Raw genomic sequence first — 130,804 nt, 5'->3', positions numbered from 1 at the left:
TGTCCTTCAGAAGCAACCCAATAGCATGATACTGCCACCACTATGCTTCACTGTAGGAATGGTATTAGACAGGTGATGAGCAGTACCTAATCTTAACCATAATTAGTGCTTGGAGTTCTGACCAAAGAGTTCTTTTTTTTTCTCACCAAACCAAAGAGTCCAATTTTTGTCTGATCAGACCAGAGAATTTTTCTCCTTATGCTCTCAGAGTCCTTTAAACCATTGTATGCCTTCTACTCATGAGTGGCTTCTGTCTAGCTACTCTACCATAAAACACATGATTGATGGAGTACTTCTGAGACTGTTGTCCTTTCAACAGTTTCTTTCATTTCAGTAGAGGATTTCTGAAGCTCTGTTAGAGTGAGCATTCAGTTCTTGGTCGCCTGTCTAATCAATGCCTTTCTTTGCTGGTTGCTCAGTTTGGCCAGACAATCATACCCTAGGACAAGTCCTGATGGGTCCAAACATCTTCCATTTCACAATTTATGAGAACACTGTGAGCCCTCAAAACTTTAGAAATGACGGTATACGCTTGCTCTAGTCTATGCCTCACCACAATTTGATCACAGAAAGCTCCCTAGACTTCATAAATTATTTTTTGTCTTGACATGCACTGTGGAACTTTATACACATGTGTGCCTTTAAAAGTGATGGACAATCATTTCAGTTTGCCACATGTAGACTCCAATCAAGTTCGAGACACATCTCAAGGAGAATTAATGCAAGTAGGATGAACCTGACCACAATGTCAACTGCCACAGGAAAGGTTCTGAATGCTTACAGTATATGAATGAGAGATTTCAGTTTCTGATTTTTAATAAATTCGTAAACCTTTCTGAAAACATGGTTTCACTTTGTCATTATAGGTTATTGATTGTAGATTGATGGGCAAAAGTGACAAATCTGTCCATTTAGAAATTAAATCTATGGGAGAGAGGGAGGTTGGGAGCATGCACTGATAGTGTGTTGCAGCACCCACCACACGAGGAACCACCTGGGTTGGGACCCGAGTGAAGCAGGTGACACCTCATAACACAGTAAAATATGCACAATGTAATGGAGTGTGAATACTATCCGAAACCATTGGAACAGTAAATTGACTCTTCCTTGGGTGTGTCCCTCTGGCAGTAGGGGTATAATTTAATATAAACACCACTGCATGTCCAATGATAATCATTAACCAGAACTGCTACACTATTAGAACACGGGTGAAAAAAAAAAAAAACAAGCAGAGAAACAAAACATCAAGTGTACAGTAGTTCCATGCACTAAATTCTTACAGAAAAGATTTTAAATCAAGGTTTTATTTTTTAATATAGCATACTTAAACACGTATAGTGTATCCAAGAATGCTCAAGGACATGTATAAAAGTACTGATCAGATTTTGTTTTTCCAATATGGGTACAACACAACAGTTCAATGATACTGAAATCCAGCTGAACCGCCAACCTGTTTTTACCATCAAAAAATAAGAACCATTAGAACAATCTGAATGAGAATAGGCCATTCTGCCTAAGAAACCTCACCAGTCCTATCCACTTCATTCTTCCAGAATAACATCAAGGCGAGTTTTGAAAGTCCCCCAAAGTCCTACTGTCTACCACACTACTAAGTCACTTATTTTGTGTCTATGGTTCTCTGTGTGAAGAAAAACATCCTAATATTTGTGTGAAATGTACCCTTAACAAGTTTCCAACTGTTTCCCCGTGTTCTTGATGAACTCATTTTAAAATAATAGTCTTGATCCACTGTCTGGACTGTACTGTCTTTATGAGGACAAGTGTTTGTCAGCAATGAATACAGTAATATGAAAAAGTTTGGGAACCCCTCTTAATTCTTTGGATTTTTGTTTATCATTGGCTGAGCTTTCAAAGTAGCAACTTCCTTTTAATATATGACATGCCTTATGGAAACAGCAGTATTTCAGCAGTGACATTAAGTTTATTGGATTAACAGAAAATATGCAATATGCATCATAAAAAAATTAGACAGGTGCATAAATTTGCACCCCAACAGAGATATTACATCAATACTTAGTTGAGCCTCCTTTTGCAAATATAGCAGCCTCTAGATGCCTCCTATAGCCTTTGATGAGTGTCTGGATTCTGGATGGAAGTATTTTTGATCATTCTTCCATACAAAATCTCTCCAGTTCAATTAAATTTGATGGCTGCCGGGCATGGACAGCCTGCTTCTAATCATCCCATAGATTTTCGATAATATTCCAGTCAGGGGACTGTGATGGCCATTCCAGAACATTGTACTTCTCCCTCTGCATGAACAAGGGGGCTCTGCCCCCTGCTCGCTTCGCTCGCCTACCCCTGGAGTTTTGAACCCGTGCCCGCTGATCAGCCGTAGTTTCAGACGCGCGTTGTAGGAGCTTGTGTTGTTTTGAACCCATGCTTGCCCTGCTTCTGCAGTTTGAGACGCGTGTTGTAGGCGTATATCTGTCAGTTGAGCTCGTTCGGTTTGAACCCGTGCCTGTTTTGCCTCCGCAGTTTCAGACGGTGGATAGGAAGTAAAGAACGCATTGTATGGCAAATCACAAAGATTTATTGGAATATCTCTTTATATACAATATTTGTAGTAAAGATGGTTTGTTGTCCTTGAATGATTTTTTCTTGGTATTGGAGTATTTATTAGTTAAAGTTTAATGTCAGATGAACGCCGAACTCATGAGAAGGCTACATAAAGTTGTCCATGTCCAAATACGCGCTTAGAGAGGTATATACCAACTTTGTCCATGGTCCGTGCTTGGGATTTGTTGATTGTTATGGCAAATGCAGGTTTACTGGGAAATTGGTGTCGCCCAAGTGTAAATGGCAATTCAAGGGCAGAACTTGTAAGGTGAATTCTAGGAATTAAAACAGTATTGTCAGTATGTGATTCTGTAAGCATTTTTGCTTTAATAACATTGTTTGACATGGTGTTGATGACTAAACGTGTACCGTTGCATAAACCCTGTTTAGTATTAACGTTTTTTAATAGCATGACAATTGTTCCGATTTTAAGGTTAAGATTGTGTTGTGGCAATCCGGCTGGGTTAATAGTGTTCAGATATTGAAAAGGGAAATTAAGATGTTCAATGTCGTCTGCAGAATCAATTTTGTCAGTACTTAGAAAGAGGCGGTTTTCTCCAGGTAGTAATGCAATGACTTGGTTAATTATGTGATCCACATCAATATTCTTTGGACATAATATAGGCCGTTGTGTTAAGAGTGGTATCTGGTGTATTGTTTTGGAGGCGTGAGCACAACTATTTATTTATTTATTTATAAAGCACTTTAAAAACAACCTCAAGGCTGACCAAAGTGCTGTACAAAGAAAAACAACAAATAAACACATAAGAGCTGAAGACATTCTTAATAGAAAGTATAAAAAGTATACAAATAGCCACCATATTATACAGGGTTAAAAGCCAGACAGTAAAAATGTGTTTTTAAAAAGGATTTAAAGGCAGCTAGCGAAGGAGCCTGCCTAACATGCAATGGCAAATCGTTCCAGAGTTTTGGGGCTGCAACTGAAAAAGCTCGCTCACCTCTGAGTTTGCATCGTGCCCTTACATTACATTAGTTTTTCCTTGTTTAGCGTTAGTAACATGGATAATGGATTGCACTTATTGTTAATACGTAGCGTTTTCTGTGGTTGAATTGTTAAAAATGTATGACTGTAATGTGATGATTAAGTTATGCTATATAGTCTTCACGTGTGAGAATGACGAACCTTTAATACGGAGTGTTCGTTTATTCTTATTGCCCATTAGGTGTTGTGCCTGTGTCTTGTGTGGTTGCACTGTAAATATTGTATCACTGTAATGTGATTCAAATATGTTGTGGAGTCCGTATTTCGTTTCTTTGTATTATTACCCATCAGGTGTTGCGCGTGTGTTATCTGTGGTTGTCCTGTTAAGATTGTATCACTGTAATGTAATTCCAATATGTATTGTAGTCCGGTCTCTTGTTGTTTATATATGACGTCGTTTGTCGGCGTGCGTTTTTTTAGAAGTGCGTGGAATGTGCTGTGTAGTGTGTACGTTGATTTCAGATGCGCGTTGTAGGCGAATGCTTCTATCGTAGTATCTTCCGTTTTCCGAACCACAATTCGCTGTCTGTAATATGTTGGGCTTGATGTGTGACCCTTTGAGGACTCCGTAGTCTGTCCCATTTTACTGTGGTGCGGGGGTGTGAGTCCTCTTTTTCAGTACCATCTCGGGCTTCATTTGTGAACTTTTGTGGAGTCCTTAGACTGTCTCGTTTCACTGTTAGGCGGGGATAATCTGATTCAAATATGTTGTGTTGTCTGTATGTGTGGGGTTTCTGTATGATCTCGAGTGTTCGCTTGCGGTTGCTCTTTCGTTTTTGAGCCTTAATCTTGGGCTCGATGGGTGACCGTGTGTGGAGTCCGTAGTCTGTCCTGTTTCACCTTGGAGCGTGTGTCTGACTCCTCTTTTTTGTGTGATATGGGCGCGTTGCCTCATTTCTTATTTTTGTTAGTGGAGGGGTGCTTTGTGTCTCATTTCTTATTTATGTTAGTGTGTGGAGTCCGTAGTCTGTCCCGTTTCGTGTGCTATGGGCTTTGTGTGGCGCTTGCGTCTGACTCCTTTTTTTTTGTGTGCTAGGGGCGCGTTGCCTCATTTTTTATTTCTGTTAGTGGAGGGGGGCTTTGTGTGTCGTGGGTCTGAATCCTCTTTTTTGTGTGCGTCCCATTTCGTGTGCCATGGGTTTGTGTGGCGCCTGCGTCCGACTCCTTTTGTTTGTGTGCTATTGTCGCGTTGCCTCATTTCTTATTTTCCGTTGGTTGGAGGGGGGCTTTGTGTGGCGCCTGCGCACTACGTCTTTTGCGTCCACAGGCAGGTCCCTGCGTCCATATCTGGTTTACCATTCTCGTTTAGTAATATGGATGCCTTTTTAGATTTCGAACTGTGTGTTGGGTCATTGTCTTGTTGGAATATCCAACCCCTGCGTAACTTCAAATTTGTGACTGATGCTTGAACATTATCCTGAAGAATTTGTTGATATTGGGTTGAATTCATCCGACCCTCGACTTTAACAAGGGCCCCAGTCCCTGAACTAGCCACACAGCCCCACAGCATGATGGAACCTCCACTAAATTTGACAGTAGGTAGCAGGTGTTTTTCTTGGAATGTAGTGTTCTTCTTCCGCCATGCAAAGTGCTTTTCTTTAGGACCAAATAACTCATTTTTTGTCTTATCAGTCCAAAGCACTTTGTTCCAAAATGAACCTGGCTTGTCTAAATGAGCATCTGCATACAACAAGCGACTCTGTTTGTGGCGTGAGTGCAGAAAGGGCTTCTTTCTCACCACCCTGCCATGCAGATGTTCTTTGTGCAAATTGTGCCAAATTGTAGACTGGTGTACAGATACACCACTTGCAGCAAGATGTTCTTACAGGTCTTTGGAGGTGATCTGTGGGTTGTGTGTAACCATTCTCACAATCCTGTGCATATGCCACTCCTGTATTTTTCTTGGCCTGTTGGGTTTAACAGCAACTGTGCCTGTGGCCTTCCATTTCCTGATTACACTCCTTACAGTTGAAATTGACAGTTTAAACCTCTGAGATAGCTTTTTGTAGCCTTCCCCTAAACCATGAGACTGAACAATCGTTGTTTTCAGATCTTTTGAGAGTTGCATTGAGGATCTCATGCTGTCACACTTCAGAGGAGAGTCAAAGGGAAGCACAACTTGCAACTGACCACCTTAAATACCTTTTCTCATGATTGGACACACCTGTCCATGAAGTTCAAGGCTTAACGAGCTAATTCAACCAATTTGGTGTTGCCAGTAATCAGTATTGAGCAGTTACATGCATTCAAATCAGCAAAATTACAAGGGGACCCAAATTTTTGCACAGCCAGTTTTTCACATTTGATTTAATTTCATACAACTAAATACTCCTTCACCAACAATCTTTTTTCGGAAAACACCCCAGTACTCACATGTTCCTAGGAAATGAAAGACATACCACTGTTATCTTTTTTGTTGAAAGTAAATTATTATGCAGGCTGAGATGGGTTCCCAAACTTTTTCATATGACTGTATATGGCAGAGTTACATAGAGGACTTCAATTGCCAGCAGTCAGCTTGTCAACAGAAGGAGGACTTGGTTGGCGCACTGATAAGTAGATTTTGCAACAGAGTAAAAGGAAAGGATTACAACACAGCTACAGTTGTATTTCCCACATCCCATCTAAGTGTACATGCGCCCTGCGTGATGGTTAGAAACGAAAGATAGGGTGGCTTCTGTCTGAAGTATCTTTGTATGATAAGTTTTGTCTACTTAAGAAATGCATATCCTAATTCTGCATTTCCCAATCTGTTTCAACCTCTTATGAAAACCACCAGTCTGACACGCTCAAATGACAGCGCCAACATCCCAGGTTGATCGCAGCTTACCCTGAATGAAACCCCATCTACCGGTTTCATGATTGTGCTCGATTCACATCAGCAGCATCGCAAGTGGATCACACCCGACCCTGAACGAAACCTCATCCACCAGTCCGATGTTAGCACTTCTGTTGACAGCGGCAGCATCGCAGGTAGATCTTGGCCGACCCTAGAGCTAGTTCAGGGTGTCCAGCTCCAAAGCTCTATAAAGAGTAGTTACTAGGCCAAAGAAAGTTTGACGAGTTTTTTGCTCCACAACTTCCTGTTCCAGAGAATGTGGATTGTTGACTCCCAAAGAGACAGAAGAGAAAAATGCACCAAGTTTTGAAGGAAAGTGCAATCTCTGGTGATAACATAAAGGTACTTGCATTTAGATATCCAGGTGTCTGCTCATGGGTTTGTTATTTTGGCCATCACATCCAGCCAGCGTTCAGTTTGTAGTTACAAGCCAAAAATGAAGGTCCTTTTGGGCGCTGTTGAAAAGGCAATATAGTATTTATGTGTTGTTTCCCCTTAATTAAGTTGTCGTCCACCTTGAACTTATTAGTCATTGTGATTGGCCTGTGCTGAGTTGGAACTTGGCCAATCACAGTGCTTCACTTTGAACCTTATAGATTAGTTTGTTGGCATCTTAACAGTAGAGCAGGAGCTTCGTTTTTTAAATGTGAAAGTTTGCATAATTATATATAAAGTAAGTGCAATTTAATATTTGTTCTTAAAGTGTATTATTCGTAATTTGGATATACAGTATATAAAACCTCAGTACAGTTTCTAAAATATAAGATGTTTTGAGGAAACTAAAGCATAGTTGAACAGACACTACTTGGAGTTTCACACATATTGTTTGTTAAAGAATTGCAGTATTACAATTTCCTCATGTATAATATGTACAGGGTAAGCCAAAAAGAAATACCACATTTCAAACGTTTATTCTACAAAAACGCTACAAGATTAAATAAATTTCATTACGACACAAGAAAGGGTATACAAAATAGATTTTTTCACTGCGTTTTAAAAATGCTGTCTTCAAGGTGGTGGCCATCATTAGTGATAAACTCTTCGAGACGATTTCTGAATGCTCACATGACTCGTTCGACCATTTCAAGAGGAACAGTGGCAATTTCGTGGCGAACAGCGTCCTTGAGTGCTTGAAGGTTTTGAGGTCAGTGTGTGTATACCATCGACTTGAGAAAGCCCCACAAGATGAAATCACATGGAGTGAGATCAGGCAAAATTCATAGTAATGATGTCTTGACTTATAAATAAGTTGTTCAGTTTATTTAGTTGTTAAGATGTTGAGTTCTGTATGCAGGGCCTGCCTTTTCCTGTGAAGAGCTTCACTTGGACGCCTGGCTTGTTCTTCATCTATTCTAGTAATTTCGCTTCTTAGCTCTGACACTTTCTTGGTTTCTAATTTATTTCTGTGGGACAGAAACCTCTGTGGACGTGTTTGTCTCTAGGAAGAAGCTGATTTGTTTGGATATAAATTCTGTGCAGTTCTCGCCTGCTAATAGAAGAGGGTTAAGACGCCATCTACGAGGTGAGTGTGAGGGGCTTAATGATTTTAGCTCCAAGACTAGAGGGGCATGGTCGGAGATAACAATTGTGTGGCATTTTCACGATTTAATCGTAGGCAGGAAATTATTATCTATAAAAAAATAATCAATTATTGAGTAGCTATGATGCACTGGTGAGTACAACGAATATGATCTTGAGTTTGGGTTAAGAAACCTCCAGGGGTCTGATAAGTTGTGCTCAGTTAAAAACTGTGTAATTGTCTTTGCAGTGTTAGATGCCGTTCCCCCTGTCACAGGAGTCCTATCTAAGAGTGGATTTAAAACACAATTAAAGTCCCCAGCCATTATAATTTTATGAGTGTTCACATTGGGAATGGATGCAAATAGATTTTGCATGAATTCCTTATCATCGACAATGGATGCATAAACATTTATCAAAATCATTTTACTGTTAAATAAGTTGCTCATGACCATCACATATCTCCCTTCAGGGTTCGATACTACATCTGATGCTACAAACGGAACTGTTTTGTGTATGAGAATTCCCACCCCTCTAGTTTTCTTTATAAAGCTAGAATGGAACATTTGGCCAGTCCAGTCTTTATGTAGTCTGAACTGATCCTTGCTTAGTAAGTGGGTCTCCAAAAGCCTTTTAGGTGAGAGCATACTTTCTCTTTAATTCATGATTCAGGCCTTTAACATTCCAGCTCACAACGTTAACTGTCCCATCATGGAGACATTGCTTCTGAGTTTTTAATGTCATTTTATAGTCTTAACTGGTAGTGAGGCAGTTTTAATCTTAATTTCAAAATTCCCCTTGAGTTATTGCATTTTAGCCTATTGTTGCATTGATATTTATAGTTATAAGGATTAGAAGAATAGATTAGATATAGCCTGCTCTCCTTTTCTCCCCCCTTTATCCCCCCACCCCCCATTTTGTCTTCCCACATGAGGCTTGATCCCACTTCGCGATGTCCCGGTCCTCTGACATACAAAGAGACCGAGCACGTCCAAAACAAAACCAACCCAACCCGCAGCGGCGTTTGAGAATTAAAACAAAGAGATATCTATTGCAGCTGAATTCTAAATACTATCTGATGAAACTATAATCATTAACAGTCTTTAAGCTTAAAATAATCTTCAGCAAATTTAAGATATTAAGATAATAAAATAATGAACCCTGGTAATGATTTTAAAAAGTAGTCTAGGATAAACATAGTAAATCCTAATGTAATAGTATAAATGTAATAGTAATGGTAGAAATAGCAGTAAACCAAGAGTATCATATTAAACAGTCTACTTTAAGGTAGTAAAAAAAAAACAAAAAAAACAAAAAAAAACCTACTTTAATTACTTCCACACTCATGTCTATAACAGTAATTAAGACATAAACACATAATGTACAAGTAAAGAAAAGGATGTATAATTATAATACCAGTCTCTTTAAAAGTGGATCCGACAGCAGATGATAGGTCCTTCCCATGCCTTGACAGAATACGGCTCCTTATTAACTTTCAAAAGAGTGTCGGAAACAGCTCCTTTAGTTCCTTTTCAGCTTCCTCCTTGCTGGAAAATACATAACATTGGTCTTGAACGTCCACTTTCAGTTTGGTGGGATACAAGAGGCTGTATTTGATATCGGCTTTCTGTAGCAACTTTTTAATGTTAAAGTATGCTGCGCGTTTTGCAGCTGTTAATGGTGAGAAGTCGGGGAAAATACTGTACGAATAAGATTATTTTCAAATATAATCTCTTGCTTGTGTCTGAGAAGTGCCATCACATCAAGCTTACATCGTAATTGCTCGAAGTGGACAATAAAAGACCTAGGTTTAAAGGTGCTTGATCTGTATATGCGATAAGCTGCTGCTATCTCAATGTCGAGTTTAAAATCATCTCCAATTATTTTAGAGAGTAATTCTACTGCAAATTTCACTGGGCTTGAGCTTCCTCGTTTCTCAGGTATACCCTCAATTCTTATTCTTGTTTCTTCTGCACCCATCTTCCAGGGCCGCAAGTCTGTCTCCGAGTTTTTTGCATTCGGAATTCGCAGCTGTAGCTTTTTCTTCGGCGGCAATTGTTCCGCTGTTTCAACTCGAGCCGTGAATGCTTGCTTAACGTCATCCAGCTGATCTGTAACGTCATTAATCTGGTTGGCAAGTATTTTCAGTTTGGATCTACTTTCTTCGATGTGTTCCTCTAATTTCTCCAACATGCTTTTAAAGTTCACGTCAAAACGTTTAAATAGACGTGTTTCCCGGTCTTTGTTATCCTTCTTAAGCTCAATGTTATGCTTCTTAAGCTAATTTATGGCCGTAGCCATGGCAGTGGCCAGTGTAGCGATCATCTCTTTCAGTTCGGACAGTTCGTTTCGGATTTCGTGCTCCGCGAGTGGAAATGCAGCTCCTGTTACAGCAGGTGCTGCGGGCTCGTGATGAGTAGATGAGAGCACATCCTGCAGGGCCTTTTCTAGTCTCAAATGATCCTCAGAAATCGGCGATCCATCACGACCTGTGTCACTTGCACCTTCACTCCCATTTTCACTCTCGATTGGAGACGATACAATGGAGCGGGGTCCCGGGAAATCAGCGCATACGTCTGCCTGTTCCAGGTCAGTCTCCAAGAGGCCATACCTTGCACTCGGGCCGGATGTCTGTCCAGACTTTGATGCAGCTTTAAGTTTCTTTTCCGGTTCTTTCTGACTTTTCTTCTTGTTACTCATGCTTGTATATTGTAGTGGAAGTTCCTTGGTCGGGTTAAATACAGGATACCTCTAATAATATGAAATATGTGGGAAAATAAAGCCGCTGCTAGCGGAGCTCTGCTTCAGACGTCCATCTCCTAGAACGGATGAGACCAATCAGGCAAAACTGAAGGCCACCCGACATCGCTGTGCAGGGAGATCAGCCTCCCTGGAAACCATCTCCTGCAAAACTTGCATTGATCTCCACGCTGTACGAACTGTTGCTCCATTCTGTTGAAACCAGACATCTACCACATCCATTTCTTCCAGTTGGGGCCACATAAAGTTCTCTAGCATTTCAACATAATGTTCTGAAGTGACGGTGACTGTTGCTCCCCACTCCTTAAAAAAGTAAGGGCCTACAATTCCAAATTCCGCAATGGCGCACCACACTGTAACACACTCACTGTGCAGGGGTCTGTGATGAAGTTCACAAGGGTTGGTTTCAGCCCAATAGCAAAAGTTTTTACTTATTTACGCATCCATTCAAATGGAAATGTGCCTCATTGCTGCATATGACGATGGCATCTTGATAAACAGTTTGCAGAATGTTCACACACAACTCTCTATGGCTCTCCCAGTCTCTCTCAGTGAGTTCCTGCACTACCATCATTTTGTACGGATGGAAATGAAGGTCCTCATGCAAAATCCTCCCCAAAGACGTGTTGCACGTTTGCGTGCTGAACGTCTAGGAGACTGAAAAGTTGATGCCCTTACAGCTTGGATGTTTTCAGGTGTTCGTACAGTCCGAGGACGGCCTGGAGATCCACCATTAGAAGGAATGCTGAAGTGCATTTGGAAGGCGCGTTGTGTAGTGATGATGGATTAATTGTTTTGAAGAACACTTCAATAGCAAAAGCACAGTGTGCACCGGACCAAGGTTTGTTGCTAACTGAAAACTACAAGAGATCGCCTCTTAAAGGACCCCCAACCCACTCGGCTGCCTCTACTTCACGCAATGACCTTGAGAAATGTTATACTTTATTTTGCCTCACCCTATATAAGAATAATTAACTTATTTAAGTTGAGTAAATACTTTACAGTTTCAACATTCTAGCAATTTCCTAATATTGATGTTATCTTGAGTGTAGTGGATCATCTAGTGGATAAAGTACCCTATTAATAACTTGTTCACAGGGGCACATTTAAGAGAGAAACTGATAGCTAATTTATGTTTATTATTTACTTTAGACCATACCTTTACATTTGTATAACTTTGCAAGAAATTAATAAATAGAATTTGGACATCTTCATCTATTTCTGACCAAGTGTGCATAGTGGTTGTAGTTTAATCCTGAGCCAACTTAATTCTTCACTACAGGCGCCTTGTCGTCTAAAGAAGACTCTGCATGGGTGTCAGCTCAACTCTGATTTACACCTTTCTTATCAGATGAGGTGCACAGCTGACTGAAGTGTTGGTAGAGCTGCAGTTCAGCCATTCATTACTAAATGCAGGTTGGAAGCTTTCTGCATCCCTGTTAAATATGCTGTATTAACTGGACTTGTGTTCCACTATAAGTCTAGGAAAATGGGTAATGCCCACTTTGCCCTACAAGGCTAAGGAGATCAAGAGGTGTAACCCACACATGTACTTATAAGGTCAACTCAGCGCCCAGATAGGAGACTTTCAGTTAAGATGCTATCCCTGGTAAGTGAGTTATCAGCCCTTAAGGGAGACGAGTGGAAACATCTCCTGTGACTCATATTTAACCCATCACATTTTTCAATCATAATGAACAGTCTTCGTCGAACCCCATGTTACTGAACTAGATTAAGACAATTCCATCCCGCACAAATGAATAATGTCATAGTTACCAATCATGATTGGCCAATCCCCATTCTATGTTAGGTCTATGCACTGAAGAGCATAAATGTGTAATTTGATGGGGTTCCCCATAGACTGGCTGGCTTCCTGGACTTCTGTGTGAACTCCTCCATCTTTCTTCTGTACCTTCAATCCATTTTGATATTAATGACTGTGAAAAGGGAAATCAAACTGTTAGAACTGTATGTATGAATAAGATAAACTGAGGTCTCACACAGGTCAGCAGGACAGGTCTACCGTAAATATCTCTCCTCAGTGAGAGATTTAAGGATGTGCTCGTCGGTGACAGCCACAGAAGTCTGATTTACTAGGAATGTCTGCTCCCCTGATTAAATAAAGGGCAGCTCTAAAGTATGGCGAGTGACAACTTTGTAAGAAAATGGCACAAATTGATAAAGAAAGCATTTTCTGAAAGCATCAAGAATATTATCTGGATCTTAAACTAACAGGTGATAAAATATTTCAGGTTGATGAATTCACCAGCCTTCGACATCTGACAGAATCTATCAGGATGTAATAAGCGAGCGAGATTCTGGAATATGACAGTGTCTGTCTCTTGACGGATGAAGCCATGTGTCTCCGAAATGTAACAAGAACAGAGTGCTTAAAAGGAAAGTACAAGATAGACAATCCATCAAAAAGGCAGGTATAAAATTACTTAAAATAAATAAGGTGTAATAATCCATTATTCAAACCTGCTTATCACAGTTACAATCATGGGTACAGGAGCATGTCGTTATAGTAGCAGTTAACTCAGGAGCACATAATGGAGTAATTTGAACATCTCTTGTATTATCAAGCCAAGCTGTGCCTATACCAAAGGCCCCAGGGGGACAAAATGACATGGCTCATTCCCCACTGCCTTCAGTAATACTGGCATAAAGAGCAGCGGCACATTTAAGATGCTCAGGATAGCTTAATGTAGGATTCTCAAACCTGCTTATTCAATTCAGGGTCGCAGGGGTTGGGGTCAGAGCCTAATTTGGTGGACCTGAGGCCTTATTTATAAAACTTTGCATGGATTTGATAAAATATCCACACACCAAAAAACAGAAAAATGAATAGAGCAAAAAATAATCAGATTTATAAAACCTGACACACACACATTTCTAAGCAAATTTTACCTTTATAAATCACATTCACCTTGTGAATGTGCGTACGTGAATGCACCTCAAATGCTGCCCTGAAAGAGCCACAGATGGAGCATGCTTATCAACCTCATACATATGCAATCATGATTCTGTAGAACTTCACTGGCTGGTAGAGTAGCCTCCCACCTAATGCATCAAGACCCCACCTACTGCATTCAAGAGCATGTGGCTGTGCTCAGTAACTGATCAAAAAAGAGCATGAGCAGCATTATAGTGCCTCTCCTTTGCATTCTGGGGATCCAGAAATGGCATTTGAGCAGGAAGCCACTATCACCTGACACGGGCAATGAAGTGATTGCTAATACAATGAATAGCACAGGCCATACAAAACACTGACAGGTCAGCTAGTTATCTTACCAACAAGCCAGCCACCACATACAGCACCACAACAAATGCCAAACCTACTTTGCCTCAAGATGAATGAATCCCAGGCCTCAGAGATATGAAGTTTGTCAGTATTGTCTTGGCATCACATATGACTTGTATATTAATGGATTGTAACAGCTTACGGTTATCAAAAGTAACATCATTCTTGCTGGGTGCCCTTATTGCAATATTAGTGTAGTCAAGTGCTCTGATTACATTTGGAGAACTGGACACTGCTGCATATTGCCTTTTCATTTTACCAACAACTATGTATGTGTACTCACACTAGGCTTGGGCGTTAATACGGTAATATGGTATCCCGCGGGATCTAAAAATAGCAATGGTATCAGTTTCAATACCGTTATACCATCATAAAAACAATGCACTTATATGGTAGACAAGGATTAAATATTAAATATAATTTATTTAATGCATAAAAATGCGTATGCGTGGTTGTCATCACGTGACAGCGTGGAGGAGAAAGAGAGAGGTGGGGAAAGATGGCGAGTCGCGCACCAAGTGACCTGGTCTCGAAAAAGAACACAACTTCTGCAGTTTGGCAGTATTTCGGGTTTCGACCGAACGAGAAGGGAGAGGCGGTAAATACGGACGAGGCAATTTGCAAATTGTGCAACAAAAAGGTGACCGCGAGAGATGGAAATACCTCGAACCTAAGGTCGCATATACGAAACCACCATCCACTCACTGCTGCGAGGATGCACCCGAGTTCACTCAGTGCAACTGGCAATGGTGGAGCGCATCCTCGAGCAGGCCCAAGCGATCAGACACGTCCTGTTTGATGACAGAAGGAGCAGCCTGTCCCTGACCTGGCAGGACATGGACGTCTTGAAAGCTGTTCACGAAGCACTGAAACCAGTCGGTGACTTCACTGATATTTTGTCAGGAGAAAATTATGTGACCAGTTCCTGTATCCTCCCCATACTACAGCTCTGCAGGGACAATGTGTTGGCTGCGTCAGAAAATGACCTCCAGCTAACAAAGTCAATCAAAACAGGAATTCTAACAAAGCTGGAGGCCAAGTATGAATCCAATTCAGTGCGCAAAATATTGCGAAAATGCACTTTCCTCGACCCTCGTTACCGTGGAGGATATGAGACGGATGACAACGCATTGGCTGAGACCAAGGCTGAATTACAGGCTGAGATCGTGAGCTTAGAGGCAGCAGGTCCAGTGGCCATCAGAGTGGAAGAGGGAGAGGTGCAACCTGCACCCTCACAAAAAAAGATGACTCTGGGAAGTATGCTGCAAAAAAAATCTGATGCAATGGCAGGTCCCGTCGGCATCGGCACCGTAAAGGACCGAGTCGGAGCTGAAATAACAGCCTACTGTTTGGAGCCAGTTACTCAAGGAGACGAGGACCCACTTCTCTAGTGGAAAAATGCTGCCGGGCGTTTTCCCCAGATGTTGCGAGTGGCACGAAAGTACCTGTGCGTCTGTGCCACAAGCACACCATCGGAGCGGGTTTTCAGCACCGCAGGTAAAGTTGTCGGTCCACAACGTGCCCTGTTAAAGCCGGACAAAGTAGACATGCTGGTTTTTCTAGCGAAAAATCTTGACTAGATTGATGCCACTTGCCATTCGTTCCTATTCGTACTGTGTTTATTTTTATTTATTTAATTGATTCAGGTATTTTTATTTGGTTTACGTTAAAAACAATATTGGAAAGAAGTTTTTGTTTAGGACTATTGCTTTGCAATACTTTTTATAATATGGATGATGTCTATGTTAATTCAACTCTGGTTGACTGTTGTGGGTCTATTTGCACTTTTTTATAAATTGCTCTTCTTTGTTATTAAAAGTTGTTCAGGCGGTGTGATTTAATTTAATTGATTTGTGTGCGCGTCTCCGCGCGAAAACTATTCTGGATGTTTATGTTAATTTAATTCTGTTTGACTGTTGTATTTGCACTTTTTTATAAACTGCTATTTGTTGCTTAATAAAAGTTGTTAATATTGTTCTGCATGTTATTTTGTTATTGTTTCAGTATTAGTGTTTGATATTCAGTTTCTGAACGGTTTAGGCACAAGCCAACAGTTTGGTGACGCTGTCTGAGCCTTACGTCACATTTTTTTTATTATTCACGGTAATACCGTATACCGAGGTAAAATAGGGAGGAGGTTTGACGGTATCAAAATTTGGATACCGCCCAACCTTAACTCACACCATATGGAAACCATATGTAGCGCCTCACTGGATGGTTAATGGCTTCCTACACAGCAGGCAAGATGGAGTAAAGCTTGGTTTAGATATTCCTGACCTGTTGGCCAATTCTCTGAGCAGTGAAAACAGGTAGCCAATATAAACTGATGAAAAAAGTTTTTCAGTGCAAATATGCAGCATTGGCCCTCTTAAAAGCGAACTAAAATAGAGCAATATTCAATGCTTTTGAGATCTTATGTTTGCCATTTCAACACACATTCTAATAAGGATATGAATTAGTTTACACTTGAGTTGTTATTTAGCTGTTTTCACTGTATTCCCCTACTTTATCAAAAATGTTGTCATTTCCCAGTTTCTCTGAAATGTTGCATATGCTTAGATCAGACCTGCCATAAATGTACACAAGCTTTTGTGTCAAGTTTTCGTTTATAAATCCTGAAGTTTGCGTGAGAAGTTTCCTACACACATTTCAAATCTGTTTGTGTGTATGCAAGCTTTATAAATGAGGCCCCCGGGGTACATGGTCAATAACAGTGCCCATCACAAGGTTCACTGGGTGTTTATGAAATGTGCTGACCAACCCATCATGTTTCAAAATTAACTCTATCATGCTAGTGAATAAGGGGAAGAGCATTTAAGACTGAAGTCAGATTGCAAAGAGTTGTGGGAATCTGGAACAAACTACCAAGACATGAAGTTGAAGCAGAAACCTTGACAACCTTTATGAAGTATCTGGAACAGATATTTGGACAGCTGAATAAGCAAAACAAATGAGCTTGAAGGGCTGAATGGTCTCCTCTCACTTGTCAAGTTTCTTATGTTTTTAAGTCAACTGCTGCATGCCTCAATGACTTCCACTCCACACCGCTCACTCCCATTATGGTGAAGTGCTTTGAGTTACTGGTCAAGGGTCACATAACATCCAGACTCTCCATCCAGTTTCCTTTCTGTCCTAACCACTGTACTGACGGCACCATAGCCGCTGCACTCTGGCACAGCTGGAGTGTAAATACATGTACATGCAGATGCCATTTTTAGGCACCATCCACACCCATATATTTTCATTTCAAAACACAGACATTTGTCTATGTTCTTATCGTTTGTCCACACTGCCTTGGAAGGTTTCAACCTCCAAAAATGAACACTTTTAAAAACTCTCTCCAGAGTTGTAGAATTCTGAAAATAAAGGTGCTGTGTTTCAGTGTGGATGGGGACAACAAACAGTTTTGTAAACAATGACCCCATCGTTCTCTTGGTTGGTTCTTGCTTGTTACATGGCAATTCACTGACTGGATCCTGTTCATTACAACGGCTCATTCCCTGAATGGTTACCCTTTATGGAAGAAAAATGTACTCCGATGTAGCGGGCACAGAAGAGTTGCTTCTATGGCACTTGTAGAGCTGCTTACTTAAATGCATCTAAATTTCATTTTCTACAGTTTAAACATTGCATACATGTGCAAAATGCAAAAAATTTAACCGTCACTACATCTTTATTATACATCAGTTGCCATTCAATAAAGAGGCAGTCCTTTCACAGCAAAATTAATAAAGTGCTTAACAAAGAGAATGGGTGTAGAATGCAGGACCGAAACATGAAAGCAAATGCAGTAAAGCAAAGATACAGACACACACGGGTATGCATTTATTTAGTTATTTTCACTACTGAGTTAGTTTTACAACTGTGATTAGCGCTTTAATGCAACACAAGGGAGAAAATTCACTGCAGTACCTTAAATAAGTTCTTTTTTTTCCCTAATAAATTACTAAGGAGCTAAAAGTTCTCCTGAATGAGAAAAAGACAGCATTCAAATCTGATGACGAAGAGGCCATGAAGGACGCACAGCAAGTGCTTATGAAAAAGATTAGTGTTGGAAAAAAAGCTTACAAAGCTAAAATAGAAAACAAACTCACTCAGAATAACATGAAGGATGTCTGGCATGGACTGGGTATTATTACTCGACTCAAGCAATCCAGGGCTCAGGTGCTAGACGTGAATGTTGACAAAGCTAATGCCCTGAAACAATTTTTTAATAGAATTTCCCTCCCACTGCCATTTTCTTTCCAATGACTAGTCTCCCCACACCATCCCCACCACATCAACAATTCCTGCTATGTCAACTGGAATAGACAGTGATGAGCCCACCTCTGACCATCAGTGTGAGGTGTCCATAACTGAAAACCACGCAAGGAGACAACTGAGGAAGCTACACACAGTAAAAGCTGCAGGACCAGATGGAGTTAGTCCTCGAGTTCTTAAGGCCTGTGCTGACCAACTTTGTGGTGTCCTCTGTCACCTGTTCAGTCTGCCCCTAAAGCTTTAGAAAGTGCCACTGCTATACAAAACATTGGGCATGGTTCCTGCTGCAAAGAAGGCAGTCACCTCTTTATCTAATGACTACAGAGCAGTGGCACTTTCACAGACTGATCCTGGACTATACAAATCCTCTTGTGGTAGACCACCCGCACCCACTGAAGTTTGCCTATAGGACAAATATTGGAGTGGAGGACATAATTATCGGTCTGCTCCACAAAGCTGGCAGCACTGTAAGGATTGAGCACCACAAGGATCAGTCCTGTCTCCAATTTTGTTAACTGTGTACAACTCAGACTATAAATATAGCAGCAGGTCATGTCACTTACAGAAATTCTCTGATGATTCTGTACTTATGGGGTGTACTGGTAAGGGGGATGAGACAGAGGAGAGGAGTCAGGTGGAGGAGTTTTCTTTCTTTTTAATGTTCTTGTTTTATAGTCATTCTGGTGTGCATTTAGACCAAAATGTGTGTATTTATTTACATTATATATATATATATATATATATATATATATATATATATATATATATATATATATATATATATATATATATATATATATATTTAAAAAACCTTCTGCAAAAAGCCAAATTTCTTCCTGGGGATAAATAAAATTCCATCTATCTATTTTGTTATGGTACATAAATCATGAGATAGTCAGGTCCAAAGCACTCATCTTACTTATTCCCTATAGCTTCATTAAATGCATTGTGCAAATCCAGGTAGAGCTCACTGCTTCACAGCTCTCATGTCCCTAGAAGTAAAAACAAAATCAAGCCTGCTTGATTCTGTTGGGGCAACACCGATTACGATTCAATTCATTTTTACCTCAGAATTCTACACACAACACCCCATAATGACAACATGAAAAAAGTTTACTTGAGGTTTTTGCAAATTTATTAAAAATAAAAAAACTGAGAAATCACATGTACATCAGTATTCACAGCCTTTGCACAATACTTTGTCGATGCACCTTTGGCAGCAATTACAGCCTCAAGTCTTTTTGAATATGATGCCACAAGCTTGGCACACCTATCCTTGGCCAATTTCGCCCATTCCTCTTTGCAGCACCTATCAAGCTCCGTCAGGTTGGATGTGAAACGTCGGTGCACAGCCATTTTAAGATCTCTCCAGACATATTCAATCTGATTCAAGTCTGGGCCACTCAAGGACATTCACAGAGTTGTCCTGAAGCCACTCCTTTGATATCTTGGCTGTGTGCTTAGGGTCGTTGTCCTGCTGAAAGATGAACCGTTGCCCCAGTCTGAGGTCAAGAGCGCTCTGGAGCAGGTTTTCATCCAGGATGTCTCTGTACATTGCTGCAGTCATCTTTCCCTTTATCCTGACTAGTCTCCCAGTCCCTGCCGCTGCCCCACAGCATGATGCTGCAACCACCATGCTTCACTGTAGGGATGGTATTGGCCTGGTAATGAGCGGTGCCTGGTTTCCTCCAAACGTGACGCCTGGCATTCACACCAAAGAGTTCAATCTTTGTCTCATCAGACCAGAGAATTTTCTTTCTCATGGTCTGAGAGTCCTTCAGGTGCCTATTGGCAAACTCCAGGCGGGCTGCCATGTGCCTTTTACTAAGGAGTGGCTTCCGTCTGGCCACTCTACCATACAGGCCTGATTGATGGATTGCTGCAAAGATGGTTGTCCTTCTGGAAGGTTCTCCTCTCTCCACAGAGGACCTCTGGAGCTCTGACAGAGTGACCATCGGGTTCTTGGTCACCTCCCTGACTAAGGACCTTCTCCCCCGATCGCTCAGTTTAGATGGTCGGCCAGCTCTAGGAAGAGTCCTGGTGGTTTCGAACTTCTTCCACTTACGGATGATGGGGGCCACTGTGCTCATTGGGACCTTCAAAGCAGCAGAAATTTTTCTGTAACCTTCCCAGATTTGAGCCGCGAGACAATCCTGTCTCGGAGGTCTACAGACAATTCCTTTGACTTCATGCTTGGTTTGTGCTCTGACATGAACTGTCAACTGTGGGACCTTATATAGACAGGTGTGTGCCTTTCCAAATCATGTCCAATCAACTGAATTTACCACAGGTGGACTCCAATTAAGCTGCAGAAACATCTCAAGGATGATCAGGGGAAACAGGATGCAACTGAGCTCAATTTTGAGCTTCATGGCAAAGGCTGTGAATACTTATGTACATGTGCTTTCTCAATATTTTTATTTTTAATAAATTTGCAAAAATCTCAAACTTTTTTCACATTGTCATTATACGGTGTTGTGTGTAGAATTCTGAGGAAAAAAATGAATTTAATCTATTTTGGAATAAGGCTGTAACATAACAAAATGTGGAAAAAGTGATGCGCTGTGAATACTTTCTGGATGCACTGTATGTCAGACTACAGGACTGTCGTCATAGGCGTGTGCTGTAACTGCCTCCAACTAACTAAAATAATGGAAATAAAATCTGTGACTGAAAATCACTGCAAAAGTCATGTAATGTGACAGAGACTTTAGACTTTCAATACTACGGAGTTTTTACATTTCAAACTAATTATGAAAATATTCAGGTAATTCTTACGCTAACTCAAAAACTTTAACATACAAGGGACATTTTTCAGTATTCAGGTAACCAAATAAGCTTATTATGCATGAAACAGTATAAACAGACTTTTTAAAAGGACACTTTTTAAATGTTAAAAGGTTATACTCCTTCCTCCAACAGCAGCCAAAATCTTGCAGTCCAGCAGCCTCTGAACTATTTTATTTAGCAAAAAAATTGCCATTATCTATTTTTAACACCTTTCTAGAGTTTCAAGAAGCTATCTCCCATTCCTTTTAGATCTGTCAGCCATTGACTAATTTCTTTTAAAAGTAATTTGACAATGTTTGCAATGCCATCTTTTCCATTGGCACATGTCTAGGTGCATTCACGTTGTTGCTGGTTCTTCTTCTTTGATTCAATGATATCTGCAGGATCTTCCTAGTCACACTGCCTGCCCTACTGATGACACATTTAGAAAGTGGGATCAATGAAAGCCAACAGTCAAAGACACCCTCTGGTAGGCAGCAGTGAAGATTTGTACATTCCATTGTGTCGCTGTGGATTACGTACAGTGGATTTAGAAAGAATTCAGACCATTTCACTTTCTGTGACATTTACTGTGTTGCAAACTTAATTTTAAATGGATAAACTCCACATTTTTGTCCATCAATCTACACTCCATAACCCAGAATGACAAAGTTTTCAGAAAGGTCTGTAGAGAAAAGCCAAGCAAAATGACACCTTTTATTGGCTAACTAGAAAGATTACAATATGCAAGCTTTCGAGGCAACTCAGGCCCCTTCTTCAGGCAAGATGTAATCAAGAAGAAGGGGCCTGAGTTGCCTCGAAAGCTTGCATATTGTAATCTTTCTAGTTAGCCAATAAAAGGTGTCATTTTGCTTGGCTTTTCTCTACATTCATAATGGCTAACACGGTACAAACACCCTAGTACTACAGAAAGGTCTGCAAATTTATTGTAAGTAAAAGCCTGACATCTCTCATTCATAGAACTATTCAGATTGTGGAAGCCCCTTTAAGAGCTTTAAGACTTCTTGGTAAGTCTTTACAAGCTTTGCACACTAGGGTTTGAGTATTTTATCCCATTCTTTCTGACAGATCCTCTCAAGCTCCATTAGATGGAATGGGAAGCACCTGAAAACTGCAATCTTCAGGTACCTCCACATATGGTCCACGGGTTTCAAGTCTGGACATTGACTGGGCCACTCAAGAGACTTCTTAAAGCCATTCCACAATTGTCTTGGCTGTATGCTTTGGCTCATCACTCTGCAGAAAACTGAACTGTCGCTACAGTTGGATACTTGTGTGCAATCTGGAGCAGGATTTCTTCAAGGACCTCTTTGCATTTATCTGTATTCATCCTTCTATCAATTCTGGCCAGTTTCTCTGTCCCTGCTGCTGAAAAGTGGCCCCACTGCATGATGCTGCCACAAGCATGCTTCATTTGCCATTAGGAGTGGCCTTAGGCAGGCGATGAGCAGTATCTGGTCTTCACCAAACAGTGCTTGGAGTTCTGCACAAAAAGTTCAATTTTTATCCCATCAGACCAAAGACGGCTTCCATCTAAACACTCTACCATATGCGCCTGATTGATGAAGTGCTGTGAAGTTGGTTATCCTTCAAACAAAGTTCTTACCATCTCAGCAGAAGACTTCTGAAGCTCTGTTAGAGTGACCATTGTGGTATTGGTCACCTCCCTGACCAAGGCCATTCTTTCCCAGTTACTCAGTTTGACCGGACAGTCAAATTCTACGGAGAGTCCTAGTGGTTCCAAACTTTTTCCATTTCACAATAATTGAGGCCACTGTGCTCCTGGAAATACTCAAAGCTTTCTCTACCACAAACCGTTTCCAGGCAGCATCATGGCATTAAGCAGACCAGGGATCATATCTCGGGTCCTCCCTGCATGGATTTTGCATGCTTTCCCCGTGTCTGTGTGAATTACATCTCATTGTCCAAAAACATGCAGGTGTGGTGGACTGGCAATACTACATTAGCTCTAAGGTTGGGATATGTGTTACCCCTACCCCTGCGATAGACTGCCGCCCTGTCCAAGGTTTGTTTCTGCATTTCGCCCTATGCTAGCTGGGATAGGCTCCAGCCCCACCACGACCCTGTTTTGGACTAGGTGAGTTAGAAAATGACTAACTGACTGTTTGCATGGCGTACCTGATTTATTAAAAATATTTTCCAAAAGGATTTTTTTCAATCTTTCCAAAATAAGTGACATTACCGAGTAGCATCTTGGCTCCCATTGCTTCATAGGGGTCTCCAATCCCCTAAAGCCATTGATTGTATGTTATTTCCATATGGTGTTCGATGTTTTGCGGGATATCCCAAACCCCAGTTAGTCAATCAAGTGTGTAAGCTTCACTGCGGGAAACATTTACAAGATTATTGAGATTTATAAAGGTTCAAAAATTTGACTGGTGTGGACATAAATCAAAACATTTTCTAGGGGTGCAGAGCATAGAAAAGGTTGGGAATCATTGTGACAGAGCAATTCTGTTGCGACATTAGGATTCAGATTTCTCGCATCTATTTAAAAAAAAAAAACACCTAAATGTTTTGAGAGGAGTAGAGTTTGGTTTTTTTTGGCAGACAGTGTTACATTTTAGTAAAGATGGCAACAAGTTCTTATAGGACCTTAAAGAAAGTAGATCTCAAAACCCTGACAGTGGCCTTCATAAATACCATCCTGCAAGAAAAAAATAATCCCAGCATTCAATGGAATGTTTAAGAGTTGCCTTCATTTCAAAACCCCACAGACACCACTATTAACCCTGTTAGCCCAACATGTTAGTTCAACATCTTGCCTGATATAAAAAGGTCAATCAAGCTGCATTCACCAGAGCACATCCATTTCCACCTCCCACCAACTCGTCTGCCAGTCCAGTCAAATGGATGTGCTTAATGTTCGTTCAGCAGAGGAGGCTTGCAGCAGGGCTATAAATCAAAATTGGGTTTTACATTATCACACTAGCCTAGAAAACCACAAATCTCTTACTTGGTTTATTTGACATTTCTTTTAATTAAAAAAAACGTGGTAGTTCTATTAATCAATTTAATTTTCATGTTACTGTCAAAGTATTAGATAAAGAATAAGTCACCTTTGACCATGATGAGAGAGACGATGAGTACTTGATGACAAAAGTTGACGTTCACAGCAATAAGAGTGAATGCCCACCTCTCAGCAGCAAACTTCATAAACATCCAGAGGACATCCTGTAACCTGCCATATAACAATGATGAAACCAGACAACCCACAAGAACCAGGAAAACATTCTAAATGTCTCTATTACAAATTTCTTTATAACCTTTTCCACTGCGTCATCAATTTATTGCACTACAACATTTAGTGAAGCCTTGTAAGGACACTAAATTGTAAATGGCAATCAAAGCATCGGTCCCTAAGAGTGACTCACTGTGTGACCCCTAGGATGTCATATAACCCTCCATTGCTCCAACTGTACAGTACATACATTTTCTAGCTTACTTAAAAGGCAAACAAATTAATAAAAATAAAAGCACAGCATCTGTTAATAATGATGGAGGCAATGTTTTATTTTATCCCACAACATAGCATTAGATTTAAGTGCACCCTTTGACATCATTGACCACCCTTTTCTGTTACACAGGCTGGAAAATTGCATTGGGCTCAAATTCTTTTGCCTGGTTTAGTTCTCATCTGTCAATTTGATTTCAGTACGTACAGAATTGTGCTGACAGTACTCCATTATATTCAAGTAGTTAAACATGGTGTCCTGCAGGGCTCAGTACTTGGAGCTTTACTCTTTTCACTTTACATGCTTCCACTGGGAACTATCATTAGAAAGCACTACATTTATTTTCAGTCATACCCAGCTATCCTTTTCTTTTAGACCTAGGCTTACAGAGCAGGATGGACAAAACATACTGTCTGGAGACAACCATGAGTGAATCAACAATTAAGACGATTCATTCAGCTTGAAATGTCTAAACCAATTCAATGCCTCATGAAGACAGAGCTCAAAGTAGGGGAGAAGATTTTAAATAGTAAAGAGTAACACTGCACTTGTTAATCTAGTCCGATAGACAGAAAGCTAGTGGTCACGATGAATAAATCTTGCATTGCTGAAAAACCTCCTAAATAGACCAGTTAAATGTCATGTGTGCAGAGAACACATAAAAAATGAAACAAATATAACCTCTTGCAAATGAAAAACCTTTCTGTTACACCAAACAATACTATGGCATTCAAAAGCATCACTAAGCTTGTAGGAAAAGTAAACAATGCATTGCCACTGGCTGAATGTGGTGTCTGTTGCTCCCCGTTACGAGGAACAGTGAAGCTCAAAGATTTGGTAGCTACACCTGCAAAAAAATGAACTGTAATATATGTATTCAAACGGAACAGCGCGACAGATGCCCTATCCACGTACCTGCCTTGCATCCAATGATTAATGGGACAGGCTCTAGCTGCCTCCTTAGTACACTTAAAATAGTAAATGTGTCTAATGGCACTGACACCGGCACCACAGACCATGCTGTACAGCACCCACTTTCTGACTGCATGTCTAAACAAAAAACTGAACTTACCATTACCCTCTAATTTAAAGTGTTAAAACATACCATACCTGAGTATGGATACAGTGTTCTAACATGTAATAAATACAATATATACCACAATGGTTCTCACTATTCACTACTGTTATGTCATTTAGTGATGCAATATTCAAATGGCAGTAAGATATATAAATGATAAGCTTCAGGTAGTTAGCTCTTGAACTGATAACAGCAATTTTACCAATTTTCTCTTAGTGTCAAGACATTTGTCCAGCTTTATGTTCTCTATTCCTGTTTTACAGTTATTTTACACATTTATTTAACACAAGGAGAAACGGAACACTGCAACCCCAAACTGGAAGAACCCCTGTAAGTTCACTAATCATTACAAACTTTTTTGCAAGTTGTCTCCAGATGTGTGACCTTGTTTGAGAATCACGAGTGGCCCTGTAATGATTTTTTTTTTTTTTTTTATTATTAACCAAACAATGTTTCTGCTGAATTGAAGGTGGTGACTACTTAGGCAATCTATTATTTTGTGTTTTTATATTTGTAGTGAAAAGTCAAGCAAAATGACACCTTTTATTGGCTAACTAAAAAGATTACAATATGCAAGCTTTCGAGGCAACTCAGGCCCCTTCTTCAGGCAAGATGTAATCAAATGTTTTATATTTTAAATTAATTTATTTGCAGAGTTGTTTTAACTTTATCATTAAGAAGTCTTTTTCTGTTGAACAAAAAAACCTTACTACATCCACTATGATTCAATGTTGTATAGAAATAAAATGTGAAAACTTTCAAGGGGTGAATATTTTTTAAAGGCGCTGTATGATTATCAGGTAAGGGTGCCCATTAAGAATAACTTCGGAGCCTTCAACTGTCTTCTGCATTGGTACCAGATTTCAAGTGAATGCTAAACCAGCAGATTTCCACTTAGTTGACAGTAATTAATAGCAGTGGTGTGTACAGCGGCCCATTCACAGTGGAATTCATTGTGGATTTCCTTCCTATAACTAACTACACAATTAACTGTGCAAGTTAATTTCTGACTGACAAGTCTCTTAATATGTATATTTGTAACCCGATAGCAGAACTGAAAATTAGGTAGCACCATTCCCCTTTGGTTTTGTTGCTTAGACTGTTGCCTATTTGTATTCCCAAGCAGCAAAATTATAACTGCACTACATTTTTTAAAGGATATTGCAATGAAATGAAAAAGGCATAAAGCTTTGAGTTAAGATATTAATTTTAAAAATGTTAATTCCCCCAGCTAATGTGAGAGAATGTCTGGTTTAACTTTTTTCTAATAGGCTCCTAAAATTAAATATGAATATATCTTTGAATTGTTATATGGTTATGATTCCTAAGCATGTGAATGGCTGTGAAACTATTAAAGAAAACTGAACAAACTTTAAATTTAATGAGAAGTCATATCACGATTTTGGTGTCCATGCAGTCCTATGTATGTTGACTGCACATGCACTAGACAACAAAACATGGACACATTTGAAGAAAAGCTGTGCAGGGTGCCACTCACACACAACTGCTACTATATAAACAGAACAGTGTGTACATCGTCTGCATGTGACTGCACCCACAGCTGTCTGTGTCTGTTCAGTTTTGAAGTACAACCCCTCCTGTAAGACTGCCAGGTTATTTGCAGGAATGTTATTCAAATCATTATTGAACGTTCGTTTTTTTTAGAATAAAATATTTTAGGTACATATAGAAATAACGATTAAGAATAAGTGATATAAAGCACCACGTTAGCTGCATATGCAGACCATATGCTATAGCTTAAAAAGAAAACAAGTTCTGTATTTATGCAGCAAAGGATATAAAAAGACTACAACTATTTTAGCCCTCTATCTAATTGATCACCCGTCTATCTAATTGATCACCCATTCCTGCCATGAGCACAAAAATTATGTCCTGCACCACAAATAATTAAGATTGGTTTCTAATTAAGCAATCAGGCTAGAACAAAAAAATCTGCAGCCATTATAGCCCTCCAGGATTGAAACTGCAGACCCTTGATTTAGACCATGCTGCAGTGTTTAACGGTCTAAAGTTAAACAAAGTTTACACTAAACCATCATTTTAATGTCTCTATATTGCTCATGCTTTAAATTGTTGCATTTAGGAAATAGAAAAATAAAAAGAATGTATGAATTATTTTATGCAGAGTTCACCAAGACATTCAGCAACTTCCACACACATGCTTGGATAATGCTTCCTAGAATATGGCAAATGAACACTCCCACAATTTAAAAAGATATTATAATCCTTTAGTTTTCTCATCTTTATGTTTTAGCATTTCTTTTCTATAAAGAGAAAGTTTGTTTTTCTGGCAATATTTTTATGATTTCAAGTCTGCCTGTTGTTTTTAATTTAGGTGCTGTTTTTAACTTTAGCTCTGTCCAAACTACTCTTTCTGTTTTTGCCCAAAACACCCCCAAACCTTATTCAATTTAACCTTTCTGACCTGACCTTTGTGGAACGATCAAAGAAGTCATGACAAACGCTAACATTCGACAACTTGCTCCAGCAAATATAAAAATTGTCACTGCACCGGCCATTACAATTCATATGTGGTGTCCTAAGTATGCAGTGTTTTACTTTTTTGGGGATAACATGAAAACATTTAGGCAAGTATGATGCCTCCAGAGCAGGAGTTTCAAACTAAGATGCTGGTTTTTATTCCAGCCAATTTCTTAATATTAGGAATCAGTTCCTGCTGCCAATAGAACAGATTTTTTTTCCTTAATTTTAAAAGAATTGTCTTTTATGATTAGGAACCCTTTATTTCCCTAACCTGCAGCCAAACAATAATTAAATTATTCATTCAGTTATTTTTTGTTTAGCACTCTTTAGTGTATGCAGGCTCTGAGCGGTGTTCATAGGTAAAATGCAATTACAAGTTTACAAATTACTAACTACGTAACACAAACACATAAAGACACATTTGTTTAAACACAGAGTCCAATAAAGAAGATTAAAATAGATTAACATAAATGGAACTTAACAATAATGTTAATGGACAGAGATTGTTAAGTGACAATATGACGTAAATTGAGCCAACTAATGAACATCTAACTCATGGGTCTCAAACTCAGTTCCAGGAAGACCACCATTTTCATTTCAACTAATATCTTAATTAGAAGCCAATTAAAACCCATTACTTAATTTCAAGGTTTGCTTGAACTCTTATTCCGCCACACCAGACAAAAGCAAAACTGATTTTCATTTTTTTTTTTTTTGAGAACACCATCCAAACATACCTCATTATTATTTTTCAGACCTTCACTGTTTCTTTAAGTATTTTACTGAAAAAAAAATTGTATGATAGACACATGAATGCAAAAGGGTTCAAATAAGCTGGACATCTCTTGGCTAATTTGCATATTAAAGTTCAATCTATCTATATTATTATTATTGTTTGGCTAATGGCTATAGAAAAAATAAATAATTAGGTATTCTGAGACTTAAAATGCAAATCAATTAATGCAAAATACTCCAGTTTCACTGTTAGCAAAAATTAGCTAATTAAGAAAGCAGTGGACAAAAACCTGCAGCAACTTCAGCTCTCCATGATCCAAGCTTGGCATACTGAAGAGACATGGTGGCTCACTTTTCATCTCATTATTATTTGGAAGCTAGTTAAGGAAAAAAGAAACAATTAAGCTTTCTGAGTCAAAAGAAGACTGCTCCTTCAGCAGCAATAATTGTTTTACTAATTAAGAAAATGGCTGGAATAAAACTTGAAGCTATTGTGTCCTTCACATCTGAGTTTGACACCCCTACTCTAACTGCTACAATTACTTGGGACCATCCAAAGGCTGCTATGGAACAGATGAAATCTGGAATTGCTGTTCCAACTTCAATCTGTTTCAGGGTGGGTTCAGAATTACAGTATCTTAAACTGCTTGTTTTAAGATGTTAATTAAGAGATCGAGATTTTTGTAAAAAAAACACAGCTTCGATTTAAGAGTGATTTAATAAGATGCTTCCAGCACCCTGCACAAAAAACACATAAAGGCACCAATTAGTTAAACAAAACTGAAAATGATGCTGAACAGATTTGTAATTAAAATACTTGGACAAAGGAGCCTTTATGTGTTCTTCTTCTGGAAAATGGGACATCAACATTTGTCTTCTTTACTTTTCACATTATCAAACGTTTCCCATATCAATAATACAAAGTTCCTGATTAACAAATGCAAATTAACTCATTATTACAAAGCAAAGCAGAAAGATCCAGAGACTGTGAATTCCTTTTGCTGAATCAAAGTCTATGTAATTAAACAAAATAGGCTGCACAATATGCAGACGTAAATGAGAAGTGGATGTAAATGGTCTTGATTCTGCAAATTAAGGATAGATTTGCATAGTGTAGAAATCATTTGGTCACTTCAACTGATTGCATATGTAGTTCATCTTCAAATTTAGATAACAGCTCAATAAAAGAATCTGCCGGATATGGACATCACATAGCAATGGCCAGCCATCCTGCAATAAGCAGCGTGCCTCCCACAGGAGCAGCCTTGCTGAATGTTGGGTCCCCAGTTAATGCATGGTAATAAAATACTCCACAGAACATCACCATCCCGGTACACAGTATTGTACCAGCCTGGAAGAAAAAATATATATATAAAAATAAATTCAGTATTTAAACAGAGCAAATAAATATTGCAACATGCAGCAAAAATCATTAATTAGTAAATCATTGTGATTTATGTTTTAAGGAGTTATGCAGACATACAGTGTGCAATGTTTTTTTGCTTTATTTACAAATGACTATCGCATTTAGCCACAAATACAGTATAATAAAGTATTCTGGCTTATACTAGGATTATTACATGCTGCACTGTATGGGCAGTGACATCTAGATACAATCATCCAGAGATAAGACATAGATGAAGGTCAAGCACAGTCTTATTTAACCAAGAACTTAACAAGATCTTCTGGCTACACCAGGACCTCAGCCACAGACAACTCTTACCCAGGGTCTTGGAGAAAAAAAATGTATTTCTTATTTTTGCAGAGTTTATTCTAAATTCAAAGCAACACTGGGAAATTTATCAGCAGCTGTGCCTGGCAGTAGAGCCTTGTCTACATGACAACTTTGAAACTTAGAGCATACCAATCTCCAAACTGGCCTCTGTTGAAAGAGAGAAAGAATGGCAGCCAAGACGAGCACAAAGAAGGGGAGAGAGCTGGAAGATGCATTCTGAACCTTCATCGCAGGAAGGAAGGGTACATTGCCACATACTTGCTACTCCACCTCACTGTGTAAAATGTCTTTACTTTCTCACATTGTTTCTCTCCTAAGACTATAATTTGCTACTTTTTCTGAAAAGGTTCTAGATTAAAATATACAGGGCAAAAAGGAAGTGTAGTGTAGCGGGTCCACAGCTCAAGTCAAAAAGGCTACTTTTTTAATAAAAACTAGTCGTTGTACTCGCGGCTTAGAGAGGGGGCATGGTAGTGTGGCAGGAGCGGTTCCTGGGTGATTCGTGATGCGGACGATCCTCGCTTAAGTGCACAGGTGAGGAGTCGTCCGCATCCATAATTGATGCCGGGAGCTGCTAATTGCCACACCTGATCCATGTCCCAGTGATAAATAAGCGCGAGGCGGCTAGGGGGTAAAGAAACAGAAAAAGATGAACGGAGGTTACAGGAGTAGAAGAAGAAGAAGAAGGCAGGAAGCAGGGAGGATAAAATTGGTGCATGAACGAGCAAAGGTACAGCTGAGCAGTGAGCCTGGGTGTTTGGCCGGCACCCCAGGAGCAGTCGGTAGTGGTCTCTCCCGCTGAGCATTATTGAGGAGTGGGAGTGACCAGAAGGAGGATGACTCGCCGCATAAAGCCGAGAAGGCAGCGGGAGTCAGGACTTGGGACAGCCATTGTTTTAACCTCAGTTTTAAAAGGATTTTTTCTATTGGATTTTAACCTCCACCAGTTCACTCGTTTTATTGGATTATTTATTTATTTATTGAAACATTTTTAAAGCACTGCACTTATTTATTTGAACACTGTTTAGTCGTTGTTGTTTTAATAAAAGCACTTTGCACTTTTTGCACCATCCACTTGCTTCATTGTTGTGCCTCACTGTCCAGCTCATCGGTGACATTACCGACGGTGTAGGGTTCAAGAGCTCCCAGAAGGAAGATGGGAGTATGGAGTAGAACCAGCATCGTCACACACTGCATTTCATGGCAGTGGTGGGATGAGCTCCAAATGTGACGATGAGGGTTCTACTCCATGCTCCCACCTTCCTTCTGGGAAGTTCACCATTGCCTAACATAAAACATAATGAGGGGAAATTATATACTTTTAGACAAAAGCAGTAATCCAGCAAGACAATAAAATTGTTATCCAGATTACTTGAAAAGTAAATGCTGAGCCTGTGGTCTTAGAAAAGATCCCATTTTAGCTGGTACAAAACTTTGTGCACGCTGATAACAGTGAAATCTGCCCAGCCCCAGTGCTCTCCTACTGCCTGATGAAGGCATTGTTGTTTGAGTTGTCTCCTTCCATTATACCCTTTTCTCCAATACATCATATAATTTATATTTTTTAAGTTACTCCAGCAGCAACTCACATAGAAAATTTCAAGAAAATCAGTACAACTGTTTTTATATTACTATAAATATATAAATATATACCGTATATATATATTAAGTTTTGCTTCTGTTATAGACATACTCTTTTTCCAACATTCCAAAACATTATTATTTAATTTAAATAAAACCAGGAAAAATATATATACATTAATATCAAACTAAACTAAACAAGAGTTAACGATAAATCTAGGGGACACAGTGAGGAGCATACAATCAGCTCTATGAAGCATCTGTTGTTTTACATCACTATCCAAATAAGTGTTCTCAGCATGGAAAAAACTGGTATGGTTATTATCAGCTTCAACAAAGTCACACTGATTCCACCTGTGTTAAATACCTTCAATTTCGTTGTTCCTTTGTAAAAGTGACAATGACAATAAAGATCTATCTATCTATCTATCTATCTATCTATCTATCTATCTATCTATCTATCTATCTATCTATCTATCTATCTATCTATCTATCTATCTATCTATCTATTAGCATATACACTAGCAGCACACAAATATTTTGAGATGAATTTCACAATTAACAGTAAGAACCATCTTTAGCCAGTAGAGAATAATGTTCACATCAATTGAGAGAAGCTGTCACTTAAGCTTTGGTGACCTCTTCAGTGGGTAGATGAAGATGGTGAAAAGAGCACTCAGCCTCTCAAGTACAGTACACCCCCAAAATTCATGGGGGTTATGTTCCTAGAGCACCCGCAAATTTTTAAAAACCGCCAATTTTGGATGTGGTTAAAAAAATGTCTATTTTCATATGCCCCCAAAACACTTTAATTTCAAACTCAGCTTAATACATTACCTAAAAATAAAGAATGTAAAGGTAAACCTGTATACTCTACTGCTATGTCTCCCACAGTGCTAGAATGTAAAATACTGATGTTACCACTATATGTACTGTAGCAGTAGACGGTGCCTTAGACGGTGCAGCTCTTTTCGGCGGCATCTTGGGGCTTTAACCCTTTAACTGCCACATACTTGGGGGTTAATGCATCTCTGGACGCCAAATACTTTTTTGCTGCACTTTAAGTAAATGTCACAATTAACAAAGAAAAAGTGAAATTTTAACATCACAATTACTGCAACACAGATCATTTTACACACTGCTAATGAACTGTAAAAACTATTTAAAAAACTACTGGAACAATATGTACAAGGTGAAACTGACGCCATGGATGAAATTCTGTAAATCACTGAGCCAACTGCGCTTTAACTGGCTGCACACAAGCACACAGAGGTAAGCACTGACACTGGCAGGCTAGTCTAGTGCAGCGGCTGAATCCCAGAAACAGTGAGGCTGCAGTACCACATGGTGTCACACTTGGGCCACAGAAACACAGGAGATTGTAGAGACAGGAACTTTATTCAAACACTTCAAACAAACATGTCTCTTTCAGAAGTAAAACGAGCCCAGTATGCAGTTAGTTATTGATTAAAGAATAGACCAACATCATAGGGGTGCACAACCCCCAACAGGAGCAGAGAATGTCTGGGGGAGGAGAGAAAAACAAAGCAATCAGCCAAAAAGGACAAGTGCTGTTCAGGCTTTTAAGTAAACGGAAAACACAAGAACACTCAGCTGGAGATGTATCACAGTCAATCGGCAGCTAGGAGAACTGAATAACGCTATAGCGGTCCGGTGCCGCTAAGATTCTCACCGTCGAGAAGACAGTGATTTATTTATTTTTATGGTGGAGATTCCAGGGACGCACCCAGCCTTGACCCGACTTCGCACTAACAAACAAACCAGAGACAAAAACAAAGCAAACTGGTAATGAAACAGCAAATAAAGAATGTAATGAAAACAAATTAAATAAGAAAACTATGATACCACCCCTGTTCCCCTTACTGTGATTACACATTAAATACAACAAAGCACAAACAAAACACACACAGTAAATCATATAAAAGTTTATTGAAAACGGCAACGGATGAAATGTAATGATGAAAATACAGTAGATAGTCCAGAGATCCGCACGTTAAATGGGAATGTAAAGATAGTCCTACGGGTAGTTCCTGAAATGGTGAAGACGGGTGGACGGGTTCAGGAGCACTCCTTTCTTTGCCGGATGGCCATGAATCCACTTACAGTCCTTATGTACACAGGCAGACGGCAGACAATCCAGACGCACGAAACGATCCAGGACAAAATGAATAAGTACAGGTAACCCAACAGAAGATAGACAGACAGGAACTTGAAACGCAAATTACAAAAACTTTTTTTTGCTTTTGGTCACCGGCCCCCTTTTTATAAGCCGCGCTGACATCCTTTGACCTCAACAGCCCCAGCACCCTCAGCAGAAGACCAATCAGATCCACTGCAGGGACTGCTGGGAGTTGCAGTTTCAAATTCTATTGGCTACTTTCACCATCCCAAGCTGCGTTTTCTCTACAGTTGCTTCCTGTTCTCTCTACAGTACAGTATTGCCACGATAAAAGCCATAAAAATTGCAGAGGACATTTGCAGTTTCCGCTAACAATTATTAGTTACGTTCTAAGGAAAAATCTGAATGACTGAGGCCGCAAACTCTGAATCGCGACTTCGCAGGGGTAAACTGTACTTAACAATTAAACAGTTGGGCAATGCTCAAACAGTTATAGACAAGGTAAGGATCTAGGAACATCTTTAACAAAATATACCAGTGGCTGCACTTATTAATGACCTCTTACTATACATTTACTGACAGATACACATCAGGCTAGTACTATTCAACATTTCAAAAAAACTGCTGAAAACACAATTTTTTCATTTAGCCTTTTCATAGTTTATTTATAGCACACCATTTTTAGAGTATAATTAATCCTCCATCAATGTGAGGTTTGCATTTATTGACAAACATAGCTGTGTTTTTACAATTACCTATAAGAAAGCTCTAATTATTGATATTTTATTTTTCCAGTTACTAATCACTACTTCGTTTTTGCTTTCTGGAATTCTAGACTGCCGTCCTTGGTCAGCGACAACTGTTTAAAGTATTCAGCAGCCATATTGGTGCTGAAAAGCACAAAGGATGTTAAAACTAAGATGACACTAACTGCAAGAAATCTTTTAGAATTTTGCATTGTATCTAGAAATTAACAAATAACTTTATCAGATTTATATGCTGTAGACAATCCAAGAAGGGCTGGGTGGACTTTTGCTTTTGGAATTGCTAGAGGTGTGCAACCTCACACATTCATACTGGCTGCCAATTTTTTTTTTCTTTCTACCTTAATTTCTCTGTTACTATTTGTAATTCATTGTGAGTTACACTTCTGTATGAAAATGTGCTAGGCAAATAAATGATGCTGCTGTTATAAAAGTCAAAATTTTTCAGAGTTACAAACAACCTGTATTGTACAGTACATACATACTCATCTTTACCTTTATATGCCCATACATATTCATTTTTATCTGTAAGGTCAACTATGGGGTAAATCAGTATTGTGGCCTAAATTACACAATGAAGACAAAAGAACAATCCAAGCAATTCCATGAAAAGATGACTGATAAGCAAAAGTCAGGGGATGGATACAAGAAAGTATTTCTTGAAATCCAGCAAATTCAATCATTAAGAAATGAAAAGTTTATGCCACAACTGTAAATATGCCTAGTGCATGTAGTCCATAAAAACTGAATGGTAGTGCAAGAAGACAACTAGTGAAAGACAAAACCAAGAGACTTCTTAGAACTCAACAGGAGTTGTACGCTGCAGTGGCTGAGATTAGAGAAACTGTAGGGGCAACACCTATTGCCCGGATGCCTTACCAGCCACAGCTGTATGGGACAGTGGCAAAGAGAAAGACATTGTCAAAATAAAAAAAATAACTAAAAAAAGCAGATGGAATCTCAGCAGATGGCACAAAAGTGCTTCAGAAGTCAGCAGAATGCAGAAACAAATGGCAGAGTCCAGATGTGCAAAGTTGATAGAGAGAGAGCTGTGCGAACAGACTCAAGGCTGTCATGGCTAACAATGGCGCATCTACTAAATGTTTACTTGAACACTTACAGTAAGTAATCAATTACTTTGTGTTTTAGATCTGTAACTGTTTTGCAGACATCTGTTTTCAGTTTGACATTACAGAGTCTATGCCTATCAGTGACAAATAGCCAAATTAAATCTGCTGTAACTCAATATTGTATAACAAAAATGGTGAAAACCTCAAAGGGGGTGAACACTTTACTTAGGCACTGCAGTACTCTTCTAGTAAAACACTATCCCATGCCACTTTACAAGTACAAGATACATAATGTAACTGTATTGGAAGTATGGGAAAGGTAAGAAAATTGCACAGGGCCACATACAATTCAGAGGAAATAATTTAACCTCTGGTCTTTTACGTATTCCTGCTCATTAATTAAGCCCATGCCACACAACAGTATTTACTATTTACTATAAGACAATTACAAATATATTAATTTATCTGTGTCACTGTTTTTACACTGTATGAAGGATAGTAATGAAAGTAATTTATCCGTAATGTATTGTATCTGAGAAACACATACTTAAATATAATTCATAAACCGTCAGTCACAAAAGCAACAATTCTATTGGCTGGAATTTAGATAAAAAAATAAATAAATAAAAAAAACACTTTTTAAATGTAAATTGTTCCTAGTATAGGGTTTACAATGATGTTTGATCAACTTTACTGAGTTTCTTGCTTTGATAATTGTGTACTCTTTCTAGGCATAATAAACACTAGTCTTTAAAATATAAAAATTTATTACATATCTGATTCTTTTAAACTGGGCATATTTAAATTTAACAGAAAGACAGGGTTCAGGTTTCGCCCGATATTCCTGGAGTTCTTCAATCCTATTGGTGCTGTAGACATTAACAAAATGTGTTTCGCGTCCATGGGGCTATTTCACACAGTTCCCTTAGAGAGAAATCTCACTTTAATCCTTGTGTTATCTAAAAAGGATTAAGGCAAGTTACAGTTGGTAACCAAACCAAATAAGTGTCATGTCTTATCCCTACCAAGCTAAAAATGGAGTTTAGTGGAGTGTTGTGAATTGAGAGTACATGAAATGCCTACTTGAGGAGAAACAAAACCACATTTAAATTTATCTTACATCCATCATCCAACCCGCTATATCCTAATTGCAGGGTCACGGGGGTCTGCTAGAGCCAATCCCAGCCAACGCAAGGCAGGAAACAAACCCCGGGAAGGGTTGCCAGCCCACCGCAGTGCACGCACACCCACACACCAAGCAAACACTAGGGACAATTTAGAATTGCCAATGCACCAAAGCTGCATGTCTTTGGACTGTGGGAGGAAACCGGAGCACCTGGAGGAAACCCACTCAGACACGGGGAGAACATGCAAACTCCACGCAGGAAGGACCCGGGAAGCGAACCCGGGTCTCCTAACTGCGAGGCAGCAGCACTACCACTGAGCCACGGTGTTTATCTTACATGTTCATTGTAACTTATAAAGCATTATAACCTAAACTATCCATTGAAAAAAAAATCAATATTTAAATTATGTCATTCATTATCATCTTTTGTCAATGACAGGATTCTTTAGCATATTAGCATTCTTAGTTACACTATCATCTAAATTAAGCTGATATTAATTGCAAAGTGGTAAAATATTGAAAAATTATAAGAATTCATAATATATTACATTTAAATCATTATGCCATTCATCCCCATTGCAAAAGACAAAAGGAAAAGTTTAACAAGGGGGTGGTTGTGATGTTCAGTTGTGATTTTGCCAATTCTGTTAGTAAACTTCTAACACTACCATAGTGCAAAGATATTTATAGTAATGTACATTAAAAAAAAAACAATACTTCAAGACCTTAAAGGATCAATCACGGTGTGTTTCTGTCCTAGCTTACTACAAACAGCTTATAAATCACCATCCAAAGTAATGAATAAAAAGAAAGATTTGTTTTGTTATGACAATTTTTGTATGTACATTGTAAAATAAAAAGTAGTAAAATGTATTAAATAGATTAAATTGAAAATGTCAATAATTAAATCGACTTGACCGCTTTGTTATTTTAATAACAGTCCATTTTTTTGCATGAGTAACATATTACAAATACAAAATGTTCTGTAATTGAGGGTAAAACAGAAACACTCATTATAGAAAAGGTCAAGTTTGATCTGGTACTCATGAGAATGATTTTCATACATATGTTTGTGGTTACATTCAATGAAAAAATGTGAACTGTGGTAAATCTGTGAATCTCTGTAAAATGCATTTCTCCAAAGTCATATCAGTGACACTAGACAATGTTATTTAAGCTTTCCAAATGCCATAAGTGCAATAGACTGCCCTCATGTGTGAGTAACAGAAGTGCATCTTTTTAGAGACATGGATAAAATACAAATCACTCAGAGCATCAACACACAAGTCAGTCTTTTTAAATGACACTAACCAGTCGTATTGTGCAATTAGACATTCTGACGAGGACAAACCCTTCACCAGGAGTGACACTGAAGCATTGAATTAATGGCAGAAGCTGCACCTTTCTGTTTGGTTGCTAAATGTGCAAAATATTTGCATATACTAAATGTACTTTCTGTTCTAGTAATTCTAAAGTATTCCTAACAGTAATAATAATAGCAACTCACTACTCAAAACAGTAAATGCAGGGAGGACCCCGGCTCGAACCCGCAACCTCTTAATTAGGAGTTCTTACCTTTGCACTAGCCAAGAGGACATGTATACTTTATGTCGATTAATATTTGGGCTTCGGTCTTTACAAATTGACAGCAACATGTAAATTGAATAATTTCTTTTTCTTCGGTTATAATCTTGAATAAAAGTGCACTTTTTATTAATATTTTAATGAATTTATTGAAAGCAAGTAACATTCCATACAAGCAAGTCAGACTTGACAAAACTAAATTCAAAAAGTGCACTTGTTTTGTTATACCTTTTGTAAAAGTGTTTATTTAATATTTGGACTTCAGTCTTTACACATTATATACTTCTTGTCAGCATTTTGTCATTATTACTATAAAATGAAAAACATGAAAAAAGTTTTAGTTATGTGTTCAACATTTCTTGCCTCACATTTCCTGTCATCCTACATTAACACAGATCATTGTAGACACATGCATTCCAAATAATGAAATATTATTTACCCCATACAATTCCACACAACTAACTTCCAAATAAAGAGACTTCAGCTGCCTTGGTGGGGCATGAGTGAGCAGGCTGTCACTACTGATTGACACATTTGCAAAACAAAGACGCTGATTATTCACTTAGCAGATGCTTTTATCTGACGTGACTTACAAAAGGGTCAGCATAATCGAGTAAACATCAGCCTGGGAACTGTTTAGGAATGAGTACAAAAAGTGCTATGCCATCCCAGTACCACCTATAATTAATCTATCTACAATAAAGATGAGGGACTTACTGTGCTAGAAGATATTGGATAATGTTATTCAATTTAAAAATCATTTGTTCACTCAAATCTATATATATAAAATTCTTTTCGCGTTTGAAACAGAAATTATGTATGACCACGCGATATGGAAATTACGTATGACCACAGAACATATTATAATACAGGAAACTAATCACTTCATTTGTGGAAGCCATTTTTATATCGTCTTTACGAATTGTTATTATCTGTGTAAGAGTTATTTTACTGATATTGAAAAGAAGTAAACACAAACACGCCGATCTATCCCACAGAAGTGAGCCCCGTGTCGCCTTCTCCCTCCTCTCTGGACTACAGCGCCGAGCCGTCCGTCGTCAGGTGCGTTCTGACAGAGAAGTTTTATTTATTCGTCCACGTGACTGTCGCGGTAACTACCACATTGTAACTTTTTTTTAGTTGGCAGTACTTGATAGTAGAAGAGACGATGAAAACAGCTTTGCGTCGTTGTACTTTTTAACTGCGCCGAGCTGTAAACAATGTGAAGACGAGACCACCTTCAGCGGCAAGGGGTCATGAGAACAAAGTGGACGCTGGGAGGTGCAGAATGTCGGGCTGCTCTGCCGGGTCGAGAGCTTCGCGGTTTCGGGCAGCGTCCTATCTTCTCGCACTGTTTGTGACACTTCAAGTGCCCTGTCGGCTCCTGGGAGAGTGGAAATCTTTGCGAATTAGTGTAATCCGCGCCATCGAAGCAGGACTCTGTAAATTGCCCTGCACGAATACTTACTGTCCCTTAAGGTGAGCTCGGGTCACTAAAACCCCGCAACATTCAAGGTTGCTTTGTGACAACTTATTTTATGTGATGAATCATTTTAACAAGTAAATCACAGGCACATAAGTGCAAGGTTGTCAGGCAGAAATTTGGACGATCACATACAAAATGTAATTTCTATACCACTGTGGTGTAGCGCCTTTCACAAGGGATCTGCTACCGAGAAATGATCCAAATACATTTTAGCTGCTGTTAGTACTACTTACCTGTTGTGTTATAGCACCTTAAAATATAGTTTACCCGAAACCATACCAGTAGTGCTCAATGTATCTTTACTTCTAAAATGTTAATGTTTTACTGTTTAGTAACTTATAGACTACATTTTCTTTCCTTGCACTCAGTGAGCAAAGCAACTGGGTAATCAGCTAGTTTAGAATAAAATTTAAAAGGAAGAAATTTGTGCAAGATTATCGGGAAAGTCTCTTATAGGGAATGTATTCTAAGCCAGAAGTTGTCAGTTCAATAACCACCTCTGACTCACCATGTGCTAAATGTAAAAAATAGTTAAACATTATTCATATATTAAACTTTACACTGTGTACTTGGTAAATGGTACTTATAATTTGCCTTGAGGTGGTCTTTGCTGTAGAAATGGGTTATATAGTAGCTCTAACTAAAACAAACCTTGTATATTTGTTTTGTGTTCTCTCTCATTATTAGTTCTAAAAATGCCATCCTGACAATTAATGAAAAGTTTATGCTTACTACATGATGACTTACATGGTGTAAGAGAGTGAAAAGAGGTTATCAAAGTTGCAAAAAGACTGAAATGATAAATGTTAAGTAGAGATCTTATGTCGGGGAGGAAGACAATGCAGAGCTAAAAGAGAGGACAAATTGTTCAGCAAGGAAAAGCACACAGAGCTACTGGAAGATTATGAAACCAAAGGCAGCAAATAAATAGTTGAAGAGGAACACTGTGATGGAAGGTGAAGAGAACAAAACAAGCAGCTAACAATAGCCAATAAGAATGGGGTGGTAACTGACAAAACAAAAAGAGGAAAAACATTCAAAGACTGTGTAAAATGAAAGCATACAGTTTGGGGAGTAAGTAGCTAGGTAAATTGCGAAAATGGCTATTAATCTCCTATTACTGTTGTACAGATATTGTTTTAACTTTCTGCAAGCTGGATGCTTTTCACAGAATTAAACAACTACAAATGCAAAGCAATAATTTATTATATTCACCATAGTATTTTTAGAAAACATTTTACATACTGTGAATCAAGGTTATTATAGTTAACGAAAACTAAAATCAAAACTGAAACTATTATTAAAAAAACTCGTAAACTAAAATAAAATAATTAACAAAACCGAAATGAAAAACTAAAACTAAACGAAACTATTAAAGTAGCTGGAAAGACTAACTGAAATAAAATAATAATTTACTAAAATATTTTTAGTTTTCATTTGTGAATGAATATTCTTGCCGTTAGTCTTTAACCCTTGTAAGTTTTAACTCTAAAACAGAAAGTCATCCACCACGAGCCGCCTGCATATATTCATCCAGTGAATGGCGGCTGGTGACGAAGGGTGGCTGTTCACACAGCATTTGCGGTGACAGAGCAAGCTGAGTGTGGATGCGTATAGCATGAGAAATAGAAAGCGATTTGCGTGCCTCCTTTCTTTGTGCTTGTTGTATATCAAGATATAATTGAAACGGCTGAAATCAGAATGTGCTGGTCAACAAAACGTTTATCATATGGACAGAAAAATCACGAGTGAGCAACGTTTCAGTTTATTTCTCAGGTGTCTGCTTTTTGTTGACAGCAATTCACCTGCCACTAAGCACAGGAGAAATCGTTTTTACTTTCTTATATACGATGTATAGAGAAAGTATAGTAATCATGAAAAAATTCGACCTCGATATTTTGATAAATTTTGGCGTTTTAGACTAACCAGTGTCCAACAATACTGTTTTTTGGAATTGCGTGTGTAAACACGATAACTCAAAAACGCAACTAGATAGATGGATTAAAGATGTGGTTGTTACACCACAATTGTGGATCTGTATTAACTTTTGGGCCAAATCCATCACCCGGTAGTGCTACTTTACCTGAACACATACTCAATTTTTTTTTATTTATATAGCTGCAGAGTCTGATTTCTTCAACTTTACTTTTATAATAATTGTTCAATATATTATTAATTTGATTTGTTGTTGATAGTTCCTTAATGTACATATTATAAAAATATAATCATTGTCTTGCGGTTTACTCCTCAAATATCCATCCCCATATCTGAGTATACAAGAAAGTCGAGGGGAGACCACTCCCGGTTTTTGAAAATAAAACGGCAATGATCGAGAGACTGACTAGGTCATCTAAGATCAGCATATTTTTGCTGACCAATCACTTTTGCTTTAAAAACATCGTTGTTAAACAATGTTTTTAACAAAGGTGGAGAGTCTGACAAGTGATGAAAAACTAAACATACTAATGGGTTTTTGTATTTATTCCATATTTATTAATTTATCTTTTTTAGTTCATATTCACAACTCAAAATACCTGATATTGTGAAAGTAATCCATTAGCAGAACTATATTTTAAAATATCTGTCTCCCTTTTTTCAATGTTTTTCTCTCTCTCTCTTAAAATAGATAGTTGAAATATCATATTCTTTTTGTTCTTAACATCAGCCTTATCATACATATTGCATACCAGGAATTTTTCCTGCCTTGCATTCAAACCTGCTGTGGTAGGCTCCAGGTTTCCTGCACTCCTACTCTGGATAAACAGGTTTAGATAATGCATATGTTGTTCTTAATCTCAGATGCTGTCTCTGTTGTTTTGTGCCTGTCCATACTCTTATTACCTGCCCTTGCCCTGCTCATTATGGGTTTACTGTCCTTATGGTGTGCTATTCAAGACTCACCACCTCTAACCTTGACACTACATGCTTGCTGTTCTTTGTTTCCCACAATACAGCTAGGTGGTGTCTGCACACTGATTCAAGTCTAAGAGCCCTGTTCTTCCTAAGCCCCTGTGATTTTCATGAGAAAATATTTTAAAAATTATAAAATTGTGTAAAATTGTTCATATTCAGTGTCTAGTTTTGATTATGCTTGTTCTTATCAGACAAAAACAAAACCAGATAGTAAATCAGGCAGTGTAGGTAGCTTCCACTAACAATAAACTCATATCCACTTAAATCTGTTCAGTGTACAGTTCTGTCTGATTGTGACACAAAACTACCTCTGTAGTTTCGTCCGTTTATAGGAGATGGACGTCTGAAGCAGAGCTCCGCTAGCAGCGGCTTTATTTTCCCACGTATTTCATATTATTTAGAGGTATCCTGTATTTAACCCGACCAAGGAACTTCCACTACAATATATAAGCATGAGTAACAAGAAGAAAAGTCAGAAAGAACCGGAAAAGAAACTTAAAGCTGCATCAAAGTCCAGACAGACTTCCGGCCTGAGTGCAAGTGTAAGGTATGGCATCACGGAGACTGACCTGGAACAGGCAGAAGAGTGCGCAGAATTCCTGGGACCCCGCTCCATTGTATCGTCTCCAGTCGAGAGTGAAAATGGGAGCGAAGGCGCAAGTGATACAGGTCGCGAGGGATCGCCAATTTCTGAGGATCATTCGAGACTAGAAAGGGCTCTGCAGGACGTGCTCTCATCTACTCATCGCGAGCTTGTAACAGGAGTTGCATTTTCACTTGCGGAGCACGAAAGCAGAAGCGAACTGTCCGAACTGAAAGAGATGATCGCTACACAGATCGCTACACAGAAAGAGATGAACACTACACTGGCCACTGCCATGGTTACGGCCATGAATGAGCTTAAGAAAGATAACACAAATGATCTTAAGAAGGTGGCCACTGAGCTCAAGAAGGATAACAAAGATAAGGAAACGCGTCTATTTAAACGTTTCGAAGTGAACTTTAAAGGCATGTTGGAGAAATTAGTGGAACACATTGAAGAAACTAACTCCAAACTGAAAAGGCTTGATGATCATATTAATGACGTTTCAGATCAGCTGGAAGACGTTAAGCAGGGACTCACAGCTCGAGTGGAAACAGCGGAACAAATGGCATCTAACGCCGATGAAAAAGCCACAGCTGCGAACTCGGAATACAAAAAACTTGGAGACAGACTTGCAGCCCTGGAGGATGGGTGCAGAAGAAATAATATAAGAATTGAGGGTATACCTGAGAAACGAGAAAGCTCAAGCCCAGTGAAATTTGCAGTAGAATTACTGTCTAAAATAATTGGAGATGACTTTAAACTCGACAATGAGATAGCCACGGCTTATCGCACAAAGATACCAAGCGCCTTTAAACCTAGGTCTTTTATTGTCCGCTTCGAACGACTAAGATGTAAGCTTGATGTGATGGCACTTCTCAGACACAAGCAAGAGATTATATTCGAAAATAATCTTATTCGTATTTTTCCCGACTTCTCACCATCAACAGCTGCAAAACGCAGATCCTACAACGACATAAAAAGGATGCTACGGGAAGCCGATATCAAATACAGCCTCTTGTATCCTGCCAAACTGAAAGTGGAAGTTCAAGATCGACATTATATTTTCTTCAGCAAAGAAGAAGCTGAAAAAGAATTAAAGAAGCTGTTTCCGACACTTTTTTGAAAGTTAATTAAAATTAAAGAGCCGTATTCTATCAAGGCACGGGAAAGACCTATGATCTGATCGCTAGATCCATGTTTAAAGAGACTGGTATTATAATTATACATCTCTTATTTTCTTTTTTTTTTTTTTGTTTTTATCTGGACTTTATATGTTATATGTTTATGTTTTAATCAGAGTTATAGACGTGAGTGTGAAAATGTGGAAGTGATTAAAGTAGGATTCGTTTTATTTATTTATTTTTTTTATTTTTTATTTTTTTTTATTTATTTTTTTTTTATTTTTTATTTTACTATACCTTAAAAGTAGACTGTTTAACTTCATACCCTTGGTTTAATGCTTGTTCTACTATTTATACAATTACCATTATACTATTACAGTATGAATTACCAGGTTTATCCTAGACTAGTTTTTAAAATCACTCCCAGGGTTGTTTTTTTTTTTTTTTTTTAATCTTAATATCTTAACTTAAAAGCGCTGAAGATTATTTCAAGCTTAAATATTGTTAATGAGAACATTTTCGGCAGATAGTATTAAGGATTTAACTGTAAAAGATATCTCTGTTTTAATTCTGTAACGCCGCTGCAGGGTGGGGTTTGTTTTGTTTTGGACGTGCTCTGTCTCTTCGTATGTCAGAAGACTGGAACATCGCGAAGTGGGATCTAGCCTCATGTGGGGAGGCAAAATTGGGGGGTGGGGGGATAAAGGGGGGAGAGAAGGAGAGCAGGTTATATCTAATCTATTCTTATAATTATAAATATCAATGCAACAACAGGCTAACAGGCAACAACTCATGGGGAATCTTGAAACTAAGATTAAAACTGCCATATTACCAATTAAAACTATAAAATGACATTAAAAACTCAGAATCAATGTCTCCATGATGGGACAGTTAACTTTGTGAGCTGGAATGTTAAAGGCCTGAATCACGAATTAAAGAGAAAGAAAGTATGCTCTCACCTAACAGGCTTAAACGCTAAAATAGTATTTCTACAGGAGACCCACTTACTAACCAAGGATCAGTTCAGATTACAAAAAGACTGGACTGGCCAAATGTTCCATTCTAGCTTTATAAAGAAAACTAGAGGGGTGGGAATTCTCATACATAGAACAGTTCCATTTGTAGCATCAGAGGTAGTGTCGGACCCTGAAGGGAGATATGTGATGGTCATGGGCAACTTATATAACAGTAAAATGATTTTGATAAATGTTTATGCACCCAATGTTGATGATAAGGAATTCATGCAAAATCTATTTGCATCCATTCCCAATGTGAACACTCATAAAATTATAATGGCTGGGGACTTTAATTGTGTTTTAAATCCACTCTTAGATAGGACTCCTGTGACAGGGGGGACGACATCTAATACTGCAAAGATAATTACACAGTTTTTAAATGATCACAACTTATCAGACCCCTGGAGGTTTCTTAACCCAAACTCAAGAACATATTCGTTCTACTCACCAGTGCATTATAGCTACTCAAGAATTGATTATTTTTTTATAGATAATAATTTCCTGCCTACAATTAAATCATGCAAATATGACACAATTGTTATCTCTGACCATGCCCCTCTAGTCTTGGAGCTAAAATCAATAAGCCCCTCGTACTCACCTCGCAGATGGCGTCTTAACCCTCTTTTATTGGCAGACGAGAACTGCACCGAATTTATATCCAAACAAATCAGCTTCTTCCTAGAGACAAACACGTCTACAGAGGTTTCTGCAGGAACACTCTGGGAAACTCTAAAGGCCTTCTTAAGAGGCCAGATTATTTCTTATCTTTCCCATAGAAATAAATTAGAAACCAAGAAAGTGTCAGAGCTAAGAAATGAAATTACTAGAATAGATGAAGAACAAGCCAGGCGTCCAAGTGAAGCTCTTCACAGGAAAAGGCAGGCCCTGCATACAGAACTTAACATCTTAACAACTAAAGAAACTGAACAACTTATTTATAAGTCTAGACAGCATTACTATGAACACGGAGAAAAAGCTAATAAGCTTTTAGCTCAACAAATTCATAAACAAGAAGTTCACAATGCAATACCAGTAATCACCAACAAGAATGGAGAAGAAATCATTGACCATAATAAAATAATGCACACATTTAGAGATTACTATAAATCTTTATATTCCACTGAGCCCAAAGAAGACAACACGCAATCTAATGCATTTCTGGATAATTCACAAATACCACAAATAGATGCTTTAAGTGCTGAGGAACTAGATAAACCTCTAACGCTAACAGAATTACTAGACGCTATAAAGTCACTACAAAGCGGGAAATCATCAGGCCCTGATGGTTACCCCATAGAGTTTTATAAGAAATTCTCCACTCAGCTAGCTCCACTCTTATTGGTAACATTTACAGAAGCTAAAGACCACCAAATATTACCTCAAACATTTCGACAAGCATTAATCACCGTCTTTCCTAAACAAAATAAGGACTTGTTACAATGTGCATCATATAGACCAATTTCACTCCTGAATAATGATGTTAAGATATTCTCAAAAATCCTAGCTAGAAGGATGGAGAAAGTGCTGCCCTCGGTAATATCACAAGATCAAACTGGATTTATTAAAGGCCGACATCTATCTTCAAATCTCCGACGCTTGTTTAATGTTATATATTCACCAGCAAAATCAAACACCCCAGAGATATTACTATCATTAGACGCAGAAAAGGCATTTGACATGATCGAATGGAATTACCTTTTCACTGCATTGGAGAAATTTGGGTTTGGCCCGAATATTTGTGCTTGGATTAAACTACTGTATACCAGTCCAGAAGCTTCAGTTTGTATTAATAAAATTTGCTCAGACTACTTTAAACTAGAACGTGGTACCAGACAAGGATGTCCCTTGTCGCCACCGTTGTTTGCAATCGCTATTGAACCACTGGCGGTTCACTGCCGAAATTCTTATCAGATAAAGGGGATTGTCAGAGAAGGACTGGAACAGAAAATTTCTCTATATGCAGATGATATGGTCTTATATATATCGGACCCAGAAAACACTGTCCCTGCTGTTTTAACAGCACTAACAGAATTTCAAAAGATATCTGGTCTTAGAATTAATCTGAATAAAAGTATACTCTTTCCAGTGAACTCACAAGCATATAATATTAAATTAAGACACCCTACCTTTTACCATAGCAGATCAGTTTAAATACCTAGGGGTAAATATCACAAGTAAACATAAAGCTCTTTATCAACAAAATTTTGGCGTCTGTATGGAAAAAATTAAGCAAGACTTGCATAGATGGTCAACCCTTCATCTCACTCTAGCCGGAAGAATTAACATTGTTAAGATGAATATCCTTCCTAAACTTCTCTTTTTATTTCAAAACATTTCAATATATATCAATAAATCGTTTTTTAAACAGTTAGATTCAATAATAACCTCATTCATTTGGAACTCAAAACACCCACGTATCCGAAGAGCGACCCTACAAAGACCTCAGGCAGAAGGTGGCATGGCTTTACCTAATTTTCAGTTTTATTACTGGGCAGCAAACATACAAGCCATAAAAACCTGGACACAAATAAATGCACATACACAGGCTTGGTCTGCAATAGAAGTAAAATCCTGTAGTACTTCTTTATATTCCCTGCTCTGCTCTACAATAAATGAAAGTTATCGCAAATATACTAATAACCCAATTGTGCTTTACTCACTCAGAATATGGAACCAAATTAGGAAGCATTTTAAGATGGAAAATCTTTTATCAGTGGCACCTCTGCAAGGGAACCACCTCTTTCAACCTTCGCAAGTATATCCAGTTTTTAATACCTGGAAAAGTTTTGGGATTAAAATGCTCAGAGATCTTTATATAGACAACATATTTACATCTTTTGAACAATTACGTTCAAAATTTAACCTCCCAGCTACACATTTCTTTTACTATCTTCAAATTAGAAATTTTGTTAAACAGAAATTGCCCGATTTCCCCCACCTTGCACCCTCCACAATGCTGGAAAAAATACTGCTCAATTCCGAGGAAACAAACACTATTTCCGCAATATATAAAATCTTATTAGAGTCCCTACCTTTCAAAGATCCAAGAGGACATTGGGAAGAAGATCTCTTAACACTAGAATTACCAGAGCCTACGAAAAAACTCGTAAATCCGTCCCACCTTAAATCGCGTCTTAAATCCGTTTGCACCTCTCCGCCAGAGACCTTTGTCATCTAAATGTGCTGATAAAGCTACTAGCAGCCAGCTATTCCATCCCCCCACCGACTTAGAATGAACTTCTCTCCTAGCTCAAGCCTTGCCTTGATTTGATTACCTAGGATTGAAGTGGAGTTTTACAGTGGAAATAATTCTAGCGTTATTTGGAATACACGCATTTCATGTGTGTTCCATTTCTATAGTTGGCTGTGCAAACACATTTTTAAAACAGAAACGTTTTTCATATTCTAATAGTAAATGACAAAATGTAGGCATAAACTATATAACGTATGAAGCCTGAAGTCCATATATCAAAGAAACACTTTCACAAAAGGTACAAATAAAAGAACACGTGCGCCTTCATTCAAAAAAAAAAAAGCCGCGTTAGCATGTCACATTGACACACTTATTATAACCGCCGCAGTGGTGTAATGGTATCAGCGCCTGACTGGGAATCAGAGGGTGGCGAGTTCGATTCCGCACGGCTCCACTTCGAGAAATTAACTGCTCTTATTCTTACAATTTTAGAATAACAATATAAATTTGATTTCAGTCTGTAACAGGCGGTGTAACTTATGATACTGGTAGAGGTTAGCTTTTTTTTTTTTTTTTTTTTTAATTCACTTTTCATTCTCGCAGTCACATTCAGAATCAACCCATACAACCCCATCTGACACAGCTGGTTTCACATAAATAAAAGTGCACTTTTATTCAAGACTATAACCGAAGAATAAAGAAAGCAAGTTACAGTTGGTGGTTGATACAACAGCTTGCGTGGTGCAATGTTAAGAACTGCTGATTTCCGATCCGTGCTATATAAAATCATCACATTCAAATATTAACAGTTCCCACACACCCAAGGTCCGCCATTCCTACATTTACAACATGTGTACTTGTTGCAGTGTACACACCTCTCTGTGCTATGGTTCCTATTACAGTGAATGAGCACCTGACACTGTACTTTCTTCCCTGGGGGAAGCTGAGGTCTTAGAACGGAAGTTTGTTGACGCTGTATCATCTTTTCTTTTTCCATCGACTTTTCCTGTAAGAAGCGACGACGAAGTTCCTCTGCAAGGTGAGCCATGAACACTCTTCTTTTCTCAGCGGACCCCGTGCATGCCTTATACACTACGTGTGCATTCATCGCTGCTAGGTCAAGGATGTTGTACAACACAGCAACCAGCCACCTGCGTGTTCCTGTGCGCACTGAACAAGCACGCGCCTTTCTGGTCCATGATGTCAACGCCACGCTGGGGAAAAAAGAAAGACAAATATATGTGACATTTTGAAGAAATCATTTTATCACCAGAAGAGCACCAGAATACTTCGTCACACTAATATTTTTTTCATTAGCATACCTTCATGTGGTTGTAGTCTGTGACCGTGTTTGTTTTTTTTTTATTTTTATCTTGCCCAATCTCCACATCATGGTGCATTGTGCTGAGAATGCTGACAGACTTCATCTTTTTGGGCACATACACTGTCAGCATGGCACTGGGAGATCTAAACACCAGCGTGGAGAATTGTTCGTGTACTGAACTGACTTTAGCTGCAGGTGGAAGTTCCCGTCGCACTTTATTCATGGTGCCAAGCAGAGTTGTATTGCGGTGCAGCAGTCTATTAGCCAGCGAAAGTGACGTGAAGAAGTTGTCTGTCTGTTGTCTGTTGCCTTTTTGGATTGCGGCAGATTTGGAGACAAAGTACATGTGCAATGCCACTCCTTATTTAGGAAAAGATCCCAGTCGTCCCACGGGAGAAAGACTTTCCGAGTCTGTGGTCATAAAGCTTATGGAGCCATTTCTGGACAAAGGCAGAACCGTAACAACAGACAACTTCTTCACGTCACTTTCGCTGGCTAATAGACTGCTGCACCGCAATACAGCTCTGCTTGGCACCATGAATAAAGTGCGACGGGAACTTCCACCTGCAGCTAAAGTCAGTTCAGTACACGAACAATTCTCCACGCTGGTGTTTAGATCTCCCAGTGCCATGCTGACAGTGTATGTGCCCAAAAAGATGAAGTCTGTCTGCATTCTCAGCACAATGCACCATGATGTGGAGATTGGGCAAGATAAAAAAAAAAAAAAAAACAAACATGGTCACAGACTACAACCACATGAAGGTATGCTAATGAAAAAAATATTAGTGTGACGAAGTATTCTGGTGCTCTTCTGGTGATAAAATGATTTCTTCAAAATGTCACATATATTTGTCTTTCTTTTTTCCCCAGCGTGGCGTTGACATCATGGACCAGAAGGCATGTGCTTGTTCAGTGCGCACAGGAACACGCAGGTGGCTGGTTGCTGTGTTGTACAACATCCTTGATCTAGCAGCGATGAATGCACACGTAGTGTATAAGGCATGCACGGGGTCCGCTGAGAAAAGAAGAGTGTTCATGGCTCACCTTGCAGAGGAACTTCGTCGTCGCTTCTTACAGGAAAAGTCGATGGAAAAAGAAAAGATGATACAGCGTCAACAAACTTCCGTTCTAAGACCTCAGCTTCCCCCAGGGAAGAAAGTACAGTGTCAGGTGCTCATTCACTGTAATAGGAACCATAGCACAGAGAGGTGTGTACACTGCAACAAGTACACATGTTGTAAATGTAGGAATGGCGGACCTTGGGTGTGTGGGAACTGTTAATATTTGAATGTGATGATTTTATATAGCACGGATCGGAAATCAGCAGTTCTTAACATTGCACCACGCAAGCTGTTGTATCAACCACCAACTGTAACTTGCTTTCTTTATTCTTCGGTTATAGTCTTGAATAAAAGTGCACTTTTATTTATGTGAAACCAGCTGTGTCAGATGGGGTTGTATGGATTGATTCTGAATGTGACTGCGAGAATGAAAAGTGAATTAAAAAAAAAAAAAAAAAAAAAGCTAACCTCTACCAGTATCATAAGTTACACCGCCTGTTACAGACTGAAATCAAATTTATATTGTTATTCTAAAATTGTAAGAATAAGAGCAGTTAATTTCTCGAAGTGGAGCCGTGCGGAATCGAACTCGCCACCCTCTGAGTCCCAGTCAGGTGCTGATACCATTACGCCACCGCGCCGGTTGTAGTAAGAGAGTCAATGTGGCATGCTAACGCGGCTTTTTTTTTTTTGAATGAAGGCGCACGTGTTCTTTTATTTGTACCTTTTGTGAAAGTGTTTCTTTGATATATGGACTTCAGGCTTCATACGTTATATAGTTTATGCCTACATTTTGTCATTTACTATTAGAATATGAAAAACGTTTCTGTTTTAAAAATGTGTTTGCACAGCCAACTATAGAAATGGAACACACATGAAATGCGTGTATTCCAAATAACGCTAGAATTATTTCCACTGTAAAACTCCACTTCAATCCCAGGTAATCAAATCAAGGCAAGGCTTGAGCTAGGAGAGAAGTTCATTCTAAGTCGGTGGGGGGATGGAATAGCTGGCTGCTAGTAGCTTTATCAGCACATTTAGATGACAAAGGACTCTGGCGGAGAGGTGCAAACTGATTTAAAACGCGATTTAAGGTGGGACGGATTTACGAGTTTTTTCGTAGGCTCTGGTAATTCTAGTGTTAATCAATATATCAGAAAAGGAGTGGAAGGTAGCAAAGCAGAGAATTCACTCGAGTTCTATATGCGCAAAGCATAGAATTATTCAACTAAAAATTATATATCGAGCCCATCTGTCTCGCTTAAAACTGTCCAAAATGTTTCCAGGCCAGGATCCGACCTGCGAGCGCTGCAACCAAGCTCCTGCCTCACTGGGTCACATGTTCTGGGCCTGCACCAAACTAACATCATTTTGGACAAAAATTTTTAAGTGCCTCTCAGACAGCCTTAGTATCACAATCCCTCCTAACCCACTAACAGCTGTGTTTGGTGTCCTTCCAGATGGACTTGAATTGGAGAAGGACAAGCAAACGGTGATTGCATTCACTACACTCTTGGCACGCAGACTTATTTTGTTAAATTGGAAGAATCCTAACTCTCCTCTGATAAGTCAGTGGGAAACCGATGTTTTATATTATTTGAAATTGGAAAAAATCAAATTTTCAGGTAGAGGATCTGTACAAAATTTTTTCAAAACTTGGCAGGATTTAATCAATATTATTTTAGAATAAGAGAATTAACTATTATTGCATTTAACTCCCTTCTCCATCTCTTATTTATATAGATATTTACTTCTCCCCTTCTTTTGTCTAATGTTGCCTTATTAAAAAGCTTAAAGAAATTTTCCTTTAGCTAAGCTCTCCTTCTCAGGGGTGGGGTTTGATTTGTTTTCAAATTTGTTGGGTTATAAATTGATCTGTTTGTATGGAATGATTACAATGAAAATTAATAAAATAAAAATATGAAAAAGAAAAAAAAAAAAAAACTACCTCTGTAGGCGCTCCATGCCATAATTACTAAAACTAAAACTGAAACTAATATATATATAAAAAAAATAGAAATGTCTTTGTGAAATCCATATTACTAACCGAGAATGGTAAACCGGAAGGCACAGACGCAGGTCTCGTTAAACCGGAAGGCATGGACGCAGGTACACGGCGATGGACCCAGGAGACATAGTGCGCAGGCGCCTACAGCGCGCGTCTCATAAACCGCAAGCGACCTGATCCAGCGCGAACGAAGGAGTTACGGCTCAAAAATGAAAGAGCTCAACTAACGTAAATAGGACATGAAGCAACAATTCGCCCATAGAGTAACGACACAGCCACACAGAAAAGAGGATTCTGCACTGCAACCCAGAGTCAAACGTAAGACACTATGGGGTCCGCAAAGGTCCACAAAGACAGTACGAAAAGCGCGAGAAAGTACGAAAGGCGCAGGCGCCTACAACACACTTCTGAACTAAATGTCCACACTACACAGCATGGTCCGGGTAATAAGAATAAACGAACTCTCCGTATTAAACGTACGGCATCCTCACGTGTCCATACCATATAGCATATGTGAATAACATTACAGTGATGCATTATTAACGGTACAACCACAGAAAACGCTCCGTATTAACAGTAAGTGCAATTATCCATATTACTAACGGTAGACAACGGATAACTAATGGAGTCACGGTCACGGCTCCAAAACGATCCAGCTCAACTAACGGAGCTACAAAATCGAGCCCGCATGGATAAAAACAATAGACGTAGGCGCCTACAACGCGCGTCTGAAACCGCGTAAGCAAAACCGTCTCGGCTCCAAAACCAAACAGCTCCGCATGGACAAATACAGTGTACATAGACGCCTACAACGCGCGTCAGAAACTGCGGAAGCAAAGCAGGCACGGGTTCAAAACGGAAGACCACAACTGACGGAGATACAATAACGAGCCCGCCTGGATAAAATCAATGAACGCAGGCGCCTACAGCACGCGTCTGAAATGCTGCAAGCAAAGCAGGCACGGCTCCACCTTTGTTCGTCATCTACACCTTTACACTCAAATATATCTCATACATTCATCAATGTATTTCGGGTTACCCAACACCAGGGGTAGGCGAGCGAAGCCCCCTTGTAAAAACTAAACTAAAAATAAAAATACACAATGAAGGAAAACTAAAACTAAACTGAATTTCCAAGTAAGGTCAGAAAAAATATAGAAATAAAAACTAATACAAAAAGGTAAAACTATAATAACCTTGCTGTTAATACACTTCCCATCAACTCAACGCCCAATTATATTGTGTTCTGCCTTAATTTATTAAAGTGCAAGTATTATTACATTGTTTAATGTATTTGGCCCAAATCTTATCCAAAAAAATCAGGATAAATAATAACTGTTTGCATGCATTTTTTATAACTGCATATATACTAGCAGGTCAAGTGATTTATGCAAGGTCACACAGTGAACTGGAGGTGAGAATCAAATCAGCAACCTTAGGGGCTTATATGCACTATCTTAGCCACCACATTACACTGCCTACAATAATCATATTATAATTGCAATGGTAGTAATTTCCTTATTTGTGAATACATCTCCTCACATAGAAGGAATAATCTGTTCGTCCAAAAGAAAAAAATACTATCATATCCAGCTCACAGAACCGCAATGCTTTTTTGAACAAGTCTAACGCAAACAAAAGTATTGTTCACAAATATATTTTACCTATATTATCAATTAACGTTACATTTATTAAGATTAATTCATTAGTACTGTGTTTGTGCTAGGCTAGTCTACATAAACTTAAAACGTTCTACTCACAAACTACCGAGATTTTATGTGATTGTGATTTTAAGTAAATCAGATAAAAAGAAAACAGAGGAGTATGAAATAACAAAATGCAAAAGAAGGGGAGCTGAAGAAAACTTTCCTTGTTCATCCTGACATGATTGAGTATTTCCATTTGTTTCCCATCTAATTGTCATGATTTGTCATGCAAAAACTCACCGTCTTTCCTAAAAAAAATAAGGGCTTATTACAATGTGCATCATACAGACCAATTTCACTTCTGAATAATGATGTTAAGATACTCTCCAAAGTCCTAGCTAAAAGGATGGAGAAAGTGCTGCCTTCGGTAATATCACAAGATCAAACTGGATTTACTAAAGGCCGACACTTAGCTTCCAATCTTCGACGCCTGTTTAATGTAATATATTCATCTGCAAAGTCAAACAACCCAGATATATTATTATCGTTGGATGCAGAAAAAACATTTGATATGATTGAATGGAATTACCTTTTTTACTACATCAGAGAAATTTGGGTTTGGCCCAAACATTTGTGCATGGATCAAACTACTGTATACCAATCCAGAAGCTTCAGTTTGTATTAACAACATTTGTTCAGACTACTTTAAAGTAGAACGTAGTACCAGACAAGGATGCCCCTTGTCACCACTGCTATCTGCAATCGCCATTGAACAACTGGCAGTTCACTGTTGAAATGCTTATCAGATAAAGGGGATTATCAGAGAAGGACCTGAACAGAAAATTTCTCTATATGCAGATGATATGGTACTGTATAAATCAGACCCACAAAATACTGTGCCTGCTGTCTTAACAGCACTTACAGAATTTCAAAAGATCTGTGGACTCAGAATTAATTTGAATAAAAGTATGGTCTTTCCAGTGAATTCTCAAGCATACAATATTAGATTGGACACCTTCCCTTTTATTATTGCAGATCAGTTTAAATACCTTGGGGTAAATATCACAAGTAAACATAAAGCTCTCTATCAACAAAATTTTGCCGTCTGTATGGAAAAAATTAAGCAAAACTTGCACAGATGGTCAACCCTTCATCTCACTCTAGCTGGAAGAATTAACATAAATCAAAACATTCAAATCTCTCATATATATTTCTCTTCTGGTTCGTCCTGCTTCCTGTTCAAAAGCGGTCCCGCCCACACGCAGCTGACAGGGTATTTCTCAAATGCTTTTCGTTCTCTTCCAAACCTTTCCCCACGCTGCCTGCGGCTCCTCTTCAAAACCGGTCATGCCCACACGCACCTGACACAGCATTTCTCGATTCCTATTCCTGCTCTTCCAAACCCTTCTCCACGCTGACTGAGGTCTCCCATACATCCCACGCCGCTTTTCTCCATTCCTATTCCTCCTTCAGACTACCGCGTTCCCCGCTCCTCTCTCATGACCCCATTGGTGTCACGTCACCGCCCTATATCTAGCCTGACCGCGTGAACTTTCACTTCAGCCATGTGTGCGCCTGGGAGTCAGTGGGTTATTTCTTGACCAGTCTTCAGCCACGGTCAGTTGTACGTGGGCTTTTTCTAGGGTTAGATCTTTCGACTCATTATCTGTCATCTCCACCAAAACACCTATTCACAACTGCGTCTTTCAAGAAGTATTTATTTCTTCTTGATTTCTGAATTCCTTTCTCACAGTCTTCCGGTCCTATTCTTACACCGCCTATGCTGCGGTGGGCGTCGGCTAGTACATCAATAAATCATTTTTTTAGCACTTAAGATTCAACCATAACCTCATTTATTTGGAACTTAAAACATCCACGTATCCAAAGAGCGATACTACAAAGACCTAAGGCAGAAGGTGGCATGCTCTACCTAACTTTCAGTTTTATTACTGGGTAGCAAAAATACAAGCTATAAAAACCTGGACACAAATAGATGAACATATACAGGCTTGGTCCGCAATAGAAATAAAATCCTGCAGTACTTCTTTATATTCCCTGCTTTGAACCCCAAGAAATGCAAGTTATCGCCAATATACTAATAACCCAACTGTGCCTCACTCACTCAGAATATGGAACCAATGTAGAAAGCATTTTAAGTTGGAGATCCTTTTATCTGTGGCGCCTCTGCATGAGAACCACCTTTTTCAACCGTTACAAACATATGCAGCTTTTAATATCTGGAAAACATTTGGGATTAAATTGCTTAGAGATCTTTATATAGACAACATCTTTGCATCCTATGAACAATTACATTCCAAATTTAACTTCCCAGCAGCACATTTCTTTCACTATCTTCAAATTATAAACTTTGCTAAATAGAACCTATCCGACTTTCCTCATCTCGCACCTTCCTCTATGCTGGAAAAAATATTGCTCAGTTTCAAGGACTCAAGACAGCATTTCTGCAATATATAAAATTATTTTACAGCCCTACCTTTGAAAGATCCAAGAGGACAATGAGAAAAGGATCTCTCACTCAACATATCAGAAAAGGAGTGGAAGGGAGCAATGCAGAGAATTCACTCGAGCGCCATATGCGCAAAGCATACAATTATTCAACTCAAAATTATATATCGAGCACATCTGTCTCGCTTAAAACTGTCCAAAATGTTTCCAGGGCAAGATACAACCTGCGAACGCTGCATTCAAGTTCCTGCCTCATTGGGTCACAAGTTTTGGGCCTGCACCAAATTAACATCATTCAGGACAAAAATTTTTAAGTGCCTTTCAAACAGCCTTGGTGTCACAATCCCTCCTAACCCATTAACAGCTGTGTTTGGTGTCCTTCCAGATGGGCTTAAAGTGGAGAAGGACAAACAAACTGTGATTGCCTTCACTACACTATTGGCACACAGACTTATGTTGCTAAACTGGAAGAATCCTGACTATCCTCTTTTAAGTCAGTGGGTAACTGATGTTGTATACTATTTGAAATTGGAAAAAATCTAATTCTCAGTTAGAGGATCTGTGCAGAACTTTTTCAAGACCTGGCAGGATCTAATCAATAATATTTTAGAATAAGCTCTTAAAGCACTGAGGAAGTAGATTCTCTTCCCACTTCTTTTTCTTCTCCATTTATATTTATCCGCCTATTAAACTCATAAATGTATTTATTTTTTACTAGCTTTAAATTTTACTCCGTTGGCCATGCTCTCTTTCTCCGAGATGGGGATTGATTTGTTTTCAATCCTATTTTTTGTAAAAAATCGATCTATTTGTATGGAATGATGACAATAAAAATCAATAAAATTAAAAAAAAAGCCAAAAAAAAAAAAAAAAACGATGTTTGTAGCTGGTTCAAATTTTATTTGAAAACAACATATTCAAATTCTTATTTGCATAAAATCAATACTTCTTAAACTATGGATCCAATCTCAGTAAAAGAGATACAAATAAGATTTTGCATTATGTTTAATGAAGAATTCCTTCTTGTAGCACTATTTTAAAGTGGTTCAATAAATTTCAATCTTCTGGTAGCATGAATGAAGTGTTTATTGGACAATTGAGAGCTGACAAAAAACACCAGAAATAAAAGGATGAGACAGGGTGGGGAGCATTTAACATTTCAAATTGAAATATTCATTAAATTCTTCATCAAAAGGTATCCTATTACCCATATAAAATATTAATAGCACATACAATTTTTAGGAATAATTTAGTTTCAAAACTCATTTTTTTCATTCGGAGTATTGTTAAGTATAACACTTAAATGAAAACCAGGAATGCTCAACAATTTGTAAACTTTTTCTATCCACCTTCTAAACCTGTGTATTCAAGCAGGGGTCACAGGAAAGCTGAATTTGGAAAAATTGTTAATGGTGGAGCTCATTTGAAAAATGTTATTTAAACAAGATAAACTAATTGCATCAATTAATTCTCTCTTTCTTATCTAGAGCAAAAAAACCCAGATGCAAATGCGGAGAAATTTAGAGTACATCACCGGTCTCCAGTGCCAGGAGTCAAGTGATTATGTGATTATTCATACTATCCTTTCAAAAATGATTATATGCTTGCAAAGCCCAAATTATAAAGAAACACTATTTCTATCAGCTTTACTAAAATCTACATTAAGCATTTACTCTGGCAACGACACCCCAATGATAAATATGCTTTATTAATAATATGTTTGTTTTTCACTTTTCTCTTTTAGTAACACTCGTGAGAAATACACTTGAATGGAAACAAAACCTTTGTTATTATTATATGGCTCTGTTGTCATTAGGGTTATTCTTCTCTTTTTGAGGCCGGGTATTTAATTGATAATTCTTTTACAGGTCCATCAGATTGAAGTGTTTAACAACCTGGGCATAAATAAATAATTAAAAGAGACAAAAGTTACAGATATAGAGTCACTATTCAGTTAATGCCTTAAAGTCCTCAATTTGAATCCCAACATAAGCATTGTACATGTAAAATTTGCATGTTCTCCCACTTTTTGGGAGGGCTTTCTTCTCACATCCTAGAATCGTGTGTTAGGTTATAGAGTATACATAAATACAGTGTGTTCTGATAGTTGTGATGCTACCTTAGATTAGGTCTGCAATATGGATGGAGAGTATAGAAAGCAATATAATACAGACCAAGACACAAATGTGTGTATCATATAATGCAAATAGTATGATATTTGACAGCTAAAGTTAAAGTACATCGGGCAGCAAAACCAGGGTGCCACAGATCTTTTTAAAATGTCCATTTGAAGGTAAAAGGTTTTGAATTTTTGATTTTGAATTTGCTAGAAGGGGTATTCTAGTGATCCTAAGGACTTCAGATCAGTTGCTCTTACTGCATTCATCATGAAGACCTTTGAGAGGCTGGTCCTAAAACAGTTATGAACCCTGGTTTTAGAACATATGGATCCTTTGCATTTTGCTTATGAGGCACATACAGGTGCAGAGAATGCTCTCATCTACATGCTCCAAAAGGTTGACTCCCCATTTCAATCAGTCAGAACAATGTACAGTATTTGACTTTTCCACTGTTTTTAACACCATTCTGCCACATCGACTGGAGAAAAAGCTCAAGGTTTTCAATCTTAATGCTCCCTCAGTCTCCTTGATTATGGACTACATGACCAGTAGACAGCAGTTTGTGAGGCTGAGGGACTATGTGTCAGATATGGTGTAAAACTGGAAAACCTCAGGGAACTGTCCTGTCTCCCTTTCCGTTTACCCTCAACACACCAGACTTCACAATACCACCACTTGCCATCTACAGAAATTTTCAGATGACTTTTCCATTATAGGCTGCATTAGTAAAGGAAACGATTCAGACTACAGGAAAGTCATGGAGGACTTCATCTTGTGGTGGAGGGAGAACAACCTGCAACTCAACATTAGCCAGACAAACTAGATAGTGGTGGACTTTCGGTGTGCCAAGGAGACTCCGAGACTAGTCACCATTCAGGGGCAGGGTGTGGAAGTGGTGCACAGCTACAAGTACCTGGAGGTTCACATAAACAACAAACTGGACTGGTCTGACAACACAGTAGCACTGTACAAGAAGGGCCAAAAACAGACTGGACTTGCAACGGAGCAAGCTGCTGGAAATGTTCTATCAATCCATAGAAGCCAGTGTGTTGTTCTATACTGCAGTCTCTTGAGGAAGCAACCTGAGCAAAAAAGAATCACAATGCCTGAACAAACTTATCGTGAAAGCCTGCCCCATCACAGGGCAAACCCTGAACACACTGGAAGCTGTTAGGGGCCACTATCCCCTGAAGAAGGCAATCTTTTGGAGCACTTTTAGGCACAGGCTGATTCTACCACAGTGTGTTAAGAAGTGCCTCTGCGGGTCTTTTCTGCCCACTGCTATCAGGCTGTATTATCTGCCATGTAAGTCTGTATCTTTGTTTTTCATGTTTCTGCTGCTGTATGGATTTGAATTTCCTCATTGGATTAATAAAGCTTTACCTAATCTAATCTAGTTGTGGTTTTCATGCTACAGCACCAATCAACATAACCTAAAACTGAGAAAAATGTGCTGAGAGTAGATGGAATGATGTGTGATGACATTGTTTTCATTTAAACTGTGCCCTAAATAGATCTCTTAAAAAAATGATCTAAGTCAAAACCCATTAGTTTTATTTGTACAGATCTCAGAGAATGTGTCAATGGGTTTTCTATCTTGTATGGTTATGATACCATAACACACACTGATGACAGCACATAACGTTGATATAAATGGAATATCAGAAACTTGGCTGAATATTTGACATGAGCAGGAGTACAACACAGATGTGTATACATTATTTAGGAAAGATGGGCAAAACCGAAAAGGATGAGGGAAACACCATTTATGTAAAGCAGAATTTAAATGCAAGTCTCCTTCAAGCAGATGGTGAGCGAGAGCTTAGTGAGGATGCCACTACAAAATGACCTCCAGCAGGTCACTGGTGTGAATGTCTCTGACCAAACAATCAGAAACAGACTTCACGAGGGTGGGCTGAGGATCTGACGTCCTCTAGTGGGCCCTGTGCTCACTGCCCGGCATTGTGGAGCTCGATTGGCATTTGCCATGGAATACCAGAATTGGCAGGTCCACCACTGGCACCCTGTGCTTTTTACAGATAAGAGCAGCTTGACCCTGAGCACATGGGACAGATATTAAAGGGTTTGGAGAAGCCGTGGAGAGGATGCACAGACCTCTACAGGCTAGACAACGGCACCCTGACTGCCATTAGGTATCAGGATGAAATGCCTGGACCCATTGTCAGACCCTATGCTGGTACAGTGGGTCCTGGGTTCCTCCTGGTGCACGACAATGCCCAGCCAGTCATTGACTGGCCCCCACACTCGCCTGACTTAAATCGAATAGAACACCTTTGGGACATTATGTTTTGGTCCATCTGATGCAGTCAGGTTGCACCTCAGACTGTCCAGGAGCTCAGTGATGCCCTGGTCGAGATCTGGGAGGAGATCCCCCAGGACACCATCCATTGTCTCATTAGGAGCATGCACCCACCCCGACCAACCCCCCCGACATTGTCAGGCATGCATACAAGCACATGGGGGCCAAACAAACTACTGAATACGATTTTGAGTTGCTGCAATGAAATTTAGACAAAATGGACTAGCCTGATGCATCATTTTTTCACTTTGATTTTCAGGGTGCCTTTGAATTCAGCCCTCTGTAGGTTGATACTTTTCATTTCCATCAAACAATGTGGCATCCTTTCGTTCCTCAGGGCTCCAGATGGCGACTAAAATGGTTGTCAATGCGATTTGATTTTCTATTTTGCGACTAGTTTTTTTACTCCAGTCGCCGTTGGCGACTCTCTCTCTCTCAATCTAAGAAAAGTTTTAAATTTAAAGCAGCAGAAACAGCTTTTAAGTATGTGCGAACACTCTCAGCCCGCGTCTGCCTTTCCTATTACATTACCACGTGATTAAAGCCAAACCGAAGCGAGGTATCATCTGACACGCCCACTCTGCTTCAAACGTCATCTCACTAACTGCTGCGGATAGGGATCTGAAATAGAAGAGAATCGGGCCACGACTACTCCTCGAATTCCGTCCTAACTTTCCATGTAACACGCAAAATGGCCAAACAAAAAATTTCCGACTTTTTCTCAATGCCCACTCATCCAAATCCTGCCTTGTCTACTTCTTACGGTATGACAAGGAAAAGATGTATTGCAGCTTTCGTGCATAAGCCGGACAAGAAATTGCTGATAAAACAGAATTCATTTGTGGTACGAGCCATTTTAAAAAGAAAACTGAAAAAGCATGGTGAGAGTAAGAAACACAAGAATGCCAGAGACTGTGTGATCGCTAGGTCTGCTCCTCGTGACACCCCCGTAGCAAAGGCAGTGCAACGTGCTTGTGAGAAAGTGACAGAAAATGAGATGAAAGAATTAAAAATAAAATTCAATGCAGCATATATGATTGCACTGGAAGAAATACCGTTCACAAAGTTTAAATCTCAAATTCTGCTGATGAAGAAGAATGGCATGGATGTGTCAAAAGCATATGATAATGATACAGCATGTGCAAAGTTTGTAGGTTGCATTACAGATGAATTAAAAAATAATGTCCTGGAAGAAGCTTTAAAGGTAAACTACATCTCTGTTATAACTGATTGTGGAACAGATGTCTCAGGGAAAGACAATGTCATCACATACTGTAGGGATGTATCTGATGGAACACCTAAGACTCATCTAGTAGGTTTGGCTGAGATTGATTATGGTCATGCAGAAGGGATTCAAAACACCATTAAATCACTGCTTCAGAATGCTGACCCAACTAACCCAAATTGGTGAGTACATAAAATGAGTGCTTTTGGAGCAGATGGGTGCATGGGGGCACTTTTCAGAAAAGAGATAGGTGAACATGCTCTGTCTTTCCACTGTCTACCCCATCGGCTGGAACTGGCAATGCTAAACACACAAAGGTCAGTGCCAATGATTGAAAAAGTTTATGACCTTCTACAACTAGTGTGGAAAACGTATCATTTCAGTCTCAAAAGCAAGCGGGAGCTGAAGGCTATAGGAGCAGAGTTAGGATGCACAGTACGAAACCCATTAGCAGTAAAAACTCAGCGCTGGTTGCCACACATTTATCGGGCACTCTCAGTTTTTCTCCATTCAAACTATGCAACAGGTCAGGGGCAGTACACTGCTGTGCATCATCATATACAGAGCACCTTGCAGTCATGTCCAAAAACATAGACATAAAGGGAAGAGCCAAACACATTGTTCAGCAAATGGAACAAATGGTCTTTCGTTGCCTTTTGTCACTTTTTACATAGGTCTCAAAGCTAAGCCTTACACTTCAAAAAAATTCTCATATACTTCCTCAGGCAGTTGCTGCAATTGTGGGCTGTGTGGTAACAATTAAAGGATTGAAGAAAAATGCTTTGAGAGAAGGGAAGCTGCAGGAATTCTTACAGCACATAGGTTCTCAGCCTGAAGGTTCAGTGCAACAGGAAGGGCCATCAACAAGCAGGAGTGAGAGGGCTGCAAGTAGCCACACAGTCATAACCTTCCAAAATGTTAAATTGAAAGGCCCCCAAAATCAGGCCACATTCAGAAGTGATCTAAGGGCCGCAATTGAAAAAACAGTTGACATTACTGTTAAAGAATTGGAGATCAGGTTTGCAAACATGATGTCAAGTGTTACACAGCACGGACATTCAAAGGGATCAGAAATCGTCAAGTCATTTTCAGTGTTTTGTCATGATGCACGGCCAGAGGACATTGATAGCTATGGCAACTGTGAGATAAACACACTTGTTAAATGGTACAGGGAGCTCTTATCAAACAATGGCTGTGATGTCACAGCTGTGCAGAAGGAATGGCTAATGTTGAAAATATTAGTGAAGGGTCAGTTTATGGATAAGACTTACGGTGACCTATGGACAGTGATGCTGAGCAAGGAGCCGTTCTGTACAGATTTTAAAAATCTGCTTCACTTAGTCGAAATAATACTGGTGTTTCCGATATCTGCAGATCAGTGCGAGCGAGGATTTTCAGCACAAAACAGAATAAAATCAAAAGTGCGCAACTCCCTAAGTGCAGAAACACTGGAAGACTTGGTAAGTATCAGTACAGAGGGTCCTACACTTGAACTTTTTGACCCAGAGCCCAGTGTGAAGCGCTGGTTGTCAGCCAGCAAAAAAAAGCGCAGACCAAAGTATACTGGCTTGGCCTAATGATGCTGACATTGTAATGGTTAGGGACAGTGAACTTGAAGAGTAATTAATTTCTTTATATTTGTACACTCATTGTGAAATGATTATTTCAGAAATGATTGTTTATAATGTGTGTTATTGTGTTAATTCTTGTGTTATTATGTGTAAGTCATTTTCAGTGTTTGTATTTGTAGTGTTCCTTACACATGTTGTGTATAAGACTCTGGACTTGAAGTACTGCTTATTAGTAAACATTTGCACTGTTCACATTTATGTGTCATTTATTCTTCTGTTATTATTATCTATAAGACCTTGCAGAGGACACTAGTAGGCAGGTCAAATAGCTCAGACAGGAGAAAGGAAAGGCAGTGTGAGGTAGACCGAAGAAACAAATAAACAATACAAGTAAATATTATTTGTTTATTTCACATTTGGCATGCGGAAGAGATTATGGCTCCCAAAAAAAGAATTTGGCTCCTAAATATTTTGGGTTTAGGAGCCAATGGCTCCCAAATTTTTTTTTCTGTCTGGAGCCCTGTTCCTAACATATTTCCCTGTCCATAACAGTACACATATCCAGCATGATTTTTTTTTTCTCCTTTGAGATCTGATGTGTTTTCAACAACAACAACAACATTTATTTATATAGCACATTTTCATACAAAAAGTAGCTCAAAGTGCTTTACATAATGAAGAGAAGAAAAATAAAAGACAAAATAAGAAATTAAAATAAGACAACATTAATTAACATAGAAAGGAGTAAGGTCCGATGGCCAGGGTGGACAGAAAAAACAAAAAAAAACTCCAGAAGGCTGGAGAAAAAAATAAAATCTGTAGGGGTTCCAGGCCACGAGACCGCCCAGTCCCCTTTGGGCATTCTACCTAACATAAATGAAATAGTCCTCTTGGTAGTTCGGGTTTTTCACGGAGTCACTTGATGCTGATGGTCATACAGACTTCTGGCTTTTAATCCATCCATCATTGTTGGAACATTATGGTGCTTTGGGTAGATGGTGGTGGCGTAGGAAACAGAAGAGAGAGTAGGGTTTTCAGTGTTCCTTTAATTTTTTTGAGCAGTTTATAAATATATAAATATTAAATATATATTTAATTTATACATATCACTATGATACATTGTTTTATTTTCCTTTTTTATTATACTTTGCTTTAATTTTCACTATTATGCTATATAGGTCCGATTGACAGTACTTCATGGGTTCTGTCACGCAATATGCTGAGAAAGCTTTTACTTTCCAGATACTGCAAAGCTTGTAGTTTAACACTGACTATGTTTTTGTACCAAAATAATATTATGTGCTCGCTTCATGTGTTACCACATCCAGGCATTTGTGAATCCCACCACTGAAACCTGGATATGCTGGAGTACCACCACCACTGATCTGCTTAGCCATGGCATTTTCGAATTGCTGCCCCACTCCTCACCCCATAAAGTTCAACTCTCCAAAGTTTCAGGACACTCTTAAGCGTACCTAGACAAGACAGTGCATTAAGAACACCTCAGCTAAAAAAGGGAGACACAGAAGGCATCCTGATCGCTACATGAACATCTGGCAAGGCCTAACCTTGATTGTATGCTGAGAAAAAAAAACTGTAATATAAGCAAAATATAAAATTGTAATTTATACTGTGATTGTTAAACTGCTGTAATTGTGGCTTTCAGAGGGCACTCTTCACCAGAAGACCTTTATACATTCTGATACTCAGCACTGAACCTGGTCCATTTACTAATAAGGCTACTGAAAAAAGCATTTATCTGCATTTCATTGGCCATTAGGCGCAACTCATTCAGGTATGACACTGAGACTTTGGACAATAGCAACATGTTGGCTTTCTTAAGACATACTATAGAAGTACAACAGACAAAGGCAGACTAAAACAAGGATAATCTAAGCGGTTGTGGTTTTGATAATGAGAACAAAAATTCCAACTGGTTCAGGATTTAAAGAACTGTGGCATAAAGGTCACTGATTAATTGGGAGTCTTGAAGGAAGACTTTCAGATTCAAAGCACGTGATACTTAAAAGTGATGTTACTGATTAAACTAACATTCCTCACATATTTTGAAGGCTCCACATATCAGATTAAGGTTCTGAAAATGTTGTTTAATGCTGTATCTCTGCAGTGGGTTGGCACCCTGCCTGGGATTGGTTCCTGCCTTGTGCCCTGTGTTGGTTGGGATTGGCTCCAGCAGACCCCCGTGACCCTGTGTTCGGATTCAGCGGGTTGGAAAATGGATGGATGGAATGCTGTATCTCCTTATATTTTCTCTTAGCTAGTATCCTTCCAAGGATATTATCTGGATTTTTAATATACAGCACCACTGCCAGAATTAAAAGTAGCAGATCACATTTTAAGTTTGATGTGAATATCAATATCAACCCTGGATTTTTATTTCAGATATAACTTGATGATCCTGGTAACAAGACTTTCTACCCAGCATTTATGATGGCACTTAGGTCCGTTGTTAAAATGGTATGGTGATATCAAATCTCAGTCCAGTCTCTTCATGTCTAGCTGCTGGCAGGTGGAACGAGCTACCCACATACATTTGAAATTCTGTTTCAGAAACATTTAAAGACTCTCTTCTTTGGTGAATTTTTGTCTAACTGACAGCTGTTAGGTTTTTTAACCTAAGACATATAACTAGCTTGTATTTTGACCTGAGCTGTCACTTTGGTTAAAAGTGTCTGTTAAGCAAATAAATGTAATTATAAATAAATCTGACTGAATAGGTATTCTTAAGATTAATGGATGTGTCTTTGACTATAAGTCATTCAGGTGGTATAGTAGCTGTTGTTTGACCATGTCTCACGAACAGTATACAGATTTTATTGCATGTGGTGACTCTTTAGCTTAATTTAATAATAGTACACAGAAGACAAACAAAGTGCAGGCATGTCATGGAGCATTAATGGTAGAAGAGCAGCAATCTTAAATGTAACTTCCTCTAGCAGGAAAGTTTAAAATAAATCTAAAACATCTAAATGACTGAAGGTACCCTCTGAGTACACTTTCTGTGTTGCTGATGATGACACAGAGATCATTCACCACCACCCATCACTTGCATGCAGCTCCATGTACTCAGAAAAATCTTAATAACAGAGGCAGATTACCTCAGCAGACAGAAGGGCTGACAGTTAACCACAGTGCACTCCAGGAAAGGCGTGCACAGCCTGAAACTAATGCAATGTTTGCGCTATATGTTTACTTATAATTATTTTTGATGTGGCCCTGTCCAGCTGATTAACTATATTTGGCTTCTATCACAATTCTGTGAAGTATATCACACAGAAGTCTCAACTGCAAATTGAAGCAGCATTTTCATGCATCAGCCACACCATTTAATCCTTCAAATTTAACCTGTCCCTCAGTTCTGCATATGCATGGTCCCTCCTGATGAGTTCTAATAACCTGTTCTCCTAGTTCCAATTAATCTATCTTAGGTTCTGCATTTTTACAAAAATTACCCTTAAAATATTTCATTGGTTTCCCCTAGTAATTTTTAACTTATGTCTTCAACCTAATTGCCATTTTATCCAGATGTTCTTGTCAGTTACATTATAAAAGTACTGATTATTTCTGATTTGAGTTGCTTTTCTAAGCATTCATTCTGTTATATATGGCTACCTTCAAAAGGCAGTTTGCAAAGCAAAAGGATAAAGAGGAGATGAGCAGGCTGCAATAAAACTGAATTTAAAAGATAATTTAATGTGCAATATTAAGGCCCTAAAGACCCTGGCATCAAATCAAAACATAAAACTATGAACGTAGTGTATATGTATATATATATATATATATATATATATATATATATATATATATATATATATATACATATACATATACATATACATATACATATATATATATATACACACACACACAATACAATACAACACAATTTGTTTTTGTATAGCCCAAAAATCACACAACAAGTGCTGCAATGGGCTTTAACAGGCCCTGCCTTTTGACAGCCCCTCCAGCCTAAACTCTGTAAGACAACAAGGGAAAACTCCCAAAAAAAAAAAAAAACACTAGTAAGGAAAAAAAATGGAAGAAACCTTGGGAAAGGCAGTTCAAAGACAGACCCCTTTCCAGGTAGGTTGGGCGTACAGTGGGTGTCCACATATATATAGGACTATCAACTGATTCCAATAGTTGATGGACAAAAAAACACAAGGAAGAAAATACCTTATTACCAGTTTTGCCACAACAATGGCAGTTGTGTGAAATTTTATTTGAATGAATAATTAAATACAGGTATAACAGAGCTAATATAGGAATTGCAATAAAAGAGACAGAACTTAAGGTGCTCAGGTTCTTCACAAAACACCCAGCCCAGGTTGCTACTTTACCTATGGTAAGAATTGGAATTTTAACTCAAAAAGCAAACCCCTTTGCAGCTACACACAGCAAATTAAACTAGGTAACAATCACTGATTGTTTCAGAATAGTTCAATTACCTAGGTGTAAGAGTCACACGAGAACTTAAAGATCTATTCAGATTTAATTTCTACAATACAATAAGAATCCTACAAGAAGTGAGTGCATAGTTACTACATCTATTTATCTCATTGTAATTGGGAGAATTAATATTGTTAAAATCAAAATCCTTCCTAACTCTTACATACTTTTCAGAATACCCCCATATTTATTAATAAATGATTTTTAATAAAATAATTAGAAACAATTATACCTTTGGTAATTTGGAATACAAAATGGCCATGTATTAAACAGACAGCTCTGCAAACAACTACAGCAGAGGGTTGCATGTGACTCCCTGACTTCCTGTTTTATTAATGGGCCATGCATACTCAAACTAAGACTTTGGAAGGAAGCAGACAGTAGGGAAACCATACCTGCTTGGTTAGCCATGGAAAAGAAGTCTTGTCCAGTTCATCTATCTGTGTGCTTTGTCTCTGATTCAGTCTGGTGGTACATCATTCTTTTAACATATGGTACCAGTGTTAAGACTTGAAATGCTATGCACATCTGCTCCCATGCATATTTAAATGTCTCACTCTTCTTTAACCTACACCATATTTAATTCATAGAAGCAACAAGGTATTTGGACCTTTACCCGAATACCACTCTTAAAGCAAAATGGTGACACTTAATGGTTTTCAGATCTTTAACCAAAATTTGATATTAAAGGCAACTGAATGAACAGATTTTATGTCATGCATTGACTGAAAAAGTTGTTTGTTTTTTTTTTTTAAATCAACTGGCATAGTGTGAAATAGTAATTGCTCCCCAAGATTTAACTAGTGAAGTGCCACAATTCAGCTGCAATACTGTATCAGATTTTAATATCAACATGAATTAATTTTAATCCACTCTTCCTTGTAAAATCATTTTAATTTAGAAACAATGTGCCTGTCACAGCATTTCAGTTAGGTTTACATCTGGACTTTGACAAAATAGCACCACTTGCTTGCTTCTTCCTGGACATAATTTGAATAAATTTTTTCCACAAAGTTCAACTCTAATCTGTTCATAAAATGTTCCAGAAGGCTTGGGTATCATCCAGGTGTGCCCTGGCAAATGAGACATAAGTATTTTTCTTTTTGGCTATCAGTGTTTTTGCCTTACTACTCTCCAATGATGTACATTTTTGACAGTTCCTTTCTAATTGCAGAGTTATGAACACTGACTTTTGCTGAAAGAAATTAAAAATGCAGCTCTTTCGATGCTTTATGATCTTTTGCTACTTCTTTATTGATTTTACGCAGCACACCCTTTAAGTAACTTTGGCAGTCCAAAGATTCCTGGAAACGTTCACTACTGTTTCTGAATGTCTTCTATTTGGAGATTACGGATCTAACTGTGGTTCACTGCAGACCCAGAGCCTTCGAAGTTGCCTTGTAGTCCTTTCCAAAAGGACAGAAACCGACAACCTAATTAACAGCTTAACAGTGAAGATCATCACAATACTTGCTAGCTTAAGGCTCTTCAGAAAATCCTGGGTGTGTAGCATATTAGGAAAACAAAATGTTAAAGGTATGTACATGACATCTTTCGTTAAGGGTTGAATTGAGAGCTGTTTTCAGGTCCTAAATATATATATACATACATATGTGTATATATGTATGTATAAATGTTGTGCTTCTGTATCTATATTCCTTCATAATTAGTCAATACAGAGATCCCTCAACTCAATAATTTGGAGGGATATTCACAAATATTTGGCCATACAGTGTAATTTTTCTGTTTTCTGATTCAGTGCTATAAAATATTGTAATTAACTATTTCCTTTTTTATTAAACTGAATTTAATGATCTTACAGTTAAATCACACTTGTAAAGGCAAAATGTGTCAATTTATTAAATCTAACAAGAAAAACCTGTGACTTTATACATACCACTTTTTTAATATTTCGAAAGTGTATTTCAAGCATTTCAGTAGTCTCCACAGAAAGAAAGAAAACGCTCAGTTTTGGTACACAACATGTACAATATAAGCACACCTAAGTTTAGTTCTAGAGAAGTTCACATGAGATAAGCTCATATGTTTTCTGTAGGGCTATTAACCTATAATTGAGATTATTCTAATTTGTATATAAACATGCATTTTAATGTCTTGTGGCCACATAATAGTATATTGCCACGTATGTGAAGACCAACAATGTACTACTTTTGTGGGCAGAAAAGGATGTAAACTAGTAGCTCTTTATAATATAGTGTTGATTTATCCAATCCACTTGGTCACCACTTTTTTCTCCAATACTCTCGGCCAATCAAAATGCACACAATCTACAACACATTCCAAGCAGTGGTTCCAACAATATTAGATGTTCTAGATGGAGCATCAACACTGTAATCAGTTGAGACGGACCTAAACAACCTCTTCCAGGGCCTTCCTGCATGGGGTACGGTCAAACTAAAAGTTCATGGGGTGTCTCTGATATTCCCAGCAGTCACTTATTTTATTTTTACTATTCTTTGTTATACTACTGTATATGGAAACCCTGAACCGTACAATGAAGGAAAATATTATCTCAAATGCCGTATCATCGCCTTCTTAGCTAAGTAACTAAATAACATAATAAATGAAAAGGTTTTTATCTTTCACATGAAGTGATTGAACCCTGATTTTCCATAGGTTTAGCTAGACCTAATCCAACAAACTGTGCGACTCTTTAATTCCATCCGGGGGGTAAACGTTAACATTTAACATTATACATAGTTATTGTCTGGTTTTCACCTGCATTATTATCATTCTTTAATTTAATATTATTTATTGTATCAGTATGCTGCTGCTGAAGAATGTGAATTTCCCATTGGGATTACTAAAGTATGTATGTATGTATGTATGTGTGTGTGTGTGTGTGTGTGTGTGTGTGTGTGTGTGTGTGTGTGTGTGTGTGTGTGTATCTATCTATCTATCTATCTATCTATCTAACTACACCACCAGGAATTTTGGTTCTGTTGCAAGGATCTTCTGGGTTTTGCAAGAAAGTTAAATAAGACCAGAAAAAGTCCAGAGAAGAGGGACTACGGTGAGTCCATGAGTGCAGGGAAAGAACTGAACTTTTCCAGTTTAAACAAATTGAAATTAACAGGAAACATGACTGACATGTTTAAAATTATGAAAGGAATTAGTACAGTGGATCCAGGCTGTTACTTTAAAATGAGCTAAGTAAGAACACGTGTACAGTTAGAAACTTGTTAAGGGTAAATTTTAGACAAACAAAATTGTTTCCACAGAGAGAATCATAGACAAATGGAATAAGTAACCAAATAGTGTGGTATACAGCAAGACTTTAAGGGCCTTTAAAACTAGACTTGTTATTTTGGAAGAATTAAGTGAACAGGACTGGTGAGAGTTGCTGAACTGAAAGGACTGTTCTCGTGAAACGTTTTCTAGTGTTCTGTTGGGGATTTCCAAAATGGCACCAACTATTTGAAAAATGTTGCACGGTTTAATTTAATAATATAGGAAAATTCCATTACTGCACCAAATATAAAATAAGTCTTTTGTTACTGGCATTTTATTCACCTATGGAATAGTTCAGAAGTAAAAATACATGATTTGTGGAGGAATTGAGAGCATGATGCTGTTACCACTCATCTGTAACTTGCAATCATTTTCACATGATGGAGTTACAAACAGTACCAAAAATATATTCTATTTCATCTTTTGACTATAACAGACACAAGTATAGTTACCACTGCAACAAGCCATCTACTCTCTAGCTGGTCTATCTAGACTAAGGGAAGCAGGTGCAGATCTTGGCTGGAGAATTTGCAAGGATGTAAAAATCAAAGCAAGTTTAAAACTATGTGGCTACCTCTGTGCCTGTAATTAGTGTACATGTTATTTCCAAAACTAAAATCTACTTATCGTTTTAAAACTTCAATACTGGCCAGACATGCATGTAGTTCAGCTCATACTTATGCACAAGTCAAACCTGATGACCCGATTGTCTCGTTGATCCTATGATACAACATGTAATGCTGTAACAGAAGTACATAATCACAGAGAACAGTTAGCAGGACCACTAAAACATTACACTTCACTGCTAAAAAAAGAGGACCAGACAACACTACATTTATGTAGTTCACTATGTTTTTAAAACCAAAGTAACATCTATTTAGTGTAATGTAGTGATGTGATGTGTAATGGATCTAGAACCTTAATTCCATATTTTTAACTGCAATTACTTTAGGAAGTAAAACTTTTAGTGTCAGCACCTGTCTGCAAAGTCTGGGGGGTTATGTTTGATTCTGAACTGTCACTTAAAGTTCATATAACATTTCTTTGCAAATATTACAATTTAAATCATTTTGTGTATTCAATCCTATCTAGGCTTTCCTGCTACCTAGGCTGTTATTCGTGCTTTTATCTTTTTGTATCTACAATACTGTAATGCTCTTTACAGTGTCACACCTAAGTATGTGTTACACAAACTTCAAACAGTTCAAGATTCAACAATTCACTTACTGACACACACTCATGACTGCAAGAAAAGTTTGATTCCAGAAATTTCTCTTTTAAAGAGTTTACATAAATGAAAAACTCCTAAGTAATAATGGTATTCACTAATTCTTGTGGAACTATAACAATGTTTCCATTTCAATTTTTTAGTTTGATTTTAAGTAGTATTTATTTTTTAGTTACTGAATGGAAAATTTCAGTGAATACAATAAGTATATTCTCTAAAAATCCAATGAAGATACCCTCCCCAAAACTGTAAAATCTTAATTTGTTGTTGCATCAGGGGACCCTTCCTCCACGCCTATTGAGAAACAGGCCAAGGGAGAGATAATGAACTTGTCGCCTTTCAGCATTTTAGCTAGCTATCATGTAAACGCTACCACTTAACTAAGTTATGCATTATATTATAGCAACAGACAAACAGTGCACATAAAGATGAAGGAGCCAAATGTGCTTGTTTTCTAAATTTTCTTTAGGTACATATTGGTTCCTAAAAGGAAACCTCAAGCAAGTGCTGGAATACAGACTACAACTGTTTTTTTGAGGGAGTGGGATGTGAAAGAATGTTTACATTTTTGTTGATCATATTTTCAGACAGCATCTTTTTGCTCCTGTTGCTTATTAAAATATTAGACTTTGTACAGGAGCTATTGACATTCATATAAATACACACGCACATATATACATATATATAAATATATATTGTGACAGATTGGGGGCGCTGTCGTCAGACCACTCGTCAGACACCAGGTAAAAGTCCAATAATGTTATTTATTATAATATTAATGTGCACAAAGCACCCTCCACTTCACAATACACAATCCTCCACTCCCAGCAGCTCAGTCACCCTTCCTCCCAACTTGGCTCAATCTGCTGGGGTTTCCCACAGGCCTTTTATAGTCCCTGACCCGGAAGTGCTTCTTTCTCTCAGTCCACGTGATTTCATAACACTTCCGGGTCAGGTGAAAACTTCTTTTCTTCATCCCGGAAATACTTTGTCAGTTCCATTCCCGTGATTAGAAAGTACTTCCGGGTTATAATAAAAATCCTTGTGCCTTCCTGTAGCATCCCCTGGAGGCCCCCATGGTATCCAGCAGGGATGTGATGTAAAACTCCACTGTCCATGAGGGCCCTGCTGGAACTCAGGGCACCTCCATGTTGCAAGAAGGGCTCCACCTGGCGGTGTGGAGGTATTGGCCGGGATGAACTGCCGGCCACATATCACAATATATATTATATATAAATATACATACTCACACACAGACACCAATTGTGCTCATAAGTTTACATACCCAGGCAGAATTTGTAAGATGTGTACCAGACTTCAAAGATGAGATGACTGATCAGGCAAAAGACATTTCATTTACTTTTAATGGAATCCAAATTAAACCACAAGGCATCGCAGAATAGCAAAACCATTAAACAAAACAAAGTAATAAGGAAAATAATGAGACGGTCCCTGTCCGAAAGTCTGCATACCCTTAGTTCTTAACACTGTGTATTGCCCCCTTTAGCATCAAACATGGCATGCAGTCTTTTATGATAGTTGTGGATGAGGCCCTTGATTTTCTCTGGAGGTAGAGAGCTTCCCAATCATCTTGGCAAGAAGTCTCCAGGTTCCATAAATTCTTGGGTTGCCTTGCATGAATTGCACGTTTGAGATCTCCCCAAAGTGGCTCAATGTTATTGAGGTCAGGATATTGAAATGACCACTCCAGCACATTCACTTTTTTCTGCGATAGCCAACAAAGGGTTCACTTGGCCTTGTGTTTAGGATCATTGTCATGTTGGAAAATGTAAGTGTGTCCCATGCGCAGCTTTCAGGCTGATGAATGCTAAGTCGTCCTCCAATATTTTTCACAAAGTTACTTGCGTCACTGTAGTTCACACAGCTCAAGAACATCAGAGATCCACCTCCATGTTTCATAGTAGGCATGGTGTACTTTTTATCATTGGCCTTGAGTGGTTTTGTGCCATTGGCGCAGTAAAGGTTTTTTTTCTTGCAACTCTTGCAACTCGTCCGTGCAGCCTATTTTTGTTCAAATACCTCCTTATTGTGCATCTTGAAAGAGCAACACCACTTACTTGCAGAGAAACCTGTACAGGTGCTGGTCATAAAATTAGAATATCATGACAAAGTTGATTTATTTCAGTAATTCCATTCAAAAAGTGAAACTTCTATATTAGATTCATTCATTTCACACAGACTTATGTATTTCAAATGTTTATTTCTTTTAATGTTGATGATTATAACTGACAACTAATGAAAGTCCCAAATTCAGTATCTCGGAAAATTAGAATATCAATTAAGACCAATGCAAAAAAAGAATTTTTAGAAATGTTGGCCAACTGAAAGGTATGAATATGAAAAGTATGAGCATGTACAGCACTCAATATTTAGTTGGGGCTCCACTGGCCTGGATTACTGCAGTAATGCGGCGTGGCATGGAGTCAATCATTCTGTGGCACTGCTCAGGTGTTATGAGAGTCCATGTTGCTCTGATAGTGGCCTTCAGCTCTTCTGAATTGTTGGGTCTGGCGTATTGCATCTTCCTCTTCACAATACCCCATAGATTTTCTATGGGGTTAAGGTCAGGCGAGTTTGCTGGCCAATCAAGAACAGGGATACCATGGTCCTTAAACCAGGTACTGGTAGCTTTGGCACTGTGTGCAGGTGCCAGGTCCTGTTGGAAAATGAAATCTGCATCTCCATAAAGTTTGTCAGCAGCAGGAAGCATGAAGTGCTCTAAAACTTCCTGGTAAACGGCTGCGTTGACCTTAGACCTCAGAAAACACAATGGACCAACACCAGCAGATGACATGGCACCCCAAACCATCACTGACTGTGGAAACTTTACACTGGACCTCACGCAACATGGATTCTGTGCCTCTCCTCTCTTCCTCCAGACTCTGGGACCTTGATTTCCAAAAGAAAAGCAAAATTTACTTTCATCAGAGAACATAACTTTGGACCACTCAGCAGCAGTCCAAAGGCGAGACGCTTCTGATGCTGTCTCTTGTTCAAGAGTGGCTTGACACAAGGAATGTGACAGCTGAAACCCATGTCTTGCATACGTCTGTGCGTGGTGGTTCTTGAAGCACTCACTCCAGCTGCAGTCCTGAAGGGTGCTTGTATACTTTTTTCTACCACATCTTGTCCTTCTCTTCGCCTCTCTATTAATGTGCTTGGACACAGAGTTCTGTGAACAGCCAGCCTCTTTAGCAATGACCTTTTGTGTCTTGCCCTCCTTGTGCAAGGTGTCAATGGTCGTCTTTTGGACAACTGTCAAGTCAGCAGTCTTCCCCATGATTGTGTAGCCTACACAACTAGACTGAGAGACCATTTAAAGGCTTTTGCAGGTGTTTTGAGTTAATTAGCTGATTAGAGTGTGGCACCAGGTATCTTCAATATTGAACCTTTTCACAATATTCTAATTTTCCGAGATACTGAATTTGGGACTTTCATTAGTTGTCAGTTATAATCATCAACATTATAAGAAATAAACATTTGAAATACATCAGTCTGTGTGTAATGAATGAATCTAATATACAAGTTTCACTTTTTGAATGGAATTACTGAAATAAATCAACTTTGTCATGATATTCTAATTTTATGACCAGCACCTGTATTTCAGCTGAAGTGGCTTATGGGTATTTCTGGGCATCTCAACAAATGATCCTAGCAATTGTGGCTGAAATCCTGGTTGGTCTACCAGAACCTCTAACTTTCCACTCTTTTTTTTAATCAGAGTTTAAACACTACTAACAGGCATTTTCCGATCTCTAGATATCTTTTAATATTCTTTTCCTGATTTATACAATTCAACAACCTTTTTTTGCAGATCCTTTGCTAGATGCCAAGCCATGAGAAAAGCAAAAGAAATGTCAAAATCAGTGCAGCTCAACATGGATTTAAATTTACTATTTATACACAGACACTAATTATAATCAAAGAAGTTTCATGTGTGGGCACTGTCCCTTAATTTCTCTTAATTTAAACCTGTGTATGTCTTCATGTGTGCGTACATTATCAACCCCAAAATTCAAGGGTATGTAAAACTTCTGATCAGGCCCATTTGGGTGATTTCAGTTATCATTATGATTTTAATATAGGGCATGCACAATTATGTGATAATAAATTGCTTCACCAGAGCACACTCCCTAATTAGAAAGAAAGCTTTCTACATGACTGCTTATATTTTCCAAACTATGGCCAATATTTCACAACTTCACATCTAAACTTATGAACACAATTGTATATATTGTACCTGGTGTCACCACTGGTTAGTTGTCCAAAAAGGTTATGAGTATTGCTGATGTGCAGTTAAGTAGTTGTTATTCCTCCCACAAAGCGCCACCACCAGCACACTCTTACATTCTTAACCGTGAGCTGCCTTTCTGTTAATACAGGCAGTCCCTGGGTTACGTACGAGATAGGGACTGTAGGTTTGTACTTAAGTTGAATTTGTATGTAAGTCGGAACAGGTACATTATTTTAATAAATGCTATTGTTGACCGACTGTAACCAAGTGCTCTGCCAATGAATGATGGAGTTTCACCTCTCTCTGACCTTTTTATTATTTCTACTTTATTTTCAATGGTGATGGTTTTTCTCTTCTTTACTGTATCACCAGCACTTGCATCAGATTTGTGTTTCAGAGACATTCTTGAAGGGTGAAGACAAAAGGTTAAGATGAGCTCTTCTGCACAGCACTGTACATGTTACCACAGCAGGAAGGCACCCATCAACACGTCTGATGTACTGACAAGAGACAACTTCCACTGCAGTATGCTCTCTGCAGCGTCCGCCTACCGAGAATGAACACGGTGCGAACAAAGGCGGGTAGTGAATCACCCAACCCCAATTCAACAGGCAGCCATCCGAGGCACACTACAATGCTACCCCCGCCGCCCCATTCAGCCACAACCTGGTCACCGCTTGCAGCATTACCAGCCGTGTGTGCTGGGCGGGCAGTGAAACGCCCCCCTCCGCTCCATCCAAACTGCGTCCAGTCAGGAGCAGTAGCTGTGGCGGCGTAGTGGGCAGGCAGCAAACCATCATCCTGCACACAAGCGATAGCTGTGGCCCCAGTGACTATGGACCACGGGTCACCGCTTGCCTCTGGGAGCCGCCTGAGGAACACTACACTGTGCGAGCAGCGAAATCGCCCCCCTCCAGCCACCGCTTGCAGCATCCCCAGGCCAAAGATGACGGAGCGGCAGTTACTGAGGCGCGTGCATTGTAGCTGTGTACTAGTTCGTAGGTCGGATGTCCGTAACCTGGGGACTACCTGTACTAGAATCCCTGAAGCCTACGAAAAAAGTCATAATGCAGGGCCACCTTAAATTTCTTTGAACCTCTTCATCAGTGTCTTTGTTTTGTAAATGTGTCAATCAGTGCAAGCAGCCACCTATCCCATCACCCACCAACACAGCTGAAGTGAGACGCAAAATTCTCAGAGCTCAAGTCTGTTTATCTGGACGTGAGGTGTCTGGAATTATATAGGGTAAATAATATATTGCTATTTGGAATACATACATGTTATGGGTGTTCTGGGTCTACAATGATCTGGGTAAATGTAGGATGACAGGAAACGCAAGGCAAGAAATGGTAAACACAAACCAGGGATTCTAGTGTTAATGGACCCAGCATGTGACAGCGGAGACTCGAAGATTGGTTTGCAATGACCTGAATACTTTGTGACCAACATATGGTGAATATGACAGTGCCAAATGGAGCTGCAAGTCGGCACATAACTAAGTATGTGTGTGCATTTATTTTATTTATATATAAGAAAAATATTTAAACTGACTGTTACACTTTATTAATATTTTTTGTGTGAACAAAGGTGGACTTTATAAGTTATATCTATAGAGTAAGAATCAGACAGCTCCAATGGGATTATTCTCATAGTGTGAATCTTCAAAAATAGGACAGTCGGACGCTCAATTACGGAAGACTCTAAATATGATTGATTTGCCTTAATATTTTTATTTGAACATGAAGAATTATGCCCAGTGGGGCCTGGGGGCCTTTTTGGCCTTGGAACCCCTGTCAGTTTTTTTTTTTTCCCCAGCATTATTAATTTTGGTATGCTATTTATTAATTCCTATTCTTATATATTTTTATGGGCGGCACGGTGGCGCAGTGGGTAGCGCTGCTGCCTCGCAGTTGGGTGATCTGGGGACCCGGGTTCACTTCCCGGGTCCTCCCTGCGTGGAGTTTGCATGTTCTCCCCGTGTCTGCGTGGGTTTCCTCCGGGCACTCCGGTTTCCTCCCACAGTCCAAAGACATGCAGTTAGGTGGATTGGCGATTCTAAATTGGCCCTAGTGTGTGCTTGGTGTGTGGGTGTGTTTGTGTGTGTCCTGCGGTGGGTTGGCACCCTGCCCGGGATTGGTTCCCTGCCTTGTGCCCTGTGTTGGCTGGGATTGGCTCCAGCAGACCCCCGTGACCCTGTGTTCGGATTCAGCGGGTTGGAAAATGGATGGATGGATGGATATATTTTTATTTTCTTGATTTTTCTTTGATATCTTGTAAACAAATTTGAACTACATTCTTTGCATGAAAATGTGCTATAGAAATAAATGTTACTGCTGTTGGATATTAAAGTTTTACTTTGATTACTAAAGGAGATCCTCAGTTCTCGCTTCTGTCAGTAGGAGGAAACGCTGGAGGATAAATGTTGTTGCCACTCTTCCCTGTTAACACTTGTTAAAATTCACATTGAACCTTGCACTTCTTTCTCTTATTGTATGTATAGTTCAATTGATACAATTGATCACTATTTTTATTACATTTGGATTTATTTTTAAGGACTTTGCCTTGATTGAGTTCGCAGCCACAGGGACAACTAATTTGAATCTTTTGTGGGTTCATTGGACGAAACTTTCTTTTGATTGCCCACTCCTGCCAGATGTCTGATTTGTGAACATTTTTCTTTGCATTATGGTGATCTAGAATCTGGGAATGTTTTGCCTTCTTAACTCTTTTAAGGCTAATTTTTTTTTTGTTTCTTTTCTCCCAGGGCTGAATATTTTTCAAAAACTAACTTTTTTTAAAAAAAGAACACAAAGCAATTGTTTAACATATCAAATCAGAAAAAATATTTACTTTTGACAAATGTTACTGTCTTGCATGTGTTATGAGCCTACATACTATGTGATTTCACATACAGTACATATCACATACATGTTACACAGCAAAGTCCAGCAAAGTATGATATCGCTCAAAGCAGCCAATTGCTTGCATTGCACTGGTGCCTCCTTTTCAACTGTCTGTTACTGCACTTTCTCACATATATTGTTAGTGTGTACTGTAGAGAGACAAGTCACCCGTTTGACATCATTCCATGCCAATGCCACCAAGTTTTCACCTACATGAAAACGAGATTGTCACCCCTTTTCCTCTTCAGCCTGTCTGGCTTCAACTGTGAAGGCATGTGTCTCCTGTTCACCCTCACTCTGCCACAAGCTTTAATTCCCCTGTTCTGTAGCTCCATGAACAATTCTCGGCATGTATAAAAATTGTCCATGTATACAACATGACTCAAATGTTCATAGCCCTGAAGCAGCTCCAGCACAACCTGACTTGTCAAGGGACAGTTCACTCTTTGAAAGAAATACTTTCCAATATATGTAATTACTTTCAGGCAGAAACCAGTGTTTGCTTCTGCCAGTACAAAATTTTTTATGCCATACTTTGTGGGCTTGTCTGGCATATATTGTCAGAAAAAAAGGTGTCCCTTTTATTTTATCATAGATTCATGCACAGACAAATCACGGCCAGGCTGATAAAACTGTTTATATGTTGGTTCCGCAATGTCAAGCAGGGGCTGAACTTTATACTTTCAAAGAATTGCTCTGCATACCTGTTTGTCTCGTCTAACAGTAGCTGAAAAGCAGTATCAGGAGAGAGCAGCCTGAAGTAGTCCAGCGGCCGGTAATCTGTCGTGTCCAACAGCAAGCCATGCTGTCTTGTGAAGTACGGTAGCCAGTTTGGCTCCCACGGATCAATGTCTGGGTATTCCTCCCACACGAACCTTGCCGTAGGTGCATCGGCTGCGCTAAGCTGGCAGCCAATCAGCTGAGGCAGTATCGGCAGGTGTCCAATCAGCTGATGCCAGTTCCTTACTCTCTTGCTCGATCTCCTGATCACTGTCAACAAAATCAGATTCTGAAAAATCAGAGTCCGACTCAGTGATAATCCACAAAACATCGTCTGTCGAGTATTTTCTTTTCTGCACTCGCTTCACTCCCTCGTGAGATGTCGATGCCATCTTGCCTTTGTTTACATTTGTTTACATTTCGTAACTCACGCATACGCAAGGATTAGATGCCGAGTCAATGAGTCTAACATTCCTCCGAGCAGAGAGGGAATGCCTGTGACGTAACAGTGAGTTTTGTCGCTATTAACAGCTGATTGTCACCCTCTACCCCGGATGTCGACATGCGCCCTCAACCCCTCCTGTCGACACCCACCCTAAAAGAGTTAATTAAAATGGTCACACTAGATTGCTCTCGATGCCATCTATATGTGCTTCAACTGGAGAAATGTTCTGATGTTCTCACACAGCAAGCTTGCGGTAGTAAGGCGATCACAGCTGCAATATCCACGGGTTATAATTATATGGTTATATGCTGGAACCTCTGAATTCTTGTAATTATCTTCATGTGCATTTTATAATATCTCCTACTTTAAAGGATCATTCTTTCAGTGGCATCAGTCAATTCTTCTAATGAATTTTTGCTACACTGCTATAGTCACTAATTTGCACCACACCACCCCACCCATCTCACCTTCTCTGCTGTGTTGTGCTGCTTAAGTGTACCCTACCACTGTCAGATTAGTATTGACTTTGTACTATGCGGAACTACTCTTGTGATAAACTCCTGCATATTAAACAATTGTCCAGAGCAAATGGTCAGACTAAGATGTCCTAAAAGGCAATGGTATTTTGCAGTGCCGAATTATTTACATTGCGGATCAGGTCACCGACATGGCCGGGTTGCAAATGGAAAGTTTACCAGCAGTTTTTGTTCAGGAATATGCCACCCTACTCATGGCTTTGGAAATAAGAGTGCCAGTGTGCCAAATTCACAATATGCTAGAATAAACTCTGGTTATGGATCTGTGCACAACGAACCTTCATTAGCTAATACTGAATTATTTAACACAATATCTCTTAATGGCAAAGCACTGATGCTACCAAAATTCATTACATACTGTAACCTTGATATGTTATGCTTAACAGAAGCTTGGCAAAAACCAAACAACTTTATGTCTCTCAGGGAGGCAACACCATCCGGATACGTTTTACTTCACAAAGGCTTGCAGCTCAAGACAAGGCGTACGGGTCGCAGTAATTGTTAGATCCGAGTTAAACGTCAAAGGAATCCCAATTGACAGCCTATTGTCTTTCAAGTGTCTAGCTCTATAGTTTCCCTAAAAGTCTGAAAAATTTTGTTCCCCATGAACATACTACTGTTCCTAAACACATGGAAGGAACCTTGTAAGTATTAATCACCACACCAATTGCTCATCGATAACCACCTTTGTTTTGCAAACGTATCAATTAGCAGCACTCAAGCTACACTCACCCACCTCCCATTCAGCCCACATATTGCCTTTCCTGACACTAACCCTCTCTATTTATCACCCCCCGCCAGAATTTTCACTTTCATCTTAAGTCCACGTTGAAGGTTTTATCTAGCAATGAGTTATATAGGTAATGATATATCGTTATTTGAAATACATACACGTCACATGTACTCCGTGTCTACGACGATCTGTATAAATGTACAACGAAATAAGAAATATTAGGTCTTGTATACACAAATCAAATGTATGTGTTTATTATATCAAATATAAAAGCTTGAATGTGAGGTTTTACTTTTGTGACAATCACGCTCATGTGATGTCAAGGTAATTACAACAGCACACAGACATAATGTGTCATTTAGCATTGATTTTTACAACTAACAAATTTACACAGGCTGTTACTCAAATGAAATGTATTTATTATATCAAATATAACTGCTTGACTGTGAAAAACATCTTTATTTGAAAACGATATTTGGACTTCACAGTCTGTATGCTTTCCCAGCAAAATATCAAATCTGTCTCTTGTCTTTCCCGCTTGCTCTCTCATGCATGCACACACATACAGTACATTCATGCATGTAAACATCTTTATATATAGTCTGGTGTTTGGGGTAACGACATTTTGACAGTGGAACTAGTGTTAAACTAATAACAAAACCTGGTCCTATCTCACTTATTGTTCATGATCATCCCACAAAATACAATGGCCATTTCTTATCTGATCTGACTGAATTATTAACCCACTTAAGTTTCCTTTCATATGCAGTCATTCTTCTTGGCAAGTTCAACATCCATATAGACATTCCTACAACTAAACTGAGTAAGAGCCAATCTTAATTAATGTTAAATTCACATACAATCAGTCAGTCATTGTCCAACCCGCTATATCCTAACACAGGGTCACGGGGGTCTGCTGGAGCCAATCTCTGCCAGCACAGGGCATAAGGCAGGAACAAACCTGGGCAGAGCGCCAGCCCACCGCAAAATTCACATACATATTTGCTTAATTTCAACAGAATGTTAGTTTCACATACTGGTAATTACTTACATTATGGCATAATCTTTTACCCCCTATAACTTCATATGAAATGGAACTTTCTTAGCTATTCCTATAAAAACAAAGCATTAATGAAGCCAGTTTGGAAATAGTCTCACTAAAAGCATGAACAGTTACATTAGTTAACAAATTGAGCATTACCATATTATTGTATGCCCATTCTGATTGTCTCCTGATCTTTCTACAGCCTTTAAAGAACATATGAACATTTGAAAGTATAACTATGACAGAGAGTGAGAGAGAAATTAAACAAGCTTTAACAGAACTTTCTTTAAACATGAACTTTGCTATTCTTTGTAATATTTTTTTCTCTATTTTTGTGTGAACTGTTTGCTTTGAGTTTATTAAAACTTTTAAAACAGACATTTAGAATGTAGAATTATTTGAACATGTGTTGCATTATTGCCTGAATTATTCTATGAAGTAAGCTAAAGCTGGAGAACCTTAGAAATTTTGGTCAAACGCAGCTAAACTGAGAAATTAATTCCTGTCCCTTCTGAACTGCTCTGACTTGGTGCAACATGTTGACTTTCCCATCCACTCTGATAGTCATATAATAGGCATGATCTGCACATCTGGCTTATCTGTCTGCAACACTTGCAGCAGTGTTTTTAACCTCTCTGACCATAAAGCAGTACTTTTCACTGTCTAATTGCCTCTCCCTCCTCCTCCTCCTGTAAACGTCAAATTTCTTTCAGAAACCTTAAAAATATCTGTCCCTTTATCCTTGTTGGATGCATTTCTGATTTTTTTCCTCTCTTCCCTTATTCCATTAGATAGTCTTGGTGACTACTATAACTCTGCCCTTCATTCAGCACTAGATATAATATCTCCTTTAAAACAGAAGGCGATTTCCTTTAACCATTCAGCTCCACGGTAAACTCAGAATTACGGGCTAGGAAAGTAGCTGGCTGGTACCTTGAGAGAATGTCATGTAAGACAGGCCCCTCACTGTGTATGTCCAAGCTTTCTCTCACCATCAAAAGGCTGACAAAGGATTCACTAAGTGTAGCCAAGAACATGCAGTATGGCAGAATAATACATGATAACCCAAGGGCTCTGTTCTCTGTAGTTAATAAAATACTTCAACCTGCATCTGGCCCAAGTACCTCCTCTACTCAAGTCTGAAAAATTCCTCCACTTTTTCTATAATAACATTAAAAATTTAAATAATTCAACTAACATAAATCCATCATCCATTTATACTGTTCCCTGTCCTCGAACTCCATCCAGCTTGTTTTCTAAAATTTCACCAGTCGAGTCAGCATTTGTTAATGACCTGCTTTGTAAGATGAGGCAGACTACTTGTATATTGGACACCCATCTCCACCAAACTTCTTAAATCTTGCCTTCATGCCATAATCTAGACTTTTACGACAATAATAAACACCTTTAACAATTTTAACCTAACAACTTTTAAAAATAAATCCCTTGACACTGACTTTGTGCCTGCAACTTTTAAAATGGCTTCAGTAATCCCATAGTTAAAAAAAGTCTGGTCTTCATGCTGACAATCTAAATAATTATTGGCCTACTTCTCATTTACCTTTCCTGTCAAATGTTCTTGAAGGTGTCGTAGCCTACAAACTAAACAATTACTTAACTCCTAATAAATTGATGGAACCCTTTCGGTCTGGTTTCAGAGTGCAGTACAGTTGTGAAATGTGTCTGCTTTGGGCAACTAATGATTTGCTTATGGCAGCAGACTTTGGACAAACCAGCATATTAATTCTGATAGACCTCCATGCAGCACTTGAAACTGTCAGACATGACATTCTACTGTTCAGAATTGAAAACATTCTGGGTATTTCTGGCACTGCACTCCAGTAGTTTAAGTTCTATCTGACTGTTAGGCAAGAGTTTGTTAGTCTTGGCAACAGCAGATCCAGCTCAAGGGCAGCCATACAAGGAGTTCCTCAGGGCTCTGTCCTCGGCCCTTCACTCTTCTGTATCTATATGCTTCCCCTTGGATAAATTATTTGTAGCTCTGGACTGGGTTATCATTTTTATGTAGATGATACCCAACTCTGTTTCAACGTTAAAAGTGAAACTTCTTCAGAGCTTGTTCAGCATACAACTTACCTCAGTGAAATTAAAACTAGGATGGAGCAGAACTCTTTTAAAATTAAATTGTAACACAACCAAAGTCATGCTAATTGGCAGTAAAGCTCAGCTTAAGAAAATTAGCTCTTTTTCAAAAATTCTTGATGATGATCTCTTCACACATTCTTTTTCTGCAAGGAATCTTGATGTCATTTTTGATTCCTCCCTTTCTTATTCCACTCACATAAACCACATTAAGAAGCCCTCAGTAATATCTACGGTGTTCACTCATTCCTCTCCTTTTCTAATGCTGAGAAACTTGAACATACTTTTATTACATCCCGCACAGTAACTCCCCACTGCCAGTTGCCCCTTCAAATCTTATATCACAGCTCCAGTTGATTCAAAACTCTTCTGCAAGAGTCCTTACATGGACCAGCAACAGCGAGCACACAATACCCATCCTGTTTTGCCTTCACTGGCTCCCTGTGTCATACAGGATTAAATATAAAATTCTATTAATAAACTTTCAAAGTTTTAAATGACCTTGCACCAGACTACATCAGTGCCGTTCTCCATTGTTGTCCTCCTGTTTGCCCACTAAGGTCTTCTGATTAAGGCAATCTTGTTGTGCCTTACACTAACCTGCACTCTATGGGTGGCAGGGCCTTCAGCTGTATGGCACCCAGACTTTGAAATGACCTCCTTAAATTAATTAGATCAGCTGATTCAATTCATTCTTTTAAAAAACAACTTAAAGCTCATTTGGTTGTGATTGCCCAGAAGGAAGGAAGGACAGGCATCCTGGTTGGGATAACAGAACGTTTCATACCTGGACAGAAGGCCATAATATAAGGATGGAGAGAACGGGCTCACAAGGAGCAGGTCATTCCCCCACAAGGCAGGTGGCCATGTTCCTCGGAGCTAAACCTGATTAGGACACTCCTGCAGGATTGCATTATTAAATGGAATCCGGAAATGCAACTCTGTCAGGTTCTTTGGGTACCAAAAGGGGACATTGCCGGGGGAGGACTGCCCTGGTTTTCGCACAATCGAGAACTGCTCAGGACAACTTAGAGAGGAGATCGGAAGGAGTTCCTGGATCGACTTTAGAAGGGAGACCACTGCCTCATTTGGACTGTGTCAGAGTCCAGAGTCAGTGAGCTACGCTCTTGGAGGAGGAAGGAGAACTGTGCTTGATGTGTTTACTGATTCTTATTCTTGTAGAGAAGGTGTTGTGGCTCAATAAAAAGCATTTATTTAAGCATAGTGTTTTGGGGCTTTATTGTGTCTGAGTTTTGGGAGGCTGCAGCACCCCCTACTGGTCACACTGTTCAGAAGGCTTTTAACTTAACCTGACATTCTGCCCCTTCTTTCAGTTTACCTCTGTCTAGATGCATAGAATAATGTGTGTGTATGTTATATCACAAATTATGTTATTTGTTCAGGCCATTCCTCTAATATTGAATTAGGTGTTTTACTCTGCTTTATTATATTTAATTCTATGTAATGCTTTGTATATCCTGTATTTATCCACTTTAGTGTTTTATGGAGAAAATATTTGTATCCAATGTTACATATACCCTGCTGTTCTTTCTGAGACTCTGAAGTGCCTTGAGCATGGGAAAGGTGCTATAAAAACAAAATGTATTACTAATATTAAAACTAAGCTGAGTAAAACAACAGTGTCCATTAAAGACTGACATACAATGATGTTGGCAAAGTTCGAGTAAATTAGTATTAGACAAGTACAAGGACAAAACAAATGCTGATACTAGGGTTGCAATAATGCACCAAAATAGATGTTTTGTGCTTATGTATAGAGGAACAACGGGCAACAACTCTGATCCTTAGCTGGCTACTTTTCTGATACAGCTGACCATTTCAAAATCCCATTTCCAAAAATGCACACCTCAAATATTTGCAAGGTGCTAGGGCTGACCTGGGATTAACTTATGTTCAGATGTAACTACAAAATACCAACATTATTATGGTTATCATATTTTTCATAAGAATACTACTTTTTGGAATTTCAACTTCCAGTCTTACCCTTAATACATACCAGCAAAGGTTTTCGGCAGTGGGGAACTCCAAGTAGAGCAAGGCTATGCAAGAAGTGATATTTGTTAGCAGTCTCATAAAGCTTTCAAAAAAAAGAGAAAAACAATTATTGAACTATGCTAGCAAACAATTCTCGTACTCATGATAAAAACATGATTTACGTTAAAAAAAAATAGATAAAGTGTTAAAAAGTTAATGATCAAACTTAAAAACAAATCCTGTTGCTGGGCATAAACTGCACTGATTGAGGCCTGGTAATCCAAGTAAAATATTAATTTCATTTTAAATCAGTTACGCAAATGTTAGATTCCACGTTTAAGACCTTACAGTTAGCACAATACTCAGTCACAAAAACTAACCACAAATAAACTATTTTGTCTGCTCTAAGGTGTTAGGCACATTTTCATATTCTATCGTTTGAGGGGTCATAAAATGGAAGTATACTTGTGCAAAAGTTTTACTACCCAAAATTTCTACATTCTGTCATTATGATGATGTTAATAGAATATTGCAAAGAAAACATGTTGAAATGATAGTGCTGCTCCCACACTTATCCTGTGTCCAGGATTTAAATCTTACATCTGGCGACTGCCTATACACATTCTACTCATGTTTGCATAGGTTTTCCTTCAACATCCTAAAGATGTAAGGGCTAGGTTTAATTGGTGTTTCTAAATGTGAATAGAGAGTTAAGCATATAAGAGTCTCAGAGTGGACTGGCACTCTGCCCAGGATTAATTATGGCCTTGCTGCTGCTCATATAGGCTCTGGCATCCCTCAGGACTCTGAATTTTATTAAGCATGTTTGATAAAGGTATATTACAAACACCTATCAAAAAGATAAGTGTGGAAACACAAAGAATACTTTCATATCAAAATATTTTAAAATAACCTTAATTAGCACTATATTACTAAAATATACCGGTGGTTTCTAAATTCAGTCCAGAGAACCCCATTTGGCTACAAGATTTTACCCAAGCTGTTTCAGAACTAGTGAGTATTTTACCTCTAATTGATCTCATTTACTCAGTGGTCTTTCTTTACCTGTCCTTTAATTGTTCTTGCAGAAAAGCATAGAGGTGCAATTTTTACATTTTAATGACATTTGCAAATACTTGTGCTTTTGCTATTGCTTTAGGTGCTTCTCTCTTCTGTTTCTAATAATCTTCCTATTTTCAGTATGCTTTGCTCCCTTAATTGTATCCTAATAATGACAACAATAAGTACTGCACAGCAGACAACCAGGCCAACAACACTGAATGCTGAAATACTGCAACTACTTCAGCATCAGACTTGCTAATGTCGTGCTCAATAGTAATTATGGATTAAACAACCAGAACATCTTGAAAAGCTGAATGAAAATCATGATTATGAGGAAAATCCTAAAAACCAAGATTTAAAAAATAAAAAATAAAACACAAAATTATCTCCATGTTACATACATAAATGCTTGGTACATACTATTCACAATTTAATTCTGCAATTTCTACACTGACCCCAAAATAGACAGAGACTGGAAAATAATTTGCTTAATTCGGTTAGCAGTCCAGATAAAAACTGAAGTTGGTTATAACATAAAAAGTGTAGCCACAAAGGTTCCCAAGACTAAGTTTAAGAACCAATTTAATACACTATATTTATTCACTACACTAGCTTGTAATCACCTGTTCTACATTTTGTCAAGGTACTGCCTAAATTTTAAATCAACAACTCTGTACCTATATTTTTAAATTAGAACGGCACACTCATTTTTCACAGCTTAGTTAGGCAGGTTCATTCTTTTAATTTAAAGTAATCATTTATCTTCCGTTCCTTCACTTCAGAGATCTATCTTTATTATTTTTCATGTCAGCCATTTCCAGTATTCAAACCAGAACAGGAAAGACAGCTAATTAAGTTCCACAGCTTCTTAGCTGACAAGAAGAGGCAACTAGCAGCCGCAGCAAATTAGGCTAAGATCTTTATGGCATTTGAAATTTGAATTTTTAACGGTGTATCCCCCCTCAGTCTTTACTTGGGGCTTAATTATCCACTTGTCAGATTGCTAAGTCAATCAATAGGGGCTTTTATCTTTGCTGCCACTTCTAATCATTTTTGTTAACTATTTTGGCCTGTGTTATTGTGTTGATTGGTCAGCTATTATTAGTGACCCAATTTAATTTACAGTTGTCTCAGAGCCCAAGCACAATTCTTTCTCTCCTTTCAAGTAGTATAAAATTATAGCAATAAGGCAAAGCATGACTTTACAGCAGATCACAAAATATCTAATAACTCAGATTCACATCAAAGATGAAAACAAAATCATTGTATGAAATCTAATCTGTAGATGGAGTTCTCAGGTTTTTTCTTTTTACCTCTTTTAGGTATTCGTCCCTGTCACTCCTTCGAAAACCTACAGAAGACAAAAAGCAAAGGGTTCAAAACAGAAAAGAATTTAAAGTACTTTGTAAATAAGAAAAAAAAAATCTGTATGACGTTAACCAGGTAAGCTGCATTTGAACCTTTGACAAAGTCACATTACATTTGAAGAATTTTATCTAGCACTGAGGCTCCTTTTCACCCTGGAGGGACTTGGCCGACGGTTTTCATTGCAGCTTGTTAAGGAGTGCTACTAGCGGCTTTTCAACACTTAAAGCACTCTTCATCTATGTATGGTAAAAAGGACTGAAAAATCAATCCATTCATTTTGTTATACAATTTAGTCCAGAGCTTGATTACTGGGAGGCAGAGCCTATGTTGGCAATTTTGAGAACAAGGCAAAGAAGCCTACTAAAGACAAAGTAACTGTTCATCAGACAAACTCATTAGCATACATACACACTCGACCAATGAAACTGACAGTCAACCCAAGGTTTTCATCTTAGTGTTGATAATGGAAAATTAGGCACAGAGAGTGACACTAGTATCAACAAATGTTGCACAAGCAAACACCACACAACTCGGGTTTGTTTTCCTCTCCTTCCTTGCCTCATGGCCACAGCTGAATTATTATGTTAGTGGGGACTTTCTATTGTGATGACCTGATATATTAATTATTGTGATTAAGTAGTGTTTAACTTAATTGCATGTTTATATAAGCAAGTGTTGAATCATCTGATAACAGTTTAGTAACTGTTATCAAGTAAGTATAAATATGTGTAAATGCTCCAAACCAGTAGTCAGTGATAAACACCATTCAAGAACGAACTGAACTGAACTGAACCATACAGTAACTGGGCCATGAACTGAAGCCATGACACAGCATTGCTAATCATTCCAGCACTGTGGATTTGATTTAATAGTTTTAAATTTATGTTAATCTCCTCTTAAATTGCATTATGCAGAAAACATAAAACTGAAAATTAATTTCTATTAAGAAAAAAAAATCCTGCCACAGCAATGTTTTAAACATTGCATATCCATAAATACCTTCTTTGTAAACAGTAGTAAATCACCCATTGGCCATTTTAGAAATGTGGATTTTTTTTTTTTTAATTCAAGATGTCACTTGGTAGTCATTTTCATGCTCATGTAAAATAGTAAAATGCAAATGTGATATTCTAAAAATACAAGTAAACACACTTAAAAGAATGTTACATGTTTTTGCAATATTTGAAGGCTTGCAATGCATTAATATTTTAAACACATCACAGTAAATTAAAGCTAAAACACAACTATAAAGGCAAGCATTTCAGTACTACACATATATTATTCATAAGGCACATTGAAATGTTATATTTACCTGCATATATAATACACATTTTTTAAGAAAATAAAATAAATAAAAAGAACACATACTATTGAACTGAAATAATTTGTACCAATAATGCCCTGGTGTATTTGACAGAATATCTTCATTATGGTTTTTGGTAACTACAGTAAAAATAACTGTACTGGTTCCTTGTCTACCACAAAGGCACTCTAAAATGAACTAACCCTGAGACAGGCTGATAAAGAGCATGGAAATGAATTTACATGGTAGTATTACTAAAAGTATAAAATATTCACCTATTGCCTAATTCATATCTTTCAATCTGGAACTGCCTTCGAAGTTCGAAACGTCTACAGCATTAAAATATCATATAGAAAATATAAACATACTAAAGGGGAAAAACCTTGTTTTACAATAATGTTGGGGCATCCATACTTCTCAAACACACTTACTCCAGTCCATGAACTGAAGCCACTAACAGCTGCACTGGACACAACCATGGGCAGGCACCACTAGAACATAGGGCACAGTAATGCACACATTCACTCGTACAGGACCAATTTAGAGCCACCAACTGAAGTGAGACTGACATCTTTGGGATGTGGGCAAAAATCTGACAACCAGATGGAACAATCTGCACATGTGTGAAGATATCGTGCTAACACCACAGAGACCATACAGGTGATTCAATCCAAGGAATCTACAGCACACAAACTCTTAACAAGTGCACCACTGTGTCACCCACAATAGACAGACAGAAATGCAACATACAAACTGACAGATAGATATAAAAGGCTCTATAGAAGTTGACAGATGTGTAAAGGTAGTAGACAAAATGAGAAACCAACAGATATGACAAGCAAAACAATGGTGCAGTGTGCAGCCCTGGTATTTTTCAAGTCAAGTTTTTTTTCCCGCAATCACATAGTAGTTTGCCACATGAAACTGCATTCTAAAGTGAAGCCTATTTTATAATTTAAAAAATAATAATAACTAGCCCACTTTTGCATTTGAACTAGCAAAGTTTTCAATTTAAGAAAATATGCTTTCCTCATTTCTGAGGCATGCTCGTGTCAAATTAAGTAAACTGGAAATAATACAATGTATCACATATGCCGGGTACAGTACTATTTTCTTGAGGTAACGAAACGATTCTTGATAACCTTTCTGCTTGCAGCAGCAGTCGTGACATGTGCAGTCATTTATTGTCTTCATAGAGATTGCATATTTGCTTCCCTCCGTACACTCAGGTCTCCTCTCACATTTCAAAGACATTTGGGGTAGACTGACTGGTGGTTCCAAATTGGTACTACCTGACTTAGCCTGGTGGTTTGAATGATTATGGTATAAAAAACAGTTTTTAATGTCTTTTTTGTGACTATGTTTGCCATTACAACTGTAAAGCATTTTAAGCTACTTTCATGTACGAAAATGTGCCAAATAAATAAATGCTGTTGTGGCAAGCAATAGTCTGATTCCTGCAATGCACTAGGGTGCTGCAGGGATAGGGTTCAGCTCCTCATGACCCTATAATAAACACAGTGAGTTAGAAAATGGATGGATGGATAAAAACAATAAGACAGAATGGTACTGAGAGTGGTTACCTTTAGGGATCTGGGTTCACTTAACTGTGCCAAGTCTGCATTTTGTATAAAGTTTCTTCTGGTAGTTATTTTTTCCTCCTAATTCCAAATGCACATTAGGTTAACTTGCACCTCTAATCCAAACAGAATAAGCAGTATGGATTTATGAGGGTTCCTTGCAGTTAACTGGTGTGGTTCCTGCTTTTTGCAATGCGCTACTGGGACAGGCACTAACTTCTGCTTCTGGAAAGGAAAAAAATCTGTTCATACTGATCTGCTCCTACACAGCTATACAATTCCTAACCTCCCTGAAAAGTAAAAGAGAAAACAAATGAACTTGATGAAGCAAAAGAAATATTCTTTCATCACGGATGAATATTTCCACTCTTTTTCAGAGTAATGATCTCATTGTTCCCACTCTAACAGGCACTCACCGTGAATTTCCATTGGGATTAATAAAGTATCTATCTATCTATCTCTATCTAAAGCTCAATATATATTTTTACAATAATACACCAAATGATTTATACTTAAGACAATTCAGCTTAGAGGTATTTAATTCTCAGCCTGATGTTAACTTACTATATACAACACACTAATCTGTGAACCCATGTTTGTGTGGTGCTTTAGTTTCACACTCTGTCACTTACAAAAACACAAGCAAAACGTTCTGAGCTTGGAAGAAAAAAAAAAAAAAAAATCAGTCCCTAAAGGAAATTAAGACATTTTGGGCCAATATAAAAGAAAGTAACATCCTCTCCCTTTGTATACACTACACCTACTTTATGACGTAGGAAGGGATCTTTAAAGCTGTTTGGTTCAAGGTGAAGAGACATTACGGTACTACTAATTTCATGTGTTTCCAGGAATAAAGGAAACCCAAGATTATTAGATCAATTGGCGCCTCATATGCAACTGTTTCCTAACATGTCCCAATACTTTAAATACAGGCACCTACTCCCCCCAAACTTGAACAGAAAGGCCAGGTTAAAAAAATGTGTGTGTTCTCTGTAAAATTCACAGACTAATTAACAAGTCACCAATAAAAAAATTTTTTGCATATCTGAAAATTATGCAGAATTAGCTGAATAAATTGCATCTTTCAGGAAGCATCTTAAATATGTATATTGATCAACCTTTATTTTACCTTTTTTTTTTTTTTACTTACTGCATCCTTAATGTAGAAAGTTTTACACACCAAGCTAGAGTTCATTACAAAAAAAAGTTGTATACCATTTGGCTCATTATTTTTTGTTAATATAGTTAAATTAGAAAGTTAAATATTTATAAATACATAGAGAATAAATACACAAGGGGCAAAACAGTTTAAACAACAAAGAATATTTACAATACATTTAATTTAATATTTTTGGCACAAAACAATTAAACTCATATTCTAGACAGAATGCTGGCCGGTGATCTTTCAAAAGTATTATGAGTAAAAATAATATTCTCAAACTTAATCCAGGAACCCATATCTGAAACAACAGGCACAACTCTTTTTAGGGCTCTCATGCAGTATAAAATTTGTACTGTGTACCAAATAAAAAATGTTGCTATGAAAAGCAGATATATTTTTTTCCTAAAGAAAAAACAAGTATGGCAGTTGGACTCTGTTGATTGCAGAAGAAAATAGTAATTTTGCATCACAACTCAACACCAGATATTGTCACAAGAACAGGTGTCAAAATTGTTCACTTGTTTTTCCATTCTCGCTCCAAAGCTGTGGAACGATCATCCCTTGGCTATTCAAACTGCACCCAATTTAATCATCTTTTGTAAATGAGCCTTTCATTAAACATTTTTGGAACTGCTTAGTTTCTCTTCTACAGGAAAAAATCTCCGTTATACAGACAAAGAGTTTAGGATCCTAACTCTTAAGTCTAGGTGCAAGTATAATTTACATAGTAGGTGTATCACATCCTCTTGCTGTTTTTTTTTTTTTTTTTGGTCTTGTTCTCTGTTGCTTAGAATGCTTACACCTTCTAATAATTCTTGTACGTATTATAACTTGACTTGAATGAAGGCATCTACCAAATAAAAATAAACACCAGTGTTTCGGACCTGTAGAGCTGGTACGCTTATAATAGCCGCAAATCAAGTTGCCCGTGACTTAGAAACTCATTCACGCTATAAAGCACAGAACTGCTGTTAAGGTGGAGAGTTCATAAACAAAAGTAAGAAAGCGGGTGGTCCAGAGAATGTGGCGTTTTACATGTTTAGGCATCACAATGGTTGCAGATCAGTGGAAAATAAATGTTATGGCAGGTGTGTGTGGCTGGTTTTACTGTCACGAAAAATAGCAATGTCTAAGTGTTCAAAAACATTTCCATACAATCGATAATTTCTGCAACCAATGCAAGATAAAACTAATGTAACGGTCTCGACATTTCCTTCGTAAGACTTGCAATGTGTTAAAAGGAGAAACTAATCCTTTTAAAAATAAAGACAATATTTTTGATATCCTTTTTGCCATTATGGTAGATAATCCTTTACAAACGTATCGCTACACTTGTTAAAAGTTAAAGCTTTTATTGTTATATTAAAAAAGAACTTCAGTCATTACTTTGGAGATGTGTGTCGATTAACCCCCATCCGTCCTCCGTTTTAGTCACCATAGTTAAAATGCATGAATAAACAATAATATAAAAGTACACACGCACAATCATCGAGCTGTTTATTTAACGTGCAACTTTTTTTATCCTTACTTCCCTGAACCTTCACCGCAGGCAGGGCCTCAGTAACCTTGCGAACTTTGTGGTTTATTTTCTTTCTTTTCGTAAGGTGCTGCAGTTTTTTTTAATGTACACTTCAAAAATATTGTGCATTTTCTTTCAGATTATTAGTAAACCCACCGTGAGCCCCATAAGCTCCGGCAATAACAGCCAAGGCTCCAGAGATTCCAGCAACCCGCCTAAAAAATAACGAAGCCATTAGTCTCCAGAAAACAAAACGCAGGAATCGTTTCGAGGCTTAATTTATAGTAGCCGCGAAACTGTGGCCATTTTGGCACTCCCATGATGCAATGTTACAGGAATGAAACTGAAGCAGCTGGAGCCAAGATGGCGACAAAGAGGCGCATGCGCAAAAGACTTCCTGACAGAACGCGTTTAAAGGACTTACTTAACCTGCTATTATTTATACAGCACACGGACGACAAGACTTTCGTTATTTTTTCAAAATAAAACCACTCATATATGCATTTAGACATAGGACAAAATTTCACCTTGCAAATGTCTGTCCTACGCACCAAATAAGGGACCGAATCCACAGGAAGGTAATTCCTCTCACAGGATATATTCCTGTTAATTATGTGTTGACTAGAACTGCTTGCACAGCATAAAATACCTCACTGGGAGCTCAGACCACTTTCTCTGCTAATGACTGTGATTTCTTGGACCGCATGTGGAGAATCTGATATCAGAGGTCCCCGACAACTATGAAGACAGTTTTCCCCACTGATTCAATGGTACAAATGAAAGATCCTGCAAGACAATACACATGTTACAGATTGTTCATTAATTGTGTGTGTAATCCTACTGAAGCAGTGATTGCAAGACTTTCAGACCTTTAAGAAGGTGCAGTGGTTAACCTATGTAGTTTGTAGTGATGACCGAGAACAATTTTAATCACGTCTTCATGTATAATGAAGATAGCAACATTTCTGATAGAAAAGGTGTCTATGGTGATAAACTGGACAACAGCAAGCAACATCAAAGCCTCCATGATAAAATGTCATGTCTCAGTCTCTCAACTAAAGGGTCAGATCAAACATTTAGGAAAACTAGGAAGTTGCCTTGCATGGCAAAACCAGCGGAGCGGCATTTACTGTATATAAAAACCTACCCTGGCTTTCAAACACTCAAGACTCCATACAATTATCCGACTCTTGTTAATCCCATTATGTTGCCTTCATGTACTATCATTGTGTGATGATCTTTACAAGCCTTTTATGGGTGGTCTTCCAAATAACAGCATGCACTGTTTTTAATTTCACAGAGTTGCTCTTTATGCTGAAAATCCTGGCATCTTTATTTTCTGTAGGTGCAAGTTTGCTCTTATACTTTTGTTTCAGCATTGTTTCCCTTTTGGATAGTTTGTTCATTTTATTTTCCATACCGTATTCCTTATATTATTATTTTATATTATACTAGGGGGAAAGCCCCACAACACCTTAAGCACCCAACCCTCAGTTGCGGCCAGAATATTAGTAAAATCTGTAAATGTACAAAAGAAAAATTATTATTTATTGGAGTCAAAATCATGAGAGTCTATAAATATGTAAAAGAAAAATTAATTATTGTTTAACAGTAAAAATCATGAAATGAGAATAAAATATTTACTCTCTTATCACGATGCTCGATGAGTATTTATAAGAGACTAAATAAACAATCCATTCTTTTTAACTGACAAAAACAACTTTCTTGATATTTTAGTTTATAATTTTAAAATGGAATAAGAATCTGAAAATCTAACAACATCACATTAAAGTTTGAAAAATTCTGAAAAGAATGATACCAAACATATATATGTAGGTTTTAAAATAAGCGCAAGTGACTTAAAAACATCACATAAAATCGTTGCACAAAATCGTTGCACTTTTAGGCTTAGGATTTTATATATAAATAGTAGATTCCTTATTTCATCATTTGGTTGATGTAGGGGCGGCATGGTGGCGCAGTGGGTAGCGCTGCTGCCTCGCAGTTAGGAGACCTGGGTTCGCTTCCCGGGTCCTTCCTGCGTGGAGTTTGCATGTTCACCCCGTGTCTGCGTGAGTTTCCTCCGGGCACTTCGGTTTCCTCCCATAGTCCAAAGACATGCAGGTTAGGTGGATTGGCAATTCTAAATTGGCCCTGGTGTGTGGGTGTGTTTGTGTGTGTCCTGCGGTGGGTTGGCACCCTGCCCGGGATTGGTTCCTGCCTTGTGCCCTGTGTTGGCTGGGATTGGCTCCAGCAGACCCCCGTGACCCTGTGTTCGGATTCAGCGGGTTGGAAAATGGATGGATGGTTGATGTAGATTTTGGATAGATTTTTCTTTCTGTTTTGTCCTTTATTTTGCATGTGCAGTGTTAATGCATGGGGAGAAGATTATGCTCCAGGCCAAATTAAGACCCCCATACAGGCTCCTGGGTGACTTATCTCCTTAACAGAGGGCTCCTCATACTTATAACAATGCAGTGCATGGTCTTTGCATTTCAGAGTGAGACCTGTTCGTCCCAGGAGGGTTCCCTTGATCATTTCAACTAGCAGATGCTCAATCAGTGTTGGTGGAAAGTCCCCCTCACAGGCCCCTGGGCACGCACTAAGAATGGCCTGATAGTAGATCCACCCAGTTTATATTTATGAGTGGGCATCACGCATCTCTTTTATGCCTGTTTTGCTTATTTTATATGTTAACATTGCTGATTATTTAATTTCTTTATGTTCACACATGTTCTTTCATGTGCCTTGTGTTTTGTGGGTGACCCCTCCCAAGAAGTTGGGGCGCCTGCCCATCACCTGTCTGCCCTCAGCCCTATTAAAGCCGAGGAAAACTCACAGTCTCTGGTGCTTAATTGAATGCACCGGTGTTGGTGAGTTTCATTGTATTATTTCTGTGCTTTTGTGATTACTGAATTTTTGACCTCTGTGCTCTGCTTTTCCACTTTTCTTTGGATTTGTGTATTGGGACATTGTTTGCCTTAAATTACCTTTCTTGTTTCAGGCAACACCTTTGGCCTCTAGTACTTCTAGGAGCTTCACTGTTTTCAGAGCATTTTTTGTTAATAAATCATTTATTTAGAAATGTGCTGCATTTGCTCTTTTTGTGATGGGCCAGGGTTTGACGGTTTTCCCCCAGTTATTGTGTTTAGGAACCCAGAGTTTTTGAAAGAATAAACCACCAAGTACTCTGTGTTTTCCTCAGGCTTTATAGGGCTTGACAGTAATGGGCAGGTGGCCCCACCACTTGAGGGACCACCCATAAATTACATGGCACTTGTAAAGGGATACATAGCCATATACAAACTAAATGATCAACAATGTTAACATAAAAAATTAACAAAACTGGCCTAAAGGACACATTTGAATCCCTTGCTGAAATATAACAGGAGCCCCCTGGTTGACTGCAAACTCTTTTAAGACGGCTTTCATGGTACAGGTTACTTAATACAGGAGCACTGCAAGGATTATAGAGGTCTGGTATTTGCAGGAGCAGTAGGTGATGACAAGGAGCCCTGATGATTCACTTACAGGAAAAGGGATCACAAAGAGATGGCCACAAGTTAATTTCAAGCAAAGAATGGCAGTCGATGATCTTGAGAATGTGTACAGTGGGGACAATGAGAGATGAAGATTGACTTGCTCTGACATCCGATATTCGATCCCCCTAAAGGGAATGCAAAAGTGTGTACACCTGATTAACCCCAATAAGTTTGAAATACATGTAGTGTACTGTTTGTATTTTTGGCAGATACTGTATAACATATCTGTGACCTGCTTCTCACAACTGAGAGAACACGGCAGAAGTTTGCCGACTAGCCTACCAACCACAAGCGTTACCTGGTAGGTAGCCACCCAAATAATCAGACTGCAGTTCAGACCTACTCAAAATATCTCTCTGTTATATTAAAAAAGTTTTTCATTGTGTCCACATTATACAGCCATGACCACTCCCCTCCACACAGCTCACCCAATCATTACTCCTACAGTTCACATCCTCTCTCCGTCCCACCCCATGACACTCGCAGTGCAAACCCATCCTTCAACAAAGTCATAGCAAGGCAGAAAAGAAAATGATCTATTCAAGGAGGTTGAATTTTAGGTCACGATAGAAAAAGAGTGGTAAGAGCTGATAATGAACGTAGGAAAAAGAAAATGAAAAAAAAGAGTTGCATATAATAAAAATCTGAGGTGGACTGGCGCCCTGCCTGGGGTTTGTTTCCTGCCTTGCACCCTGTGTTAGCTGGGATTGGCTCCAGTAGACCCCCGTGACCCTGTAATTAGGATATAGCGGGTTGGATAATGGATGGATGGATGGATGGATGGATATAATAAAAATCAAGATCAAAGAGAATCATCCATTAAACAAAAAAGAGAAAAATATCCCAAACAATATGAGAACAGAAATGCAAAAAAGCAACATTTATAAAATGTAAGTTAGAGGATAAAGTAATTCATGATATGGTTTTTGACAAGGGGTTAAAGTAATTTAATTTTTTATTTACTTTTTATTATGTTTTACTTTTTTACTTCTACTTTTACTGTTTTACTTTTTAGTACATTTTATTTTTCATTGGTATTTAAAATAGACAGTTGTAGTGAAATACTCAAGTAACTTATTTTGTATATAAAATAACTAAGGACCAAACTGTCGTCCTCTCACTCCCTGCATACTCTTCTGTATATCATCTCCGTAAATACAATCGCTTTCTACAATGGACGAGTGTCCCAACACCCTTCGAGTGGCTCAGCCACAAACAAGGCAGCTAGCTCCCAGTGCCTGCTCCTGGGGGACTGTGAGTGTCAGGGCCGGATTTTCCTATAGGCTAACTAGGCTTCAGCCTAGGGCCTCAAGATCAAGAGGGGCCTACATTCAAATTGTTAGCAAAAATTTTATTATCTCTCATGTAATTTACAAACTTAAAGATGGAAGGTGAAAGGGCCTCATAAGTGGAATAGCCTAGGGCCTCTTTTCATATAAATCCGGCCCTGGTGAGTGTATATATATATATAAACCTGTATGTACAGGTATATATATATATATATATATACACTAGGGGGCTTCCAACCCTGCTTGCTTCGCTTGCCCACCCCCGGATATACAATTTAAAGAGACTGTTATTTTCATGAGAATTGTTACATACTCTTTCGATCCCATGTTGCATCGCTTCTCCGTGATCATAAATATACACCTGACCGAATTGTGGTTTCTTCGAAATTAAACTTGTCGTAGCTTTAATTGTTGCGAGACCACATATCCTCATAGCATATTGTCCATTAATGTGTAAATGTACATTTTGAGCATTGAATGATGCGAACGCGAAAAGATTATTGTAGATTTGGATATTTTGCCTGAAGTGTTTGTGGATTTCACTTTCACCAAACAACAAATCTTTTAATTCTCGCGGATACGCCTCTTCATTGGGAGGTAACACTACTTTTCCCTGATGGCAACACAAATTAGATGATCTACAAATCTCTGAGTTAAACTTTAAAGCCTTACAATATCTACATACTTTTGACATATCACTTATGTCCATATATTTGATCTCTTTTTGCTGTTCCGTTATTTCACTGAGTAATAATTTCCGTTTGTTTGTGCTAATGCGATCTTTACTATCTTTTTTTTGATACTTTCGAATTTTACTACTTTCATAATCTGTAACTTGTTCTGCATGTATATCGCGCCATTTTTTTGGAACCTTTCGAATTCCACTGCTTTCATAATCTCTAACCTCCTCTGCATGTGTATCGCACCAACATTTTTGAACGTCTTTAGGAAGTCTTTTATTTCTGACCCTGATTGGACCTATGAGGCTTTCAATTCCACTTGGTCCTGGCTGCTTATTACTTTCCTTATTTTCAGAATTTGAACATATCTGCTGTTTCTTCTTCGCTTAGTCATTGAAATGCCATCTAGAACATATAAAATTTTTAAGAGCTTGGAGCACATGAAGTGCGTCTGCCAAAATCATTCCAACAACTGAGAGGTTAGATGTCCGTGATCTTGTTTTAAATTGTTTGTAAGTAGGGCGTGACGCGCAAAAGTGTCCATCTCACTGGTCTTGCTTTCAAAGGTTGTAAAGTCTAGTCTCACGGGATATCAAAGTCTTTCCGAGAAGATCACGTCTCAACCTAAGATTTTTTTATTATAAAATATATGTATATATATATATACATATATTTATGTATGTGTATATATATATATATATATATATATATATATATATATATATATATATATATATATATATATATATATATATATATATATATAGCCACACACGTGCACATGGGAGGCAGCTAAAGGGCTCAAAAGAAGGTAATTTTTGGTTGGACCATGGGGTCTTAAAGTGCAATGATCCTTTTTTATTTCCCCACAGACAAAATGCAGGAAATTCCAGGAAATTTATGGGCACTTTAACGTCACTTACGGTGCCACCCCTGAAGATGTTACTTCCAGTTCCACCCCTGAAGACGTCACTTCTGGTTCCACCTCTGAAATCATCACTTCCTCCTTCTGACTTTAGAACCCATCCTTTCTGTACCAAACCTCAGTTCTATTTTGGACTCTTGTCTGTAAAGACCATTTTTTCACAACCTCTTGCTTCAATTTTGCAGCCATTTCCAAGTATATGCTAGTGGTGTCCCAAACCTGTTTTTGTGTCAAGGCTTGGTTATTTATCACTATGTATATATATTGTGACACTAGAGGGCGCTGTCGCTCCTCCAAACCCACAGACAAAATGTCCAGACACCAGGTAAAAGCACCAGAAATAATTTTAATTTCTTCTTTTTGATATTGTGCCACAGTAGACACCACTAACACCACCATAAACAATAAATCAATAATCAAATACAATAAATCCTGATCTCCTCCCAACTCTGGCTCCATTTGCTGGGTTTCCCATAGTCCTTTAAATAGTCCTCGACCCGGAAGTGCTTCTGTCCTTCTGTCCATGTGATTCCATAGCACTTCCAGGTCAGTTGAAGACTTAAATTTTTCTTCAGCCCGGATGTACGGGAAACAACAATCCCCTTGTCTCCCTGCAGCGTCACACGGCGGCACGCATGGCACCCAGCAGGGCTGTGAAGCTGAACTCCATCTTCCATGGTGCCCTGCGGGAATCTGGGACACTTACATGCTGCAGGAAGGACTCCATCTAGCAGCCATCATGTGTCGGCCGGGATAAACTGCCGGCTGCCTCTCACAATATATATATACAGGTATATATAGTGATATGGACGCTGTATAGCTCCTGACCCAACACAGACTGACACCAGAGGCACGTGTAAAAACACTAAGACCTTTATTTTTCTTCAGCTGGAGGGTACATCTTCCCCATGAACCCCCCCAGCCACAACACAGTCCCAAACCACAGTACAGTCACCAAGCACCTTCTTCTCTCACCACCACTTCTCCTCAGCAAGCGTCATCCTCCACCTCCCAACTCTGGCCCCTGAGTGGTGGATGCTGGTCCTTTTTATAGCCCACCCGGAAGTGCTCCAGGTGCTTGATCATCTGTTGTTAATTGCACTTCCGGGCGGGGCTGTAGAGGTGTCCATGTTGGCTACGGGATCCATGAAGCACCCCCTGGCAGCCACCCCAGATCCCCAAAGGGTTGTGAAGAACTCCATCTCCCATGGAACCCTGTGGGAAACAGAGGCACCATCGTTAACCAGGGAGGCTGCCACCAAGCGTCCCGGGGGAGATACTGAGGAGCCCATGGCTGGGCAACGATTAAAAATTTTAATTAATTAAATCAATTAATTGCATGATTGTCTGTGATTAATTACAATTAATCGCAGTCAATCACAACAATCACATTGTTATGTGCAAAATTCAATAATGAACTCAAAAGTAGTTTATTGCGTGTATTTGGTTTGCAAGCACTTTAAACAAATAAGAGTCTTTTTAACAGCAGTATTCCCTTAGCAGTTAAACTATTTCTTGTAAATCTCAACTTAAACATTAATGTAATCAAATCAAATATAAAAACAAAGCTATTTGCCACTACCAGGGTATTAACATTTTATCTAGTTTGTTATAGAAAAACAAGTTACCCTCAGAGTCCAGAGCCACAATCATAACATTATAACAGGCACCTTCCAGCAAGTTACCATTTCTAAATCTGTTTTCTTTCTTATCTGGACAGATAACAGCAGAAACATTTTCTTTTATCAGGGAGCAGCATAAACAGTCCATGTTCAGTAGCAACTCTTTGAGGGCTAATATTTTTTCCAAAAAACTCAGTTTTCTAGAAAGCACACAAAGCAATAGTTTCACACATACATCAACATAAAACGTCTGTTTGCACAGTGGGCTGGCTGCCTGGCTGTCTTTGTGAGACGCAATATGGTTTGTACCTCCTGTCTTTGTAAGTGTCTGTCCACCCAGACGAAGGTTGCCATAGGTGCATCAGCTACACGAAACGTGCTCAGCACCACGATCAGCTGGGGACCGGTCAGCTCATGTTGGTACCTCACTTTCATTTTCGATCTACATCTCCAGATCACTTGCATCAAAATTGGAATCTGACAAATCAGAATCCTATTCAGCGATAATACGAAAAAAATCATCCACAGATTATTTTGCTTTGAGCATTCACTTTGGTATCTCACCACATGCCATTTTAGAAACTGTTTGCTCTTCGCTACTCATGCACGAGCAGGGAATTGAGTTCAAATCAACAAAGCTAACTTTCCTTCTAGCAAAAGCGCATTGAAAAGGGCTGTAACAAGAAGATTACTGATCTCTATCAATCACTAGCAAGACTGAGGCTTTCAAAATAATAATAATAATAACAAAAACTGCATTAATGCATAATAAAATAATTGCCGGCGTTAATTAATTTGTTAATGCAATAATAATGAGTTAACTTGCCCAGCCCTAATATATATATATTGTGAGAGGTGGCCGGCAGTTTATCCCGGCCAGCTGCCTCAGGCCACTAGATGGAGTCCTCCATGTAGCATGGAGATGCCCCAAATTCCCGCAGGGCATCATGGACAATGGAGTTCGGATTCATAGCCCTGCTGGATACCGTGGGGGACGTCAGGGGATGCTGCAAAGAGGCACAGGGATTTCTATTCTCCCTATACCCCGGAAGTACTTCCTAGTCACGGGGACAGAAGAACTGAAGTACTTCCGGGCTGAAGAAAAAGAAGAGTATGGAAACACATGGATTGAAGGACTATAATGACTATGACCTTCCGGGTCAAGGACTATAAAAAGGACTGTGAGAAACCCAGCAGACTGAGCTGGAGTTGGGAGGAAGTGCGACAGAGCTGCTGGGTAGAGAGGAGGATTGATTGTTTATTATTTGCTTATTATTGTGTATTGTGGGAGTGGAGGTGCTTTGTATACATTATTATAATAATAAATATTACTGGGACTTTTTTACCTGGTGTTGTGGCGTGTTGTCTGCGGGTTTGGAGGTGCGACAGCACCCCCTACTGTCACAGTGGCATAGCCGGCAGGATTCTCTGGCAGTCTGTTTGGCAGAGAAACTGAAAAAAAAATTCTGTGCACAGAATCCAAAGACAGCGTCACGACACACAGAAAAAAATCGCCAAACCCAATTCACCTAGACCGTCATGGGGAAGAAGAAGACCAAAACGAGGTATGTGCCGGGGGAGAAATTGAGAAGCTTTTTAAAGTAATGCATTTTGTCCCGTGCTCATACCTCGTAGAAGATCATCCAGAGGTTCTGCGGCAGGCAGAATTTAATCCTGAAGACGGTAGTGCGCTTCCACAGGATCGTACAAGCGATGGGGACTTACATGACAAGGCAAGGGACACGTGACCTACCCCGAGGGATTCTGGGAAGGAGAAGGTCCACGTCCTGCTGATTTCTACTTCACCCAAGAAATGACGACTTGGACTTTCTGAAGGGGAAGGGGGAGGCGAGCGAAGCATTGCTCACCTCACATAAAGGTAAGGAGGTCCGGAAAATGACTGATCGGTCCGCCTATAAATTAAAATAGGCAGATCGCAGTCAGCCGATGTCGGCACCATGGACCTCTATAGAAAACTCCAAATCCCAGCCGCCATTGCGAAGCCCAACAGAGCATGTGCCAGGAGCGGGCGTGCTCATTGGCTCAGGGCCGGGAGGTAGGGCTGATGATGGCTCGAGCCTACCTCGGGCCGATTCAATTAATAATATGGACATGTGGGAGCTGGAAAAATTTCTCCAGCCCGTGCATAGTTTTTTGCAGATCACGATGACAATTAAGAAGATTGTGGAGGAGCTGGGAGCAGCGGCCGAAGCACCTTTTAAAAGGCTAGATGAATACCTGCAGCGATTTGGTCGGGAGCCTCCCGTAATGGTTAATTTGGCAGTACAGGTAAGTGTTACCAGTACCGTATATGATAGAGGGACACAGAGTGAAACGGGCCCATGATTAATTAGTAGCAGGTGCCAAGTAACCTCGAGCCCTACAAAAGAGTCAGGTATGATGACCGAGTGACCGGGGGAAGGATTGATCGAACCAGAGCAGCTGAATGGTGTTGCCTCCCGGAGTGAGGCGATCCTGAAGACACCAACACCGATCATCTGTAAATCAAAAGGAGTTTAAACAGCAAAGGGTCTCTCTCTTGCACATAGAGAAACTCAGACTGTGAGACAACCCAGATTAAAAAGGAGATCCCGAAAGAGAAACAGGGGTCTCCTGATAGAATTGAGTATAGGGGAAAGGTGCGGAGCCAGCGTTTCCAGCTTGTTTTCAGTCTCGCAGGGCGAGAATATCGGGAGGTAGACGGCTGTGCTATGAATGCCGCCGGCCAGGCCACATATGGCGAAATTGTCCAAAGAGAACTGGGGAGGAAGTGAAACATTTGTACAGCATCTCTCCACGGTTCTCTTGTAATTGTTTTGCAGGACAGAGCCAAGGACTGGCCACAACAAATACCTCCTGGAGGAAGATGACCCTCGCGGGACTGGACGCTACACCCCAGTATGCTTCGCTTAGGGGAGGGAACTGTGAGAGGTGGCCTGCAGTTTATCCTGGCCAGCTCCCCCAGGCCGCTAGATGGAGTCCTCCCTGCAGCATGGAGATGCCCCAAATTCCCGCAGGGCATCATGGACAATGGAGTTTGGATTCACAGCTCTGCTGGACACCATGGGGGCCGCCAGGTGTCGCTGCAGAGAGGCACAGGGATTTCTATTCTCCCTATAGCCCGGAAGTACTTCCAAGTCACAGGGACAGAAGTACTTCCGGGCTGAAGAAAAAGAAGTGTTTTCATCTGACCCAGAAGTGCTATGGAAACACATGGATTGAAGGACAGAAGCACTTCCGGGTCAAGGACTATAAAAAGGACTGTGGGAAACCCAGCAGACTGAGCCGGAGTTGAGTGGAAGTGCGACAGAGCTGCTGGGTGAGAGGAGGATTGATTGTTTATTATTTTCTTATTATTGTGTATTGTGGGAGTGGAGGTGCTTTGTGCACATTATTGTAATAATAAATATTACTGGGACTTTTTTACCTGGTGTTGTGGCATGTTGTCTGTGGGTTTGGAGGTGTGACAGCGTCCCCTACTGTCACAATATATATATATATATATATATATATATATATATATATATATATATATATATATATATATATATATATATACAGTAATCCCTCCTCCATCGCGGGGGTTGCGTTCCAGAGCCACCCGTGAAATAAGAAAATTCGCGAAGTAGAAACCATATGTTTATATGGTTATTTTTATATTGTCATGCATGGGTCACAGATTTGCGCAGAAACACAGGAGGTTGTAGAGAGACAGGAACGTTATTCAAACACTGCAAACAAACATTTGTCTCTTTTTCAAAAGTTTAAACTGTGCTCCATGACAAGACAGAGATGACAGTTCCGTCTCACAATTAAAAGAATGCAAACATATCTTCCTGTTCAAAGGAGTTTGCGTCAGGAGCAGATGTCAGAGAGATAAAGAAAAGCAAACAAATCAATACGCTGTTTGGCTTTTAAGTATGCGAACCACCGCGGCACAAAGCTGTTGAAGGCGGCAGCTCACACCCCCTCCGTCAGGAGCAGGGAGAGAGAGAGAGAGAGAGAGAGAGAGAGAGAGAGAGAGAGAGAGAGAGAGAGAGAGAGAGAGTGAGAGAGAGAGAGAGAGAGAGAGAGAGAGAGAGACAGATAAAAACAAAGTCAAAAATCAATACGTGCCCTTTGAGCTTTGAAGTATGTGAAGCACCGTGCAGCATACTTAAAAGCTTCACACAGAAGGTAGCAACGTGAAGATAATCTTTCAGCATTTTTAGACGAGCGTCCGTATCGTCTAGGTGTGCAAACAGCCCCCCTGCTCACACCCCCTACGTCAGGATCACAGATAGTCAGCGCAAGAGAGAGAAAGAAAAGTAAGTTGGGTAGCTTCTCAGCCATCTGCCAATAGCGTCCTTGTATGAAATCAACTGGCAAACCAACTGAGGAAGCATGTACCAGAAATTAAAAGACCCATTGTCCTCAGAAATCCGCGAACCAGCAAAAAATCCGCGATATATATTTAAATATGCTTACATATAAAATCCGCGATAGAGTGAAGCCGCGAAAGGCGAAGCGCGATATAGCGAGGGATCACGTATATATATATATATATATATATATATATATATATATATATATATATATATATATATATATATATATATATATAGTGGAATAAAGTGCTCTATAGTGCCCCGTTGAACCCACCAGACAGACGTCCAGGACACACGTTTAAAATCACCAAGAATAATCTCTTTAATATTCTTATTTAAAGTGCACAAAGCACCGCACTCTCCACAATTCTCCAATCAACAATCAATAAACACAATCCTCCGCTCCCGGCTGCTCTGTTCCACATCCTCCCAACTCCGGCTCGGTCTGCTGGGGTTTCCCACAGTCCTTTTAAAGTCTATGACCCGGAAGTATTTCTTCTCTGGGTCAACACAACATCTTCCTTTATCAATTGTCCCGGAAGCAATGTGGGCTTCCATCCTCGTGACCCCAAAGATACTTCCGGGTTGGCGTAATTGTAAAAGTCCCTGGGTTCTTGGTGAGCTCCCCCTGGCAGCACCCACGGCACCCAACAGGGCTGAAGAGACGGACTCCATGTCCCATTCTGCCCTGCGGGAATCCAAGGAACCATTTCCATCCAGGGGAGCTGCCATCTAGCGTCCCGGGGGGATGTTGTGCCCTAAAAAGGCTGTCTTCTTTTGTTGAGGGACGTCCCGGCCAGACTGAAATGCTGCTGTCCATCACAATATATATACAGTGGTACCTCGGTGTATGTCCGCTTTGGAATAAGTCCAACTTGGTATACGTCCTGTTTGGATGCGAAAAAGTTTGCTTGGTATACGACCTTTGTTTGGAATACGGCTATCCTTGTTTACCTCTCTCGAGACAAAGCCACGACTGACCACGAGTGTCAGTACGCCAGTTGCTAGCATTCAGTGAACAACCCACGCTATAACTCTCTGTGAATTTTCACGTTTTTGTGTTTTTTCGTGTAAATTTGAATTGATTTGTTGAAAAGTATGAAGGTGGCATGTGTATCTGGGATTTGGCTGCTGCATATGTATGCCGAGAACGACGGTATCTAAGATTGTGAAAAACAAAGACGTTATTAAAAAGTAAAGTGAGGTTAAATTTTCATTTATTTCATCTAATTGCTTTTGTATTTAAGTATTTTAGTATTAAGCAGTGTTAAAATTATTTTATACAACCCCATCAATGTATAATATGCCAATAACAATGGATTAATCATTTTCCCTTAATTTCTTATTTCTTCTTGGGAAAAATTTGTTTGGTATACGTCCTGTATAAGTCCAAGGATCTGGAACGGATTAAGGACATACACCAAGGTACCACTGTATATATATATATATATATATATATATATATATATATATATATATATATATATATATATATATATATATATATATATAAAATATATATATATATATATATATAAATATATACAGTACAGTACATTACAATGGATGGACAAGGGGAGACTGCTTCCTGGGGCCATGTGCTTACCCAGTACAGTGGGCTTGCAAAATCTCTCTGACTTGTTTCCAGTTTGGACATCTGCATGGCCACCTGGGCTGCATGAGAGTTGTTGCTTTGGTAAGTAGCCCTGTTGGGGTGCTCGAGTGCCGCTGGGTGGAGCTTCTGGAGGCAGGCTGTCCTAGCCACCTGACCCGGAAGTGCTTCTTGGGTGCAATGTGATAGCACCACAAATACTCCTGGGTCTGATATAAAGGAGGCTGGTCTGCTTCACCTGGGAAGTTGGACTCGTCTGAAAGAGGACAAACCTCGCATGGTAGGAGTGGAGGTGGAGAAATAGAGAGAGAGAGAGAGAGAGAATTGTGTTTTGCCCCACATCCTCCTGATCTCAATCTCCAAATCTTTATATTTGCTGTGTTCATCAAGCTTTTTTGTGCTTGATATTGTTATCATCTGGAACCTCTACATTTATGATCAGGCACTGCTTCTCAGGACAGTTAGTTAAAATAGAACAATTGGTTTTTGCTGCCATGTCCCACATGATGGGAATGTTGGTGATGTTGGCAACAGCCGCCGGCACATGTTGGTACCATTGCTCAGGTTTTCATCCACCTATCTCACCACAGATTGACTAGTGCAGATAGTGGGCCACCTTGCTGTGCTGGCTTATATAGTTGGTAGAAGCCAGCATTGTACACCCAGTGGTGATATATCTAGTTATCTCCTTAGCTGTGCTGCACATTCTGCACTTGCTGTGATGATTAGGATTTCAATCTCTCCCTTGATCCCAGGGCTGTTCAGCCATGCCATATTATTATTATTATTATTATTATTCCTTTTTATGAACCTAATCAGGGAGCCAGCAACATCCAGCACAAGGGAAGAATCAGATTTGGATGAGATGCCAACCCATGACAGAGCATAATATTATTATCCATCCATCCATCCATCCTCCTTTTTGTATCTTGCTTACTAACCTCAGGATCTCAGGGCGCAAGAGCTTATCCCAGAAGTACAAGACACAAGATGGAAACCAACCTTGGCACTGGCATCAGTCCATGAAAAAAGATGATTATTGTAAAAGAGATTTTAATTTTTGTTCTAACCTAAACCCTTCCATTTAAAACTTTCCGGCCATACCACAAATACATGATTCATGAAATGGTTAGACAACAACAGAGGTTTAGAAATTATTTATAGACTATATGAATTATTAATACACCGATGTGTTTCTTGCGGCTCAGGCAAAAAGATGGATTGCTTGTGAATTATTAAAAACATAAATGAAAGTTTATTTTCTTATATGGTTGATTACATAACCAAACTCTTATTTATGCAAAGATTGCAAAGTAGCATTGACCTTTGCAGCTCTGTGGACTGTGGGCCTGCTATTCTGGTTTTTGCTTGAGAATTGCCAATTTTTCTAACCCTCCTGTGTATAACGTTTGTGTCCTTTAGCCCGACTTTTTTCTTGTTTTTTTCAAACCAGAAACTACAAATTGGTTATCATTCCTTTTGCTTTTTAATAGCTTGTTCTTTTTTTCATTTTTAAGCCATTATTTACTAACTTGCACACAAGTGGGTAACACTGAAATATCTGCTGTCCTTCATATCTTCACATTCACTGCCATTTGCATCCATGTCTGCTTTGCTTGTTGTCAGGGCCTTCTTAATAGCATCATAGGCGCCCGGGCAAAGTAGTGTGCTGGGGTTCCTGTTTTGATAGCAAAACAGGAACATACCTAGACATCAGAAACTTCGTGGGCCCTTATGCTCCTGGGGCCCCCAGCCAGTGCCCATTGTGCCCATACGTTAAGACCTTGTTGTAATGTTCACATAAAGAACCATAGACTTCTCGAATAAATTAACAAATAGTTTGGTGGAGAGTAGGGCTTGATGTTATTTTGGACAATCTATATGAGGGGTATCCAACTCCAGTCCTGGTGGGCCGCAGTGGCTGCAGGTTTTCATTCTAACCCTTTTCCTAATCAATGACCAGTTTTCTCTGCTAATTAACTCCTTTTCCCTTCATTTGAATAGCCCTGTTTTTAAGGATTCAGTCCCCTGAATTGATTTGTTTCTTCATTAAATGGCAGCTAAAGAGAAATGAGATGTGAAACGAGCCGACAGATGACCAGCTAAATTGGAATATCAAACTCCAGCCAGTTTCACTCCAACTAGTTTCTTAATGACAAGCCAATTCAATGCTATTAATTAAAGCCATTATTGAATATCATGACTTGTTACTGCTCTCATTCTGCCACAGCAGACTTGATTTTCTGTTTTTTCTAAGACCACCATCAAGATGTTTTGGTGACCTGAGCAGACCAACATGACCGAGACCTTCACCTTTCTTTATTTTCAGGTAAGCTGGTCATGTGGTGGCTTGTTTTGTGTCTCATTATTGTTTGGCTGCTCATTAAGAAAAAAAGAAACAACTAAGGGGTCAGAGTCACGTCAATTAAAACTACGTCAAAACAAGTTAATCAGCAGCAACAACGGCTCACTAATTAAGAAGATGGTTAGAATGAAAGCCTGCAGCAACTGTGGCCCAATGGGACCAGAGTTGGACACCTCTGCTCTAGATAAATAGGAATGGCCTGTTCTCATCACAATTGTCCTAAAGTTCTAATTGTCACTATTTGGATACAATGAAGAAGGCAAACACCACAGAAACTTGAATTACATAGACATTGGCAAAGCAGAGTTAAGCACTTCAAGAGTTGGCAAAAATGCAATTTGTTTTTTTTTTTTTTTTTTTTTACAAATTATTTCATCCAGACACAACTACACAGACAACTTCCCAGGTACAAATAAATGCTTTGTATTTGTCACACAAATACCTAATTTTCCCAATGTGAGGTAAGACTATGTTGCATAATTGACTGAGTACAGGGTGGCATGGTGCTGCAGTGGGTAGCACTGCTGCCTTGTAGTAAGGAGCTCCGGGTTCACTTCCTGGGTCCTCCCTGCAGGGAGTTTACATGTTCTCCCTGTGTCTGCGTAGGTTTCCTCTGGGTGCTCCGGTTTCCTCCCACAGTCCAAAGACATGCAGGTTAGGTGCATTGGTGATCCTAAATTGTCCCTAGTGTGTGCTTGGTGTGTGTGTATGTGCACTGCGGTGGGCTGGCGCCCTGCCCGGGATTTGTTCCTGCCTTGCATCCTGTGTTGGCTGGAATTGGCTCCAGCAGACCCCCATGACCCTGTGTTAGGATATAGCGGGTTGGAAAATGACTGACTGACTGAGTAAAACATTATGAGTATTTGCATAGCCTTATTGTTTTCTGGTTTAATGCATCTAGCAAGACATATCACAGTTAAAGTAGCCAGTTGTGTTTGAAATGTACTGAAGTAAAAGTAGGCATAAAATTTTAAACTCAAGTAAAGTAGAAATACTCTCAAAACATTCAGAGTACTATTCTGTTCCTGTACAACCCTGCTGCACGGCGTGCAGTACCTAATTAAAGAAGACAAAGTCCAAGTGTATTTCTTCAGACACATTCTTCCCATTAATATCAATAAGTAATGATATCAGAGATGGACTAAATATCAGCAGCACCCTGGTCAAAGAGACACTTTAAGAGAGAGAGAGAATTCTCATCATTGCAGAAAACTGATTTTCAGTTTTTCATTTTATTTTGTTTGGATCAGGTTTACATACTCTACAAGGAGCCATGTGCTATTAATAGGTTGTCTTGATAGTCACCATTTAAAAGAATACTCCACACAAAAATGTTCATTTTTGTATCTGTTACTCACCTCGTATTGTTTGCAGTGATGACCATAAATATTTTTTAATTGAATGTGTTCATAGGTAATAGAGATAAAAATTCCTGATACAAGTGACTTCAGTGGAGACTCACCTTGAGTAACTGCAAAGCATCCATTAAACAAATTTCAGATACCCGTGCTGTGAATTCCAGCTATTACAATTGCTAATTTTTTATATTTTTTATGTATTTTTTTCATTTTATTTTAAATCACAGGGAACTCAAATATACTTTCATTTTCATATTACATACATTTTTGAGCCTAGTTAATTTTGTCATTTTGTTTGGAATATTACCACAACACTATTTTGTTTTTTAATGGGCACTGTTATTTTAAGCCTGTTGCTATAACATGACAATATGTTGCTAGAAGACATGTTTCAGAAGTTGTACTGTGTGTGGCATCATCGGCACAATGGTATTCTTGCACGCAGCACTTTATAGACGTTTGTCGTTATTTTCTAAAACCTTTTTGCTAGTCTTATTCATTTTGATTGGTTACCGACATTTGCCTAATGTTTGTGATCTGTGAATTTCCATCCATCCATTTTCCAACCCGCTGAATCCGAACACAGGGTCACGGGGGTCTGCTGGAGCCAATCCCAGCCAACACAGGGCACAAGGCAGGGAACCAATCCCGGGCAGGATGCCAACCCACCGCAGGATCTGTGAATTTCATTTTCGATTTAGTTTTGACTCACGTTTCCTCTCTTTTCAGTTTTGAACATCACATTGTTTAGTGCTTCACATACTCAGACCTGGGGACCTACTGTGTGGGGCTGCAGGTTTTTGTTCCAACGAGCTTCTGTTTTTAATTGGACTCCTGGGCTAATTAAGTGAATTGTTATTTAACCAGATTCTATGTTTGGGAACAATACAGAAATTAGTAAAGTTTGATAAAAAAATATATATATATTAAAATGTACCAAGCCATTATATGAGAATAATGTATTCTTTTCTTCTTAGCAATATTTTCATCTTGCTTTTCATTCTACTTTTCCAGGTGTTCTAATTGTTTAATTAATCCATTATTTACTAATTAGTGGGTCCGATGCTAAAGTAGTTGCAGCCTTTGATTATTCAGTGTTGACTACCAAGGTGTCTGCTCTGCTCATTTTTAGTTGTCATTGATAAGATACAATGAAGGGGGAACACTGCACAGAGAAATGACAAGATATAATGAAGTCAACAAAAGTGAGTAAAGCATTTAAATATGAAGCAAAAGCAGAAATATTTCTAAATGTCTTATAAATGTAAAAATCATGCTGCTGTGCTTTTCTGAATGTAGAATAAGAGAAGAGAAAAAAATACCAGCTAATTAAATAAGATCAGCGCTATAAAGTGTTGTCACTGATTGTGAAGCTGGTTGGAACAAAAACCTGCAGCCACAGGGGATCCCCAGGACCAAGTTTGGGAAGTACTCGTTTAGACTAAAGTTTTGTGTCCCGATTAATCTGTTTTTCTTACAGATGGCTTCAGACTTCAGTCCGTGTTAAAATATTCAGTCACTAGTCATTTAGCCCGTTACAATAACAGGCACTAGAACAGTAGTGCATAAACATTAGTAGGAACAGTCTATATTAAATGGCAAGGGACTTTGACCTCATTCTTTTTGTTGGTCGTATTTTTCTTTCTTTCAGCCTTTCTTTTGTTGATGTTTACTTGCTGAGCTGACCGTTCTTCGTGGGCTGCCGCCATGTATTGTGTGTCTTTAATTTTCTGTGACAGTGATACTGGCTTGTACGTCCGTTGGCTTGTACGTTCGTAATATACCTTTAATTTTCTCTGGCGGTAATACAGGCGTGCGCGTCGGTAATATGCCTTTAATCTCCTCTGACAGTAATACTGGCTTGTATGTGGCTGTAATAGGTGTCACTGAATTGTGTACCTTTAATTTCCTCTCGCAGTAATACTGGTTTGTATTTCCGTAAAACGCCTCTAACTTTCTCTGACAGTAATATCGCGCATCGCACCGTGCCCCGCGCATGCGCACTTCACCAGAAGACACCCACACACGGACACCTGGACGCACATAGGGATTTTATTAAAGAGGATTAGTAAGCTCACAACATCCCAAATACATATTTTTACCAAAGTATTACTAAGTAAAACGTTTCCAGAAATTCCCCTTGTGCATGACAAAGAAGCTGTTTTGATTGGTGTCTTTAATTCATTTTTTTTGGGAATTCCAGATGAGATGTTAGCAATCTATTTATAATTTATATTTATATTTTATACGATATATTTGTATATATACATTTTTAGAGTCTACTGCCAACACCATTTTATTCGTTTATGGGTACCGCCATTTTGTCGCAGTCACGTAACCCTTTGCTATAGCAAACTACCCCACAACCACCAGGGAGCACATGATGCATGATGTAACTGGAACAATGTTATACATGTATCTGAGTTCTAAATAAAAACAACTGTGCATGGTGTGTGATTTTTGTGATTTAGACTCCTTCTGGCTAACAAACTTCATTTTGGTATAAAGGTCTTTTATTTTACATTCTAAGTTTGACGACAGATTGTTTGAGTTTTTTTTGGCATTGGTTTGACTATTTGACTATGTTTCATTTCCTGATCCTATTAATTAAAAATAGCAGAACAGAAGAGTGCTGAACTGAGATCAAGGTTTTGAATCGAAAACCCCCTTATTAATTTGCCAGGACTCCATCTTATTCATTGGCTACCCTGATGCTTCATGTGCTCTTTGGGTGCAGGATATTCAATTGCTATGTCACCTTTTAACCAGGTCTCTTTCTTTAGTCTCTGTTTTTTTAACCTACTTATCTTATCTTTCGAGGGAGTTCCCCAGTATTTTTCAACCTGCTGTTTATAATTCTCCACATGCAGGCACAAACAATGTGCGCTGAATAATCTGTACAGCATTATTAGTTTACATCTTGTGGGACTATTTATTGTTACCAATTGATACTTCAACAAAGCAAACTTAAATGTATCCCAAATATCACCAGTACATCACATATCCCACCAGGGGAAGCTAATATTCTTGATCATTGCTGCACCCCTAAAAAGTACACTTTCCACCCTCTACTGTGCAATTATTAAGGGCAGGGTGAGTGTTCAAGAATTATTCTGAGTGAGAGGTGACCAGGGGCCTCAGGCATATCGCCGTGCGTAGAATTCAAACTAAAACATGGCATACGGACAAAAGCGGAAATGTGCGTACACACAAAAAAATCCAGATGTATAAATCTGTGCGTATGCCAACTTCCACGTTCTTCCGCTACATAAATCCCGGTCTGCGTGATATGTAACGCTCGTGCACATGCCTGTCACCCCTCCTAGACTCCTCCCAGAGTTATGCCTCCCTGAATATACAAATCAATATAAAAAGTCCCTTATGTTTTGCATTCTGTGAAAAGACAATGGCAAAAGCACAGGGGAAAAAGAAGAATTTCAGCAAATACCAAGTAGAGGCAAGGAAAAATGTACTATTTGTTGGTTTAAGCAGTGATATAAACAACAAAAGGAAGTTGATCAAGTGACAGAGTGGCGGAGAAACTCGAAACTTCAAGTTCAGAAAGTCGCACAGTGCCCAAAATAAATAAGAAGTGGTCAGATATCAAAGTTGCTGTAAAAAGGCGAGTTGTAGCCTAAAGTCTGAATGTCAAATGGAAGCGTATTAGGGTACAGAGAAAAGAAAAAAAAAACCTGGGACACAGTGTGAAAAAAATGTAGAATTTTCCATTTTAATCATGTAGTTTATTTTGTCATTAAAGTAGAATGTCATAAACTTCATCTTAAATTCATTTAATTTAATAGTTTCTCAAATCCCATCGTAACTAACGTAGCAGGTTAAATGCTTCGTATTCTATGTGTTCTTCTATGTGATCTATATGTGTGAATCACTACGTACTTCTTAAATGGGCTTTCTCTTACGCCGACAGGACACAGAATCTATTACATTCATGATATTACAGCTCTCTGAACAATTTAAATACTAAGATGTATACTTGATATTATTTTCATGATGATAGAAATTAAAGCATGTATAAAACATTGAGGCATGTTGGTGCAGTGGTAGCAACGAGCTGGCGCCCCTTCCAGAGATTATTCCTGCCTCCTGCAAGATGCTTGCTCCCCTGTGCACGACCCTCAATAAAATAATTCATTGCAGCAGTACTGTCTCTTTCAAACATACTATCCCCTTATTCCTGTCCTTCCTTTTCTTTCTCCAAATAACCAATCGCCACACAATCAGCTCTTTAATAAATGTCAAACCATCTGTAAGTTTAGAACACCGATTCTTCAAAACTTTTAAAGAACATTGAAATATCTTCGTAGTACATGTTTAATTATTCCATCCATCTATCCATCCAGGGTCACGCCAATTCAAGCAAGCATGCAACGCGAGGCAGGAACAATGCCTGAATGGGTGCCAGCTCGTCGCTAGCAATGTGCCACCGTGTCCTCACATGTTTATTTATTAACAATATACATTATTTTAATGAAGTTTAAAACTGATCTGTATAATGTAATAAACATGCTTTACTGCGTTTCACCTTAAAATTAATATTAAGAGCTCCAAGAACAACAACATTTATTTATATAGCACATTTTTATACAAATAATGCAGCTCAAAGTGCTTTACATGATGAAGACAAGAGAAAAAAAAGACAAAGTAGGAATTAAAATGAGACAACACTAATTAACATAGAATTAGAGTAAGGTCCGATGGCCAGGGAGGACAGAAAAAAACAAAAAAACTCCAGACGGCTGGAGAAAAAATAAAATCTGCAGGGGTTCCAGACCATGAGACCGCCCAGCCCCCTTTGGGCATTCTACCTAACAAATGATCAGTTCTCTTTGTATTTAGGGTTCTAATGGAAGGACTTGATGATGATGGTCATGTAGACTTCTGACTTTTAATCCATCAATGTAGGAACATCACGGTGCTTTGATTAGGTGGTGGTGGCGCAGGTCGCAACCACAGAAAACCGGGAAAAGAAACAGAAGAGAGAGTAGGGGTTAGTATGGATTTTAGAGCCACCATGAATAGTTATGATAATTAATTGAATATACAGAGCATCAGGATTAAACTAAAATGAAGTTATGAGAAAGCCATGTTAAAGTAATGTTTTTTTAGCAGTTTTTTAAAGTGCTCCATTAGCCTGGCGAATTCCTATTGGCAGGCTATTCCAGATTTTAGGTGCATAACAGCAGAAGGCCACCTCACCACTTCTTTTAAGTTTAGCTCTTGGAATTCTAAGCAGACACTCATTTGAAGATCTAAGGTTAAGATTTGGAATATAAGGTGTCAGACATTCTGATATAAAAGATGGAGCGAGATTATTTAAGGCTTTGTAAACCATAAGCAGTATTTTAAAGTCAATTGTGAATGACACAGGTAACCAGTGTAGTGACATCAAAACTGGAGAAATGTGCTCGGATTTTCTTTTCCTGTTTAGGATTCTAGCAGTTGCATTCTGCACTAGTTACAAACGATTTATATCTTTTTGGGTAGTCCTGAGAGGAGTGCGTTACAGTAATCTTGTTGACTGAAAACAAAAGCGTGAACCAATTTTCTCAGCATTCTAACTTTTGCTATGTTTCTTAAGTGAAAAAATGCTGTCCTAGTGATCTGATTAATATGCAATTTAAAATTCAGGTTACAGTCAACAGTTACCCCTAAATTCTTTACCTCCGTCTTGACTTTTAATCCTAATGCATCAAGTTTATTTCTAATAACCTCATTATATCCATTATTGCCAATCACTAAAATGTCTTTTTTCTCTTTATTTAGCTTGAGAAAGTTACTATTCATCCATTTAGAAACACAAGTAAGATATTGTGTTAGTGAAACAACAGAGTTGGGGTCGTCAGGTGCTATTGATAAGTACAGCTGCGTGTCATCGGCATAGCTGTGGTAACTCACGTCATGCCCCAAAATAATCTGACCTAACGGAAGCATGTAGATTGAAAAGAGCAGCAGACCCAGAATAGAACATTGTGGAACACCATATAGAATATCAAGTGTCTTTGAGTTGTAATTACCACAACTAACAAAGAATTTTCTACCTGCCAGGTAGGATTCAAACCAATTTAAGACACTGTCAGAGAGGCCCATCCATTGACTAAGGCAATTTCTAAGAATATTGTGACCAATGGTGTCAAATGTGGCACTCAGATCTAAGAGGATGAGAACAGATAAATTGCCTCTGTCTGCATTTACCCGTAAGTCATTTACTACTTTAACGAGTGCAGTTTTTGTACTGTGATTTGTTCTAAAACCCAACTGAAACTTATCAAGAATAGCACGTTTATTGAGGTGGTCATTTAACTGCATAATGACTGCCTCCTCTAGAATTTTACTTAAGAAGGGCAGGTTAGAAATGGATCTAAAATTTTCAAAAGCAGAGGGGTCAAGATTATTTTTCTTGAGTGGGGGTTTAACTACAGCAGTCTTAAGACAGTCTGGGAAGACCCCTGAATCTAATGACGAATTTACTATGTCAAGAGTGCTATCAATTAGCACACCCAATACTTCTTTGAAAAAACTTGTTGTGAAAATAGCGTTTGAAAATTTAAATCGACTTAGAAGCCAGTCGTCATCATATGTAAATACGTGCTTTATAAAGTTGTGCAATATTATAACTGTATCGCAAGTTTACAATGAGGTGATTGTACTTATGAGTACAAACAGTTCTACCAGGAGCACTTGATAGACTGATTGAGTGTGTTTAGAGCTCTTGGGATTAAACTGTTTCTGAAGCATGAGGACCCTACAGGAAAAGCTCTAAAGGGTTTGCTGTACTGTATGGAAAAGGTTCAAAAAGACTATGTGCATGGTTGAAGCAGCGTGTGCTAGATGCTGTATCCCGATAATCTGATCAGCTGCTGTAGAGTTGCCACACTCAGATACAGTGGGTTAAAATAATCAGAGTGGTGCACTGACAGTGACAATGCTAAAGCAGCTATAGTATTTAGAATAGTCTTGCCATTCTGTGCACTATTATATGGTTACAGATTGATTACAATCAGATGCCTTAAACTAAAAAACGATATGCGGTTAATTTCAGTGTATTCGATAAAGCCACGTCAGGGATGTGAATCTAAAAAATAAAGGGACACCACAAAGGAACAGCAGCACTGCTTTGATGCTGGGTGTCACCAGTTTGCAAAACAGAGCGGAGTACTTGCATACGCAAGGGATTGACCTGGCATGAAAATGTGTGTGGCTTTACACCAAGTTTAGTTTTTATACATCGCAATGTGAATGTGAAATGGGCGTACGCAACATTTTTGTGTGTATGCACTATTTATACATGAGGCCACAGGAGATGAGAGGAAAGCAAACAATTGTAGTCAAAAGTAATAGCAAGGGTCTAAAAAACACCAGTGACAAAATTAGATTGAGTAACCAGGAGCAACATCAGAAATGGTCAAAGAAACTGACCAGCACTAGGGATTAATTGAAACAGAAATTAACTATCACTAAGGAAGACAAAAAATTATTTTTGTATCCTTTGTATCCACTGAGAAATAACAGCGTATAAGAAAACTGCCCTATTTATAGAAACATCTCATGATGTCAAAAGTGTAACAACCACTGTCATATGATCACAGAAGACAATGTTGCACAAATACAGGAAAACAAGGTGGAAATTAAAATGAACTTTTTTATTAAACATAAAATAAATAAATAAATAAATAAATAAATAAATAAATAAACAATGGACTCTGAGTGCATCCAAACCCATCTACCTCAGACTGTCACATCATCTGTCAGTACTCCTGCTGCCAGCATACAAACAATAACTGAAATGAAAGAAACCAACAAGAAAGTGGGATGGTGACAGAGACAGAGGAAAAGCTGCAGGATTGCTTTGACTTTGTAAATTGATTCATGTTTAGAGACTCCTTATCAGATCTATGTAGACATCACAACAAAATTCATAAACAATTGTGTGCATATACAGTAAAAACAATTCATGTATTTCCTGCTATGAAACTGTGGATCCCCAGTGACATCAGGAATTTTCACACAGCAGTGCATTTCAAAATAGTGACATTGTATCATAAATGAAATGCATAAATGTTGGGAGTAAACTGAAGATGGAATTTAACAGCTGTAATGATTCTCACAAACTTTGGCAAGGATTGGAGAGTAAAGACTAATCCTGTCTCATCTTCATTAATGCTTTCCATGCCTGTTTGTATCGTGATAAAATGTAGCCTGTTATTTTATTACTTATAGGACCACATGTTTCATTATTCTTTGTTTCTGTTCATGATGTAAGGACATTTAAATGAGTTAATATCCACAAGGCATCCTGTTCTGGATAGAAGTTCAGGGCATGTTTTTAAAAACCTGTAGCAAGAAAACTAGCTGACATCTTCAGGAAGATCTTTAATATTCCATGGACTGATTCTGTGATCCCTGCCTACTTCAAAAGGACAACCATTATCCCTGTGCCTAAGAAAACAAAAGTGGACTACAGACCAGTGGCTCTCACTTCAATCGTGATGAAGTGCTTTCAGACACTGGTGTTGGGACACATTAAACAGAGTATTATAGATAATCAGAATGAAATCCAGTTTGCATATCGTCACAACCACCCCACAAATGTTGCCTCATCCTTTGCCATTCATATCATCCTTGCACATCTGCATAATACTAACTGTTGTGCCAGAATCCACAGAGTACAACACTGTTGTACCATCAATGCTGACAACCAAACTCTGCATTTTAGAAGTCGGCATCACCCCGGAAATTGGATTTTGGACGCCCCCACCAACAAACGTCAGCATGTGCAGATTGGCTGCATTATATCCACCCTGCTGACAATCAGTTCTGTCACTCCATAGGGTAGTGTGCTGAACCACCTGGTATGTGACTGTGTGACCAGACACAGCTCCAAGTCCAACACTAGATTTGCTAATGACACTGCCATCATAGGCTTGTTCACCAAAAATGATGACATGACTTACTGAGAAGAGGTCTGCCTGCTGACTTAATGGTGCCAGGACAGCAACTACAATGTCAGCAAGACCAAGGAGCTGGTCATACATTTCATGGTGCAGAAAGTAGACCACATTTCCATCTTGTTCAGGGGGATGCTCTCTGGCTTTCACTCTAACTTAGTCAGTTTCTCCTCAGCACCTAAAGTCTTTTTCTTAATTCAGAATTCATATTCTTGCACCTCATGACATAACTAACTGATCATTCTCATCTCTGTTCTTTCAAGCTATGCTTCATGTTCAGTCTTCCTCAGCTATGTCTCACTTCTATATTACTTCTTCCGCCAATGCAAAAGTGATCAATTTTGGAATCTTTAAAGAACCAGGGGACAAATTGCAAGTCTAAATGCCAATGGATGGTTAACCAGGAAGTCAGAACAACAGCAAGAGTGAAAGGGAAGGTCTACAGGACAGTAGTGAGACCAGCTATGTTATATGGGTTGGAGACGGTGGCACTGACCAGAAAGCAGGAGACAGAGCTGGAGGTGGCAGAGTTAAAGATGCTAAGATTTGCATTGAGATAGATAGATAGATACTTTACTAATCCCAAGGGGAAATTCACATACTCCCGCAGCAGCATATTGATAAAAACAATATTAATTAAAGAGTGATAAAAATGCAGTACAAGTTAAAAAATGCAAGATGGAGAATGCGAGGCAGGTATAACAGACAATAACAATGTATAATGTTAACGTTTACCTCCCTGGGTGGAATTGAAGAGTCGCATAGTGTGGGGGAGGAACAATCTCCTCAGTCTGTCAGTGGAGCAGGACAGTGACAGCAGTCTGTCGCTGAAGCTGCTCCTCTGTCTGGAGATGATCCTGTTCAGAGGATGCAGTGGATTCTCCATGATTGACAGGAGCCTGCTCAGTGCCTGTCGCTCTGCCACTGATGTCAAACTGTCCAGCTCCGTGCCTACAATAGAGTCTGCCTTCCTCACCAGTTTGTCCAGGCGTGAGGTGTCCCTCTTCTTTATGCTGCCTCCCCAGCACACCACCGCGTAGAAGAGGGCGCTCGCCACAACCATCCGACAGAACATCTGCAACATCTTATTGCAGATGTTGAAGGACGCCAGCCTTCTAAGGAAGTATAGTCGGTTCTGTCCTCTGTTGCACAGAGCATCAGTATTGGTAGTCCAGTCCAATTTATCATCCAGCTGCACTCCTAGGTATTTATAGGTTTGCACCCTCTGCACACAGTCACCTCTGATGATCACAGGGTCCAGGGGGGGCCTGGGCCTCCTAAAATCCACCACCAGCTCTTTGGTTTTGCTGGTGTTCAGTTGTAGGTGGTTTGAGTTGCACCATTTAACAAAGTCCTTGATTAGGTTCCTATACTTCTCCTAATGCCCACTCCTGATGCAGCCCACGATAGCAGTGTCGTCAGTGAACTTTTCCACATTGCAGGACTCTGAGTTGTATTGGAAGTCCAATGTACTGTACTGTATATAGGCTGAACAGGACCGGAGAAAGAATGAAAAGAATGGACAGCATTAGAAATGAAGACTTTAGAGGGTCAGCTCAAGTTGGACGGTTGGGAGACAAAGTCAGAGAGGTGAGATTGTGTTGGTTTGGACATGTGTAGAGGAGAGATGCTGAGTATATTGGGAGAAGGATGCTAAGGATAGAGCTGCCAGGCCAGAGGAAAAGAGGAAGGCCTAACTGAAGGCTTATGGATATAGTGAGACATGCAGGTGATGGGTGTAACAGAACAAGATGCAGAGGACAGAAAGATATGGAAGAAGATGATCCACTGTGGCAACCCCTAATGGGAGCAGCCAAAAGAAGAAGAAGAAGAAGACACAAGACAATAAGTCACAACAAAACAGTAAATACAAAGAAAACAATAATATTTACAAAACTCCTTCACAACCTCAATAATCTACTGCTAAGATTGTCTTACTGCCGCAATATAAAGCCAGAGGGAGATCTCAGAAAAAGTGAAGTCAGGGTGGCCCCGCCTCCTCAGGCTCTACCCACAATGTACGTGGGTAAGTTTCAACAGCTTGACCTTTATTTTCAGGTCCTTCTATCGTCACCAATTTGAGAGCCATCATTAGGGCCACATCCCATGTTTATGGTGACATGGCTTCAAAGGTCATGACCAGCAGGCAATTGGTAAAACAGAATAAAAAGTTGGCTGGGGGCTTCTTTTGTGATCCGATCTGCTAATACAACCTGTTGAAACAAAAAAAAGGATGCTTTGCTTTTGTGCTTCTTACAAGTTTCATTCCGCTTGTTTTCTCAACCTCTGTTCATTATCTATAGTTAGGATTTGGTAGCTAGGTTTATTTTAATTTGTTTTGCTTTCATTTTGTTATACTTTTATATGTGCAGGACCAGTCTCCCAAAGGAATTCATGATGTGAGATGTAAGTACCACTGGTCTGTAGTCATTAGATGCACAATGCAGGAACAATGCAGGATGTTTTCCATAGGCAGCAGCCTTTTTGGAGTCTTAGAGACAGACTGAACAGGTGACAGAGGACACCACAAAGCTGGTCAGCACAGGCCTTTAAAGCATTAGTCTATAGAGACTTCACTTTTTACAGATATTATTTAACATCAAAAAGCCCAAATAAGCCAAGAACCCAAGAGTTGTGATGTCGCATGCAGGCTTGCTGGGTTATTAAGTTGGCTGGAATGCTTGGTCAGGTTTGTGTGAGCCTGCAGTTGGGACTGCTCATCAGTGACAGTTGCTCAACAGCAGGGGGAGCTCTAATTCTGCAGCTGTAAAGTGTCTGACTGGAAGGCAGACAACACACACACACCCACACACACACACACACACACACACGCACGCACACACACAGCCATACAGATGCACGGATGTTTCCTCAGCTCAGGCAGGCAGCCTGCAGTGAGAAATTTACCCCCATCTCACAGAGCCGTTCATTGAATCCCCTGCTGTTTTCCACGCTATTAGTCTTGTTTGGGGATATAAATCTTCGTCCGATTCTGGCTCTTTTTTATTTTTTTTTGCTCTCTCTCTCTCTTATTGTTGTGGATTTCACCTTTGCCATCAATCTGAAGATTCACTTTCTTTACACAAACACTTAACATTTGCCTAAAAAACACAATGGAAATGTATTTATTTTCGGCGTGATCAAAGAGGTGAAGCTGTTTGTTAGCAAAAAAATGAGGACCAAAGGTGAAGACCGGCTTTGATTGAATTCTCTGCCTTTTTCACACACAGTTCAACTATTTTCTCTGAGATTTTTTTTTCTTATTTAAATAACTGTCCTCTGTTTCAAAAGCAGTACTTGATGTTGCTTTTCATTACCATGTCTAAAGCTCGGCTTCAAGTTCATACTCACTCAGTCAATGCATCTGCCTTTATTAGAAATGCACCTCCCTACTGTATATACTGAGCATGGGGTGTTATAAAATCAGTAAGCATTGATGTGCCACCTAAACATCTAACTTTTGGCACTTAAGATTTCTTCTTTTGGAGAAAGCACTCAAAGTCATGAATATGGCTGGATAAACATTGTCATCATGTTTGTAATATATATTGTGAAGGCTAGGGGGCGCCAGAGTCCCAACCCCCAACACAAACGCACCAAGAGAGTGGCAGGTTCAAATAAATGGGCGTTTTATTACAAAATACCTTCCATACACAAGCACCAACACTTGTTTTTTTTTTTAATCACCTCTCCTCTCTCTGCCACACTGCTCTCTTCCAGTTGTGTGTTGCATTTCTTCCTCCTGTCCCCGACTCGTCTGCGGCCCCTTTTATTGAGGACCTGGGAGTACTTCTGGAGCTAGGGTTTTGCCCATTGGAAGTACTTCCAAGTCATATGTAAGTCCCAAATAGTAAGAAGTGTATCTCTCTGCAGTGCCCTCTTGCAACACCCCAAACCCCAGCAGGGCTGTGTTACCAGTCTACAATTCCCAACATTCCCTGCAGGTGTCCCAACATGCATCGATATCCAGGGCTGCTGCCATTTAGTGTCCTAGGGGATAAAACGGCCCCCAGAGACAGTCCTTTCCTGTCCTTCCCTTCTATCCTGGCCAGGAAAGGTACAGTAGGCATATCCAGTTGGAATACCTGTCCATCCTCCTGGGGCTTCCTATCCGGGTATTCTTCTCACCTGGTCGGGACACCTATCCATCCACATGGGGCATCCCATTCAGGTAAGGAACCTTTCTCTCTCTCGGTTGAGATGCCTGTCCATTGGCTTGGGGCTTCCCGTCTGGTTAAGAAAACTTCCCTTCTCTTAGCTGGGATGCCCTTCCATCCCATATGGTAGTTGCAATGTTAATCATTTTCTATTGTTCTGTACTGCTGGCTTTAGTGTTCCAAACTTACAAATACTTCTTCCCTTATTAACCAATCCTGAGAATACGCATACAACATGATGTTTGTCCTTCTCAAGCCATCTTAAAATGGGACATCCCAATGAAAACTAGGGGCAAGAAAACATGTCTGCTTGAGTCTTCTTTGAAAATTCAAGCCCATCCTGCCGATTTAAGCTTTGAATACCACAACCAGTAAGTCATACGTGTGAAAATTTACCATTATATATTGCGACTTTTCTCAAACATTGTCGTTCAGTAGTTTAACTGATGTAGTTTAGTATCAGTTACTGAGCTCTTTTCAGATAGCTTTGTGTTAGTGTTCACTTCACACTCAGATGTACAGTGTCTAAAAAGTATTGACACCTTAGAGATTTTCACATGTTATTGTTGTACAATGTTGCATCACAGCAGATTTAATTTGGCTTTTTTGACACTACAGACAAAGCACTCTTTAATCCACAAAGTGATAAGAAGCCTCTGCAAAGTGGTCTAAATTAATTACAAATATAAATCACAACATGATTGATCATATAAGTGCGCATCCCCTTCAAGTCAGTATTTAGTAGATGTCAGCCATGACAGCCTTGTGTCTCTATGCACAGGTCTCTATCAGCTTTGCACATCTGGACTCTGCCACTTTCTCCCTATTCTTCTTTTCACTTCTGCTCCAGCTCTGTTAACTGTCATGGTAATCACAAGTGGACAGCTTTGGTCAAGTCCAGCCACAAATTCACCAGCAGACTGAGATTTGGACTCTGACTTGGTAACTCCAGGACATTCAGATTGTTGTTTTGAAGCCATTCCCATGTAGCTTTGGCTTTATGCTTGTGGGTTGTTATCTTGCTGGAAAAACAAATTTCCCAAAGGTGCAGGTTTCTTATAAGGTTTTCTTTTATGATCACTCCTTCCCTCTCCTGCTGCAGATGAGCATGCTCAGAGCCTGATACTGCCACCACCATGCTTCACAGTGGAGATGACATGTTTTTGATAATGGTGTTCAAACATGCCATTTAGTCAGATGACCAAATGCTCAACTGTAGTCTCATCAGACCACAGAACCTTCTTCCAGTTGACTTCAGAGTTTCCCATGTGCCTTCTGCTGAGATGTCATGTGTTTTTTTCAATAGTGCTATCCTATGATAAAGCTGTGATTTGTGAAGCACCTGCGTGCAGTTTTTGTCTGCCCAGTCTGTAGCTTGTAACTCCTACAGTTCTCTTACTCGTCTTCTTCTTGAACTGTCACTCAGTTTTTGTGATTGTCCTGTTCTGGGTAGATTTCCATCTCTGACACACTCTTCCCATTTCTTAATGACTGACTCATCTGGATATTTAGTGACTTAGAGATTTTCCTGTATCCGTTCCCTGTCTTGTGCTTTTAAATTCCCAGCTTTTTTGGAGTGTTCTTTTGTCTTCTTTGTGACAGACAGACCATCGTACTGACTCTCCACAAGTTTTCCCTTTCAACATTCAGGTGCATTTAGACAACAATCAACTCAAAGCCCAGACAGGTGGTCTCCACTGAACTAATTCTGGGATTCTAAAGGCAATTGGTGGCACCGGTGTGGATTTAGGGGTGTCATATTATAAAGGTGAAAACGTATATAATCAATTATTTTGTGTTTTATATTTGTAATTAACTTAGATCCCTTTGATCTTTTTTTCATTTTAACATTAAAATGTCATTTTCTATTGCCAGCGACATAAAGACAAAATTCAGTTCACTGTGATTCAAAGTTGTAAAATGTGAAAACTTCAAGGGGGTGAATATTTTTTATAGGTTCTGTGGTTTAACATCAGTTACTGAGTGATTTTCAGATATTTGTGTGTTGATGTTCACTGGCCATGCAGTTTATGGACAGTGCACTTATTCTGTTTCATATGCTATTGAGTTATGTTGTGAGCATGCACAGATACAGCGCATTACTGCACCCACCACAGGGTGGACCACCTCAGGATCCCAGTGGCTGGAGTGCCAGTCCTGCCAACAACCCCTGCAAGTTTTCCCTGCAAGTTGGAGGACCTGCTTGTAGGGTTGGATGCAGGTTAATGTCATACCCAGGATACCCAGGATGGAGCAATTGCAGGTTAAAGGCCTTGAGTTATGTGCTGAATTTGATTTGCATCTTTACTTTAGAGTAGGGGTCCCCAACTCCGGTTTTGGAGGGTCCCCAGTAGCTGCAGGTTTTTATTCTAACCCTTTTTTAAATTAGTGCACTGTTTTTGCTGCTAATTCACTTCTTTTGAGTGAGTTTTAATTGACTTGTTTTATAAAAGTTGTTCCCCTGAATTTCTTCATCGTTCCTCTGAATTTCTTCATTTCTTTCCTTAAATGGCACCCAAACAGAAATGAAATGTGAAGTGAGTGAGTCAAAGGAAGAGCAACTAAGTCAGGGCCTCAAACTCCAACTGATTTCATTCCAACCAGTTGCTTAATTAGGTGCCGATTCTTGTTGATAATTAAACTCGTTCTTTAATTCCATGGCTTGTTGCTGCTCTTATTGTGCAATAGCATACATTTTCAAAATTGCTGATTTTCTCTTTTCTAAGAGCATTGTTCAAATGTTTTGGAGACCTTCAACTTTCTTTATTTTCAGACATTGTGTGATCGACACAGTTTACTGGTCATGTTTGGGCTTATTGTGTATCTCACAGAAACAATTAAGGGGTTTGCATCTTCAAGAGCAAGTCAAATAAAATGAAGTTAATTAGGAGCAAAAACAGGTCACTAATTAAGAAAAGGGTTAGAATGAAAACCTGCAGCCACTGGGGCCTTCCAGGTCCGGAATTGGGGACCCCTGCTTTATAGTTTCACACCTACAAATCTATGAATACAATTGGGGGACTTGCACACCGCATTTTAGGCCATATAGGTTTGTTTCTTATCATTTTCTTACTGTACCTTGTCATTTTTTTTGTTAACTAATAAATCCATTGAACTTTTATAATAATGGTTTTATTTTGTAAGCCAGAGGGTTTCTGTTATCCTCTCCCTTAAAAAACATTGTTGAGTATTAACCTCCTTAGTGTTATGCTTACCCCCGGAAAAATGAGCCAAAAACTTTTTTTTTTCAACAAGGAAAAATGTTATTACATGTACCAAAAAAAGGTAAATACCAAAATATCAGCATTAGTAAAGTAGAAAAGGGCTGCCTAGTGTCC

General features: G+C 39.0%; 1 protein-coding gene across 2 annotated transcripts; it reads right to left on the bottom strand.

The window, feature by feature from the left end:
* Positions 1 to 29,547: 29,547 nt before the first annotated feature.
* Positions 29,548 to 96,889, bottom strand: tmem256 (transmembrane protein 256). Of its 2 annotated transcripts, none has more exons than XM_028798446.2 (4): positions 96,740 to 96,889; positions 90,965 to 91,002; positions 88,599 to 88,692; positions 29,548 to 30,199 (listed from the first exon to the last, which is right to left on the bottom strand). In XM_028798446.2, the coding sequence occupies exons 1-4, from the start codon at positions 96,816 to 96,818 to the stop codon at positions 30,027 to 30,029; spliced, it is 384 nt and encodes a 127-aa protein (XP_028654279.1). In that variant the 5' UTR covers positions 96,819 to 96,889; the 3' UTR covers positions 29,548 to 30,026. The 2 variants fall into 2 exon arrangements, with proteins under 2 accessions (XP_028654279.1, XP_028654280.1); XM_028798447.2 differs by having other exon boundaries at positions 88,612 to 88,692.
* Positions 96,890 to 130,804: the final 33,915 nt, after the last annotated feature.

Source organism: Erpetoichthys calabaricus, chromosome 3 (assembly GCF_900747795.2).
Source record: "Erpetoichthys calabaricus chromosome 3, fErpCal1.3, whole genome shotgun sequence".
NCBI classification, from domain to species: Eukaryota; Metazoa; Chordata; class Cladistia; order Polypteriformes; family Polypteridae; genus Erpetoichthys; species Erpetoichthys calabaricus.
This window is presented reverse-complemented; position numbering and strand designations above follow the sequence as displayed.

What these genes read in the sequence shown, in the direction of transcription:
- tmem256 (XM_028798446.2), bottom strand. Translation starts at nt 96,818, where the DNA reads ATGGCTTCGTTATTTTTTAGGCGGGTTGCTGGAATCTCTGGAGCCTTG. An exon ending in CGGAGCTTATGGGGCTCACG is followed by an intron (nt 91,003 to 96,739) that starts GTGGGTTTACTA and finishes TGTCTTCTGTAG; the next exon opens with GTTTTCGAAGGAGTGACAGG. An exon ending in GGGACGAATACCTAAAAGAG is followed by an intron (nt 88,693 to 90,964) that starts GTAAAAAGAAAA and finishes TTTTTTTGAAAG; the next exon opens with CTTTATGAGACTGCTAACAA.